The sequence below is a fragment of the Neoarius graeffei genome, chromosome 1 (genome assembly GCF_027579695.1).
Source record: "Neoarius graeffei isolate fNeoGra1 chromosome 1, fNeoGra1.pri, whole genome shotgun sequence".
Taxonomy (NCBI): Eukaryota; Metazoa; Chordata; class Actinopteri; order Siluriformes; family Ariidae; genus Neoarius; species Neoarius graeffei.
In genome coordinates this window covers 104,805,238-104,949,416 of record NC_083569.1, presented here as the reverse complement: position 1 = coordinate 104,949,416, position 144,179 = coordinate 104,805,238, and the positions used below count along the sequence as shown (strand labels likewise).

The following is a 144,179-nucleotide window of genomic DNA, read 5'->3' as shown; positions in this document are numbered from 1 at the left end:
ATCTTCACAGATATATATCCCTGTAAATTTGTTTCACTGATTGGTCAGAAGAACAGCAGCAAGAAACTGTAAATGAATCTTTGCCATGTACTCGTAGAAATCATAAAAATCATCGAGCATTAAATCAATAAAAATGTGTCTTCCACATAAATATATGAAGTTTTATTCCGAGCTTTCAGACCTATGGTCCATCATCAGGCACAGAATGGAATGTGTATTTACAAACACCAAAGTAATTTAACCGAAAATAACAACTAAACTATTAAACGATCGCACGCACTATAATGGGTCGCACACTTGTAAAATAAAATTATTTAGAAGAAATGTTGAATTGAAATAATTAGAAAGACATAAATAAATAAATGCTATGAGATAAACTAAAAACCTTACATAAAGTTCAACATACTCCCTGTTGGTTAGTGCATTGCTGTGGCAGGAAGATACCGGAAAGTTTTCTGACTTTAATTAAAAATATATAATTTATATTTTTTTAGCATGTTGAACTTTATGTAAGGTTTTTAGTTTCTCTCATAATGTTTATTTGTCTTTTTTAATTATTTCAATTCAGTGTTTCTTGTAAATTATTTTATTTTACAAGCACGCAACCTATTATAGGTTAGGCAATAGTTTAGTTACCTCGCCCCGGGACAGAGTCTACCAGGGGGCGAGGTATTGTTTACGGTGGCGTTTCTTTGTTTCTTTGGGGGTTTTTTGTAAATGATATTACGGGAAAATGGCTGGACCAATCTTCATGAAACTTTCAAGATAGATGAGCATTGGTTTCAAATAGAACCTCCAACATTTTGAGGGTCGTCCGGTCAAGGTCAAGGTTATTGTGGCTACTGCTTCATATACAGTGATATCATGCTGTAAGAATGTACGAATGTAACAATCGTGTAATACGGTGAGAAAGCAGTACGGTGTGTTCTGATTGGCTGAGAGCAGCAGAGAATCAGAATCAGAACCATATTATTGGCCAAGTATGTTCACATACAAGGTCAAAATCAAGGTCAAGGTCACCAAAAAGGTCAAAATAGTTTTTTTTTTTTTTGCAATATCTTCCTTCATATTCATCATAAGTGCTACCAGGCGAGGTTTGTGTTGCCTGGCAACATTTGTTGTTGTTGTTGTTGGTTAAATTTGTTTGTTGATGTTTGCAAATACACAATTCTACAGTGGTGCTTGAAAGTTTGTGAACCCTTTAGAATTTTCTATATTTCTGCATGAATGTGACCAAAAGCATCATCAGATTTTCACACAAGTCCTAAAAGTAGATAAAGAGAACCCAGTTAAACAAATAAGACAAAAATATTATACTTGGTCATTTATTTATTGAGGAAAGTGATCCAATATTACATATCTGTGAGTGGCAAAAGTATGTGAACCTCTAGGATTAGCAGTTAATTTGAAGGGGAAATTAGAGTCAGGTGTTTTCAATCAATGGGATGACAATCAGGTGTGAGTGGGCACCCTGTTTTATTTAAAGAACAGGGATCTATCAAAGTCTGATCTTCACAACACATGTTTGTGGAAGTGTATCATTACACGAACAAAGGAGATTTCTGAGGACCTCAGAAAAAGCATTGTTAACGCTCATCAGGCTGGAAAAGGTTACAAAACCATCTCTAAAAAGTCCACCAATCCACAGTCAGACAGACTGTGTACAAATGGAGGAAATTCAAGACCATTGTTACCCTCCCCAGGAGTGGTTTACCAACAAAGCACTCCAAGAGCAAGGCGTGTGATAGTCAGCGAGGTCACAAAGGACCCAAGGGTAACTTCTAAGCAACTGAAGGCCTCTCTCACATTGGCTAATGTTAATGTTCATGAGTCCACCATCAGGAGAACACTGAACAACAATGGTGTGCATGGCAGGGTTGCACGGAGAAAGCCATTGCTCTCCAAAAAGAACATTGCTGCTCATCTGCAGTTTGCTAAAGATCATGTGGACAAGCCAGAAGGCTATTGGAAAAATGTTTTGTGGACAGATGAGACCAAAATAGAACTTTTTGGTTTAAATGAAAAGCGTTATGTTTGGAGAAAGGAAAACACTGCATTCCAGCATAAGAACCTTATCCCATCTGTGAAACATGGTGGTGGTAGTATCATGGTTTGGGCCTGTTTTGCTTCATCTGGGCCAGGATGGCTTGCCATCATTGATGGAATAATCTCATCTCATCTCATTATCTCTAGCCGCTTTATCTTTCTACAGGGTCGCAGGCAAGCTGGAGCCTATCCCAGCTGACTACGGGCAAAAGGCGGGGTACACCCTGGACAAGTCGCCAGGTCATCACAGGGCTGACACATAGACACAGACAACCATTCACACTCACATTCACACCTACGGTCAATTTAGAGTCACCAGTTAACCTAACCTGCATGTCTTTGGACTGTGGGGGAAACCGGAGCACCCGGAGGAAACCCACGCGGACACGGGGAGAACATGCAAACTCCACACAGAAAGGCCCTCGCCGGCCCCGGGGCTCGAACCCAGGACCTTCTTGCACCAGCAAATTCTAAAGGAAAATGTCAGGACATCTGTCCATGAATTGAATCTCAAGAAAAGGTGGGTCATGCAGCAAGACAACAACCCTTAGTACACAAGGCGTTCTACCAAAGAATGGTTAAAGGAGAATAAAGTTAACATTTTGGAATGGCCAAGTCAAAGTCCTGCCCTTAATCCAATCGAAATGTTGTGGAAGGACCTGAAGCAAGCAGTTCATGTGAGGAAACCCACCAACATCCCAGAGTTGAAGCTGTTCTGTATGGAGGAATGGACTAAAATTCCTCCAAGCCGGTGTGCAGGACTGATCAACAGTTACCGGAAATGTTTAGCTGCAGTTATTGCTGCACAAGGGGGTCACACCAGATACTGAAAGCAAAAGTTCACATACTTTTGCCACTCATATATGTAATATTGGATCATTTTCCTCAATAAATAAATGACCAAGTATAATATTTTTGTCTCGTTTGTTTAACTGGGTTCTCTTTATCTACTTTTAGGACTTGTGTGAAAATCTGATGATGTTTTAGGTCATATTTATGCAGAAATATAGAAAATTCTAAAGGGTTCACAAACTTTCAAGCACCACTGTATATTTCATTTATTTTAAATATTTTGACCTCACATCAAGTGTTTATTTTCTATTTTTGTTTGCTCGTAGCAACAACAACAAAAAAAATATCATGCACCCTTAAAAATACACAGCTTGTTTGGTTCACTTCCTGCTTGAATTGACTTGGCTGAAGAAGTCAGAGTCAAAAACACACTTGGAGTTCTCACTCAGGGGCTCTCAGACTGCTTGTTTTGGTTGACGTGAGTGTGATTTCTACATTCTCACCTGCCTAAAGAACCACAGGGAAGTGTTTGATTCAAATGGACTTTGCATGTGAAAGCACCCTGTGAGACCTGACTAAGCTGATGTGGATCGGGTATTCGGGTTGGTATGGGTGGGAGACCACAGATTTCACACTGTGATTAGTGTGACGTGATGGAAAACACATAAGCTCCCGATGCCAGGAAATGAAACAGGACCGGGGTGCTCAGGATAGTCCAGAACTGTAATGGGCCTATGCCATTTCAGGACAATAAAACCAAGAAGAAGAAGACGCTGAGGTGTCTCGCCCAGGGTGGGCTCTACACAAACAATTCCATCACGTTCGTACACTGAAACTGGGACGTCATGAGCGTGAGAAAAGTCTGTGTAGCACTCCAAGGCTGCTGGCAGCGTCTTGGTATGCCAAGTCAGAGTGCCAAGAGCTGGTACATTATGGCAGTGTAGCAGAGAGAGAGAGAGAGAGAGAGAGAGAGAGAGGTGAAGGGAGGTGAGGAACGTCACTCAGAATACATGTTTAGACTGGTTGTTAATTATGCTGACAGAAACATAACCCATGATACCTTCCCCATCCACAAACACAGTGTGTGTGTGTCTTCCAAGGAGAACTGAGAAGAAGGTCGTGCAGGGAAGGCTGCCCTTGGGTTTTGGACCCTTGCCGCTGGAACCCATTGATTATTGGCTCCTACCTTCAGAGTACAAATTGTTCTTTTGGCACCGCTGCAAAGTTGTAGTAGGTAAATGGATATGCTCTGAAGGGCTATCACTGCCAGAGTAAGCATACTCCAGGCTAGTGCTGTGACCCAGTGGAATATAAACACAGTCCAGTGGAAAATTTCTGTGCAGGTATCCAGCAAGAGTCCAGTGTTGAACATGTCCACTTGGTGATGTCAATATAATCAAGCAGCACAATCAGAGGAACAGAGTGTCATGTTTTAAAAGGAGTTGGTGGATTTTTTTATGCTTCAAAATTGACTTAATTTCCATAATAAAACCAAAACCTGAGCAAAACATTTCATAATTATTTTGTCTAAGTCAGTCATCACAAAATATCAAGATATCTACACTCACCGGTCACTTTATTATGAACACCCATCCATCCACCTGCTGTTTGATGCAGTTCTCTAATCAGCTGATCCCTTGATGCATAAAATCATGCAGATACAAATCACGAGCTTCAGTTAATGTTCACTCACATCAAACATCAGAATGGGACAAAATTGTGATCTCAAAGTGTGACTTTCTTTTACTGTGGCATGGGTGTTGGTTTCAGCCAGATAGACTGCTGGTTTGAGTATTTCAGAAACTGCTGATCTCCTCATGGGGCTTTCACACACAACAGTCTCTAGAGTTGACACAGAATGGTGCAGAAAACAAAAAACATTGAGTGAGTGAGCGACAGTTCTGTGAGTGGAAACTAACGCCTTGATGATAAGAGAGGTCAGAGGAAAATGGACAGATTGAATAGTTTGAGCTGCCAGGAAGGATATAGTAACTCATATAATCACTCTTTATAGCTGTGGTGAGCAGAAAAGCATCTCAGCATACAACAGAAAACAGAAGACCATCTTGGGTTCCACTCCTGCAGCCAAGAACAGGAATCTTAGAATCAAGAACAAGTTCCTATTAAAGTGGCCGGTGAGTGTGTGTCAAGTTACAAAAAGTGAGAAACGGTCTCAAGGAAATGTGAGTTAGGAAGAAGCAGCCATGGGATCACATGATGTGATGCTTTGGTATTAGTGAAAGGATCCTTGCTCAGATTGTAATAAAAACAGTAATGACACTCTGTCCTGGGACATTTGGGGCAAAATCCTTAGTGTTGAATTAATACCAGCAGAATAAGATCAAAATCCTGAGAATTTTGTTGTGTATGATCGTAGAAACAAGACACCCCTGATGCTGTCTCCTATCTCACTCATCTAAGAATAGCATAATCACTAAGAATCTGGAATGGAAAGGAATATACAGACTTAAACTCACAGATGTCTCCATTTTAAAACATAGGTGACTTTTTAATACTTTTAGATTTTACCTTTGTGTTCAAACAGAAGGAAGAAGGAAGTGGACGTCATCAGGGGATACTGAGATGTAAAAGGAATACATGTAAGATAAGTGATATGCTAACAATATCGCATGCTATCAAACCAAATGAATGAAACCTGCCAGAAGGGAATAGAACACGTGTTTTTATTCCATCAAAAAAGTGTCCTGTATGGATAATAATACACAATATACAGCAGTTCGAACTGGCATGCAAGATGTTCTGCAGGACCGGAGAACACCGTCAGTCTACCCAATGGAGGATGAGCATTGAATATGGTTTGCGATGTTGCACGGTTGTTAAGACAACATGGCGTGACACGTCAGAGCTGATGCGAAGATTCAATGAGAGTTTTCTGCTGCGCATACGCACAAGCATTTCTGTGCTCGCCAGGAAGCAGAAAGACTTCTTGAACATCCAAAAGGCTACTGAAACTTCATTAGATATTCTTGATACATATTTACAAGAGAAAAACATACCAACGGACATCGAAAAGCTGGAAAAGCGACACGTCAGAGATGTAAAACTTCCACACTAGCAAGCGACTGGGACAATTTGTAAACAAACATGGCTGCCAGGTTTGCTTTGTTAAATATGGAAGATTTGAAGAGAATTCTGGCTGCCAGGTCGCGCCGTTGTGTGTAGTTGTCAATGTTGATTTTGAAGTTGTGTGTAGTTGTCGGTGTTGAAGTAACTCAGTAAATTACACAGGGAAATGAATACTTAAGTGTGAGTGAAAAATACTGTAGCGAGCGTGCAGTGTAGAAGAAGAGTCTGGAGACAGAAATCTTAGTTTCTTAGTCGTTCGCCTGTGCTACTTGCTCTCGATAGATAGCACTGGATTGACCACTTTATTAGCATTCGCTAACACTACCGATGAAGGACTTGCAGGTAAGCTCACATTGACCTTCGAGGAGGTCTAGGGTGATACATTTTTGGTCCCTCCCACTATAAATCAAAATCTGATTGGTTAATTCATCTGTCACTTCCTACATAAACATACACTGCCATGGCCTTCTATCCCAGCAATGAAGTCCTAACCAATGAGTGAGCCAGCTCTAAACTCTTCTCAGCCTAGACACAACAAATCTCATTGGATAACTCGATTTTAATATTCTCAGGACAGTAACCCTTTCATTTCTGAAGCAAATCCATCCATCCATTATCTGTAACCGCTTATCCTGAACAGGGTCACAGCAAGCTGGATCCTATCCCAGCTGACTATGGGCGGTCACCAGATGGTCAGATGGACCAGATGGACGGTCACCAGATCATCACGGGGCTGACACATAGAGACAAACAACCATTCACACCTACGATCAATTTAGAGCCACAAATTAGCCTAACCTGCATGTCTTTGGACTGTGGGGGAAACCGGAGCACCCGGAGGAAACCCACATAGACACGGGGAGAACATGCAAACTCTACACAGAAAGGCCCTCGTCAGCCACTGGGCTTGAACCCAGAACCTTCTTGCGGTGAGGTGACAGTGCTAACCACTACACCACCGTGCCACCCTTCTGAAGCAAATTTGATAGAAAATTAGAAAATACTTATAATGAAATAATGAAAAATGAAAGCAATTCAAGAATGAAATAAATTAAATATAACATTTGAAATGCTGATAGGTTTGGGCCTTCTCTGAATGCCTAGAAGGCCCTGACGGTTCCCCTATAATTGCATCTATGCTACGTGTTCGGAAGAGAGAAAGAAGAAGCGCTCTGTATTCAACCTGATTAGCAGTGTACAGTCATGTGTGGATTCTGACAGCCATGATATTGATAGTAAAAGGGTTTTTTTCTTTCCTTTTTAATTGTATACACACACTCAGAGTGAATTACAAAGTGTAGATCAGACATTCTCAAATGTTCTTGTATCCAGGGCCTGCTTTAACTGAAATAAATTCCATGGTACAGATTTATTTTATGAGCCTAATCCAACATTTCAGCCTCATTATTTTGCTCATTTACTGGACCCGTTGAAGCTTTATTTCTTAAATGAAAGAATATTATTTCTATTTTTGGACTTGAAATTTCTGAGTGTACTGCTAAAAAAAAATCCTCTCTTTTTGTATTACCAAAAAGAAAAAGAAAAAAAAAACAGGACTGCATTTTTTTAACCCATGTTTCAGTTTGAACAGCAGATGGCGCTGCAAGACCATCCAACAGAGAGTGCAAGTCCCTGCTCCTAATGCCAAATCATATCTTTTACACATGACATGATGCATAAAAATGTCCCCTTGGTAATATGTTTAATAATTTTAACATATTTGCATGTTATACCGTTACAACCTAAACCTAAAAATATTTTGATCATTTCTATGCATTAGGGCGGCATGGTGGTGTAGTGGTTAGCGCTGTCGCCTCACAGCAAGAAGGTCCGGGTTCGAGCCCCGGGGCCGGCGAGGGCCTTCCTGTGCGGAGTTTGCATGTTCTCCCCGTGTCCGCATGGGTTTCCTCCGGGTGCTCCGGTTTCCCCCAAAGACATGCAGGTTAGGTTAACTGGTAACTCTAAATTGACCGTAGGTGTGAATGTGAGTGTGAATGGTTGTCTGTGTCTATGTGTCAGCCCTGTGATGACCTGGCGACTTGTCCAGGGTGTACCCCACCTTTCGCCCGTAGTCAGCTGGGATAGGCTCCAGCTTGCCTGCGACCCTGTAGAACAGGATAAAGCAGCTACAGATGATATGAGATTTCTATGCATTATATATTTATTTACACCCATGAACAATGAATATGATTCTACATTATCAATACCCTTGGATTAACTCTGAGTGTATTTTTGATGATGCTGTACCAAACATATTGTTGATATTCACCTCAAAACATCTTGACTTTTATCAGTTGGCAGTTGTTGGTTGTAAGGTCATACCTGAATGCCAACAGCAGATGGAGGTGCATGATCATCCTGGAGTTATCATGAAGAACTACAGCATTAGGATGGGATACTGTACTTTAAACTATGTTCCTGGAGGCTGTCTGTAATCATAATGAAAGATTCAGAAAGTATCACTCTATAAATCGCTGTAATAAATCAGAGATTGGAGTGTGTTCATGATCTTCACATTAAAAATCCTATGAGTCTTACACCTGGCGACTTGTCCAGGGTGTACCCCACCTCTCGCCCATAGTCAGCTGGGATAGGCTCCAGCTTGCCTGCGACCCTGTAGAGCAGGATAAAGCGGCTACACATGATGGATGGATGGATGGATGGATGTGTCTTACACACTAATTGTTTTGAACATTTTTATAAGTGTATGTTTTATAACCATAACATATTTGTAGTTTTCAACTTTTTTCTTCATTTCAACCTTGTCTTAAATTTTTCTTCACAAAGAAAACGTGCAAAACTCTTTTCCCAAAGGATCCAATGAAATCTTGACAAACACTATAATTTATAAATGTATAATGCACACTACCGTTCAAAAGTTTGGGGTCACCCAGACAATTTTGTGTTTTCCATGAAAAGTCACACTTTTATTTCCCACCATAAGTTGTAAAATGAATAGAAAATATAGTCAAGACATTTTTCTGGCCATTTTGAGCATTTAATCGACCCCACAAATGTGATGCTCCAGAAACTCAATCTGCTCAAAGGAAGGTCAGTTTTATAGCTTCTCTAAAGAGCTCAACTGTTTTCAGCTGTGCTAACATGATTGTACAAGGGTTTTCTAATCATCCATTAGCCTTCTGAGGCAATGAGCAAACACATTGTACCATTAGAACACTGGAGTGAGAGTTGCTGGAAATGGGCCTCTATACACCTATGGAGATATTGCACCAAAAACCAGACATTTGCAGCTAGAATAGTTATTTACCACATTAGCAATGTATAGAGTGTATTTCTGATTAGTTTAAAGTGATCTTCATTGAAAAGAACAGTGCTTTTCTTTCAAAAATAAGGACATTTCAAAGTGACCCCAAACTTTTGAACGGTAGTGTATAATTTTGACCCTGTATTGTTCTGGGATGTGTAGTTCTGGGAGTCCATGTTTGTAGTTTGGTTAGTGACTGCATTTTGAATGGGGATACTGACACATGGCAATATTTGGGCTTTCAGTAATTTCTTTCAACTGTTCTTTTTCTGTTGCTGAATGTACAGCATACATTTTTAATTGAAAAAAAAACACTAGAATTTGGTGCACAAGTTTTAATTATCTTTGGATTTTCTGAAATCAACACAGGGTCAAAATTAGACATACAGGGTCAAAAGTTTACATACACTCACTTAGATTATTAATTCAGAGGTGCTGAAACTTCCAAAATGTCTCTTATCCTGCCAAGGCCGAGGTCTCTTAACTTCCTGTTAGTGATCATGATTGACTACAGCTGGTAGCTTCTCTGTGCTTTCATAAAAAGGGTTTGTTTACAGCACTCATTAGATTGACCAACACACAATACATTGGGAAAGTCCAAGGAGCTCAGTGCAGATCTGAGAAAGAGGATCGCAGATATACACAACTCCGGAATGTCTCTTGGAGCCATTTCTAAACAGCTGCAAATTCCAAGATTAGTTCAAACAATTGTATCCAATTTATTGTGAGGTGTAGTCACTTTGCCAAGCCACTTTGCTTCAAGAAAACCCAAACGGTCACCCGCAGCTGAAAGGAAATTGGTTTGGATGGTCAGGAACAACCTGGGAACCACCATGGCACAGCCCTACCATGAACTGGAAGCTGATGGATCACTGTCTACAGTTCAGATCACCATGGACTAAGAGGCTGGTATCCAAGAAATAACCCCCTGCTCCAAAACTGACACCTTCAAGCTTAACTAAAGTTTGAAGCTGACCACATGGACAAAGAAAAAGCCTTCTGGAGGATAGCTGCATGGTCAGATGAGACAAAGATTGAGTTGTTTGGCCACAATGACCACCATGTACAGAGGGGCACTGTACCAGCTGGTGGTGGTGGTAGGATCTTTATGCTCTGGGGCTGTTTTGCTGCCAGTGGAATTGGTTCATTGCACAAAGTGGATGGAATAATGAAGAAGGAGGACTACCTCAGAATTCTTCAGCATAAACTACCAGAAACTTGAACACGACTTGGGACAACAGGACAGTGAACCCAAACATCCATCAGAGCTGCTTGTGGAGGATAAAGCAGGCTAACATTACGCTTACAACAAGCCCTGACTTCAACCCTGTTGAAAATATATGGACCGTGCTTATACAGTAAGTCAAGTCCAGGCCAAGAAAAAAAAATTGAATTGAACTCTACCAATCCTACCATGAAGAGTCATGAAATATCCAACTAGAATTCTGCCAGAAGCTTGTTCATGGTAAACAAAAATGTTTGGTCAAGGTAAATCTTGTGAAGAGACATTTTACCCAAATTTTAGGTGTGCTGTATGTATATTTTTTACCCTGTATGTATAATTTTGACCCTGTGTTAATTTCAGAAGACCCAAAGAAAATTAAAACTTGTGCACCAAATTCTAGTGGGGTTTTTTTTCATTAAAGATGTATGCTGTACAATCATTCTGCCATGGAAAAAGAACAGTTCAGATAATTTACTGAAAGCCTAAATATCACCATGACATTCATGTCCAAAATGACATTCATGTCATTGTATGTAAACTTCTGACCACAACTGTATATGTGCACAAGCACTGAAAAGGTGAGTTTTTCATCATATGCCCCCTTTAAAATCCCTAATTTGCCCATGATGTGAATATTAGTATGAGTGGGTGTCCCCATCAGTGAGTCAGTGAATACCCACGTCTCTACATGATACACTACAGTCCCTGAGCAATTGCAAATAACTATCAGCGTGGCTTTGGCTTTTCATCCCCTACTTAAAAAGATCCTCCATATCATTCTTATGAGCTTGTCACTGTCCATCCCGGTTATAAATAACGGCTGTAAAGTCAGAGCAGAAATACATTCATTGAGTGATTAGTACAGGAATACAGAAAGTGGATTTTATATAGTGTTCAAGTCAAAAATAAATCAATGTCATATATATTATGAATTGAAAATAACTAGGTATTTTAAAGTGTGTGTGCATGCATGTGTGTGTGTTTAAGAGAGGAGAGCTTAAATGTCAAAGGCACGTGCTCAATAATGCAAAGGCTTCATCCTTTTAAATCTCATAATGCAACAAGAAAGACAACAAAATCCAGGATGCTCTCATCCAGGATCATTATTCAGGTGCATACCATGTCAGTAATAAAATCCGCTGAAGTCTATAAACTCTCACCACTCAGATACCGTGAGTGTTTTATGCTACAGCGCTGTTGATTTATGGACTGTGATTGGTCAAAAGGGAAGTCATTAACTTCTAAGAAGTAATAGTAACACCACTTTGTGTCATTTTATTCTTTAGTTATTATCCTCTTCCTTAAGAGTCCTTTCATACTTCTGTGTTTTATACAGTATGTAATCCTGCAGTAAGTGGTTTCTTTTAAAGGAGTTATTCCTTTGTTCCCAGGGTCCTATGTTCCCCAGCTCGATATAGTGTGTAATGGGAACCTGAAAAAGATGTTCCCCAGCTCTGTATTCGCTTGTACCTTAGGGATACAATTCTGTATTATTGAAATTTTAGGGATACAATGGCTTGTCACTGGGGCAGTACCATCAAAAGTACGGTACACTACCGTTCAAAAGTTTGGGGTCACCCAGACAATTTTGTGTTTTCCATGAAAAGTCACACTTTTATTTCCCACCATAAGTTGTAAAATGAATAGAAAATATAGTCAAGACATTTTTCTGGCCATTTTGAGCATTTAATCGACCCCACAAATGTGATGCTCCAGAAACTCAATCTGCTCAAAGGAAGGTCAGTTTTATAGCTTCTCTAAAGAGCTAAACTGTTTTCAGCTGTGCTAACATGATTGTACAAGGGTTTTCTAATCATCCATTAGCCTTCTGAGGCAATGAGCAAACACATTGTACCATTAGAACACTGGAGTGATAGTTGCTGGAAATGGGCCTCTATACACCTATGGAGATATTGCACCAAAAACCAGACATTTGCAGCTAGAATAGTCATTTACCACATTAGCAATGTATAGAGTGTATTTCTGATTAGTTTAAAGTGATCTTCATTGAAAAGAACAGTGTTTTTCTTTCAAAAATAAGGACATTTCAAAGTGACCCCAAACTTTTGAACGGTAGTGTATTTATTTGTACCCTTTATATACCACTTAAGAACATATATGTACCTTTTTGGCCCTAAAAAGGTCCAATAATGAGCCCTAAGGGGTACATTAGTGTAGCTTGTACTATGGGGTACAGAAATGGACTCCTACTGTACCAGTATTTCGAACAGTGTGGGGTATAGGGGGTTAGGGTTGGACACAGGACCCTGGGAAGAGCTTTAACTTTTCAGAAAAGTTCAGCAACGTCAAGGGGGTTTTATTTTGTTTTTGTTTGTTTGTTTTTTTCTTTTCTTTTTTTTAACTGCATGTAAAAAAAAAATTGTCTTGATATTCAACAAACAAGGACATTCATGGCATATAAAATAAATAAAAACTATTTCAGTGCCAATATTCCACCACTGCACAGCTAACATGTTGAGTCAAACATATGCCTCAAATCCCCTTGATTTTCTGTCTCCAAAGCTACACATTACTTTACAGGCATTTAGCAAACACTCATCCAGAGTGAATTACAACATACCCAGTTGGGGGTTAGGTACCTTGTTCAAGGACACTTCAGCCATTCCTGCTGGCCCAGAGAATCAAACCAGCAACCTTTTGATCCCAAAGCTGCTTCTCTAACCATTAGACCATGGCTTCCCACAAACAACCTCCTTGTCACCAGATTTACACCAATCCTTATTTCATCTGCATGCCTGATCTAATGAAGAGAGAAGGCTAGGCTAGCTAGTTATCCAATACTAGCTAGGATTGGTAAGAGCGCTGTTATGGGTATCTCATCTCATTATCTCTAGCCGCTCCATCCTGTTCTACAGGGTCGCAGGCAAGCTGGAGCCTATCCCAGCTGACTATGGGCGAAAGGCAGGGTACACCCTGGACAAGTTGCCAGGTCATCACAGGGCTGACACATAGACACAGACAACCATTCACACTTGCATTCACACCTACGGTCAATTTAGAGTCACCAGTTAACCTAACCTGCATGTCTTTGGACTGTGGGGGAAACCGGAGCACCCGGAGGAAACCCACGCGGACATGGGGAGAACATGCAAACTCTACACAGAAAGGCCCTCGTCAGCCACTGGGCTTGAACCCAGAACCTTCTTGCTGTGAGGTGACAGTGCTAACCACTACACCACCGTGCCGCCCGCTGTTATGGGTATAGTTATCTAAAAAAAAAAAAAAAAGGTCAAGTGTGAAAACCTGCCAAGAGCAGATTAGCTGTAATTATCAACTGGTCCAAGAATTAGGTCCAGATGGTCAAAAAACATTCGATGACTGATGTTTAAATCTAAATCCTGGCAGCAGTGAAGTTCAGCTCTTTGTTTAGTCAAGCCAATGAGATATTCTTCTCTGATATGTGCAATGAGATTACAGACTATAAAATGGTTGTTGCATGAATGCCTTGTTCAATCAGAATTTCTGGCTCATTTATACAAAAAAATACCATTTTGATCATCATAGATGGTGAATACTGTATATAAAGATTTAGAGATTATTAATAGTCAGATTTGCGTAGGGCATCAAAGCAAGAGTCGTATCTTCATCCATCATAGGTGCAGGCAGGAAATGGCCGAAGTGAAGCCCTGCATCACCTGACATGATAATAATAGACTGAAATCTGAGCACTGCTCAGATCTGGGACTATAGAAAATGATTAGCAGTGTGCCTTTCTTTAAATCCTTGACTAAAGTGAGAACCCAGTTTGTCAAACCAAGGCAATGGAAGCAGGTCGAGGTTAATGCTTGCTCTATTTCTCTTGTTGTACTTTCTAATATAATGAAGTCCATTTTTAAATAATTAATATAATAAATTCACACCACATGTTAACCTGACTTTTCAGCTTTGCAAATTCAAAAACACTTAGTTTCGTCCAAATCAATTTATTCATATTTGGACCCGTTGCACTGTTCACACCAGTGGCCTTATAGCTACATCCAAGTCATCCTAAAATTACAACCAACTTTTCAACAAGCACTAATAGCCATAGAAGAGAGCTCTATATGAGTAAAGAGTTAGAGGAGCAGAAGGATGGCCCGAAAGATACAACTCATAATATTTTCATAACAAGGATTTATAATCTATTTGTGGCAGCAATAAAGCACTTGGGGTTGTGTTGTTGTTGGAAAGTAATCAGTGATGGGTGGTGTGATGTGTCCTGAAGCCAATCGGAGTTACTGTTACATGAGAGAGCATTACATGGGGAAGCCATGACCTAAAGGTTAGAGAAGCAGCTTTAGGACCAATGGGTTGCTGGTTTGATTCCCTGGCCCAGCAGGAATGACTGAAGTGCCCTTGAACAAGACATCTAACCCCCAACTGCTCCCCAGGTTGCTTTGGGTATGTTGTACGTTGCTCTGGATAAGAGCGTCTGCTAAATGCCTGTAATGTGATGTTACCAGCTGGAAGTTTATTATTTTCCTAACAGCATATCCTGGGTTGTTTTATTCCTCTTATACCAGAGCAGAACACCACATCGTGTTTTTAGTCCATTTATAGTTGCAGTTCATGTGTGTGAAACTATTTGGTTCCTGTTCTCATGTTAGTGCTGGGAAATCATGGCCTAATTGTTAGAGAAGCAGCTTTAGAACCAAAAGGTCACTGGTTTGAGTCCCTAGACCAGCAAGACTGGCTGAAGTACCCTTGAGCAAGGTACCTAACCCTGAGGTTGCTCTGGATAAGACCATCTGCTAAAGGCCTGTAATGTAATCAAATAATATTGGCTGGCTTTGAGTGGTATATCAGATATATTCCATTCAGCTAGCATGATATTGAATGAGTTGAAGATGAGTAGCTGAATGGAATATATCTGATATGCCACGAAAAAAAAACAGCAATTATTAGACATTCAATGGAAATTGTTTTTTAAACTTTTATTTGTCACATGCACACTTCAAGCACAGTGAGATTCATCCTCTGCATTTAACCCATCTGAAGCAGTGAACACACGCGCACGCGTGCACACACACCCAGAGCAGTGGGCAGCCATACTACAGCGCCCAGGGAGCAGTCAGGGGTTAGTTACCTTGCTCAAGGGCACCTCAGTCCAAGGCCGCCCCATGTTAACCTAACTGCATGTCTTTGAACTGTGGGGGAAACCAGAGCACCCGGAGGAAACCCACGCAGACACGGGGAGAACATGCAAACTCCACACAGAAAGGCCCCCGCCAGCTGCTGGGCTAGAACCCAGAACCTTCTTGCTGTGAGGCGACAGCGCTAACCACTACACCACCGTGCAGTGGTGTTATAGAGTGCAGTGGTGTTATAGTGGTGCTATAAAATTATAGATTTTACAAAAACGAACTGTCAGTCACTTGCTAGCGCAGAAGTTTTACATCTCCAACATGTCTCTTTTCCAGTTTTTTTTATGTCCATTGGTATGTTTTTCCCTTGTAAATATAGGTGAAGAATATATAATGAAGTTTTGGTAGCCGTTTGGGTGTTCAGCGTGTCTTTAGTTTCAGTTTATTTATTTAGTGCTTAAACCGAGCACTGAATTAACCCCGTCTTCTCTCTCTCCCAGCCGACAAAGAAATGATTGTGCACATACGCAACAGAAAAGTTTTGTCATTGGATCTTCGTGTGTGACATTGTGTTGTCTTGACAATGTGCAATATTATAATAATATTGCATACTTATTCTCCATTGGGGAGAGTGGTGTAATATGTGGAGGATAAGCGATATGATAACAATATTGCATGCCATCAATAAACCTGCTAGAAGGGAATAGAACACGTGTTTTTATTCCATGGAAAAAGTGGCCTGTATGTATAATAACGTATGTTATAGCAGCCTATCTTTCTCGTATCAGTGTTCGTCATTGTTTGCTTTGTTCATTAACTTTCTTAGAATCAACTGAAACAACACTTTATTTCCTACAAACCTCATCACATGATTCATTCTCGCAATCAAGTTCACCACACCTGTTCTCAATCTCACACACTCGTACACATCCTAAAGAACCCAGACATTCACTTAGTCATTTGAGAATTGTCTCTCTGACTAATGATTCCAAGCCTTGTTTGATCTTCTGGTTTTAACTAGGATTTGTTTTGCTACTTTAATATCTGATTTGGGCCAGTTTAACTCTGTTCACTGATCACCTAACTTGCACTGTACTTAGATAAATAAACTTGCATTTGTATTCAACCTGAGCTGCGTCCTCTACAAAACCTAAACTCCTTAAAGCTACAAAATGTTACAAAGCACCGACACAGGAGACTTTCCATAAATGTTAAACAAACATCTCCTTCCAGAAAATATTACTGATTACACATTTTTCACCTGTTTATTATTAGTGTTCGATAATCTCACGCATCCATCATACAAGTCCTTGTGTAAGTTGTTACTACAGAAATGATAATGGCATGAACCTGTGATTTACCTTGAAAATACTCAGTGCACCATGTCACTGGCATGTGTGGTGTGTGTAGGGAACACAGTGTGGTTTTAGAGACATCCACAAAGCATGAACAGCAAAACAGAAACACTGATGTTTAGCCTATATATTAAAATGTCAGTACTGTAGTGGAACTACAGTTACCAAACGGCTTTAACACATGAAATCAATCCCCGGTCTTGGGATATAGAGCTCTTTAAATGAACAAACAGTGAGAAAAAGCTGCTAAAGAAGAGAAAGTGCTCATCTTAGCATTCTGTGCTTGTCAACATGTTGTAAAAGTTTAAAGCCTATTTAGTAGGTGCTGACAGGCTATCTTTTCCCTCTCTGACATTAACTACTTCTCAGCCATTGATATCTCAGAGTGTAGTGAACAGAAGCAGAGCAGGAGCTGCATTTAGTAATCTTTACGTCAGTGCTGTACACCTGCATTGTGGAGACATGTGATCATTGGCGCACAATGATGATCGCGTCACAAGAGCCAACAAGCCTTGCATAGTTTCCAAAGTAGTAGATCAAGCGACACAGAATGACTGCCTTCTCTGTTAGCTGGATAACATAAACCTGATGTCTGTCTTAATTTTTTAATCTTTACCTTTTATAAACTGCACCACAAAGAGGGCTTGGTTTCTTTTCTGTGATATTAAGCCAAGCATGAGATAGTGTTAAACAGTTAAGCTTTTCATGTATCAGGACCTGACGTTTAAATATATATCTAAATATATTTCCATACATCAGTGTAGTCACCATGATAAATTTGTAGGTTTGATTTGTCTGACAGGTGGCTCTCATTCAAACTCTCTTATTTCTCCTCCAAAGATGAATCTCCTGTCAGCACACTGTTCATTGCTGCTTATTACATCAGCATGTGACCGTAACGTCATGATCTATAAACGGTCTCTAGTGTACATTTACAAAGTGATAGTATACGTACACTCACCAGCCACTTTAATAGGAACTTGTTCTTGAGTCTAAGTTCTTTTCTGGCAGGAGTGGAACCCAATGTGTTCTTCTGCTGTTGCATGCTGAGATGCTTTTCTGCTCACCACGGTTGTAAAGAGTGATTATATGAGTTGCTGGCAGCTTGAACCAATCTGGCCATTTTCCTCTAACCTCTCTCAACAACAAGATGTTTGTTTCCACCCACAGAACTGTCACTCACTCACTCGATGATGTTTTTTGTTTTTCACACCATTCTGTGTAAACTCTAGAGACTGTTGTGTGAAAACCGCAGGAGATCAGCAGTTTCTGAAATACTCAAACCAATCCATCTGACTCAAACCAACACCCATGCCACAGTGAAAGAAAGTCACACTGAGATCACAATGTTTCCCATTCAGATGTTTGAAGTGAACATGAACTGAAGCTCTTGATTTGTATCTGCATGAGTTATTAGGTGTACCTAATAAAGTGGCCGGTGAGTGTATGTGTATTGCAAAGGTGTGGTTACTGTATGTGGTTACGGTGCAAAAGAAATGTAATCACAGTGGTATTAGGTCTGTAATGCAAGGCCATTATCACTATCTGTATCTGTTTCATGCTCAAAATATCTAAATCTGTACTTGGATTGAAACCCAAAGTGGGCATGGCCTAAACCAGAAGGGTTTCTTTCTTTTCTTCCTCCAGAAAGACTGGAAAACATTGGAAGAAGGTCGAAAAGTCAGATGTGTCAGTGTGATGTGTGAATTCTGGCTCTGACAGTTCCTCAACCTCACCTCCAGTGCTCCAGTTCATAACTGATCTTAATTAGAGATATTTTCTCAAACACTCACTTGCACAGTTATTATTATTGTTCGTACTTGCCCATGGTGCTTTCTAACTAAAATTAGCTGGTTCAGTTTCCCAAAATATAAACAAACTAGTAGCTTTATTTTAAACCACCATGATCCTGACCAGACAGTTACTAAGGATGCATAAATGAATGCTGTCAATGAATGTGGTCATTGTTCATCTTCCATACTTCATATCTTCATCTTCGTATGCTCATGCCTGCATAAACCTAAAAACCTCCTGCACGTGTGACTTTTTCCCATGTCCTGAGGGATTCCATTCCTAGTAGAAACAATCACATGCCATGTAAACATTTCTGGCAAGGAATAGCATACCTGCTGTTCATATCTGTATTTGTTTATAAGACATCTATCAGTTTGGTTGCACCATGGTAACATGATGGCTAAGACAATACAGTATGTACTATGTGTAACCATAGATACCATGAGATACCACACTATAGTACAACCCCGATTCCAAAAAAGTTGGGACAAAGTACAAATTGTAAATAAAAACGGAATGCAATGATGTGGAAGTTTCAAAATTCCATATTTTATTCAGAATAGAACATAGATGACATATCAAATGTTTAAACTGAGAAAATGTATCATTTAAAGAGAAAAATTAGGTGATTTTAAATTTCATGACAACAACACATCTCAAAAAAGTTGGGACAAGGCCATGTTTCCCACTGTGAGACATCCCCTTTTCTCTTTACAACAGTCTGTAAACGTCTGGGGACTGAGGAGACAAGTTGCTCAAGTTTAGGGATAGGAACATTAATCCATTCTTGTCTAATGTAGGACTGTACTTGTTCAACTGTCTTAGGTCTTTTTTGTCGTATCTTCTGTTTGATGATGCGCCAAATGTTTTCTATGGGTGAAAGATCTGGACTGCAGGCTGGCCTGTTCAGTACCCGGACCCTTCTTCTATGCAGCCATGATGCTGTAATTGATGCAGTATGTGGTTTGGCATTGTCATGTTGGAAAATGCAAGGTCTTCCCTGAAAGAGACGTCGTCTGGATGGGAGCATATGTTGCTCTAGAACCTGGATATACCTTTCAGCATTGATGGTGTCTTTCCAGATGTGTAAGCTGCCCATGCCACACGCACTAATGCAACCCCATACCACCAGAGATGCAGGCTTCTGAACTGAGCGCTGATAACAACTTGGGTCGTCCTTCTCCTGTTTAGTCCGAATGACACAGCGTCCCTGATTTCCATAAAGAACTTCAAATTTTGATTCATCTGACCACAGAACAGTTTTCCACTTTGCCACAGTCCATTTTAAATGAGCCTTGGCCCAGAGAAGATGTCTGTGCTTCTGGACCATGTTTAGATACGGCTTCTTCTTTGAACTATAGAGTTTTAGCTGGCAACGGCGGATGGCACGGTGAATTGTGTTCACAGATAATGTTCTCTGGAAATATTCCTGAGCCCATTTTGTGATTTCCAATACAGAAGCATGCCTGTATGTGATGCAGTGCCGTCTAAGGGCCCGAAGATCATGGGCACCCAGTAGAGTTTTCCGGCCTTGACCCTTACACACAGAGATTCTTCCAGATTCTCTGAATCTTTTGATGATATTATGCACTGTAGATGATGATATGTTCAAACTCTTTGCAATTTTACACTGTCGAACTCCTTTCTGATATTGCTCCACTATTTGTCGGTGCAGAATTAGGGGGATTGGTGATCCTCTTCCCATCTTTACTTCTGAGAGCCGCTGCCACTCCAAGATGCTCTTTTTATACCCAGTCATGTTAATGACCTATTGCCAATTGACCTAATGAGTTGCAATTTGGTCCTCCAGCTGTTCCCTTTTTGTACCTTTAACTTTTCCAGCCTCTTATTGCCCCTGTCCCAACTTTTTTGAGATGTGTTGCTGTCATGAAATTTCAAATGAGCCAATATTTGGCATGAAATTTCAAAATGTCTCACTTTCGACATTTGATATGTTGTCTATGTTCTATTGTGAATACAATATCAGTTTTTGAGATTTGTAAATTATTGCATTCCGTTTTTATTTACAATTTGTACTTTGTCCCAACTTTTTTGGAATCGGGGTTGTATAAATATGGTAGTATTATGCTGAATTATGTAATAAACATCCCCCAGATATCATAGCTTTTCCTGAAAAATTCCAGATCTCTTCAAGACTTTTTCTGAATTATCTAAAGATCAAGGTCTGATGCTAAAAAACAGTGGTAGTGCAGAAAATACAGAAATGTCTAATGACAACACAGACAAACTCTTAATGTCTTGAATCTGATTTATATTGATAAAGGATGATCCAGACTTTTTCCTGCCTAAATGTTTTTTTTTATTATTGCAATACTTTTCCAGTTCTGTACCTCATTCATTATTCATTTATTTATCCATTCACCTTCAGTACCCATTTTATCCTGGGAATACTGGGAACCAGTTCATCACAGATTTCTGGCTTTACAGTTCCACAGTTTTCAATAATTCTCTCGTCACCATGCACCACAATAGTAAAATTTTTAATGGTTTAACATCTACAAACCTTACTTCCTATGAAGTACAGTTGTGGTCAGAAGTTTACATACAGTGACATGAATGTCATCTTGGATATGAATGTCATAGTGTCAGATTGCAGACATTTACAGATGTATGTACAGAAAGAGATTGAGAAGCAGACTGCAAACAAAGCCAAATCGTGTGACGGGAGACGTAGTCAGTAACCAGGCGAGGGTTGATTGATCGTGCAAACAACACAAAGTAGGTGAGACAAAAGACAAGAGAGAAATACTAGCGGGGTCAGAATAATGAGATAGCAGGCAGACAATGAAAAAGGCTCGGCAATACTGGTCGGAACACAGAATGATACTTTGCAATGAAGGTGTGGAACTGGTGTGGTTATATAGGGAGACTACTGATGTGTGTGATGATAGTCAGCTGAGTTCAATTGGCAGGTGACAGAGGGCACTATGTGTTCTGGGATGTGTAGTTCTGGGAGTCCATGTCTGTAGTTTGGTTAGTGACTGCATTTTCAATGGGGATACTGACAGAACCCCCCCAAGGAGCTCCCTCTGGGAGCTCTATTCTTTCTGGGCCAACCTCTCCCTCTAGGTGCAGGCTTGTCTGGATGCTGAGCATGGAATTCTTGTTTGAGTAGAGGGTCCAGGATGTCCTTGGCTTCTACCCAGCTCTGTTCCTCCAGACCATAACCCTCCCAGTCTACCAGGTACTCAATACGCCCTCTTCTGCATCTAGAGTCCAGTATCTTGTTTACCTGGTAGATGGGTTCTCCTTCCAGTTCCAGAGCTGGGTGTTCCTGTGTTGGTGAGTTGGACGACAAAGGACCTGGGATGGCAGGTTTCAGGCATGAGACATGAAACATGGGAGAGATTTGGCTGTGTGGGGGGAGTTCCAGTATGAGACTTCGTTGATGTGTTTGATGACTTTGTAATGGTCTGATGTAGCATGGTTGAAGCTTCTTACATGTGTTGGGTTCACATAGATGTTTCGTGGAGACCCAGACCCTGTCGCATAGGGAAAAATCCAGGTTCGGGCCCCTGCGCTTGTCCTCGTACTCCTTGTACTTGGCGTTGATGGATTCTAAGCATTGGTGCACCTCCTCCCATACTTCTTGGCTGTGCTTGAACCAGTCCTCTACTGATTGTACCTGGGCTGGGGTGTCATCCCAGGGGAACAGGGGTAGTTGTTAGCAGAGTATGCACAGAAAAGGTGTTAGCTGTGTTGATGAATGTTTCAGGGAGTTTTGTGCATACTTGGCCCAGGGGAGGAACTGCTCCCAGTACCCCTGGTTATGCATACAGAAGATTCTCAGGAAGCAGCCTACTTCCTGATTGGCTCTTTCAACTTGACCATTAGACTGCAGGTGATAACCGGATGTGAGGCTGACTGATACTCCCAGGCATTCCATGAAGCATGACCAGAAGCATGATATAAACTGTGGACCGCGGTTGCTGATGATGTCTTCTGGGATGCCAAAGTACCTGAAAATATGGTGAAACATGAGTTCTGCCATTTGAGATGCTGTGGGGAGGCCCAGTAGAGGAATAAGCTGAAGTGACTTGGAGAACCTGTCAATGATTACCAGGATGGTGGTGTTACCTTGAGATGGTGGAAGATCTGTGATGAAGTCCACAGCAAGGTGCGATCAGGGTCGTTGTGGTGTGGGAAGATGGCACAGCTTTCCTGCTGGCAGTGTCCTGAGAACCTTGGCCTGTGCGCACTCCAAGCATGACGTGATGAACTGAGTGATTTCCGTCAGCATGTTCTCCCACCAGTACTTGTTTTTCAGCATCTGGTAGGGTCTTTGACTATCTGGATGTCCAGTCACTGGGGACGTGTGAGCCCAGGTGATAAGGCACCCTCAGAGTGACCTTGGTACATAAAGAAGGCCAGGTGGAAGCTCATCAGGTGTGGCTCTGGGCTGTTCTCCTCTGATCTCTTGATCTAGAGCCCAGGTGATAGACTGGACAAAGCACTTGGTGGGTATAATGGGATGGTCTAAAGAATCAGGCTGTACAGGGTTAAAGTTGTAAGACAGGGCATCAGCTTTGGTGTTCTTGGAACCTGGATGAAATACTATTGTGAAATCAAATCTGGTAAAAAAAAATAATAATAATGCCCATCTTGCTTGGTGGGGGTTCAACCTCTTAGCTTTTTTTAGGTGCTCAAGATTCTTGTGATCAGTAAGAATGGTGAATGGATGTGCTGCTCCCTCCAGCTAGTGTCTCCACTCCTCCAGTGCCAACTTGATGGCTAACAGTTCTGGGTTTCCCACATCATAATTCCTTTCTGTGGAAGTGAGCTTCTTTGAGAAGTATGCTATGGGGTGGAGCTTGTTCTTCTCACCAAAACATTGGGAGAGGATACCACCTACTTTAGTGTCAGATGCGTCTACTTCTACTACAAAAGGTTTGGTGGGATCTAGATGCTGTAGAATTGGAGTAGGGACAAAGGCTTTCTTGAGCTTGTTGAAGGCCTCCTCAGCTGGTGGGTTCCAGCTGAGCTTCTTGGGGCCCTTCTTTAGCAAGGTGGTGAGTGGAGACACAATGGAACTGAAGTTCCTAATGAAACGATGGTAGAAGTTTGCAAACCCAAGTAAATGTTGCAGGTCCTTGACAGAGGTGGGAACTGGCCATTCAGTGACCGCAGAGACCTTGTTGGAGTCCATGCTAATGCCCTCAGCACTGATGATGTAGCCCAAGAATGAGATGCGTTGTTGATGGAACTCAAATTTCTCTGCCTTGACATACAGGTGGTTATCTGTGGTTGGTAGAAGAGAGCAACTAGACTTGCTTGAAAAGTCTTGAAGACGTTTCGCCTCTCGTCCGAAAGGCATCCTCAGTTCTGTCTGTCTAATAGGGAGTATCAAGTATTTATCCTCTCATGGATCATAATAGAATCCGAATCAGAATGCTGATGGCTGCATTGAAGGTGGCTGATAGATGTCATAGACACCCACCTCTGTTCAGTGATGGTCGTTCCAGGTTGACAAAAATGAACGATCCTCTCTGGCTAAGTTGTTGAGCAGACACTGAAAGACCATGTGCACATGGTGAATATGGCTTTCCTCTTCTGGAGAGTAAATGAGGATATCGTCAATTTAAGTGTCGCAAGTGTTCTAGGTGGGTGGAGCACAGAAGCACGGCAGGCCAGAACTGAGTTCTCAAAACTCTTTTATTATCAGCTTTACAGCTTCTACACATTTACTTATATATACACACACGCCACACACACGTGTTCTGGTCAGGAGAGAGCCCGCTCTGCTTTCGCTCTCCTCCTTAAATAGGGCGCTGTCACTGAGGAAGACACACAAACACATTAATCAACCTCAGGTGTAGTGATTCTGCCACTTAACTTCCCTGACTCCGCCCTCCAGTCACAGACCGACGCTTGACCACACCCCCACTGCCACATACCCCCACCGCCTGACTCAGGCCAGGCGGCCGTCCGGCCTGCAGCCGACTCCCCCCCGCTTGACGGGAGAGGAAGTCCGCCACGACCATCTGTGCCCCCGGCCTGTGGACCACCTTGAAGTTAAAGGGTTGGAATGCCAGATACCAACGGGTGATCCGCGTGTTGGCATCCTTCATGCGGTGGAGCCACTGGAGGGGCGCGTGGTCTGAACAGAGGGTGAAAGGGCGTCCCAGCAGGTAGTAACAGAGGGCGAGGACCACCCACTTGATGGCCAGGCACTCCTTCTCTATGGTGCTGTAGCGCCCCTCATGCACTGACAGCTTACAACTTATGTACAGCACTGGGCGATCCTCCCCCTCCACCTCCTGGGACAAAACAGCCCCCAGCCCTCTGTCCGACGTGTCCGTCTGCAATATAAAAGGGAGAGAAAAGTCAGGGGAGTGTAACAGTGGCCCCCCACACAGTGCAGCCTTTACCTCAGAAAAAGCCCGCTGGCATTGCTCCGTCCACTGGACCGGATCTGGTGCCCCCTTTTTAGTGAGATCAGTCAGTGGGCTGGTGACGTCCGAATAATTAGGTATAAACCTACGATAATAGCCAGCCAGCCCCAGGAACTGTCTCACCCCCTTTTTGGTCTTGGGCCTCGGGCAGGCCACAATCGCTGCAGTCTTGTTAATTTGGGGACGCACCTGCCCATTGCTCAAGTGGAAGCCCAGATACCATACTTCCACCTGCCCAATCGCACACTTCTTCGGGTTGGCTGTGAGACCCGCCCGCCTCAGTGACCTAAGGATGGCCCTCAGGTGTTGTAGGTGCCGCGGCCAGTCATTACTATAAATAATGATGTCGTCAAGGTACGCGGCAGCATAGGTGGCGTGGGGGCGGAGGACCCTATCCATCAGCCGCTGAAACGTAGCGGGTGCCCCAAACAGCCCAAAAGGAAGTGTGACAAACTGGTGTAAGTCGAACGGTGTGGAAAAGGCCATTTTTTCTCAGGATAATGGAGTCAAGGGGATCTGCCAATAACCCTTTGTCAAATCCAGTGTCGAGTAAAAGCGAGCTGTGCCTAGTCGATTGAGCAACTCATCAATACAAGGCATTGGGTACGCGTCAAATTTAGACACCACGTTGACTTTTCTATAGTCTACACAGAACCAGACCGACCCGTCGGCCTTGGGTACCAAGACCACCGGACTGCTCCAGTCACTGTGGGACTCCTTGACAATGCCCATTTCGAGCATGGTCTCGAATTCTTCCCGAACCACCTTTTTCTTGTGTTCGGGCAGTCTGTAAGGGCGGCTACACACTACCACCCCCGGAGGCGTCTCAATGTGGTGTTCTATGAGGTGGGTGCGGCCGGGCAGGGGCGAGAACACATGAGAAAATTCTGTTTGCAACTGGGCGACCTCCGCGAGCTGGGTCGGTGAGAGGTGGGCTCCACAGGGGACCGGAGCGGTGGGTGATGCCAATTTCCCCTTTTGAACCTCCGGCCCCAGCTCCGCCTTCTCAGGAACCACTGACACCAGTGCCACGGGGACCTCCTCGCTCCAACGTTTTAACAGGCTGAGGTGGTATACCTGTAACGCCCCACCCCTGTCCTGAGGCGTGTACCCTTGTTGTACAGACGGGTTTGTCGTTCTTGGGCCTGCCGCAAATTCTCCTGGGTTAGGTGGGCGAGTGTATGGAGTTTTGCACGCAGATCAATAACGTATTGGATTTCATTTTTACTTTGTGAAGGTCCCTCCTAATTTTCCCACAGCACATCTAGAATGACGCGCGGCTTACGCCCATATAACAATTCAAACGGGGAGAACCCTGTGGAGGCTTGGGGGACCTCTTGCACTGAAAACAACAAGGGTTCAAGCCACTTATCCCAATTACGTGCGTCCTCACTTATGAATTTTTAAAATTATATTTTTGAGGGTACGATTGAACCGCTCAACTAAACCGTCCATTTGTGGGTGATAAACGCTGGTGCGGATCGGCTTAATCCCCAACAACCTATACAGTTCCTTTAGTGTACGTGACATAAACGGAGTGCCTTGATCAGTTAGAATCTCTTTCGGGATTCCAACTCGGGAGATAATGTGAAACAGCGCCTCTGCAATACTGCATGCTGAGATATTGCGAAGAGGCACTGCTTCCGGGTATCGCGTTGCATAGTCCACCAGGACTAATATAAAGCAGTACCCTCGTGTTGACCGATCTAATGGCCCGACGAGATCCATCCCAATTCTTTCGAACGGGGTCTCAATTAACGGGAGAGGGCGCAAAGGCGCTTTTGGAATGGCCGCTGGATTTACTAACTGGCATTCGCGGCACGCCGTACACCACCTATGGACATCGCCGCGAATCCCTGGCCAATAGAACTGGGCCATTATTCAGGCTATTGTTTTATCCTGCCCTAAGTGTCCAGCCATGGGATTAAAGTGAGCCACCTGGAATACCAATTCCCGGCGGCTCTTCGGAATCAAAAGCTGCATGATTTGCTCTTTAGTTTGAGTGTCCTGTGTCACTTGGTATAATCTATCCTTCATAATCGTGAAGTAGGGGAAGGACGGGGTGGCGTTTGGCTGGAGCATTTGACCATCAATTACTCTCACTTGGTCAAATGCATGCCGCAGAGTCTCGTCTCGCGACTGCTCTAATGGAAAATCCGCGAGGGATTCCCCAAGAGAGAGAGGCGGAGCCGGCGACTCCTCACTCTGACGCGGAGCTGACGTAGACAGCTCTGTGACAGCTGCTCCCGCCAATGCGACCCCGGGACCTCCCCCTGTTAAACTATGGCAGGACCCACTCTTCACTAGATGACTCATTAAATCCTGAAATCCCGGCCAATCAGTCCCCAAAATTAGAGTGGGTGAGGCGAGGATTAACCGCCGCCTTTATTATAAATTTCTCCCCTCGAAACAGAATGTGAACTGACACTAAAGGGTAGCTATGAACATCCCCATGCACACACAACACCTTCACCAATTGTGCTCCCCCCAATGCCTCATCTTGCACCAGGCTTTGGTGGATTGAGGTCTGATTACAGCTGGAATCCACCAAAGCCTGATACGTATCCCCTTGGATACTCACCGGTATGCAATACGCTCTGGCCCGATTTCAATGGCCTGATCCAGCGACGCCGGGCGATGGCACTGGACCCACTCCACGGTTCCCTCTGGAAGTCGAGCAATGAACTGCTCCAGTGCCACCAGATCGATGATCTACTCAGCGTCGCGGTTGTCGGGCCTCAACCACTGGTGGCAGGCATCCCGGAGTTGCTGGCCAAACACAAACGGCCGGCCGACCTCCTCCAGGCGCAGCATGCGGAAGTGCTGCCACTGCTGCTCCGGAGTGCGACCCACACGCTGGAGGACGGCCCTGCGGAGGTCCGCGTAGACCAGCCGGCTGTCGGCAGGGAGCTGTAGCGCGGCCAGCTGCGCCCCGCCCGTGAGGAGGGGGAGGAGGCGCACTGCGCGCTGTTCCACCGGCCAACCCCACGCCTCTGCTGCCTGCTCAAAGAGAACGAGGAAGGCCTCAGGGTTGTCGTGCGGGCCCATCTTCATCAGGGTGAGGTGGGAAGGGCCCGTGGCGGTGGAGGTGGTGGACCCCGCCGACGCAAGTAGGTGCCGGAATGCCAGGCGATCTTCCTGCTGCGCCAGCACCAGGGCCTCGAACCTTCGCTCCTGTTCTTCCCAGAGGGCGACCAGCACCTGGTGCTGGTGCTGAACTCCGATGGGTTCTCTGTTGGGCCGTGGTGAGGGCATGGACCAGGTCCTTGAAGGGGGAGGACTCCATGGGGCTGTTCTCTCCTGCGCTCCGTCCCAGGTTTCAGCACCACTGTCACAAGTGTTCTAGGTGGGTGGAGCACAGAAGCACGGCAGACCAGAACTGAGTTCTCAAAACTCTTTTATTACCAGCTTTACAGCTTCTACACATTTACTTATATATATACACATGCCACACACACATGTGTTCTGGTCAGGAGAGAGCCCGCTCTGCTGTCGCTCTCCTCCTTAAATAGGGTGCGGTCACTGGGGAAGACACACAAACACATTAATCAACCTCAGGTGCAGTGATTCTGCCACTTACCTTCCCTGACTCCGCCCTCTGGTCACAGACTGACGCTTGACCATGCCCCCACTGCCACAGTAAGCAATGATGAATCTGCCCAGCATGTCCCTAAGAACATCATTTATGAGGCACTGGAACACACTGGATGCTGAAGCCAGGCCATATGGCATGACCCTGTAGTCTTTCAGTCATCTCCCTCCCTGATCCAGATCAGGTTGTAGGCACTTTGTAGGTCGAGCTTGCTAAAGATCTTGGCACAGCAAAGTTGTTCAAGAGCCACAGGGACCAGGGGCAGGGGATATGGATACTTAACCGATACCTGATTGAGTCCTCTATAGTCAATGCACGGACGAAGCCCTCCTCCTCATTTCTCCATGAAAAAGAACCCAGCAGAAGCAGGAGCTATTGAGGGATGGATGTATCCTTGTTTGAGGGCCTCTTGAATGTATTTCTCCATGGCAACATGCTCCTTCTCAGACAACAGGTAGATTCTGCCTCTAGGAGGCGACATCCCTGGCAGCAGGTCTATGGCACAGTCACAGGGTCTGTGAGGTGGTAAACCACAGGCCTTTCCCTTGCTGAAGACCTCCTTGAGATCCGAGTAGTGCTCAGGAACATGTTCCATAGAGTCGGGCTGGGGGCTTTCCACCGAAGTGGATGAGATCTGTAACTGTGGCAGAGAGCGACAATGCTGAAAACAGGTGTCTGACCATTGAAGGATCTCCTTGTTCTGCCATGAGATGAGTGTATCATGGAGTTGTAGCCAGGTGTAACCAAGAATGATGCCATGGTTGATAGTGTGAGTGACATACAGTGAGATGAGTTCAGACTGTAAGGCTCCCACCTGAAGTCGGACTGGAGTAGTGTGTGTGGAGACTATGCCATCTCCGATAGGTCCTCCATCAATGGCATGGATGCTGAGCTTACTTTGTAATGGTGTAGTGGACAGGTTGAGCTTCTGAGTGGCTGAGAGGCTGATGAAGTTGCCCTCTACCCCCAAGTCTGTAAAGGCAGACAAGATGTGTGCAGAGGAAGCGAATTTTAGTAGCACTGGAATTTCAAAAGATTTAGAATTAAACTTTCTTACCGGACTCACCATGCGAGCTGATACTTCAGCTGGGCTAGCATGGGGTGGCCCAATGGGACAGTCATGAATCAGATGTTCTGACTCTCCACAATAAAATGGCAACATTCATGCTCGGAGTGCTTTAACTTGGTGCGGGTGATATTCATGGGCATGGGTTCATTGGTTGTGCCATTCAGAAAGCTGTTCTCCTCTAATGAGGGATGATGAGTCAATAGCTGGTCTATGCGGATGGCCATATCAATCAGCACATCAAGTGTGAGCTGTTCATCTTGGCATGCCAGTTCTCGCAGGACCTCAGACCACAGTCCCTGATGAAACACTGCTTTGACAGCTGGTTCGTTCCATCCACTGGCCACAGCCATTGTTCTGAACTCCAGTGCATACTCTGCTACTCCTCTTGACCCTTGGCAAAGGGAGCACAAACTCTCACCAACTTCTACTCCTTGAGAGAACGTGGAGAGAAATCGCTCATAGGATGTAGTGTGCTCACTGCTTCTCCTCCAAACTGTGCTGGCCCACTGTAACACTTTGCCAGAAAGAAAGGACAACAGCTTAGAGATCTTCTGCTTGTCAGAGACATGAGGCACAGAGAAAAAATACAGGGAACATTGAAGCAGAAATCCATATGCACACGGATCCCTTTCTCAGGAGGCGAAAGTGGCAGCACGGAGTGAGCAGATGACTCAGGGCATGTTTGGAGGGCCTGCGACATCACAGACATTAGTTGGGCCATCCTGGTGTTGAGGTCGGCTAACATCTGCTGATGTTCTCCTAACAATCGGCCCTGAGCGTTCAGAGCAGTCTGGTTAGTTCCTTCCGCTACATCCATGTTACGGCGAAGTATCCTGTCAGATTGCAGGCACTTACAGATGTATGTGCAAAAAGAGATTGAGAAGCAGACTGCAAACAAAGCCAAATCATGTGATGAGAGATGTAGTCGTAGCCAGGCGAGGGTCGATTGATCATGCAAACAACGCGAAGTAGGTGAGGTAAAAGATGAGAGAGAAATACTAGTAGGGGTCAGAATAATGAGATAGCAGGCAGTCACTGAAAAGGCTCGGTAGTACTGGTCGGAACACAGAATGATACTTCACAATGAAAATGTGGAACTGGCTTGGTTATATGGGGAGACTACTGATGCGTGTGATGATTGTCAGCTGAGTTCAATAGGCCAGTGACAGAGGGCGCTGTGTGTTCTGGGATGTGTAGTTCTGGGAGTCCATGTTTGTAGTTTGGTTAGTGACTGCATTCTGAATGGGGATACTGACACATGGCAATATTTGGGCTTTCAGTAATTTCTTTGAACTGTTCTTTTTCTGTTGCTGAATGTACAGCATACATTTTAATTGAAAAAAAACACTAGAATTTGGTGCACAAGTTTTAATTATCTTTGGATTTTCTGAAATCAACACAGGGTCAAAATTATATATACAGGGTCAAAAATGTACATACATTCACTTAGATGATTAATTCAGAGGTGCTGAAACTTCCAAAATGTCTTTTATCTTGCCAACGCCGAGGTCTCTTAACCAAATTCTAGTGGTTTTTTTAATGAAAGATGTATGCTGTACAATCATTCTGACACAGAAAAAGTACAGTTCAAAGAAATTACTGAAAGCCCAAATATTGCCATGACATTCATATCCAAGATGACATTCATGTCACTGTATGTAAGCTTCTGACGACAGCTGTATATCATAGTAAACTACAAGTGAATTTTCACCAAGGTGCTCAGAAGCTCATGTTCTTCACTTTAAGTGCCACAGTAGTGAAAATTACCATTCTACAGAAAATCTGAAGCATTGTATTATTCATTCTTTCATCTTCACTAATCTCCTTACCCTTGATAGGGCATGGTGGATCTGAAACCTATTCCATGAACACTAAAGGTGCTGATACACGGGGAAACTTTTTGGGTAATGTTGCCTGGCAATTGCGCTTTAACACTTTCCCATTGAGATTGGGCAACATAATTTCTATCTGAACAATTTTGATCATCTTGGGCAACTTTTTAAGATCATCCAATCAGAGTGCTAGCAGCAAATCACATGACCACCTGAGAGCTTCTGAAATTTTCAACAAAGATGGCGGCGTCTCAACGACAGTGGAGCGAAGAAAAAGAGAGACAACATATATCTTTATGCTGTTAAGTTGTTCTGTGTAAATCCAAAGTGGTGAATTTACCTCATCAAATGCTTAGAAAACCAACAGACATCTATTTTTATGTGCTGAGGTTGGAATTAAGACATCGATTTTTTTTCAGCTAAGTGTAAGTTGCTGTTAGCTAACCACCGCTCCATAGAGATTGAATGGGATTTACGTAACTAGCAGTGGTTTTTGCTAACATAGTTAGTTGAAAGTTATTGCTAGCTATGTAGGGATAAAGTTAGCTCTCTTGCATCAAGTTAAAAGTGATGGACAGCTCATGATTTTTTTTTGTGAGTTGTTCTTATCTGATTGGTTGTTGTCTGTTGCCCTAATTATGCCGCTTTTCCACTACCAACGAGGCTGAGTCGGGCTGAGCCGTGCCGTGCTGAGTCGGGCTGAGTCGAGCTGAGCGGGGCTGTTGGCATTGCATTTCGACTACAATCGTGCTGAACCGTGCTGGCTGGAAGTGGGTGGACACATTGGGTGGAGTTAGTGAAAGTGGGTGGACGTCAGGTGATGTCGTTAGGCGGCGCAAACAGTGACATCAGTGACCTTTTAAGCGGTAGTCTCACAACCCGGATAGTAAACAATAAACATGGAGGACATGGAGTTGTTAGTGTTGCTGGTCTTGGTGCTGTGGCTTGTTGTCACCGACAACGCCAACAGATACTGGCAAGAGCGTATAGATGAGGCGAGGCGCATAAAGCTTCATCTCATCTCATTATCTCTAGCCGCTTTATCCTTCTACAGGGTCGCAGGCAAGCTGGAGCCTATCCCAGCTGACTATGGGCGAAAGGCGGGGTACACCCTGGACAAGTCGCCAGGTCATCACAGGGCTGACACATAGACACAGACAACCATTCACACTCACATTCACACCTACGGTCAATTTAGAGTCACCAGTTAACCTAACCTGCATGTCTTTGGACTGTGGGGGAAACCGGAGCACCCGGAGGAAACCCACGCGGACACGGGGAGAACATGCAAACTCCACACAGAAAGGCCCTCGCCGGCCCCAGGGCTCGAACCCAGGACCTTCTTGCTGTGAGGCGACAGCGCTAACCACTACACCACCGTGCCGCCCCTAAAGCTTCATAATTCTCGTAATTTGTAATTCTCCTTCTTCCGGGTTTACGGTGTTTACAGATCCCAGCGTGCTCGCGGGGTGTGTGAGGACACTCCTCCTCACCAATCAGTGCACAGGGGAGTGTCTCCTCACGCTCCTAGCCTCACTCAGCTTGGTTTGGCTCGCTTCAGCCCTACTCCAAAACCGTGCGAGTTTTGGGGGCTGAGCAGGGCTGAAGAGAGCTGAGTCATGCTGTTCTTAGATAGTCGAAACGCGAGCCATGTCGGGCTGAAGTGAGCTGAAGCGAGCTGAAGTGAGCTGAAAAAGGGTAGTGGAAAAGGGCTATTAGTTGCCCTGTGTCTCGTCTGGTAGCCTGTTGCCTGAAACATCGCCCGGCAACATTGCCAAAAATGTTGCCCCATGTATCATCACCTTAAGTGTAAGAAACCTTGGATGGGATGCTGGTCCAACACAGGCAGCCATTACAAATGCAGTATGGCTTGTTGATCATGTTTATAAAAGAGAAAATTAGCCAACATTTACAAATCAACAATCAGAATAGCATGTACATTTCCATCCTGTTGAGCGGTGCAGATCAACAGGATGCTGGAAGGACTCTAACTCTTCCATTGTTCTAATCAAGTGTCTCAGTTTGATTTAAAACATAAGGTCTACCTGTGCATCTGAGTATGACAAGGATCTCCACAAGGACCTCCCCTTCCTGCGGTAAGAAAGTAAATCCCAGAGTTTGCACCACAGGTAAGAAGCCATCCTACTCAGGAGCCTAATTTCTCTTCCTTTCAGGAAGTTCTCCATGCTCGTGCTCCTGTGATTTTCTGCGATCTGTTGTTCAAGGGAAACACTGCTAACCGCCGGGTCTCAGACAGGAGGGGTGCAATGAATGACTGGACGTGGTAATGTGAGTTCAGAGCAATTCAAACACCTTCCTTCCCTCCTGTCCAACAGATCTGCCCTCTTACTCCCTCTCGACAAAGGACAAGCATACAGCACTTGTCTCTTGTGATAAGTGGGTAACAGGTGTTAGAGTGAGGGTGTTAGAAAACACCTCTCTCTCTCTCTCTCTCTCTCTCTCTGTGTCTCTCTCACTCTCTCCACCTCATCTATGGATCTTTTCTTGACTAAGGCAGCAGTTAGCACAACAACTGCTACTACTGATGAGCATTCTGACAAGTACAGTATGCGCTAGACAAAAATAAGTGCTAAATATATATGTTGTGCATTTGTGAAATCTAGGAAGCATATTTTTGTGTCGAAATGCCAGTTTTGTTCATGTCCTGCACTTGATTTTAAGCTTTAGATGCATAAAAGGCTAATTACTAATTACTAATATCAGATTAAATACTTTCCATTGAAACTGCATTGCATTAATGTTTAGTTTAAATAAATAAAGAAAGAAATATAATTGATTAGTTATTTTACCAATTCAAATGACTCAAAATAAAGTCTGGGTTTCCATGGAAAAATGAGTCATAAAGTGAGTTTTCACAAAAAAAAGGGTAAATTTTCATATTCCATATTTTCTCTACTTGTCCTTACCATGGAGCTTATAACCAACATGTCTTGAGCAAATTGATATTCATGTTAAATTCAAATACTTTAATGTTTTGTTGTTGTTTTTTTCTAACACTCATGTACTCTCATTGATCATTTACTATCAAAACCAGTGAAAATGTCTTTACTGTGCCATGTCCTTTACACAACAGTTCAGAGTGTTAAGTCGTTTGTCCCGTGTTATGGACAGGACGTATAAATATCACACTGCTGGGACATAAAAGTGCACATTGTTCCAAAAACACCTATTAATAAATTTCTGGGATCAACCAAGTATAAACTGCATCAGATGGTTTGGTTGGGAAGGAAGCCTGGTTTAATTTGGTGACTTCAGTGAAGTGAATATACGGATGCACAAATAAAGTAATAAATCAAGTTAAAAAGAAAAGAATGGAACCATAGCGGGACTGATGGAGTAAATCATACACACAACTCTGACACGCAAAGGATTCAAGGACTTCACTGAAAAGCAAGATTGATTTATTTACTCTACCAGGAAGTGAACATTATCTAATTTCAGCACACCAGCACAACATACATAAATGATGTGATGGAAGATGAAAGAAAAATGGTTTCTGTGGATGACCCGGCTTTCCTACCTGGATGTCTGGAAGTCCTACCTGGAACCCTTTTTTTGCTGAAAGGGAACTCATCTGCTGTTTTGTAACCTTTAAGAGTTCTCTCAAAGGGATGAACTGATGGATAGAACTTTTTTCGAGCCCTTTTCCAATAACACAAGCTCTCATGAAGGTCATCAGTGGGTCAAGATCTGCAGCCATCCATCTTTCTTGGATATAGTCCAATTCTTATGGCATCCAAGTAGAAAATATAAAATGTCTGGTTGTTGATGTAATTCACTTCACTACCAAAAACCCAAAGGATCATTTTGCCTCAAATCATCATCTCAAATTCTGTTTATTGAGCAAAAACAAGATGGAATATAGCTGCAAGCGGCGATGAAGAGCCCTAGCACCTCCAGTATACCAAATATAGCATGAATCCAACAAACTACCTAGGAGGAAAACGTCAAAATGTCATGTGTCAAAATGCACAAAACCAAAAATAACTCACTTCCTGTTGAGTATGGCTAATACAATGTACATTACAATTTTGTTCATTTTAGGGCATCCTACACACCCACCAAATTTAACACGGATAGGTGAAACTACCGGGCAAAAGTCTCAATAACATGTGGGGGCGCTATGGAGTCCCCCAGACACACCTGGGGTCAAGCCTGGGGTCAGTCCAAAGACATGCAGTTAGGTTGATGTGGGGCGGCCTTGGGCTGAGGTGCCCTTGAGCAAGGTGCCTAACCCCTGACTGCTCCCCGGGCACTGTGTGTAGCTGCCCACTGCTCTGGGTGTGTGTGCATGTGTTCACTGCTTCAGATGGGTTAAATGCAGAGGATGAATTTCACTGTGCTTGAAGTGTACATGTGACAAATAAAGCCTCTATCCTTGAGTAGCGGTGGCCAGGTCTGATGTGTGTACCAAATTTCATGAGTTTTCGCCCATGGGAACCACCTCAAAAATGGCCAAGTCTCGAAGAAGAAGAAGAAGAATCCTTAGGAAAACAATAAGGCTTTGCACCTTGGTGCAGCGCCCTCCAGTGGACACCAGAGGCCATGCACCTCCCATGCTCGGGCCCTAAATATTCAAAAGGAAACAGTTGATTTTGGCCTCCAACTGCAGTTTGTTCTTTAATTTTCAATAAACACTTTACTCTGATCAAGGTCATCATGGATCTGGAGTTTTTCCTCAAAACACTCTGGATGTGACACCATTCATTCTCAGGGCATTGTGCACACACACTCTCATTCGTAGTCAGGGGCATTTTAGAGTCCACAAGGCATTTTTGTAAAGTGGGTGGAAACCTGGGCAAGAACATGTAAAACACAACAGACCAAGTGCAGGACTAACAGACTTAAAAACTCCTTTGTCCCTCATGCCATCAGACTGTACAACTCCTCTCTGGGGGGGAGGAGGGGTAACAGGAGGACAAAGGACGGGAAGGAGCAGTAGCCTAGCCTAACAATAAGCAATACTGGACAATGTGCAATATAATGTGCAATATAAAGTGCAATATCTCTCCTGCTGGCCCCTCCCCCCTCCTCTCTTCCCCATATCTTATTCTTTTTCTATTTGTATATGTAAATACTTAATTTAATTTAATTTATCTAGAAGTTTTTTCTCTATTTTCTATTCTCTGTTTATCCTGTAATGATGCTGCTGGAATCTTAATTTCCCTGAGGGAACCCTCCCAAAGGGATCAATAAAGTTCTATCTAATCTAATCTATCTTCTTCTTCTTTTGGCTGCTCCCGATTAGAGGACGCCACAGCGGATCTTTCGTCTCCATTGCTCCCTGTCTTCCGCATCCTTCTCTACCACACCTGCCACTTTCATGTCCTCTTTCACCACATCCATGTATCTCCTCTTTGGCCTTCCTCATTTTCGTTTGCCTGGCAGCTCCATCCTCAACATTCTCCTTCCAACATGCTCTGCATCTCTTCTCAGGATGTGCCCATACCATCTCAGTCTCATCTCTCTTAGCTTAATTCCCAAGCTCTCCACATGTGCTGTCCCTCTGATGTGCTCGTTCCTTATCCTGTCCAACCTTGTCACTCCTATCGCAAACCTTAACATCCTCAACTCCGCCACCTCCAACTTTGCCTCCTGTCTCTTCATTAAGGGTATGGTCTCCAATCCATACATCACAGCTGGTCTCACTACTGTCTTATACATCTTACACTTTTGCTGGGACTTTCCTATCACAAATGGCTCCTGAAATCCTTCTCCAACTGTTCCACCCTGCTTGCACTCTCTTTCCCACCTGTGGGTGCAATCAGTTAATTATTGATATTAAGTGATCAATCTCATTAAATCAGTCTCATTAAATTTTGAAGGTTAATAATTAAAATGAATCAATCCCATTGAATCGTTTACTTTGACTCATTTGAATTGAATCATACCATAGAATCACTCTCATTTGAAATGAATCGTTCAATGAATCGTTTAGTGAATCATTTAGTGAATCATACCATTAATCCTGGTGCTTAATAATAAAATACCAAACAGCTAAATTATGGTATATTTCCAAATTATTACGATCACTTACCATATTACATAACTTATATATGCACCCTTTTGAATTCGAGGGAGACTGGGGACTTCATATTGTTCACACAAATAAACACAGTTTGTTTAATAAATGAATTTATTATAACAAAGAAAAATAATAAACCAATATATACAAGCAGTGAGGTGTGTATATACATGTGTGGTGTGTGTGTGTGTGTGTGTGTGTATGGCCTAGCTTGTTGCTAGCTAAACAAAAGAATGTTATCTAAACAGAACAAAGGATTAGCTCTGTGTTTAGCCTTGTGTTGCTAGTGTGAGTTTGCTAAAGGCCCTATGGCCTAGCTAAAGTGTGTTTGTTAGGCCTGGTGAGGCCTACTGAGCACGTGTTGCTAAAGACAAGGGTATTAGCCGTAGCTAACTAAAAGCTAGCTTGTGGATTTCTAGCTGAGGTGTGGTTTATCAGGCCTGATGGCCTGCTGAGCACATGGTGGGCCTTGATTAGCTTTGTGTTGCTAAGCAGACAAAGGGAAGCTATCTAAAGTGCATCAGGCCTGGTCAGGCCTGTTGAGCACGTGTTCTCAGTAACAAAAAGATTCCACACTCATAACATTACCAAACTCACTGAAATCTTGAGATCAAGATGTATGATAAGGAAATTAGTGTTAGTCAGAATAAGAGAGAGAAGCATGCGCAGCCTATCTATTAAACAATTGAGAGAACATAGAACCAAAATAAGTCAACACGCTGCGTGTTTAACAGTGTAACAATAAACCTGGGTTTAAATTCACACTATTTCAAATAAAGCAAATTCCTAAGACTATCTTAATTATGCCCAAATGCCAAAAATCTTACTTAATCCTGCCTTTAGCAAGATATGAAGAACTATTCGTCGGTGTAGTTTCAGGCCTCGCTGTGGGAGCACGTGAGCTGCTCGGGATGGAGGTGTAGAAAACTTTCGGGTCCAGCGGAGCACTTGGGTGGTTCCCGTGGAAAGCAGAGGATTCTTGGTCCGAACCTCAGCGTTCGTGAGGAAAAGTCTCTGATCAGAATCAGATGCACAGTGCTTTTGAGTTAAAAAGGATTCAATCGCTTCTTAACTTTTAACTGCCTGGGCTGCAGTCGTGACGTCACTTCTAATGCAAGTAAACCGGTTGTAACTCAGGTTGAGTTTAAAGATCGCGCGACTCTAGAGTTTACCTTTGCCAAGGGTAAGAAGCAAAATCGCGCTGAGTGATGGATCTTGCAAGAAAGAAGACATCTTTTTGGGTGGAGAGCGCCTCTTTATACGTCCAGATTCATCGGGAGCCAGACGTGAGAGACAAAGGTGGCGGAGCTTCCGCTTGGATTTATGCGTGCATGGCAGACTGACGTAGGTGATCCCGCCCACGCGTGACGTAGGTCACACGGAAGTTGCCTGGGAATTGTAGTTCTGACACAAGATGGCGGCATGATACCTACACACCTCACTATTGCAGCCCCCATTTTCCTGCACAGTTGACCCCAGGTACTTGAATTCACCAGCTTTCTTTACGTCTGCTCCTTACATCTTCACTACACTCTCATCCCCATTCTCATTGATGCACATGTATTCTGTTTTGCTACTGCTCACCTTCATTCCTCTTTGTTCCAATGCATACCGCCATCTCTCCAAACCCAGCTCAACCTCCTTTCTACTTTCACCACATATCACAATGTCATCCGCAAACATCATGTTCCATGGTGACTCTTGCCTCACTTCGTCTGTCAAGCTATCCATCACTATGGCAAACAAGAAAGGACTCAAAGCAGATCCTTGATGGAGTCCTACCTTCACCTTGAACCATTCAGTTGTTCCAACTGCACACCTCACTGCTGTTTCACTGTTCTCATACATGTCTTGCACCACTCTAATATACTTCTCATTCACTCCACTCTTTCTCATACAATACCATAACTCATCTCTTGGCACTCTATCGTATGCCTTCTCCAGGTCTACAAACACACAATGTAGCTTTCTCTGGCCTTCTCTGTACTTCTCCATTAACATTCTTAAAGCAAAAATTGCATCCGATGTGCTCTTCCTTGGCATAAACCCGTGATGCTGTTCACAGATTGCTACCTCTCTTCTCAATCTCGCCTCTAATACCCTTTCCCATAGCTTCATGGTGTGGATCATCAATTTTATTCCTCTGTAATTACTGCAGCTCTGTACATCTCTCTTATTCTTGTATATTGGGACTAGCATACTCTTTCTCCATTCATTTGGCATTTTCTCATTCTCTAGGATCTTATGAAACAATCTCGTTAGGAACTCCACAACTGTCTCACCCAGACATCTCCAAGCCTCAATCGGGATACCATCTGGTCCGACTGCTTTCCCAATCTTCATTCTTTTCATGGCTGCCCTCACCTCATCTTTACTAACCAACTCTGCTTCCTGATTTGCTGTCTCCAATGAATCTGACCTTTTCTCTCTTGGATTCTCCTCATTTAATAAATCCTCAAAGTACTCTTTCCACCTTCTTAATACACTCTCTTTGTTTGTCAGCACATTTCCATTTCCATCTTTCATCACTCTTACCTGCTGTACATCCCTCGCTTCCCTGTTTCTCTGCCTAGCTAGTCTGTACAGGTCTTTCTCTCCTTCTTTGGTCTCCAGTCTTTCGTACAACTCCTGGTATGCATCTGTTTTCGCCTTCGCTACTGCTCTTTTTGCCTTCTGTCTCGTCTCTCTGTATAACTGCCTGCTTTCCTCATCTCTCTGATCATCCCAATTCTTCTTTACTAGCCTCTTCTCTTTTATAATTTCTTGCACTTCTTTGTTCCACCACCATGACTCCTTGTCTTCCTTCCTCCTTCCTGATGACCATCCTTGCACCTTCCTTGCTGCCTCTCTTACCTCTCTTGCCTCTCTCTACAGCAGTAGTATTCCAATCTTCTGGCAGACTTCCATGACCACTCAATGCTTGTCTCATTTCTTCCCTAAACTCCTTCTGATGTTCAACCTCTTTTAGTTTCCACCACTTAATCTTTGGCTCCACTATTTCACGCTTCCTCTTTTTCACTTTCAAGCTCATCCTGCACACGACCACTTGATGTTGTCTAGCTACACTCTCCCCTGCCATCACTTTACAGTCTCCAGTCTCCTTCAGGTTACCCCTTCTGCAGAGTATGTAATCCACCTGTGTAGATCTTCCTCCACTCTTAAATGTCACCCTGTGCTGCTCTTTCTTCTCGAAGTATGCATTGACTATTGCCAAATTCATCCTCTTTGAAAAATCAACCACCATTTGCCCTTCCACATTTCTCTCTCTTGCACCATATCTGCCCATCACATCCTCATCTCCTCGGTTTCCCTCGCCAATATGTCCATTGAAATCTGCTCCTATCAGCATGCACTCCTCCCTCAGTATACTTTCTACCACTTCATCCATCTTTTCCCAGAAAGACTCTTTCTCTTCATTCTCACATCCAACCTGTGGGGCGTATGCACACACAACATTGATTACCACTCCTTGAATCTCCAACTTCATGCCTATCACTCTATCTGACACCCTCTTCACATCAATCACACTGTTGACCAACTCTCCCCTCAAAATAATACCAACACCATTTCTCTTTCCATCGACTCCATCATAAAACAACTTGCATCCATCTCCAATGTTCTTGGCCTTGCTTCCTTTCCATCTTGTCTCCTGCACACACAAAATGTCCAACTTCCTTCTTTCCATCATACCTGCTAACTCTCTCTCTCTGCCAATGTTCCCACATTCAGTGTTCCTACCCTCAATTCTAAGCTCCTTCCCTTCCATCTTTCATGCTCTCTCCTAACACGCCTCCCCCCTCTCTTTCTCCTTCTCCATTTTGGCACAACAGTAGCACACTTTCCACCAGCACCCTGTTGGCCAACAGTACCAGAGGCGGTTGTTGTTAACCCGGGCCCCGACCGATCCGGTATGGTATTTCTCTTTTCATTCTGCATGTTAGATTTGGCACAGTTTTATGCCGGATGCCCTTCCTGACGCAACCCTCTCCAATTTATCCAGGCTTGGGACCGGCACAAATCTAATCTAGACCAGTGCTCAGGATTGAACCCAGGACATCTGAGGCAGCAACAGTCTAAAGTCCTTTCTGCACCATGCCTCGGCCTTCTCAGGCAGTTTCCCATCCCAGTACTAACCAGACCATTAAGGCACATCAGGTGGTGTAGATCTCCATAGCTTTCACCTCTCACCTATACACCTAAGGTTACAGTAGGGGACTGGTCTTCTGCTAACCCCAAGAGTTTGACTCCCCACTCACATGTGTATTGCAGCATGCCTTGCCAGACAGCAGCAGGTATCATTTTTATGATGGTCTTTGGTATGGCCTGACCCTGAGTAGAACTCACGATCTCCTAAATGGGAGGCAGACACACTGACCAGCTCACGATGAGGCAGCAACAGTACTGCCCTTTAATATACATTAATGCTACATTCTCAGACACCCTCATCCAGGAGACTTACATTTGATCGCATTGATACAGCTGAGCAGTTAACCAAGGTTAAGGGCCTTGCTCAAGACCTCAGCAGTGGTAGTATTGGGATTTGAACTCACAACCTTCAGACACACATGGAAGCTTGATGTCTTCACCAACGATCTGCCCATCGAGGTAGCTAGCCATGAGATTCCAGTCATTGGCTGGAATTTCCAGTTTGATCTGATATGGGGGGGCTTAAATTTTACTTAAAAACGTTTGATTTATTTTTAGAGGCACATGTTTACATAAAATATTTTGAGTGAGACACTTTGATTCAGTGTTAGCTACACTATAGCTCCAGTACAAAACTCACAACGGGAATATGAGTCGCTAAACACAGTGATCTCAGGAAAGAGGGAAATGGTGCAAGTTTGGTTGTTGTTGTTGTTGAGTATGAGCAATTGATATAAATGTACGAGTCTGTCCAGAGAGCAGAGAGTGTTCATGAAGATTCCTAGTGTCCAAGATTTACTATAGCAATGCCAAGTATGTGAGAGTTGGTGTGCCGTCTTGCCCAAGCATAACATTTTGCCACTTTGACACTCTCTTTTTAACACCACATATTTTACATTCTCCAGATATCTCTTTTGATCTCTTAATCTTTTCCCCAGACACCCTGTTATAGGATCACTTTACACTTGAAAGCTCTGATTACACACATGCACCTCCTAATGGTCATTTTAGGCCCTGCCTGTGCTAATAGATGTGCCATTTTAACATCAGTGCCAGATAAATACAACATGCAAGATGCATTCCATGATCAATATTGTTACTATCCATACTGTATATATGTGTTATAGATAAGGCTAGTGTTTAAAGATGCCTTAGCGCTACCTTGTGGACCATGTATGGTCATTACTATTGGAGTCATACATGGTTCAGCTGGTGTAAACTATCCATATTATAGAGTTTAGGGGGAGGGGTGTGAAAAGCAATACACAATTGTAATAACTTTTCATTTTGAGGACAACGTGATACACTGAAAAATTAAATCTCCATGCAATTGGTCTTACATCGCATTGTTTATCTCTTCAGTGAAAACCAATCAGCATTGGATTTTTTTAATAAAATAAACACTGTCAGAAGTTTGTCTGTGAAGATTCTCAGTCATCCAGGTCATAGTAAACTGTGGGTGGTAAAAGAGAGCAACTGGACTTGCTTGAAGATTCTTGAAAATGTTTCATCTCTCATCCGAAAGGCTTCTTCAGTTCTGTCTGACTAATAGGGAGTATCAGGTATTTATCCTCTCATGGATGAAAAGCAATCCTAAGGTGTCGTTGAGTCATCGTGTTGGTGTGGGTCACTGGGGGCTGGGTGTGAACGGCCTAGAGAGTCATTGGGGTGATCAGTGGGTTGTTCGTTCTCTTCGTCCTCCTGTGAGTCACTCACTACGTTTACATGCACATAGAGAGAATCGAATTTCTGCCGTTGCTCGACTGAAATTGAAGTTCAAAATGCCATGTATACACCTTAATTCGGCTGAAATTGAACCGAACTTGATTTCTCGGAATCGAGCTACACGACCTAGTTTATGCGATTTCTGCCGAGCTACTTTGTGCATGTATACCCTATCGAGCGAGTTGTCGAGCTACTTCCGGAAGTGACGAGTGACGAGACCACAAGCGGGAAACACAACAGCCTCGGTCGGCATGACAACGAATCATGACACAATGCACAATGCACCTTGCACAATAGCCCGATTTCACTTGTGCATGTAGGATTGGATTTCTCTGGCACCCCTGCTGGGATCCTTTGCTCGATTACCAACAGCAGCTCGATTTGGACGTGCATGTATACGTAGTCACTGAAAACAGCTGGGTTTTGGTGTGCATTCAGTTATCTGGGAAGTGTGCCAAGGACTGCATTGTAGGTGATAAATGGTGTCTTAAGGCCAATTTATGCTGACAATGCAGTCCTCGCAGATGGCGTCACAGATGGCGTCTGCGTAGCCCCCCACCCTTCGCAGACGCTCTGCGCACGCCTCCCAAAAATTGTGACCACCACAGAAGCCTCGCAGACAGAGTCGCAGACAAGAGGGCTCTGATTGGTCCACTCTACATCCGCTGTACATGCACTTCCGCTTCCCTACTTTCCCGGTTTGGTTTGTTTTCACTATCGCCATTTTTAAAAACATGAGCGAAGATGGAGCAGCACGAAGAGCGGTTGATCGAGGAAGTGAGGAAGTACGTACATCTATACGACTCCAGTTCTAGTCATTATAGGTAACCGGAGGATAAACACTCCACTAACCACACCCACCAACTACTCCTAGCGATTTCGCGACTTCGCGCCCCCTTGCGTTGTGGCGGTGAATAACATCGCACATGCCTATTACTCCCCGCTCAATGATAAATTACAACTGTCTGCGAAAAGCTATCTGTGAAAGCCTTGTCGCAAGAGCATGCAGAGGCCCTTAGACCACCACCTCTGTTCAGTGATGGCCGTTCCAGGTTGAAAAAATGGCTTCTTTAACTCCTCACTCATACCAACAATCCTCTCTGGCTAAAATGCATACGTTGCAATCCTGAAATGAGTGTCCTTTGTTGTTAAGATGAAGATAGACAGCAGAGTCCTGGCCTGAGGAACTGGCTCTCCTGTGTTGAGCCATGTGCCTATGAAGCGGTTGTTTTGGTTCCCCAATATATGAGTCTGTGCATTCCTCACTGCACTGAATTGCATACACTATGTTGTCCTGTTTGTGTCTGGCTATTCTGTCCTTAGGGTGGACCAGTTTCTGTTTCAGGGTGTTACTGGGTCTGAAATGTACTGGAATGTTGTGTTTGTAGGAGATCCTCCTGAGTTTCTCAGATAGACCAGAAATGTAGGGAATGACAATGTTCTTGCATTTGTTCCTGTTATCTTCCTTGTCTGTTATGTTCCTTTTTCTGCTCTTGAAGAAAGCTCATTTGGGATACCCGCAGTTCTGAAGTGCTTTCTTGATGTGATTTTGCTCCTTCTCTTTTCCCTCTACCATTGTAGGAATATTCTTAGCCCTGTGTTAGGTCCTAATGACCCCCAATTTGTGTTCCAGTGGGTGGTGTGAGTCAAAGAGTAGGTACTGGTCTGTGTGTGGGGCTTTCCGGTAGACCTTGATGCTAAGGCTTCTGTCTTGTCTAATGTGTACATCACAATCCAAGAAGGCTAGATTATTCCCACTGATGTCCTCCTGAGTGAAATTGATGTTGATATCCACTGCATTGATGTGCTTAGAGAAGGCTTCCACCTCATGGGTTTTGATTTTAACCCAGGTGTCATCCATATATCTGAACCAGTGGCTAGGAGCAACTCCTGAAAAAGTGGTCAAAGGTTTATGTTCCACTTCCTCCATGTATAGATTGGCCACAGTAGGGGACACTGGTGAGCCCATGGCGATTCCATGCTTCTGTCTGTAGAAACTTTCATTAAACTGGAAATAGGTGGTGGTCAGGCAGAGGTCAAGCAGGGTGCAAATCTGGTCCGTGGTGACGTTCATTCTATCTAGTAAGGTGCTGTGTTGAAGGAGTCGCTTTCTAACAGATTTGATTGCTTCTGTGGTGGGAATGCAGGCGCATGGCTCAACACAGGAGAGCCAGTTCCTCAGGCCAGGACTCAGGTGTCTATCTTCATCTTAACAACAAAGGACACTCATTTCAGGATTGCAACGTACACATTTTAGCCAGAGAGAATCATTGGTATGAGTGAGGAGTTAAAGAAGCCATTTTTGTCAACCTGGAACAGCCATCACTGAACAGAGGTGATGAGGTCTAAGACACCATTTATCAGCCACCTACAATCCAGTCCTTGGTACACTTCCCAGGCAACTGAATGCACACCAAAACCCAGCTGTTTTCAGTGACTCACAGGAGGACAGAGAGAACCAACAACCCATTGATCACCCCAATGACTCTTTAGGCCATTCACACCCAGCCCCCAGTGACCCACACCAACACGATGACTCAACGACACCTTAGGATTGCTTTTCATCCATGACAGGATAAATACCTGATACTACCTATTAGTCAGACAGAACTGAAGAAGCCTTTCAGATGAGAGGTGAAACGTCTTCAAGAATCTTCAAGCAAGTCCAGTTGCTCTCTTTTACCACCCACAGTTTACTGTCAGAAGTTGCACTATATTTTATTTTCAATACTACATTGCAGTTGTCCCATACTGAAAAGCAATCACCATCCAATCACAGCTCTAGGCAGTACTCAGGGTAGGCTGTAATTGGAGAAGGGCTTGAATCATCAAACTTTTCAGAATCATTACTAAAACATGATAGACTTATAACTTACAGCTCACAACAGGACCTAGGAAGGATGTTTTATTCAATTTCTTATGTGTATCATGTGATTATTGACATTTGAATTTCCTAACACTTTTCTTTAACGGCTGTACATACAGGGAACTTCATAAATGATGGAAACTTCCTTTCAGCTCCTTGAGTTAATACAACCCCAATTCCAAAAAAGTTGAGTCACTATGTAAACTGTAAATAAAACAGAGTGCAATAATTTGCAAATCATGAAAACCCTATATTTCACTGAAAATAGTACAAAGACAACATATCAAATGTTGAAACTGAGAAATTTTATTGTTTTTTGAAAAATATATGCTCATTTTGAATTTGATGTCAGCAACACGTTTCAAAAAAGTTGGAACAGGGGTGTGTTTACCATGGTGTTGCATCACCTCTACTTTTAACAACACTCTATAAACATTTGGGAACTGAGGATACCAATTGCTGTAGTTTTGAAAGTGAAACGTTGTCCCATTCTTGCCTAATATACCATTTCAGTTGCTCAACAGTTCAGGGTTTCCTTTGTCATATTTTGCGCTTCAGAATGCACCAAATGTTTTAAATGGGAGACAGATCTGGACTGCAGGCAGGCCAGTTTAGCACCTGGACTCTTCTACTATAGAGCCATGCAGTTTTATTATGTGCAGAACTTCACCTCCCTGGGATGCTCTTTTGTACCCAATCAATGTTACTGACCTGTTGCCAAAAACCAATTTTTTTTCAGCATTACACAACTTTTTCAGTCTTTTGTTGCCCCTGTCCCAACTTTTCTGAAATGTGTTGCTGACATCAAATTCAAAATGAGCACATATTTAAAAAAAAATAAAGCAATAAAATTTCTCAGTTTCAACATCTGATGTGTTGTCTTTGTACTATTTTCAATGAAATACAGTTTCCATGATTTGCAAATCTTCACATTCTGTTTTTATTTACAGTTTACACAGCATCCCAAATTTTTTGGAATTGGGGTTGTACAATGGTTCAGTGGATGGATTTTTTTTAATGTTTTGCCATTACAGAACTAACTATAAACTACCTAATAGGTTTATTATCTAAATAACAATCTGGCATCTGTCACATGGCCTTGTTGACTTACACCAGCTTTAAACTGTTACAATTTATTAACCCCATTTTGCGTTCGCTGACAAAACTGATGCAGAATGTAGTTATTTTCTTGAAATCACAGCTCTATCGTAAGAGGATCTTCATCATATACTCTGAAGATGAGTCTGTTAGAGAATTGAGCCAAGATCTTATTACAATCATCTTGTACAGTCTTAAAGACTGCTGAAGTCACACATAGGATTTCATTCTCAAATAGTGTGTGTGTGTGTGTGTGTGTGTGTGTGTGTGTGTGTGTGTGTGTGTGTAACCTACATGTTGAAAATGTCCCTGTAACTCAGTGAGTTTGAACTCCCAGAAGCAACACATGGTCTCCACAATGTCCAGGTGGAGGAAGAATCCCCCCTTCATTCTGACTTGCTTGTTTGGAGGCGATGACTCTGGAGCCCTGATGTTTGGCACTGGGGTTACCTCAAACCCCAGATTCTCTTGACACTGCATCTGAGCTGAGCTACAAAGACAAACATGGGATAAATAAGTGTGATTGACTAATTACATCGAACAGCAGTTAAAAGTAAAAGTAGTGTTACATATCAGGACAGATGTTATGTGCAGGTAAGAAGCACGCTTGAGAATTGCTAGTCTTGCAATACAACATGTATTACAGTGGGGCAAAAAAGTATTTAGTCAGCCACCAATTGTGCAAGTTCTCCCACTTAAAAAGATGAGAGAGGCCTGGAATTTTCATCATAGGTACAATTCAACTATGAGAGACAGAATGGGGGGAAAGAATCCAGGAAATCACATTGAAGGATTTTTAATGAATTAATTGGTAAATTCCTTGGTAAAATAAGTATTTGGTCACCTACAAACAAGCAAGATTTCTGGCTCTCACAGACCTGTAACTTCTTCTTTAAGAGGCTCCTCTGTCCTCCACTCGTTACCTGTATTAATGGCACCTGTTTGAACTCGTTATCAGTATAAAAGACACCTGTCCACAACCTCAAACAGTCACACTCCAAACTCCACTATGGCCAAGACCAAAGAGCTGTCAAAGGACACCAGAAACAAAATTGTAGACCTGCACCAGGCTGGGAAGACTGAATCTGCAATAGATAAGCAGCTTGGTGTGAAGAAATCAACTGTGGGAGCAATTATTAGAAAATGGAAGACATACAAGACCACTGATAATCTCCCTTGATCTGGGGCTCCACGCAAGACCTCACCCCGTGGGGTCAAAATGATCACAAGAACGGTGAGCAAAAATCCCAGAACCATACGGGGGGACCTAGTGAATGACCTGCAGAGAGCTGGGACCAAAGTAACAAAGGCTACCATCAGTAACACACTACTCCGCCAGGGACTCAAATCCTGCAGTGCCAGACGTGTCCCCCTGCTTAAGCCAGTACATGTCCAGGCCAGTCTGAAGTTTGCTATAGAGAGCATTTGGATGATCCAGAAGAGGATTGGGAGAATGTCATATGGTCAGATGAAACCAAAATAGAACTTTTTGGTAAAAACTCAACTTGTCGTGTTTGGAGGAGAAAGAATGCTGAGTTGCATCCAAAGAACACCATACCTACTGTGAAGCATGGGGGTGGAAACATCATGCTTTGGGGCTGCTTTTCTGCAAAGGGACCAGGACGACTGATCCGTGTAAAGGAAAGAATGAATGGGGCCATGTATCGTGAGATTTTGAGTGAAAACCTCCTTCCATCAGCAAGGGCACTGAAGATGAAACATGGCTGGGTCTTTCAGCATGACAATGATTCCAAACACACCGCCGGGGCAACGAAGGAGTGGCTTTGTAAGAAGCATTTCAAGGTCCTGGAGTGGCCTAGCCAGTCTCCAGATCTCAACTCCATAGAAAATCTTTGGAGGGAGTTGAAAGTCCGTGTTGCCCAGTGACAGCCCCAAAACATCACTGCTCTAAAGGAGATCTGCATGGAGGAATGGGCCAAAATACCAGCAACAGTGTGTGAAAACCTTGTGAAGACTTACAGAAAATGTTTGACCTCTGTCATTGCCAACAAAGGGTATATAACAAAGTATTGAGATGAACTTTTGTTATTGACCAAATACTTATTTTCCACCATAATTTGCAAATAAATTCTTTAAAAATCAGACTATGTGATTTTCTGGATTTTTTTTTTCTCATTTTGTCTCTCATAGTTGAGCTATACCTATGATGAAAATTACAGGCCTCTCTCATCTTTTTAAGTGGGAGAACTTGCACAATTGGTGACTGACTAAATACTTTTTTGCCCCACTGTATGTATTTTAATGCAAAATTAGAAGATAGCAATCAACAACAAGGAAATAAATAAATGCTTAAAATAATCCCAAGTGAGTGGAAATGGATTTAGCACCAAGCTACATTTCATACATTTTATTTCAGGTTTCATTTATAACCACTTTATCCTGGTCAAAGGTGCACTGGGTCTGGAACCAAGTCAAGGAAGACTTTGATATAACACCAATCCATCACACTCATTCACATCAAAGGGCAATTTTGTGAAGTCTGTTTGCATGTTTATTGAAAGTTGGGGGAAATCAAAAAGTTCAGGGTTGTCCATTACAGTGCATGGTGATGTGTCTGAGAGGAACTCAGAGAACCTGCAGAAAACCCACATGGATATGGGAGAACATGTGAAACCCCACAGGAACCAGGAACTCTGGATCTGTGAGGCACCAATGCTACATATGTGCGACCCCATAATATTAGATTAGATTAGATTAGATTAGATTAGATTAGATTAGATTAGATTAGATTAGATTAGATTAGATTAGATTAGATTAGAACAGCATATGCATTGCTTTATGACAGTGTTTTTACCCCTCAGGAAATGTTTGTATGTATTTGAAAAGCAGATGCGCATTAATCATTGTTTTGAAAGCAAGTACTCGTAGGGAAGAAGTGGCAAGCAATGCAGTTACAAGGTTTGACCAGCAGATAGCACCATTATGTTGTGTTTAGAGTGATGGCATTCATGAAGAAGAAAGCAATGCAGTTACAATGTTTGATGAGCAGATAGTGCCATTATGTCGTGTTTAGAGTGTTGGCATTCATGAAGAAGAAGAAAGTGCCATTGGGTCGTGTTTTGAGTGTAGGCATTCATGAAGAAGAAGAAAGCAATGCAGTTACAATGGTTGATGAACAGATAGTGCCATTATGTCGTGTTTAGAGTGTTGGCATTCATGAAGAAGAAGAAAGCACCATTGTGTCGTGTTTCGAGTGTAGGCATTCATGGAGTAGAAGAAGAAAGCACTACAGTTACACAGTTTGGCCAGCAAATAGCGCCATTATGTTGTGTTTAGAGTGATGGCATTCATGAAGAGGAAAGCAATGCAGTTACAATGGTTGAGGAACAGATAGTGCCATTATGTCGTGTTTAGAGTGTTGGCATTCATGAAGAAGAAGAAAGCACTATTGTGTCGTGTTTTGAGTGTAGGCATTCATGAAGAAGAAAGCAATGCAGTTACAATGGTTGATGAACAGATAGTGCCATTATGTCGTGTTTAGAGTGCTGGCATTCATGAAGAAGAAGAAAGCACCATTGTGTTGTGTTTCAAGTGTAGGCATTCATGGAGTAGAAGAAGAAAGCACTACAGTTACACAGTTTGGCCAGCAGATAGTGCCATTATGTTGTGTTTAGAGTGTTGGCATTCATGAAGAAGAAGAAAGCGCCATTGTGTCGTGTTTTGAGTGTAGGCATTCATGAAGAAGAAGAAAGCAATGCAGTTACAGTGGTTGATGAACAGATAATGCCATTATGTCATGTTTAGAGTGTTGGCATTCATGAAGAAGAAGAAAGCACCATTGTGTCGTGTTTCGAGTGTTGGCATTCATGAAGAAGAAGAAAGCACCATTGTGTCGTGTTTTGAGTGTAGGCATTCATGAAGAAGAAGAAAGCACCATTGTGTCGTGTTTCGAGTGTTGGCATTCATGAAGAAGAAGAAAGCAATGCAGTTACAATGGTTGATGAACAGATAGTGCCATTATGTTGTGTTTAGAGTGTTGGCATTCATGAAGAAGAAGAAGAAAGCACCATTGTGTCATGTTTTGAGTGTAGGCATTCATGAAGAAGAAAAAAGCAATGCAGTTACAATGGTTGATGAACAGATAGTGCCATTGTGTCGTGTTTAGAGTGTTGGCATTCATGAAGAAGAAGAAACCACCATTGTGTTGTGTTTCAAGTGTAGGCATTCATGGAGTAGAAGAAGAAAGCACTACAGTTACACAGTTTGGCCAGCAGATATTGCCATTATGTTGTGTTTAGAGTGTTGGCATTCATGAAGAAGAAGAAAGCGCCATTGTGTCGTGTTTTGAGTGTAGGCATTCATGAAGAAGAAGAAAGCAATGCAGTTACAGTGGTTGATGAACAGATAGTGCCATTATGTCTTGTTTAGAGTGTTGGCATTCATGAAGAAGAAGAAAGCACCATTGTGTCATGTTCTGAGTGTTGGCATTCATGAAGAAGAAGAAAGCACCATTGTGTCGTGTTTTGAGTGTAGGCATTCATGAAGAAGAAGAAAGCACCATTGTGTCGTGTTTCGAGTGTTGGCCTTCATGAAGAAGAAGAAAGCAATGCAGTTACAATGGTTGATGAACAGATAGTGCCATTATGTCGTGTTTAGAGTGTTGGCATTCATGAAGAAGAAGAAAGCACCATTGTGTCATGTTTTGAGTGTAGGCATTCATGAAGAAGAAAAAAGCATTGCAGTTACAATGGTTGATGAACAGATAGTGCCATTGTGTCGTGTTTAGAGTGTTGGCATTCATGAAGAAGAAGAAAGCACCATTGTGTCGTGTTTCAAGTGTAGGCATTCATGGAGTAGAAGAAGAAAGCACTACAGTTACACAGTTTGGCCAGCAGATAGTGCCATTATGTTGTGTTTAGAGTGTTGGCATTCATGAAGAAGAAGAAAGCGCCATTGTGTCGTGTTTTGAGTGTAGGCATTCATGAAGAAGAAGAAAGCAATGCAGTTACAGTGGTTGATGAACAGATAGTGCCATTATGTCGTGTTTAGAGTGTTGGCATTCATGAAGAAGAAGAAAGCACCATTGTGTCATGTTTTGAGTGTTGGCATTCATGAAGAAGAAGAAAGCACCATTGTGTCGTGTTTTGAGTGTAGGCATTCATGAAGAAGAAGAAAGCACCATTGTGTCGTGTTTCGAGTGTTGGCATTCATGAAGAAGAAGAAAGCAATGCAGTTACAATGGTTGATGAACAGATAGTGCCATTATGTTGTGTTTAGAGTGTTGGCATTCATGAAGAAGAAGAAGAAGAAAGCACCATTGTGTCATGTTTTGAGTGTAGGCATTCATGAAGAAGAAAAAAGCAATGCAGTTACAATGGTTGATGAACAGATAGTGCCATTGTGTCGTGTTTAGAGTGTTGGCATTCATGAAGAAGAAGAAACCACCATTGTGTTGTGTTTCAAGTGTAGGCATTCATGGAGTAGAAGAAGAAAGCACTACAGTTACACAGTTTGGCCAGCAGATATTGCCATTATGTTGTGTTTAGAGTGTTGGCATTCATGAAGAAGAAGAAAGCGCCATTGTGTCGTGTTTCGAGTGTAGGCATTCATGGAGTAGAAGAAGAAAGCACTACAGTTACACAGTTTGGCCAGCAGATAGCGCCATTATGTTGTGTTTAGAGTGTTGGCATTCATGAAGAAGAAAAAAGCGCCATTGTGTCATATTTTGACTGTTTTTTTTATTTATTAAACAAAGGAAAATGTACAAACTCTCAGGGAGGATATGGATTAAAATTACAGATTTGGGGATACATGTAAGAGAAAAAGCAAAAACCAACCAAACAAAAAAAAACCAAACAAAAAACAAAAAAGCTGCATGTAAATTACATTTTAAATTAGGCAATTAAATGAACACATAATGTAGCAGAGCCAAAAGGAAAAGGATTCATAAATTACAATAACAAATAATGAGCAATGTCTATACTTGTTTTTCTTGCAATTTTACAGTCTATTTTTTTGAGAGACAAGAAAAACATTTTAAAGTCATTAATAAATCCAGGGAAGGAGGGCTTACAGTTTCTCCATTTTGCACAGTGAATATGATATTTACCCCTTAATAAAATTATGTTAATAATGTCCGAAACAGAAGAGGGCAAATTATCCATGTAGAAGTTAGGTGCCTTGCTCAAGGGCACCTCAGCCCAAGGCCATCCCACATCAACCTAACCGCATGTCTTTAGACTGTGGGGGAAACCGGAGCACCCGGAGGAAACCCATGCAGACACAGGGAGAACATGAAAACTCCACATAAAAAGGCCCTCGCCGGCTGCTGGGTTCGAACACAGAACCTTCTTGCTGTGAGGTGACCATGCTAACCACTACACCACCATGCCGCTCAAAGCAATGCAGTTACACAGTTTGACCACCAGATAGCGCCATTATGTCATGTTTAGAGTGTTGGCATTCATGGAGTAGAAGAAGAAGAAAGCGATGCAGTTACATGGTTTGACCAGCAGATAGCACCACTGTGCATGGGCGTAGCGGATGCAGGGTACGCGAGGTACATGTCCCTCTCACTGGATATCTGTATATATACTGGCTGGATTGGTGATATGCTGATAATTCTGCTGCAACTCACGCATGAGGGGGATGTGATATCGTATTATATCATTCGTGGTTGTAATGTCTGAAACATGGTTTTATCCCACAGTTTTGTTGTGCATATATGGATTTTTCTCAAATCTCAGACCATCAGAGCCTTTTCTCACCGCCTTCCTCATGGGACCTGACAAAAACCTGACTGAGCGAGAGGTTGTGAATGAGATCTATCCACTATGTACATATTCCTACCTGATCTTACTGTTTCCTGTTTTCCTGGCTATGGATTACCTCCATTACAAGCCTGTGCTCATCCTGCAGGCTGCCAGCTACATCATCACTTATGCGATGCTGGTGAAAGCCCAGGGTGTGCTGGCCATGCAGTTTCTGGAGTTCTTCTTTGGAGTGGCAACAGCCACTGAGATCGCTTACTATTCCTACATCTACAGTGTGGTTGAGCCAGCCAGTTACCAGAAAGTGACTGGTTTCTGCCGTAGTGTCACTCTGCTGGGATTAGCTACAGGATCACTCATTGGACAGATACTGGTGTCAATGGCCCAATTTTCATTGCTTAACATCAGCATCATCACACTGTCCTCGTCCTGCTTGGCATTCCTGGCACCGTGTTTTTTTGCCCATGCCCAGCAAGAGCTTGTTTTTCCACCAAAGAGAGAGGGTGCTTCAGAACAACATGGCACAGGAGCTGGCTGACAAGTCAGAGGACTATGAGTGCAAAGTCCCACTTGGCATGAGCAATGGCACCATGGTTGGTATCGTTTTGTCATTCACTATGATCTGCAAGTTGAGTTGGAAAATGTCTCATCTCATTATCTCTAGCCGCTTTATCCTGTTCTACAGGGTTGCAGGCAAGCTGGAGCCTATCCCAGTTGACTATGGGCGAAAGGCAGGGTACACCCTGGACAAGTCGCCAGGTCATCACAGGGCCGACACATAGACACAGACAACCATTCACACTCACATTCACACCTACGGTCAATTTAGAGTCACCAATTAACCTAACCTGCATGTCTTTGGACTGTGGGGGAAACCGGAGCACCTGGAGGAAACCCATGCGGACACGGGGAGAACATGCAAACTCCGCACAGAAAGGCCCTCGCCGGCCATGGGGCTCAAACCCGGACCTTCTTGCTGTGAGGCGACAGCGCTAACCACTACACCACCGTGCCGCCCAGTTGGAAAATGTATAAGAAATAAAACATGACCATGAGGAAAATAATCAGTGACTTTGTGATGTGATGCAACCTGCATGAATGACAGACAATCTTTTCTGATGGTGTGATTTTCTTATAACAGCATGCATCCCCTGTCATGTTTTATTCCTCTTACACCACAGCAATGGAATTATCAGAGCTGCTTTATAGAAAATGATCAACATCTTCTGACCAATCAGGTCTGAGCACTGTGGTATAAGAATATATAATCATGATGGCCTGAAAAGTTCACAATGCAATTTTGAGATCACTGGTACCATCAACACTAACAAACTTGACTGTTGCTCAAAATAACACGGAGACACTCTACTTTCTTAATTTTTCCTTCAACATGTACAAAATTTCACTTTTTTCTTTTTCCCCCCAAAGGGTGTTAAAATGTTGGACTACTGAAAATCTGAATATCTACTGACAATATACTGTGTGACGATACAAACTTATGAAGATTTGGATATCCATAATCACTTATCCTGTGCAGGGTTGTGGGCAAGCTGGAACCTATCCCAGCTGGCTATGGGTAAGGGGTGGGGTACACCCTGGACAGGTTGCCAGGTCATCGCAGGGCTGACACATTGAGACAAACAACCATTCACACCTACAGTGACTTTAAAGCCACCAATTGACCTAGCCTGTATGTCTTTGGACTGTGGGGGGAACCGGAGCACCTAGAGGAAACCCATGCAGACACGGAGAGCATGCAAAAACACAGAAAGGCCCCCTTTGGCCACTGGGCTCGAACCCACAACCTTCTTGCTGTGAGGTGACAGTATTAACTACAACACCACTGTACTGCCCCAAGATTTGAATAGATTAAATTAAAAAAGAATTGCGATTATTAGGCTGGATCATCTTTTTTCAGCTACTCCCGTTAGGGGTCACCACAGCGGATCTGTTCTGTTTATTTGATTTGGCATAGGTTTTACATTAGATGCCTGGTTACAACACAACCCTCCCCAATCTATCTGGACTTGGAACCGGCACAAAGTATGCACTGGCTTGTGCAACCCCATTGGCTAATCTGCATGTCTTTCACATGTAGAACGCCCCCCCCCCCCCGTTGGCCACTGGCCTTGAACCCAGAACCTTCTTGCTGTGAGGCGACAGTGCTGCCTGATTTTTAGGCTTTATAATCGTATTAGGCCAGATAACTTTAGCTTTTCCTAGCTGTAATTGCGGGGGGGTTGTTTTGTTTAATTGTAATTGCATTTAGAATAACAATATATCAATATTGTTATTCTAAATGCAATATTTTGACAATAACAAAATATCAGGAATACATGGGACTTCACCCTAGGTCAGGGGTGTCAAACTCATTTTGGTTCAGGGGCCACATACAGCCCATCTGATCTCAAGTGGGCCGGACCAGTAAAATAATTGCAAAATAACCTTTGTCAACTCCAAATCTTTAGCATTGTTTTTTCAGTAGGCTATGCTTTATGCTTCAGCCTACATTTGTATCCTACATAATCACTGATCACAAGGGATCTAGATTATTACACATTTATTCACAGAGAGGCCAATGAATTTGAAATAAAATGCATTTCACTCTCAAACAACTGGTTTATTTTTATACAGTTGAGTGAATACATTTTTACATCTGACAACCTGAACCAACTCCCCACACTAATGTTGGCAAAGGCAGATTGCTTTTCAGGGCACACGACTTCTGCAGCCTTCAGCATGCATTTGTTCACAAGTTCACCATCAGAAAATGGCTTGGATGCTTGCACCAACTCGTTTGCAATAAGGTAGCTAGCTTTCACTGCTCCATCACTGACCTCACGGCTGTGAGTAAATGCAGACTGCTGTTTCTTCAGACCAGCTAACAATTCGTTTATCTTCTCTTTTCTTAATTGTCCATACAAATTGTGAAATTTTTCTTTATGATGAGTCTCATAGAGGCGTTGAATTCTTTGAGCACTGCAACCTGTTGATTACATACCAAGCACACTGGTTTTGTATTCACCTCTGTGAATAAATACAGTTAGGTCCATATATATTTGGACACTGACACAAATTTAGTTTTTTTACCTGTTTACTGAAACATATTCAAGTTATAGTTATATAATGGACATGGACATAAAGTCCAGACTTTCAGCTTTCATTTGAGGGTATCCACATTAAAACTGGATGAAGGATTTAGGAGTTTCAGCTCCTTAACATGTGCCACCCTGTTTTTAAAGGGACCAAAAGTAATTGGACAATTGACTCAAAGGCTATTTCATGGGCAGGTATGGGCAATTCCTTCGTTATGTCATTCTCAATTAAGCAGATAAAAGGCCTGGAGTTGATTTGAGGTGTGGTGCTTGCATTTGGAAGATTTTGCTGTGAAGAAAACATGCGGTCAAAGGAGCTCTCCATGCAGGTGAAACAAGCCATCCTTAAGCTGCAAAAACAGAAAAAAAACATCCGAGAAATTGCTACAATATTAGGAGTGGCAAAATCTACAGTTTGGTACATCCTGAGAAAGAAAGAAAGAAAGAAAGAAAGAAAGAAAGAAAGAAAGAAAGAAAGAAAGAAAGCACTGGTGAACTCATCAATGCAAAAAGACCTGGACACTCACAGGAGACAACAGTAGTGGATGATCGCAGAATAATTTCCATGGTGAAGAGAAACCCCTTCACAACAGCCAACCAAGTGAATAACACTCTCCAGGAGGTAGGTGTACTGTATCAATATCCAAATCTACCATAAAGAGAAGACTGTATGAAAGTAAATACAGAGGGTTCACTGCATGGTGCAAGCCACTCATAAGCCTCAAGAATAAAAAGGCTAGATTGGACTTTGCTAAAAAACATCTAAAAAAGCCAGCACAGTTCTGGAAGAACATTCTTTGGACAGATGAAACCAAGATCAACCTCTACCAGAATGATGGAAAGAAAAAAGTATGGTGAAGGCGTGGTATAGCTCATGATCCAAAGCATACCACATCATCTGTAAAACACGGCGGAGGCAGTGTGATGGCTTGGGCATGCATGGCTGCCAGTGGCACTGGGTCACTAGTGTTTATTGATGATGTGACACAGGACAGAAGCAGCCGGATGAATTCTGAGGTATTCAGAGACATACTGTGTGCTCAAATCCAGCCAAATGCAGCCAAACTGATTGGTCGGCGTTTCATAATACAGACGGACAATGACCCAAAACATAAAGCCAAAGCAACCCAGGAGTTTATTAAAGCAAAGAAGTGGAATATTCTTGAATGGCCAAGTCAGTCACCTGATCTCAACCCAATTGAGCATGCATTTCACTTGTTAAAGACTAAACTTCAGACAGAAAGGCCCACAAACAAACAGCAACTGAAAACCGCTGCAGTAAAGGCCTGGCAGAGCATTAAAAAGGAGGAAACACAGCATCTGGTGATGTCCATGAGTTCAAGACTTCAGGCAGTCATTGCTAACAAAGGGTTTTCAACCAAGTATGAGAAATGAATATTTTATTTACAATTATTTAATTTGTCCAATTACTTTTGAGCCCCTGAAATGAAGGGATTGTGTTTAAAAAATGCTTTAGTTCCTCACATTTTTATGCAAACATTTTGTTCAACCCACTGAATTAAAGCTGAAAGTCTGAACTTCAACTGCATCTGAATTGTTTTGTTCACAATTCATTGTGGTAATGTACAGAACCAAAATTAGAAAAAATTTGCCTCTGTCCAAATATTTATGGACCTAACTGTAATACTCAGTCCATTTTTCCTGGAAAACTCTGCACTCTACGTCAACTTTTCTTCTTTTTGACAAAGACATTTTGGTAATGGGGGTATCACGCTTGATAATTTTGATAGCAACTTAATAGTGGTGAGGCAAGACTGCCATCCATGGAATCAGACAGCATATCTGGGCACGTTGCTAAAATGTGCTGTTTATTTCCTAATCTCTTGTTATGTCAGTGCTGCTTTTTTGGCTGCCCCAGCAGCTGAATTGAGCATTTCGGTTATTTCTTTAAAAATTCATAAGTCGTCACAAGAATGGGCTAGAGATTTACTTTTTTTTTTGACATCCTTAGAAATTTTTTCTCTACAAGTCTGGGGCCAGATTAAACCATCTAGCAGGTTGTGTAAGTTGAGTAATGCTGTTGACTGTAGATAATGTTTAGCTAAAAGATGACAGATATCAATTTAGTTAGTTAAGTTAGCTAGCTAACTTAGAGGCGGTTGTAACTAGTTACATTTACTCCGTTACATTTACTTGAGTAACTTTTTGGATAAATTGTACTCTTAAGAGTTGTTTTGTTACAAAATACGTTTTACTTTTACTTTAGTAATATTATTCTAAAGTAACAATACTCTTACTTGAGTAAAGTTACTATTTTGGCTACTCTAAGATTACTCACTTCTGGGTAGAAAATAAGAATATAAATGTATTTGTGTTCCTTTGACTGTTATTTTTGTAAAGATTTAATTCATTTTTATGGTAGTTAAAGTTTAAAGTACATGAATTTGCTGATTATTATTACTGTATTCCTAATTCTATTTCAAAATGTTGCTTTCCACATATTTTTTAATCTTTATTGCCACAATAGAAAGAGCAGGGTGAGAGAGGAGACAGTGGACCAGAGGCCAACAGGGAGGATTATGCAGGGTCACAGGTGAGAAGAGAATATAACTAGCTATGTCACTACTACTATTCTTAATTCTATTTATACATTTTACTTTATAGATTTTAACTTGGGCGGCACGGTGGTGTAGTGGTTAGCGCTGTCGCCTCACAGCAAGAAGGTCCGGGTTCGAGCCCCGTGGCCAGCGAGGGCCTTTCTGTGCGGAGTTTGCATGTTCTCCCCGTGTCCGCGTGGGTTTCCTCCGGGTGCTCCGGTTTCCCCCACAGTCCAAAGACATGCAGGTTAGGTTAACTGGTGACTCTAAATTGACCGTAGGTGTGAATGTGAGTGTGAATGTTTGTCTGTGTCTATGTGTCAGCCCTGTGATGACCTGGCGACTTGTCCAGGGTGTACCCCGCCTTTCGCCCGTAGTCAGCTGGGATAGGCTCCAGCTTGCCTGCGACCCTGTAGAAGGATAAAGCGGCTAGAGATAATGAGATGAGACTTTAGATTTTGATAGTATATCATTTTAAAGAACTAAAGTTGGTTCCCTGGTGCTGTGCTGTTTGTGGTTATGTGGTTCTTTAGCTGCTAAGGAGAGGTGCAATTGAATGCGAGAGGATGATAAATCACTCAATAGACCTCTGAACAATTTGTCCCCCTCACTTCTAAAATGATGGCTGACCCCGACACCTGTATGTACTTCTCATCTCATTACCTCTAGCTGCTTTATCCTGTTCTACAGGGTTGCAGGCAAGCTGGAGCCTATCCCAGCTGACTACGGACGAAAAGCGGGGTACACCCTGGACAAGTCGCCAGGTCATCACAGGGCTGACACATAGACACAGACAACCATTCACACCTACAGTCAATTTAGAGTCACCAGTTAACCTAACCTGCATGTCTTTGGAGGAAACCCACGCGGACACGGGGAGAACATACAAACTCCGCACAGAAGGGCCCACGCCGGCCACGGGGCTCGAACCCGGACCTTCTTGCTGTGAGGCGACAGCGCTAACCACTACACCACCTTGCCGCCCCCTGTATGTACTTGTCTAGTCAAAAAAAAAGAAGAAAGCGATGCAGTTACACAGTTTGACCAGCAGATAGCGCCATTATGTCGTGTTTAGAGTGGAGGCATTCACGGAGTAGAATAAGAAGAAAGCGATGCAGTTTTTGATTTGCTTTATTCCGAACAGTAAAGAAAAAAAATGCAATAATCAAAACATCGTCATGAACAAACAGAATAGCATAGCCACAAGGCAATAACATTATAATGTTCGGAAAGGATTAAGAAGAACTTATCAAATCCTAACCCTCTATACTACCGCTAATCAAACATTACTTTCCACCATAATATATATATATATATAAGAAAACAAAAGCAACAAACAAAAAAGAAATCATACCAACATACCAAAAAGGCTCAACTCCCTCCCTGTTCTGCCCCTCTGCCCCTCTGCCCCCTGCCACAGATTCTGCTCGCACACACCCCTGCCCCCCAGCATCTGACATGTCCCCCCCCCCCCCCAAACACACATACACTACCGTTCAAAAGTTTGGGGTCACTTTGAAATGTCCTTATTTCTGAAAGAAAAGCACTGTTCTTTTCAATGAAGATCACTTTAAACTAATCAGAAATCCACTCTATACATTGCTAATGTGGTAAACGACTATTCTAGCTGCAAATGTCTGGTTTTTGGTGCAATATCTCCATAGGTGTATAGAGGCCCATTTCCAGCAACTCTCACTCCAGTGTTCTAATGGTACAATGTGTTTGCTCATTGCCTCAGAAGGCTAATGGATGATTAGAAAACCCTTGTACAATCATGTTAGCACAGCTGAAAACAGTTGAGCTCTTTAGAGAAGCTATAAAACTGACCTTCCTTTGAGCAGATTGAGTTTCTGGAGCATCACATTTGTGGGGTCGATTAAATGCTCAAAATGGCCAGAAAAATGTCTCGACTATATTTTCTATTCATTTTACAACTTATGGTGGGAAATAAAAGTGTGACTTTTCATGGAAAACACAAAATTGTCTGGGTGACCCCAAACTTTTGAACGGTAGTGTACATACATACATAGTTCATTAACACACTGAACTCAGGGACCGCACATCTCACTTTACCTCTCTCATTTGCACTATTCCGCACTACCTCACCTTAACAGCTGCTAGTTTGTTTATACTGCTTATTTCATGTTTACCTGCTATACCTCAAGTGCCCTTGACTGTTTGTTTATTTGCACCAATTTACGTGTGTGTGTGTGTATATGAGTGTTTAGTCTACGTCTAGTTCTTATCTCGTGTTTTATACTGTTAATATTGTTTGTTTTTTCAATTATTCTATTTTTATTTATTGCATTGCCTGTTTGCACCGTGGGTCAGAGAGGACTGATTGACTTGACTTGTAAAAGTATGTCTGGAGTAGAAGAAAGAGATGCAGTTACACGGTTGGACCAGCAGATGGAGTCATTGCGTCATGTTTTGCCTTTTTCATCCCACGTACAAAACAAAATATAAATGTGTCCAGTAGGGGGCAGTGAGGCGTCTTTAGGGGATGGGCTGTCATTAAACAGTAGCAGAAGAAGAACAGTTTTTCTTCTCGCAGCGCACTGCATTTATTTGGTGCGAGACAATTATAATAATAATAAAGATGGCGGAGGAGGCGGTGAGCAGTGTGAAGTGTCCGGTTTGTTCTGGGGATTTTAAGTCCAGTGAAATTAACTCTCACTTGGATAAATGTTTGGATGAGTGCTGGAAAAACGAGGACGAGCCTCCGGCTAAAAAGTCCCGTGTTAGCAGCGAAGCTAAAAGCGGCTCTGAAGGCGGGACTAACGGGGCGGAAGTGAAACCAAATCAACCTGCAGCCGGTGCCGTGTTTTCGCTCTTCAACAACAACAACAACAAGAAATCGTTTTTATCATCCAAACAGACGGCTAGTGAAGGTATGGCACGCGTAACGGCGTCGCCTAGCAACGCGCATGACAGCGCCACACTTCCGGGTTCGGCTTCCGGAAACCGGAAGCAGCCGGATGAAACCGAGGTGCTGAAGCAGAGGCTGCTGAACTCAGATAAACCTCTGGCGGAGAAGATGAGGCCCAGCACCCTGGAGGAGTATTTTGGCCAGAATAAAGTGTTAGGAGAACAAACACTGCTCAGAGCCTTGCTGCAGTCACAGGAAGTCCCGTCCCTGATCCTGTGGGGGCCTCCCGGATGTGGAAAGGTCTCAGACCACACCCACCCAGTTAGAAATCCAACACATCAAGCTGTGCTGTTAAACCCCGATTCCAAAAAAGTTGGGGCAAAGTACAAATTGTAAATAAAAACGGAATGCAATGATGTGGAAGTTTCAAAATTCCAGATGACATATCAAATGTTTAAACTGAGGAAATGTATCATTTAAAGAGAAAAATTAGGTGATTTTAAATTTCATGACAACAACACATCTCAAAAAAGTTGGGACAAGGCCATGTTTCCCACTGTGAGACATCCCCTTTTCTCTTTACAACAGTCTGTAAACGTCTGGGGACTGAGGAGACAAGTTGCTCAAGTTTAGGGATAGGAATGTTAACCCATTCTTGTCTAATGTAGGATTCTAGTTGCTCAACTGTCTTAGGGCTTTTTGTCGTATCTTCCGTTTTATGATGTTTTCTATGGGTGAAAGATCTGGACTGCAGGCTGGCCAGTTCAGTACCCGGACCCTTCTTCTACGCAGCCATGATGCTGTAATTGATGCCGTATGTGGTTTGGCATTGTCATGTTGGAAAATGCAAGGTCTTCCCTGAAAGAGACGTCGTCTGGATGGGAGCATATGTTGCTCTAGAACCTGGATATACCTTTCAGCATTGATGGTGTCTTTCCAGATGTGTAAGCTGCCCATGCCACACGCACTAATGCAACCCCATACCATCAGAGATGCAGGCTTCTGAACTGAGCGCCGATAACAACTTGGGTCGTCCTTCTCCTCTTTAGTCCGAATGACACGGCGTCCCTGATTTCCATAAAGAGCTTCAAATTTTGATTCGTCTGACCACAGAACAGTTTTCCACTCATTTTAAATGAGCCTTGGCCCAGAGAAGACGTCTGCGCTTCTGGATCATGTTTAGATACTTTTTCTTTGAACTATAGAGTTTTAGCCGGCAACGGCGGATGGCACGGTGAATTGTGTTCACAGATAATGTTCTCTGGAAATATTCCTGAGCCCATTTTGTGATTTCCAATCCAGAAGCATGCCTGTATGTGATGCAGTGCCATCTAAGGGCCCGAAGATCACGGGCACCCGGTATGGTTTTCCGGCCTTGACCCTTACGCACAGAGATTCTTCCAGATTCTCTGAATCTTTTGATGATATTATGCACTGTAGATGATGATATGTTCAAACTCTTTGCAATTTTACACTGTCGAACTCCTTTCTGATATTGCTCCACTATTTGTCGGCACAGAATTAGGGGGATTGGTGATCCTCTTCCCATCTTTATTTCTGAGAGCCGCTGCCACTCCAAGATGCTCTTTTTATACCCAGTCATGTTAATGACTAGGGCTGGGTATTGGCAAAGAAGTCACGATTCAATTCGAATCACGATTCACATGCTACGATGCGATACTATCACGATGCATCACGATTCTTGAATTATTGCGATATATTCAACATACTTCAATGAAAATGTAAAAAATAAAATAAAATAGAGTAAAATTACCAGTGGCTGTGTACGATCTGGATAGTGTCTCGAATTGATGCATAACTCAGAGCAACTCGGTTCATAACTGAATTTATTGAAACGACTTTGGAAGTAGTTGCCATTAAAACAAATATTGCTGTTTCCATACTTAACAAGTGGACACACTAATGACAAAAAGTGCATAGGATTTATAAAACTAAAGATAATAAAAGAAAACTAATAAAATAAGGCTGATCAGTGCTGTTAATTGGCCTCAGTGGTCCTTTAAACCAGTGAATTGAAAACATTCAAACGTCTGACATATCCCATTTTGGAGGTAGCTGCCATTATAACAAACGATACCCTTTCACAAACATCAGAGGACACACTGATGAGAAAAAAAAGTGCAAAGGATTTATAAAACTAAAAATAAAAGACTGTAAACATCCACTGCATCAAAATGCATCAATTGCATGTGTCCAGTGTCCACTCACAAAAACCAAATGAACAAGTGGTAATATGAACTAGTAATATATAGGCAACAGATACAATGGCATTCCTAGTGCTTTTTTAAGTTTTTGTTGAGGAATAGAAGCTGGTCCAGGTGATCAGGGGAAATTGCACTCCTTTTGGCAGTGATTATGTCCCCAGCAGTAGAGAACACCCTCTCTGAGGGGACACTAGTACCTGGAATACACAGGTGTTTCTTTTTTTTAAAACTCGTGAACCTCTGTAAGTTGTTTTCGGCTCGGGATCACATAGCGAGGCTCGAGTATGTTTATCATATTTCTGAACCCACTGTTCTCAACCACGCTGTACGGCTGTAAATCCTGGCAAATAAACTCACCAATCGACTCGGTGATTTTTTTTGGCACGTGCAGATGAAGGTGCAAGTTTGCTATCAATGGTCGTTTGTCTTGTCATGGGTTGCGGTGCTTGCTGCTGTTGCAGTTTTTCTGGATGGCGCCTCTGCACGTGTGCTCTTAAGTTTGTTGTGTTCCCACAATACTTCATCATTGTGTTACAGTATCTGCAAATTGCGTTTGTCATGTCAATTTCATTTTTACCCTCTTTGTTTTTGAAGCCGAAATGTGCCCAAACATCAGCTTTAAAATTTGACGGAGGCGGACGAATCTTTTCGGTTTCTTCCGTGTTGGGATTTGTAAACAGAGTCGCAGTCGCATATGATGTCTATGCAGAATGTCTAGGTCGCAGTAGCCCGCCACCGGAAATGCCACTGGCATGAAGGCAGCGGGCGTCAAAAACTCCACGGCGACATCTACAGGACTGGAAGTTGTATTCTACTTGTTTTTGGCTGATGTTTGCCAACCATTCATACAATTTTATTTATTCATTTTTTAAAATTAATAATCGATATTTCGTGTCAAGAATCGATGCAGTATATCGTGAAAGTTAGTATCGCGATGCATTGTCATGACAATTATTTTGCACACCCCTATTAATGACCTATTGCCAGTTGACCTAATGAGTTGCAATTTGGTCCTCCAGCTGTTCCTTTTTTGTACCTTTAACTTTTCCAGCCTCTTATTGCCCCTGTCCCAACTTTTTTGAGATGTGTTGCTGTCATGAAATTTCAAATGAGCCAATCTTTGGCATGAAATTTCAAAATGTCTCACTTTCGACATTTGATATGTTGTCTATGTTCTATTGTGAATACAATATCAGTTTTTGAGATTTGTAAATTATTGCATTCCGTTTTTATTTACAACTTGTACTTTGTCCCAACTATTTTGGAATCTGGGTTGTAATCAACCACAGGGTCATGGAATGAAGCAGAAGCTGATTATCTTTCATTCTTCTTGAAGTGTTCTGACAACTTCTTTTTATTTTGACTTGTTTATTCACTTCAACAATCCACAAGAGAAAAAATTCCTGCCCTTAGTTGCATTAAAGCGGCTGTAAGCAATTTGGCATCTTTCTTAAAGTTAGTAAAACGCAGATTAGATTAGATTAGATTAGATAGCACTTTATTGATCCCTCAGGGAAATTAAGATTCTAGCAGCATCATTACAGGATAAACAGAGAATAGAAAATAGAGAAAAAAACTTCTAGATCAATTAAATTTACATATACAAATATTTTAAAAAAAGGGTGGCACGGTGGTGTAGTGGTTAGCGCTGTCGCCTCACAGCAAGAAGGTCCGGGTTCGAGCCCCGTGGCCGGCGAGGGCCTTTCTGTGTGGAGTTTGCATGTTCTCCCCGTGTCCGCGTGGGTTTCCTCCGGGTGCTCCGGTTTCCCCCACAGTCCAAAGACATGCAGGTTAGGTTAACTGGTGACTCTAAATTGAGCGTAGGTGTGAATGTGAGTGTGAATGGTTGTCTGTGTCTATGTGTCAGCCCTGTGATGACCTGGCGACTTGTCCAGGGTGTACCCCGCCTTTCGCCCGTAGTCAGCTGGGATAGGCTCCAGCTTGCCTGCGACCCTGTCGAACAGGATAAAGCGGCTACAGATAATGAGATGAGATGAAATATAAAAAGAATAAGATATGAGGAAGGGGGGGAGAGAAAAAAGGGGCCAGCAGGAGAGATATTGCACATTGTCCAGTATTGCTCTTTGTCAGGCTAGGCAACTGCTCCTTCCCGTCCTCTGTCCTCCTGTTCCCCATCCTCCCCCCCAGAGAGGAGTTGTACTGTATAGTCTGATGGCGTGAGGGACAACGGAGTTTTTGAGTCTGTTTGTCCTGCACTTGGGAAGGAGCATTCTGTCACTGAACAAGCTCCTCTGGTTGCTGATGACGGTGTGCAGAGGGTGACTGGTATCGTCCATGATGTTCAGTAGTTTGTCCATAGTCCTCTTCTCTGCCACCGTTACCAGAGAGTCCAGCTTCACGCCGACCACAGATACCCCTTTTCCACTAAATCAGTTCCAGGGCTGGTTCGGGGCTGGTGCTGGTTCACAACTCGTTCAACTTGCAAGCCAGCTGAGAACCAGTTTGCTTTTCCATAGTTCGGGGTGCTAAGCGGAGCCACATCATTACGTCACTGTATATGTCAGTTACGTCGCTGCGTTTGCATAAACCTTGGTGCGAACATCGAAGCAACAACAACAGTAATGGATGACTGCTGCTTTACTGCATCCATGATATCTCGTCGCTTATTTAAAAATGGCACCCTTTCGCGGTCTTGCTATTCTTGTTGGTCTTAACAACTCCGCCCCCCCACTGATGTAAGCGGTTCTTTCCTCTAGCCCAGCAAAGAGCTGGCGCTACCCTGGAACCGGTTTTTCTGGCCCCAGAGCCAGTTCTTTGTCAGTGAAAACAGAAAACCCGGTTCCAAACTAAGCACTGGCCCCGAACCAGTCCTGGAACTGATTTGGTGGAAAAGGGCTAAGAGTCGGCCCGCCTGATCATGTGTCCTTCTTGGATGTGCTGCTGCCCCCCCCCCCAATTTTGTGGGTTAACCTTACCTCTCTTGCAAAAAGACCAGGCGCGACACAAAATTCCGTTACGTTGGACTGATGGAAATCCTTGCACGTGCAGTGAAGTGCAGCCAGCAGCAGATAATGGCGCGCAGCCAATTGGCTTTACGTGCGCAGCTTTCTGATTTACTGTTTTCTTCTCATACTTATACTTCCTATGTTTCATGAACTGTAACAGCATTTGCTTATTTAGTAATTTTAATACAGAATTTACTTTGATGAAACTATAATCAGACACTCCAACGCCCCCCCCCAAAAAAAAAAACTCATCGGATCTGCACGATTCACACAAGTCCCCCAGACAGCCGTGAAAAAGGCAGCATCCACCAAAAGGCGTGCCGTTTGCATCCATGTTAAGAGGAAGAATCCTAAATGTGGAAAAGTCACATCTTTGTTCATTTATTGATCTCACAGGCTCGAAACCCTGCCCTTTTAACCACTGAGCCATATAAAGATTATTTTATTTCTGTTTGTAACTTGTGTAGGTCTCAGAACAGTGATTTTGATGAAATATGACCCAGGGATTTTATTTTATTTTGTTTACAGACAACTCTGGCCCACATCATTGCCAGCTCCTGTAAAAAGAAAGGCACGGCACGCTTCGTAACTCTCTCAGCCACCAGCACGTCGACCAATGAGGTGCGAGAGGTGATCAAGCAGGCGCAGAACGAGCTGCGACTCTGCAAGAGGAAAACCATACTGTTCATCGATGAGATACATCGCTTTAACAAATCCCAACAGGTCAGTTACAGGGGGGGTTGTTTTTTTGTTTTTTTCCTCTCAGAAACATTAGATTATTTGAGAGAGAGAGGGGGTAAAAATAAATCCAAAATCACCCTCTATAAATGCTCACTACATCGGGTATAGCATTATAAAGCCTGCATGTTACACGTTTTGGCAATAAAATGACTTTTGAGATGTAGCCAAAGCGAAAGAGCAACTCTAATGTACTAAGTGACACTATTTATATTGTCTCGTCTCGTCTTCTTCCGCTTATCCGGGACCGGGTCGCGGAGGCAGCAGTCTAAGCATGGAAGCCCAAACTTCCCTTTCCCCAGACACCTCGGCCAGCTCCTCGGGAAGAACACCGAGGCGTTCCCAGGCCAGCCGAGAGACATAGTTCCTCCAGCGTGTCCTGGGTCTTCCCCGGGGCCTCCTCCCGGGGGGACATGCCTGGAACACCTCCCCAGGGAGGCATCCAGGAGGCATCCGAAAAAGATGCCCGAGCCACCTCAGCTGGTTCCTCTCGATGTGGAGGAGCAGCGGCTCTACTCCGAGCTCCTCCCGAGTGACTGTGCTTCTCACCTTATCTCTAAGGGAGCGCCCAGCCACCCTGTGAAGGAAACTCATTTCAGCCGCTTGTATCCGCGATCTTGTTCCTTCTGTCATTACCCAAAGCTCATGACCATAGGTGAGAGTCGGAACGTAGATCGACCGGTAAATTGAGAGCTTCGCCTTTTGGCTCAGCTCCTTCTTCACCACGACGGACTGGTAAAGCGACCGCATTACTGTGCGGAGGCTGCACCGATCCGCCTGTCGATCTCACGCTCCATCCTTCCCTCACTCATGAACAAGATCCCGAGATACTTAAACTCCTCCACTTGAGGCAGGACTTCTCCACCAACCTGGAGAGGGCAAGCCACCCTTTTCCGGTCGAGAACCATGGCCTCGGACTTGGAGGTGCTGATTCTCATCCCAGCTGCTTCACACTCGACTGCAAACCGCCCCAGTGCATGCTGAAGGTCCTGGTTTGAAGAAGCCAACAGGACAACATCATCCGCAAAAAGCAGAGATGAAATCCTGTGGTTCCCAAACAGGATTCCTTCCGGCCCCTGGCTGCGCCTAGAAATTCTGTCCATAAAAATTATGAACAGAACCGGTGACAAAGGGCAGCCCTGCCAGAGTCCAACATGCACTGGGAACAGGTCTGACTTACTGCCGGCAATGCGAACCAGACTCCTGCTCCGTTCGTACAGGGACCGGACAGCCCTTAGCAAAAAGCCCCGAACCCCATACTCCCGAAGCACCCCCCACAGAATACCACGGGGGACACGGTCGAATGCCTTCTCCAGATCCACAAAGCACATGTGGACTGGTTGGGCAAACTCCCATGAACCCTCGAGCACCCTATGAAGGGTATAGAGCTGGTCCAGTGTTCCGCAACCAGGACGAAAACCGCATTGTTCCTCCTTGATCCGAGGTTCGACTATTGGTCGAATTCTCCTCTCCATTACCCTGGAGTAAACTTTCCCTGGGAGGCTGAGAAGTGTGATTCCCCTATAATTGGAGCACACTCTCCGGTCCCCTTTCTTAAAAAGAGGGACCACCACCCCAGTCTGCCACTCCAGAGGCACTGTCCCCGACCGCCATGCGATGTTGCAGAGGCGTGTCAACCAAGACAGCCCCACAACATCCAGAGACTTGAGATACTCAGGGCGGATCTCATCCACCCCCGGTGCCTTGCCACCAAGGAGCTTGCAAACCACCTCAGTGACTTCGGCTTGGGTAATGGACGAGTCCACCTCTGAGTCATCAGCCTCAGTCTCCTCAGTGGAAGACATGACGGTGGGATTGAGGAGATCCTCAAAATATTCCTTCCACCGCCCGACAATGTCCCCAGTCGAGGTCAACAGCTCCCCATCCGCACTGTAAACAGTGTTGGCAGAGTACTGCTTCCCCCTCCTGAGGCGCCAGACGGTTTGCCAGAATTTCTTCGAGGCCGACCGATAGTCCTTCTCCATGGCCTCCCCGAACTCCTCCCAGTTCCGAGTTTTTGCCTCCGCAACTGCCCAAGCTGCAGCACGCCTGGCCTGCCGATACCCGTCAGCTGCCTCAGGAGTCCTGGAGGTCAACGTGGCCCGATAGGACTCCTTCTTCAGCTTGACGGCATCCCTTACTTCCGGTGTCCACCACCGGGTTCGGGGATTGCCGCCACGACAGGCACCGGAGACCTTGCGGCCACAGCTCCGAACAGCTGCGTCCACAATGGAGGTAGAGAACATGGTCCACTCAGACTCAATGTCCCCCACCTCCCTCGGAAGCTGGGAAAAACTTTCCCGGAGGTGGGAGTTAAAGACCTCCCCAACAGAGTGCTTGGCCAGACGTTCCCAGCAGACCCTCACCATACGTTTGGGCCTGCCAGGTCTGTCCAGCTTCCTCCTCCGCCAGCGGATCCAACTCACCACCAGGTGGTGATCAGTTGACAGCTCAGCCCCTCTCTTCACCCGAGTGTCCAAGACATAGGGCCGGAGATCAGATGAAACGACTACAAAGTCGATCATCGACCTCCGACCTAAGGTGTCCTGGTGCCACGTGCACTTATGGACACCCCTATGCTCGAACATGGTGTTCGTTATGGACAGACCGTGACTAGCACAGAAGTCCAATAACAAAACACCACTCGGGTTCAGATCGGGGAGGCTGTTCCTCCCAACCACGCCCCTCCAGGTGTCACTGTCATCGCCCACATGAGCATTGAAGTCCCCCAGTAGCACAATGGAGTCCCCAGTCTGAGCACCCCTCAGTACCTCTCCCAGGGACTCCAAGAAGGCCGGATACTCTATACTGCTATTTGGCCCGTAGGCACAAACAACAGCAAGAGCCCTCTCCCCAATCCGAAGGCGCAGAGAGGCGACCCTCTCGTTCACTGGGGTAAACTCCAACACATGGCGGCTGAGCTGGGGAGCTATAAGCAAGCCCACACCAGCCCGCCGCCGCTCACCACGGGCGACTCCAGAGAAGTGGAAAGTCCAGCCCCTCTCGAGGAGCTGGGTTCCAGAGCCCAAGCTGTGCGTGGAGGTGAGCCCGACTATCTCTAGCCGGTACCTCTCAACCTCCCGCACAAGCTCAGGCTCCTTCCCCCCCAGCGAAGTGACATTCCATGTCCCAACAGCCAGCCGCTGTGTCCGGGGATCAGGTCGTCGAGGCCCCTGCCTTCGACTGCCACCCAATCCACACTGCACCAAACCTCTACTGCTACCTCTGTGGGTGGTGAACCCACAGGAGGTCGGGCCCACGTCACCTCTTCGGGCTGAGCCCGGCTGGGCCCCATGGGCAAAGGCCTGGCCACCAAGCGCTCGCATACGAGCCCCAACCCCGGGCCTGGCTCCAGGGTGGGGCCCCGGCTGCGTCCTACCGGGCGACGTCACGGTCCTGGATTTTTTCTCCAAAGGGGGTTTTTATATTGTTATTTAGAAAATTGAGACATAATTTAAACGTACAGAATGTGTAAGGAAAATGTTTGGGAAATCTTTTAGCTTCAATCCAGTATGTGTTTAGTAGCTGCGTTTTTGTTGGAGTTTTGTGCAAAATATGTTGTAGAAGTGATTTTTGTTTGTTTGTTTTAAAGTCGATAAAACACAATTGTGAATGATTTTGTATTTCCATTGAGTGATGTCATGTGATTAAAGCTACGTTTTGTTTTGTTTTTCCCCTCTAGTAACAGTCATTCCAATTAAACATGGCAAGGGATTTCAATAACCCGCTTTCCATTTCAATTTTGCGAAATATTGCTTTCTTGAATTGTCTGAAAACCTACCTCATGTGAGCGTATAAACTTCTTTTTTTTTTTTTGCAAAATCTGAGACAATTTTTTTAATTCACCTTTCCATTACTCGTTTTTTAGTTTGTAGTTTCAAATTCTATACCTGCCAACCTGTTTCAGAGTCCAGCCTTATAAACTCTCACAAAAACCCTTACTGAAAACAAAAAACATCATTACAAACTAAAAATGAGACAACTACATGTACAGTGCCTTGCAAAAGTATTCATCCCCTTTAGTGTTTGTCCTGTTTTGTCGCATTACAAGCTGGAATTAAAATGAATTTTGGGGGGTTAGTACTATTTGATTTACACAACATGCCTACCACTTTTAAAGGTGCACATTTGTTTTTTTGTGTAGGTGCAGTAAATGTTAAGTGATCAATCTAATTAAATCAGTCTCATTATTAATCTCATTAAATCAGTCTCATTGATAATCTTATTAAATCAGTCTCATTGAATCGGTCTCATTAATTAATACCATTAATTTTGGTGCTTAATAATAAATTACCAAACAGCTAAATTATGGTATATTCCAAATTATTATGATCACTTACCGTATTACATAACTCACATGCACCTTGGAATTCTTTTGAGATTGGGCTACTTCAAAAATATTAGGCACAGCAAATAAACACACAGTTTCAATAATAATTGAGTTTATTATAACAAAGATAAAAATGAATAATGGCAGTTGAAATATATACAAATATGATATATACTTGATGAGCGTGTGTGTGCGTGCGTGTGTGTGAGAGTGTAAGGGGGGGGGACCACGTGTTTCTAAGTAGAACAAAAGAGTTAGCTTTAGTTGCTAGCTAAGATGTGTTTGTGTGTGTGTCCACGTGGTGGAGGCCTAGCTTGGTTGCTAGCTAAGACAAAGGAATGTTATTTAAGTAGAACAAAGGATTAGCTCTGTTGCTAACTAAGGTGTGTTTGTGGGTGTGTGGCCACGTGTGGAGATAAAGATTAGCCTTGTGTTGCTAGCTAAGGTGTGTTGTGAGGCCTATGGCCTAAACAAAGGAATTAACTCTGGATGAGTGTGACCACGTGGTGGGAACAAAAGAATTAGCTCTGGTTTGCTAGCTAAGGTGTGTTGTGAGGCCTGTGGCCTAAACAAAAAGAATTACTCTAGGTGAGTGTGACCACGTGTTCCTAGGTAGAAGAAAGAGTTAGCTGATAGCTAACCCACTAGCTCATAACCTTACTAAATCCACTGAAATATTGATGAGGTCAAAATATGTGTAATAATGAAATTAAAGTGTTAGAAAGGAAATAGAGAGCATGCAAAAGCCTATCTGTTAACAATTGAGAGGACAAAATTAAAACAACAATTAATTCAACACGCTGCGTGTCTACAGTGTAAACAATTAAACCATTCCTGAGTTTAAATTCACACTTCTTCATGAAGCAAATTCCTAAGACTAGTTTTTCTGCCCAAATGCCAGTCTCTTACTTCAGTATCTTGCTCCCAGTACAAGATTCTAGAGATGTTCCGAAACTTTCGGAGTCCACAGGAGCACGTGAGTCGCTTCCGTGAAGATGCAGAGAGTTTCTTGGTCCGACGCTTCGTCGTTAGTGAAAAGAAAGTCTCTGATAAAATAATGTGCACAGCGCTTTTTAATTAGAAGGATCCAGTCGCTTCTAACCTTAAATTAACTGCTTGGGCGGCAGTTTTGTAACATTACTGATAATAAACAAAACAGCTGTAGCTCAACCGAGAGAGAGAGAGAGCACAATTTAAGTGGTTCTACCATGGCCAGGGGTAAACAAAAACTGTGTTGAATCGTTTTCTCGGGAGAAAGACGTCTTTTCTTGGGTTTTCTGGTGCGGGGTATCTCTTTGTGTCCAGATGGCTTGACATCCAAGACGAGAGAGAGAGAGAGAGAGAAGTCCTCCTTGTGTCCGTGTTGAATTCACGGCACCAAAAGAGGAAGTATGGCGGATTTCCGGGTCACTTATGGGCTCAGGGAGGAAGTGACGTAGGTGATCCCGCCCAGGCGTGACGTAGGTCAACGCGGAAGTTGGCTGATGGGAAATGTAGTTTCTTAAAGGGGCTGTGTTACCTACAATTGTGACAAACAATAATTAAAATTAAATCTGCTAGCGGCCTTGACGGGCCCTCGCATGTGTGGTTCCGCAACCCAGGACATCCCGCCACCCAACAAAACAGTCACATGTCATATATTCATCAAATGTTCAAAGGTGATGTGCACGTTGCAAATGCCATGACTGCTTGACAGATGAAAGATAGTCAGACAAAGATTGTAAGTGTGTGTGTGTGTGTGTTTCTGTGGTGTGAAAATGTACATTTATTTCTGTACAAAACTATACATGTCTCATCCTTATCTCTATCTCGCGCTGTAATCTTAAGTCATCTTAGCTTTCCTGTGTCAGCAGTGTGTGTGTGTATATGTGTGTGTGTATACGTGCAGAGTTTTCATATGTCTGCAACAAAATGCACAATGATGGCAGGTCACCAATATATAAATTCAGGCACTGCCTAAAAGCGGAGCTCCCATCTGTTTCTGGGTTGTAGAATTTTCTTATATCCTAGCCAGTCTCTTTTGTCTTATTTCTTTACTGGCTAGCACTGGCCACTAGGCGGTGTGTATGACTGGTAATTACTAGCACTGGCCACTAGATGGTGTGTCTCATCTCATCTCATTATCTCTAGCCGCTTTATCCTGTTCTACAGGGTCGCAGGCAAGCTGGAACCTATCCCAGCTGACTACGGGTGAAAGGCGGGGTACACCCTGGACAAGTCGCCAGGTCATCACAGGGCTGACACACAGACACAGACAACCATTCACACTCACATTCACACCTATGGTCAATTTAGAGTCACCAGTTAACCTAACCTGCATGTCTTTGGACTGTGGGGGAAACCAGAGCACCCGGAGGAAACCCACGCGGACACGGGGAGAACATGCAAACTCCGCACAGAAAGGCCCTCGCCGGCCACGGGGCTTGAACCCGGACCTTCTTGCTGTGAGGCAACAGCGCTAACCACTACACCACCGTGCCGCCTAGGCGGTGTGTATGGCTGTTTTTTTTTTTGATTGATTGATTACTTTATTCTGAACTATAAAGAAGAAAGATATAAAAATTAAAAATTTAAATAAAAAAATGCAATAATCAAAACATCGTCATAAACAAACAGAATAGCGTAGCCACAAGGCAATAACATATGTGTATGGCTGGTAATTACTAACACTGGCCACAAGGCAGTGTTTGACTGGTAATTACTAACACTGGCCACTAGGCGGTGTGTATGGCTGGTAATTACTAACACTGGCCACTAGGCAGTGTGTGTGGCTGGTAATTACTAACACTGGCCACTAGGCAGTGTGTGTGGCTGGTAATTACTAACACTGGCCACTAGGCAGTGTGTATGGCTGGTAATTACTGACACTGGCCACTAGGTGGTGTGTATGACTGGTGGTACACGTACACAGACAAACCACAAAAAATCGGCTCGATGGGTTTACCATTTTTTCTGAGGTATGGTGCTCTGCTGGAGCGCTGCTATTATTGTGAGTGTGTGTGTGTGTGTGTGTCTGTCTGTTTGTCAGAGGGAGAGTGTGTGTGTGTGTGAAAGAGAGTGTGCTCATAGATGTTGCGTGTGCATGTGAGTGCATACTTGTGAGAGAGTGTATGTATGCACAAATATGCATATGACTGTGTGTATGAGTGTGCACAGGATTGTATATATCATCAGACTCATGATATCCAATATTTTGTAAAGTTTCAGATCAATCCATCAATGAATTGAACATTTTTTCCCCATTTCCTGCTTGGCCAGATGGTGGCGCTGTGCTAGGCATCTGAATTACACATGTGAATATCATCACAATCATTTTGTAAAGTGTTAGATCAATCAGTTAAGGCATTGCCAATTTCTGGCACATTTCCTGCTTGGCCAGATGGTGGCGCTGTGCTAGGCATCTGAATTACACGTGAATATCATCACAATCATAAGACACAATATTTTGTAAAGTGTTAGATCAATCAGTTAAGGCATTGCCAATTTGTGGCACATTTCCTGCTTGGCCAGGTGGTGGCGCTATAACAGGCAGACCCATTGGGCATCAGGTTATCATAATAATCATAATATCTATTGAAGTAAGAAGTGTCCGACTATACAGTCAATGCACTGTGGCTTTCTGACACGTTTCCTGTTTATGTGGCAAGATATTAAAATCATAAGGCCATTTCAACATATTACAAGATATCAAAAATCCCTTCGCAATTTAATATCAGCGATATCTTGGCATCACATATAACAAATTTCACATGAATCTCATGAACCGTCTAGGAGGAGCATGTTAAAATTCATCGTGTCAAAACACACATATTCAAAACCCTATTCTTTCCTTGGCCAGTTGGTGGCGCTATACCAGACAGGCCCATAATGGCTAAAGAGTATCAGAATCAGAATCGTATTACAAGATATCAAGTTCAACATTCAGCAGTATCTTGGCATATGTTATAATATTTCAACATATTACAACATATCAAAAATCCCTTAGCAATTCGACTTCAGCAATATCTTGGCATCATATTTCCCAAGTTTGACATGAATTTGATGAACCGTCTAGGAGGAGTACGTTAAAAATGACCATGTGTAATTTCACTCCAAACGGCCTTATGACATCATCATTCCAAAGTTCTACCCATTCATTTCAATGGGAAATGGAAAAAGGGGCGCTATGAAGTCCCTGGGCCATGCCGAGGGCCAAAAGTCTGTGGCTGAGTAGCGATAACAATGACTGATGTGTGTATAAAATTTCATGAGTTTTCGTGCATGGGAAATGCCTCAAATAAGGCCAAATGCGGCATAATAATAATAATAATAATAATCCTTCGAAAAACAATAGGGTCTCTCACCGAACGGTGCTCGGGCCCTAATGAAAAGACAGAAATCTGGAGTGTGCATAAGTATTCACCCCTCTCAAAGTCAATACTTTGTAGAGCCACCTTTTGCTACAATTACAGCTGCAAATCTCTTGGGGTATGTTAGCTTAGCACATCTAGCCACTGGGATTTTTGTCCAATCCTCAAGGCAAAACTGCCCCAACTCCTTCAAGTTAGATGGGTTGCATTGGTGGACAGCAATCTTCAAGTTATGCCACAGATTCTCAATTGAAGATGGTGTAGTGGTTAGCTTCACAGCAAGAAGGTTCTGGGTTCGAGCCCCGTGGCCAGCGAGGGCCTTTCTGTGCGGAGTTTGCATGTTCTCCCCGTGTCCGCGTGGGTTTCCTCCAGGTGCTCCGGTTTCCCCCACAGTCCAAAGACATGCAGGTTAGGTTAACTGGTGACTCTAAATTGACCGTAGATGTGAATGTGAGTGTGAATGGTTGTCTGTGTCTATGTGTCAGCCCTGTGATGACCTGGCGACTTGTCCAGGGTGTACCCCGCCTTTCACCCGTAGTCAGCTGGGATAGGCTCTAGCTTGCCTGCGACCCTGTAGAACAGGATAAAGCGGTTAGAGATAATGAGAATGAGATTCTCAATTGAATTGAGGTCTGGGCTTTGACGAGGCCATTCCAAGACATTTAAATGTTTCCCTTTAAACCACGCCAGTGTAGCTTTAGCAGTATGTTTAGGGTCATTGTCCTACTGGACCATGAACCTTTGTCCCAGTCTCAAACCTCTGGCTGACTCAAACAGGTTTTCCTCCAGAATTGCCCTGTATTTAGTGTCATCTATTTTTCCTTCAGTCCTGACCAGCTTTCCTGTCCCTGCAGATGAAAAATATCCCCACAGCATGATGCTGCGACCACCATGCTTCATTGTAGGAATGGTGTTCTCAGGGTTTGTGCCACACATGGCATTTCCCATGATGGACAAAAAGCTCAATTTTTATCTCATTTGACCAGAGAATCTTCTTCCATGTGTTTGGGGAGTCTGCCACATGCTGTTGGGCAAACTCCAAACGTGATTTTTTTTTTTAAAGCATTTTTTTTCTGGCCACTCTTCCATAAAGCCCCGCTCACTCTGTGGAGTGCACGGCTTAAAGTGGTCCTATGGACAGATACTCCCATCTCCACTGTGGATCTTTGCAGCTCTCTCAGCGTTATCATGGGTGTTTTTGTTGCATTTCCGATTAATGCCCTCCTTGCCCTGTCTGTGAGTTTTGGTGGGCGGTGTAATATATTTGGACTAATCTTACACTGTTAATATATCCATAACAGCTAAAGATCACTGAGGCCAACTTCCACACGTCTGCACCTCTTTATTGCAATTCTCAGACTGACACACACAGGCAACATCCGGGCATTACTGCATAACTAAATCACCACTAGATGGCTCTGTTTAACTACCAATAAAACAGAAAGGTCTAACTAAGCAGTTATAATAGCAATATATTACACTTCTCCCCCCTGAACTATGAAGTCCCCACTAATAATAACTCATACTTTCCAAAAAAAAACATTTGCGCCGGCAATTTACTTTCAGGGATTTGACAAAATCATTACTGCCAACACAATCCATTATTAGCTCATCCAGCCGACAGGCGATGTATTTATCCCATCATGTGTTGTCCATCCATCTGGCATCGTCCACACATTTCACGAAAATCCCTTCTTCTCTCTCAGTTCTTCACCGATTTTTATTCTTTTTGGCAGGAAGGTAGGTCTGCCTGGGGTGCATATACGGTAGCTTCGACCCAAATTTGCATAATTGCAAATAATAATGAAGATATGGAGTAATTAATCAATCCCTAACGAACAGTTTCCACACACATCGCTGCTTCTCCCTCAGTTCTTCACTGATTTTGATTCTTTCTGGCAGGAAGGTATGGGGACCTAGGGTGCATAGAACCTTCTACCCAGATTTGCTTCATTACAATTATTAATGAAGTTATGGACTAATTAAGCCATAATGAGCAAGTAGTTCAACAAAAATCGCTTCTTCTTGGTTTTGGATTCTTTCTATTAAATAGATAGATATTCCTAGGGTGGATATACTGTAGCTTCTATATATAGCTTGTATATAGTGTATATAGCTTTCAACATTTATTGCGCCCATAAGGCGGCCCACTTTAGATCGTTTCTTCTGGAACAGACGGGGCCGGAGTGAGCTACGCCATCATTGACAGTCTCGTTACTTATTCACCACTCTTAGAAAGAGTTTAACGTTCAGCGACTTGGAAAAATGAGATGGATGTTAAACGACATGGCATCTGGAATGCAGTGGCTCTGCAGGGAGCTCACTGAACTGTACTGTACAGTGGGGCAAAAAAGTATTTAGTCAGCCACCAATTGTGCAAGTTCTCCCACTTAAAAAGATGAGAGAGGCCTGTAATTTTCATCATAGGTACAGTTCAACTATGAGAGACAGAATGGGGGGAAAGAATCCAGGAAATCACATTGTAGGATTTTTAATGAATTAATTGGTAAATTCCTCGGTAAGATAAGTATTTGGTCACCTACAAACAAGCAAGATTTCTGGCTCTCACAGACCTGTAGCTACTTCTTTAAGAGGCTTCTCTGTCCTCCACTCGTGACCTGTATTAATGGCACCTGTTTGAACTCGTTATCAGTATAAAAGACACCTGTCCACAACCTCAAACAGTCACACTCCAAACTCCACTATGGCCAAGACCAAAGAGCTGTCAAAGGACACCAGAAACAAAATTGTAGACCTGCACCAGGCTGGTCTCATATGGTCAGATGAAACCAAAATAGAACTTTTTGGTAAAAACTCAACTTGTCATGTTTGGAGGAGAAAGAATGCTGACTTGCATCCAAAGAACACCATACCTACTGTGAAGCATGGGGGTGGAAACATCATGCTTTGGGGCTGTTTTTCTGCAAAGGGACCAGGACGACTGATCCGTGTAAAGGAAAGAATGAATGGGGCCATGTATCGTGAGATTTTGAGTGAAAACCTCCTTCCATCAGCAAGGGCATTGAAGATGAAACGTGGCTGGGTCTTTCAGCATGACGATGATACCAAACACACCGCCCGGGCAACGAAGGAGTGGCTTTGTAAGAAGCATTTCAAGGTCCTGGAGTGGCCTAGCCAGTCTCCAGATCTCAACCCCATAGAAACTCTTTGGAGGGAGTTGAAAGTCTGTGTTGCCCAGTGACAGCCCCAAAACATCACTGCTCTAGAGGAGATCTGCATGGAGGAATGGGCCAAAATACCAGCAACAGTGTGTGAAAACCTTGTGAAGACTTACAGAAAACGTTTGACCTCTGTCATTGCCAACAAAGGGTATGTAACAAAGTATTGAGATGAACTTTTGTTATTGACCAAATACTTATTTTCCACCATAATTTGCAAATAAATTATTTAAAAATCAGACAATGTGATTTCCTGGATTTTTTTTCTCATTTTGTCTCTCATAGTTGAGGTATATCTATGATGAAAATTACAAGCCTCTCTCATCTTTTTAAGTGGGAGAACTTGCACAATTGGTGACTGACTAAATACTTTTTTGCTCCGCTGTATATGGGGCAGATGTTATGCCAAGCACCTTGACTTCTTGTCGAAAGCCTTTAACATTATCCAGACCAGAGGATTTGTTCTGTTTGATTTGGATTCGGTGTAAAAAGCATGGAGGGTCTACAGTACATCCTCGATTACTTTAGATCTGAGGAAGACCAGGAGAGCTCTGTTACCGTCTCAAAGCCTCATTGCTCAAGCACACAGAATTTTGCACACAAGCGATCACACATGCCACAGTTTTATTGGGGATATCTTTGTTGCCCTGAAATAGTTACTTGATCCAAACTGGGACTAAATTAGCATCGGGTGATAAAACACTCCCTGTTGTTGACTATCATCATGGAGCAAGTTTTGAGCATGCACCTCAACCACAAGCAAAGTGAGAAGACTGTGGTTAAAATCTCTTTCCAGTTGTAACGCACAGACATTTCGACAACCGTTATCTGATGACGAACTGATTCGATTAGGATGTTGTCTCTTTTTCTAGAACATATTAGACATGTAATGAGATCACGTGATGATAAATCATCAGGCTTTTGTCTAAACCGGGGAACAGGGGCGCTGCGCCCCCTTACTCTCAGCGTGCGCCCCCTTACCGAAATACCGATTGAACCCCAAGTCACACTTAGGCCATGCACTTATATGCTACTGCACAACATGCAATCTTTCTCAAAACGATCTTTTCTCCATGAAAACATCCCAGCAACATCACGTGACAATGTGTCTGATCATCAAATACTCTATAATTACTCCAAAAATATTCCAATCATAGTAGATACATCGCCAGACGGTGCAAAAACAATCCGAATTGGCGTTTTCCAGACTGAGGTGCCATGTTGTTTAGTTGTTTACTTGTCGCGGCTGCTCTCGCGAGATTTGACATGGGTTACATACAAGGTCAGCTGACTTGTAGAGTGAGATTTCTCGAGACTGAATGACCTTTCACCCACCGGCGCGGGAGCCCCCCGCTTCGCTCCCTCGCCATGGTGAGCGCCCTCATACTAAATTTTTCTAGAAAAAACCCTGAATCATGATACAAATTTACAACTATTCGAATCGATGAAATAAAAAATGAACCGTTACCATAATGTTAGCTTTTCCTAGCTGTAATTGCACTGTTTAGACAGCAGAGGGCACAATAACATACAGTAGCAGGAACACACACAATTTCATCGGAAGCAGAAGTAACGCAGCTCTAATGCTGGGAAAACACAAAAACTGATCGAAAATGTGAAAGAGCTGTTGTGTGATTGTGTACAAATAGATTTAACAAGAAATCCGAGCTCTCATTTTACAGACTGCTGAAAGATAAAGAAAAGAGAAGCAAACGGAGAGTGTATACGTAAACTAGGGCTGCGTACCTAAACGTAACATCAGGTACAGGTACCGGTACAGAGGTTTAGGTATAGGTCCGGACCTGTACCTGAACAATTTGACAAATTAACATGTGTTCTTCTGAACTTCTTCAATAATGACACAAACATTAATAAACTGTTGACAACTTGTCAGTATCTTTATTCAAAGAAAACCGAACATAACTAGGTTTCCTACCTCACTTCTCAGTCACCAATTCTACTACATTCTTAGCTTAACAAAACAAAAACTTACCCTTAATGTTGAACACAGATGCAATGATCGTTCCAGACTCATGTGGAGTTGTCTCAATCTTGTGATGACGGCGTAAATGTTTTGCTATGTTAGACATTCCACCGCTGCACTGAATGGTGGCATTACAGAGGTTACACCTTGCGTTCTGGCCCCCTGAAAGCTTTGTTACATGATCCCAGACCTTACTGGTCTTCCCATGTGGCATGACAAACAAATTCACTCCGCGCAGTCCACAGCCTTTAACTTACGTGGCAAAATTACACAAAGCAACAAAGGCTGCCAATGCCTAGCCTGGCTAACGCGACTTCAAAGCTCTCCGAGCTATTGGTCTGGCCAAGATATTAAGGCCAACCGTTTCCCAGAGCCCGTGGTTGACCCGCCTCCCTGAAATGCCTCAGTTTGCTACTGGTCGAAGCCAGAAAAGGCTGTGACAAAGCTTAAACCAATCACATCACTCTTTCCTCTGACGTATGCGACGCGACGGGGCTAACTGGTAGATTAAACTCTTACCGAAGCCGGTCGGGAGCAAGGCGAAAACGTCCTTCCTTTCAATAAATACCTCCAGGGCTGCTCTTTGCTCCGTTTTCAATGAGAACTTCCCGTTGAATGCTTTCAATACAGCATCTATGCGTAATAGATGCGGAAGCGTGAATGAAGCGCTTCCGGCATAGATTGTGTAAACAATCTATGGCTTCCGGTCGCAGTTCTACTACGTCAGTGCCTTGAACACACCTCTACCCAGGGCCGTTGGAGATGCTCAAAGTTGATTGGTTCCTGATTTTTCGGGAGCTTGGAAGAGCTGTAGATAGCTTGCCTGGCCAGACTAAGCTCGCAACAGGCCCTCGTGTTGCGTCACGCTTAGGATGGGCGGGCCCAGGCTAGCCAATGCCAGCAAAGGAAAAATGGCTGACCTGCTTTTGAGTCTTTTTGACCAATCAGAACGCTGGATCAGCCAAGCTCTCGCAATGTCTCGTGAGACTGTGACGAGAGGTTCTCAAATCAAAGATGGCTCTGATTTCAAGTTTCAGCGTGGCATTTTACATCTTTTCCAGTGCTAAATTTTCATCTTTGTGGTAGGATTTACGCATCTTCAGTCACAAAATAAGCAGATACTTGGTGTAAATTTATATCGGTACAGTACGGGTACTTCATGAACCGGTATTTTGGACCTGTACTGAATCGATTTTCACGGTACAGTACCGGTGCACAGCCCTAGTATAAACGTTCGTAAGAGTTTAAGAAAAGGAATGAATGAATGAACCCTTTATTGTCACTGTTACCAGTGAAATTGACCATCAACCTGTCCTTACAGAGGGGGAACAGGACAGGAAGACAGGGATAAACGAAAAAGAAACACAGTAGTAACATGAGGAAAGATGAGGAAAAAAAGAACACCCCCCCCCCACTATGCTCCTATCAGGAGTACAGTGTGGGAGCATTTAAAAACCTCCGCACAAGCACACAATAACACAAGTACACTTTAAAACATGGGACTTGAGGGGGGAAGGAGGGGGCAATCAGGGGTGGGGGGTAAGGGGGTAGGAGGGGAGGAGGTAGAGGTAACCCAGCGCAAGCAAGCAGCCGTCCGCTCCTGCAGCCATGCAAGCGGCGCTGGTCACGCACCCGCTTGTCACACTGGGGGTGAAAAACAGCGACCGCGGAAAATTGGGGAAGGAATGCGAAGAATGCGAGAGTGTCTCCCAGCAGTGACCTTCTGGGGGAAATGTTGTCCCAGCAACGGCCTTGATCGAGGCCGGTGCTGTTCAGGGAGCCGAATGTCGATAAGCTAGAGATTGTTTGTTTGGTCTTTCGAACAGACACAGTCTTTACACGTCCACACCACTCGTCCATATCTGTCCATTACTAACAATATTTGTTAGTAATTTTTTTCATTTTTAATAAAAGGAATATTTTAGTTAATAGGCTAGTATATTTTACTCCAACTAATTTTGACAGATGTGGGTATATAATTATTGGGGCTTAGGTGGTAATAAACTTTTTTTAATTTTATTTTTTTTTTCCCCAAAAAAAAATATTGCCGGAAAATCGAATCGTGAACTGGTCAAATCGTTACCTGCCTACAACATGTAGCTTTTCAACAACTTGATCAAACTGTGATGTTCACACTTCAAGCTGCTTTAGCGTGACTTTTTACCACAACATTTGTTCGTCACTCAACGTTTACAGAGAACCTAGACAAGCTTAAAGTCAGTGACAGTATTTCCAGATCATTTTTTGTGACTGACAGTCCTGTGCAAGTCTTAGTCACCCTTCTTTTTTTTTTTTTTGGTTATAAACTTTGTTATAGATTTCTGTTTTATGACTTCTTCGGCATCATCAAGTCAGTACAAAAACATTTTAGAGTTCCAAATGTTTTTGTTTTCCAGCACAAAATTAAATGTTACAGAAAAGAAAAAGTTTGTATCTGAGCAGCAGATCACATAAGAGCTCACTTTTCAGATTAAAAAAATTAAACCTAATGAAGGCTGCTGGGTTTTGGTGCAAAACAAAGACGCAAGTGTGACAGTCAAAGTGTCCAGAAGAACTGCGGCTGGTTCTGTAAGACGCTCAGTAAAACCTACAGCTCATTTCCGCATAAAACTGCACTCACTGGACCTCAGACTACTAATTTTTATTTATTTATTTTATATAAAGCAAAGGGAATTTCGTCTCGCACCAAATATTGACTTTGTTTTATTTATTATGGCTTACTGATTACTGTTTATAGTATTTATTATTTTTTTTATGTTGAAACATTTTCTTTATTTTTAAGCCATTTTTGATCGACAGCATTTTTTTATTTATTTTTTAAATTTTTTACATGTACCTAAGACTTTCACACAGCACTGTGTGTGTGTGTGTGTGTGTGTATATATATATATATATATATATATATATATATATATATATATATATATATATATATATACACACACACACACACACACACACACACACACACACACAGTGGGGCAAAAAAGTATTTAGTCAGTCACCAGTTGTGCAAGTTCTCCCACTTAAAAAGGTGAGAGAGGCCTGTAATTTTCATCATAGGTACACTTCAACTATGAGAGACAGAATGAGAAAAAAAATCCAGAAAATCACATTGTCTGATTTTTAAAGAATTTATTTGCAAATTATGGTGGAAAATAAGTATTTGGTCAATAACAAAAGTTCATCTCAATACTTTGTTATATACCCTTTGTTGGCAATGACAGAGGTCAAACGTTTTCTGTAAGTCTTCACAAGGTTTTCACACACTGTTGCTGGTATTTTGGCCCATTCCTCCATGCAGATCTCCTCTAGAGCAGTGATGTTTTGGGGTTGTCGCTGGGCAACACGGACTTTCAACTCCCTCCAAAGATTTTCTATGGGGTTGAGATCTGGAGACTGGCTAGGCCACTCCAGGACCTTGAAATGCTTCTTACAAAGCCACTCCTTCGTTGCCCGGGCGGTGTGTTTGGGATCATTGTCATGCTGAAAGACCCAGCCACGGTTCATCTTCAATGCCCTTGCTGATGGAAGGAGGTTTTCACTCAAAATCTCATGATACATGGCCCCATTCATTCTTTCCTTTACACGGATCAGTCGTCCTGGTCCCTTTGCAGAAAAACAGCCCCAAAGCATGATGTTTCCACCCCCATGCTTCACAGTAGGTATGGTGTTCTTTGGATGCAACTCAGCATTTTTTACCAAAAAGTTCTATTTTGGTTTCATCTGACCATATGACATTCTCCCAATCCTCTTCTGGATCATCCAAACGCTCTCTAGCAAACTTCAGACGGGCCGGGACACGTCTGGCACTGCAGGATTTGAGTCCCTGGCGGCGTAGTGTGTTACTGATGGTAGCCTTTGTTACTTTGGTCCCAGCTCTCTGCAGGTCATTCACTAGGTCCCCCCGTGTGGTTCTGGGATTTTTGCTCACCGTTCTTGTGATCATTTTGACCCCACGGGGTGAGATCTTGCGTGGAGCCCCAGATCGAGGGAGATTATCAGTGGTCTTCCATTTTCTAATAATTGCTCCCACAGTTGATTTCTTCACACCAAGCTGCTTACCTATTGCAGATTCAGTCTTCCCAGCCTGGTGCAGGTCTACAATTTTGTTTCTGGTGTCCTTTGACAGCTCTTTGGTCTTGGCCATAGTGGAGTTTGGAGTGTGACTGTTTGAGGTTGTGGACAGGTGACTTTTATACTGATAACGAGTTCAAACAGGTGCCATTAATACAGGTACCGAGTGGAGGACAGAGAAGCCTCTTAAAGAAGAAGTTACAGGTCTGTGAGAGCCAGAAATCTTGCTTGTTTGTAGGTGACCAAATACTTATTTTACCGAGGAATTTACCAATTAATTCATTAAAAATCCTACAATGTGATTTCCTGGGTTCTTTCCCCCCATTCTGTCTCTCATAGTTGAAGTGTACGTATGATGAAAATTACAGGCCTCTCTCATCTTTTTAAGTGGGAGAACTTGCACAATTGGTGGCTGACTAAATACTTTTTTGCCCCTGTGTGTGTGTGTGTGTGTGTATATATATATATATATATATATATATATATATATATATATATATATATATATATATGGACTGGACAAAAGTCCAGATTTTGTCAAACTGCCAATCTGCTGTATAAAGCAACGCTGAGTCGTTAAACAGTGATTGAAGCAATGCTATTGAGTAAGTTTGCCATATTACCACCACCACCACCCCCTCACCCCCTGCTGCTGAATTAAGTCAATGGTTTCTGTGCGAAAAAAAAGCAACTAACACCTAGATATCATCAGGAAATTTTGAAATTATCACAGTAAATCTAAAGAGGAGGGAAAGTTGCAGCTTATGCATATTATTATATTATTGCTTTCAAAATGTGCTATAAATGTTGCTGCTTGAAACCTGTGCTTTGCTTTCATGTATTTTTATTTTTTTTTAAATATCCTGGAATATTTTCGACCTAGGATGAAATACAATGTCCATAAATTGCATATTTGCATGTTGTATTCGTGTTTTATTGTATCGTGTAAGATTATAGCACTTGTATCTAAATGTAAAATGAATTCCAGGATTTGTTATCCAGAACCAGAGCCATCTTCCTCATTCGCTTACCTTCCCTGATCAGCCACACTGTAGCTACTCAGCACCTTTTTCTCTTTCCCTTTCATCTTCCCGTCCTCAGGACACGTTTCTGCCTCATGTGGAATGCGGGACAATCACACTGATCGGGGCGACCACGGAGAACCCGTCGTTTCAGGTGAACAGTGCTCTGCTGAGCCGTTGCAGGGTCGTGGTGCTCGAGAAGCTGAGCGTGTCAGCGATGAGCTCGATATTGCGCCGGGCCGTGGATTCACTCGGGCTGATTGTGTTACCAGACGGCGTTTCAGGACCTGACTGCTCTGCAGAGTAAGTGTGTTTGTGTGTCTGAGTGCCCCTTGTTATCACTGCACATGTGGAACTCTAGCCGGCCCACCTCATGCTGGGAAAAGCATCTCCCTGATCACTGATTGGCTGAAAGGGTGTTTGAAGTCCTCTCATCATTCCTCATTTGGGTGTTTTATTGGCTGAAGCTGGAAGGTTTCCTCCAAACCCCCCCCTCCCTGTCTTTCCAGTCTGGTAGCCTGAAAGTAAGTGTGTGTGTGTGTGTGTGTGTGTGTGTGTGTTGGATAAGAAGAGACACTTGGCAGGTGAGTAGAGGCAAGTGTCAGGTTTTCGGATGCTGGCAGCTCCATGGAGCCCCTGCAGTAAACATGATGCTGTTTGTAGTTGCCAATCACACAGCCATAATGCATTTCTGGGTCAAATACAAAACAGACTTGCACTTAATATTCACATTTACTCATAAAATAACACTTTTTTTCATCACTGGAATATATTAAAAGAATGAACATTTTGTTTATATTTCATAATTTAGATATTGAATTCTGAACATATTGTTCATATGCGTGTACAAGCAGATCTTTTGGCGATTCAGTTATGTTGCACTGAATATTATGGAACCAATTTTGTGCCAAAATGTTCATACAATACTTTTGAAATATCAAACAAAAACGACAAATCAAAATACAAAAAAAAACAGTCACTTTTTTTAGACTGGCAAACAAATTATTCGTGTAATCGTGCAAAATATCAGTCTATTACTCTTCAGAAACCTTTTATTTTTGTTCCGCGTCTTTCTCAGTTTTGTTTGACGTAATTTATTTTGGTTGCGATTCCAGCTTTCTCGTTTGCGCTCCCTGACTTTTTGCTTGCAGTTTTGGCACAAACTTCACGTGTGGGTGGGCTGTCCAGGAATGCATTCCCATTGGGTAACTTGTGTTTGACTGACAGCTACACTCAGCGATTACCCCGGAGGCTGTTGCGGCCAAATCCGACTCGTATTTTGTACTACTGCAACACATACAACACATTTGTCCCGCGCTTACACTTTGTTGAATTAATTCAATATCATAGTCGCCACTGAAGTCCACTCGATCCTTGTTTACCGTCAATGGATCGGTCACTCGTCAAACAGTCCGCCAGAATCCGAGTCGGAAATGGCCGCAACAGCGTCCGGGGGAATCGCTGAGCGTAGCTGTCAGTCAAACACAAGTTACCCAATGGGAATGCATTCCTGGACAGCCCGCCCACACGTGAAGTTTGTGCCAAAACTGCAAGCAAAAAGTCAGGGAGCGCAAACGAGAAAGCTGGAATCGCAACCAAAATAAATTACGCCAAACAAAACTGAGAAAGACGCGGAACAAAAATAAAAGGTTTCTGAAGAGTAATAGACTGAGATTTTGCACGATTACACGAATAATTTGTTTGCCAGTCTAAAAAAATTGACTTTGATTTGTCGTTTTTGTTTGATATTTCAAAAGTATTGTATGAACATTTTGGCACAAAATTGATTCCATAGAATATGACTTTTTTTTTTTAAATACAGTGAATGTTTGTTAATCCTGTTAAAATGTACTTACATTCCTAATACGTACAGTACTATACAGAAGTCGTGCACATGTAAAGTTTATTTGTAAAGTAGCTTTACAAAAAAATTAAACATGAGCTAATTTTATCCCTGATGAACAAGCCTGCGTCGATGGTGTTGAGGAAAAACTCCCTGAGATATCATGAGGAAGAAACCTTGAGAGGAACCAGACTCAAAAGGAAAACCCATCCTCATCTAGGTGATAACAGGTAATGTGATTAGAAATAACTTACTTCTATAAGTGTGTCCTATAGTGTCACAAAGTCCAACTGTGTAACTGGGAAATTCATTGTAGTTTTAACATGGAGTCTGTTTTGTTGAAGTTATAAACTGTTCGCTGATGGAGACTTGAGTGCAAAACTGTTCCTGACAACTACAGTCCTAAAGTTATCATGGTGATCGTAGTCCTAAAGCATCATCGCAAAACTGTAAGAGTCCGGAGCCAGCTTCTAAGTGCATGGGTGCAAGTTTTCCAGCATGTGCCGGAAGCTCCGTTTTTTTCCGGTTCTGAAAAAGTCATTTTTCCAAATCGTGTAAATCCGTTAAGATTTTCGGGGGGGGCGTAGGGGTGGCCCTCTCACTGTCTCACTCTCATAGGGCCAGTGATTTTCTGCGATCGCGGAAAACGGAAGGAAATTAGGCCATTATTAAAAAATGTTCTGTTTCCGGTCCACCGGCCGGGTGAGTGCCGTTTGTGCGGTTGAAAATTTTTTTTTTAACGCCGGTTTTTCGACATTTTTTTCTGGTTCGTAAATCTAAAATCGAACTTGAGATTTACGCATTCCCAGGGCTTTCCACTAAGGCTCATACTAGCCAGCCATGACAAATAAGTAGCCAGCCGGGGGGAGTAAACACAAACTCCTGTGCACGCAGTTCCCAGGATTAAATGTATTTTCCACAGACCATTTATTTATTCACTTTACTCAAATACAAAGTAAAATGGCAGTAAATCTTTTTTTTTTCCTTGCGTATTGCATCATGAGGCGTTCCTGGCTTGTAAATCTCTTATTTTCGGTGCATGACACATTCACGCAGCTGAGCATGCTATGAATTAACAACGACAACGGTCTGCAGTGGTGGCTACACAATTACACACTCAGCGAACATTTCTCCATTTGTGTATGAAAATACACTCCAACCACTCAGTTTGGTTTAATTTACAACCAGCGGTGTCTTTTGATGCCAGCACGTAATTGAACGAGAGAAGACTGGTTTACCGGAGACAAAATAAGCGTCGTCTCTGCTTCTGTTCCCTCCAACACACTACTGCCTCCGCCGAGTGCGCGCGCACACACACACCGCATGTCGGGGCCGCGGATGAGTTACTCTCCCTTGATCAACGAAGTCGGCGGGGAATTTGTGGTTATTATCGGTACAAACAGCGCGAATCACAACTTAAATGAGTGAAGTTCAGTTTGACATTATTGTCAGTCCGTTAGATAAACATTTAATTTTATTAAAATCTAAAATTAATATTTAGAGCCTGTGGGCTACAAAAATAAGTCATTAAAGTAGCCGGCTGGACTTAATTGTGTAGCCGGCAGCCGGCGCTTGTGGAAAGCCCTGCATTCCGCGCAGAATATAGAACTGAATCAGCTCTGCGCATGCGCTGTGCGGCACAAAAAAATGGCAGCCACCATGAAGGAAGGAGATCCGGAGTTTTCAAACATTTGCTTAAGTGTGAAATCGCAAAATGGTATTCTAGCGAACAACAAAATAGTAAAGATTCAGAAAAACAAATCATTCAGTGATCATTTTAATAGTGTAATTTCATCCGAACTAGGCCTAACGCTCGATTTAGAACTACAAAAAGTCCGTGTGTCGGACATTTTAAGTACCTTTGTAAAAGTTTTGCAAATGTTGCAGTCAGCATTTAAAATTTTCAGTTGATTAAACCGTCATATTTTATTAAATGTGTCTGCTTTGTAATAAAAAAGTACTGAAAGAAAAAGCAAACACAGCATTGCGATTTCTTATCCATCCATATATAAAAAAAAAAAATCCCTCCCTCCCGACTGCAAATTTTTTTGCTCACCCGGTGGACAGGAAACTGATTTTTTTTTTTTTTTTTTTTTTTTTTAAGGATGGCCTTACGGAATTTTTATAGTGAAACTGCCGCTAACACCCAAGCAGACATGCCTTTCCGGTCAAGGCAGCTTTATCGGTGATTGTGATTGGCTTGTGGCACACTTAGCCAGCCAATGAGCTGCTTGTTTACAGATTCGCTCCCCACGTCGCAACCAGAATGGCGACCGCGAAAAAGAAACGAATGCTCTGGTGGCCAAGGACGCCATATGGTTGCCAGTGGCGAGTGTGGACGTTGAGCGCTCCTTTTCCATGTATAAACCTCTTCTAAATGACAGAAGATTCAGTCTCACGGAGACCAACACTAAACAACTTATGATGCTCTGTCATAATGGCAATATCGAGCAGCGTTTCTAGGTACTCAGAGTGTGCAGTGATTGATCTGCAAGGAATATTCAGGACTGTCATTACAATCAAAGTTAAACTATTCTAGTCTGTTTGAGAGTGTGTACTGTGTTCTGTTAGGAAACATTGTTTCATGAGTTTGTGGTGTACTAAAAAAGATGGATTTAGAGTAATATTTTTAAACAGTCAGTTATGAGTATTGTCATTACAGGCTCAGTAAGTATTACTGAGTATTAATTTATCCCTATTAATTTATCAGTACTCTCAATATTATATTGATATATTATATATGCTATTATATTGCATATATTATATATGAGATGGGTTTTTAGTTAACGGTGATCCTAGTTTCTTGATTTATCTGTTATCAGTATGTCAAGTAAAATATTTTGAGTTGTCTCAATCTGTGATCCCGATTTAAATTTTTTTTTATTAATGCAATTTATCAGCTTACTGTCAGTGTAATTGTTTTATTATATTTTTTTCATGAATGACTTCATCATGCAAAGGACCATTTCTGTATAGGGATGCAATACTTTGAAACCCAAGTAAAATTATACCAGCCAGAATTACTAAATTGGAGCCAAACAGAACAAGTTTGAACTGAAATTGTGAAAGGGAATTTTCATTGTCCGAAACGGAAAAAGCCAGATTTTGAAACGGAAAATCGTTGGCTCTATTCTCAGCGTATTATCGGGTTACCGCGGTACAGCCTCTGCACGAGACAAATCTTTTCATCTCGTCTTCGCCACAAACCTCATTCAATTTATACGCCGCTCACAGACGAGCGGTCCTAGCCCGTTGTTTCAGAGTGTTATACATGTGTGATATCATGTTTCACGCACGTAGCACGTTGTTCGACCAAATCAACACCGCTATTCCAGTGTATATATTGTAAAAAAGGTATCACAGCAAAAGCATATTAAAAATGGTTGTTTCAACATTTAAATTAGTAGTTGCTAGATGTTTTTTGAAATATCAAGCCTTGTACTTGAAATATTGTCATTTCAGATGAATTGATGAAATGTATTAAACATTTGATGTGAATATGCAAATCATATAACTATTAATATTATAAATGTTTGCGTGAGAGACAACCATTTTAACTTGTAATTTAATTTTTTTTTTCGAGCCCTAAGGGGGCTCACCTCCCTTTGTAAACCCCCCCCCGCATGACTGTGCCATGCACGTCTGACCTTGTCAGACTTTTCAGGTTTTTGAAAATTTTACACTTGCACCCATGTAAGTGCGACTTTCGGTTGTCCATATGGGGCCGTCCTCTACAGGGGCAGATGAAACTCCAGCCAGAAGTAGGGCATCAGGATGGATCAGGCAGGTCTGAGGACTAGAAGAGCTCAGGATCACTGGTATCTCAGGATCGACATGTAACTCGACAGAGAGACAGACTGGGGGGAGAGAGAAAAAACACAGGTTGTTAGGCGTGCCCGGTGTCACCTAATGGTTAAGAACAGTGTACATTTTGCACTGAGTGCACGCAGGGACTCCGGCAAGATTAACTATGGCAGCATAACTAAAAGGGAGAGCCAGAAGGTAACACAGACATGAGGGCACTCTGGGACATAAAGCATCAGCCACGCCACCATCAACAAACCCGAGTGAACGAGTGAGAGTGAGGGGCGACCGCATCCATACATCCCAGTTTACCAGAACACACTATGCCTGAGGATCCTCCAGATCTACTCCTGTACCTAATAAAACTATTAACAAAAGGCTTGACTAAACAGATATGATTTCAGCCTAGACTTTAAACACTGAGACTGAGTCTCAGTCCCGAACACTACTTGGAAGGCTGTTCCATAACTGTGGGGCTTTGTAAGAAAAGACTCCGCCCCCTGATGTAGTCTTCACTCTGTGAGGTACCAACAAACCAGAAGTTCAGTCAGGTACTGCGGTGCAAGACCATTTGGTGCTATAAAGGTCAATAGTAGTATTTTATAATCGATGCGAAATTTGATTGGGAGCCAATGTAAAGAAATGCTATAAAGAAAATATGCCTTCAAAAACAATGAAATTAAAAGTTTTCTGCATAAAAAGAGGTCTAAAGGGCAGTAAGAAACTAATCAAAGTCAAAATTTGGTGTGAAAACCCTTTGCTTTGCCGTGACTCGTCTCAGAGACACTTTGTTCTGTTTTATAAGGAAGTTTTGCTGAGCATCTTGGAGAAGTGTTTTTTTTTTTTGACCCAATAATGGAAAGTCATAAAATAATCTTTTTTTACGTTCAAGACTTTTGCACAGTGCTATGCTACTGTAATATTTCAGATATATCATGCGGCGATAAATCGCAACTCGTATTTATGACTATTTGGTTTGATGAAATAAAAAGTGAATCACGATTAATATCAGGCTGTGTAATCTTAGTTTTTTCCGAGCTGTAATTGCATTGGTTAGACAGCAGAGGGCACAATGTGCAGTAGCAGGAACACACGTGACTTCGCTGTAGGTGGAAGTACCACAGCTCTAATGCTGCAAAAACACAAACATCTAAAATGTGAAAGCGCTGTTGTGTGATTGACTGTACAAATAGATTTAACAAGAAATCGGAGCGCTCTCTTTTTACAGAGATGAAGCAGGTAAAGAAAAGAGAAGCAAATTGAGGTAGAAATGTTCATAAAAGTTTAAGAAAAGGTCTATTTGTTCTTAACTTGTTTCATTTTTAATAAGAGGAATATTTTAATTAATAGGCTACTACATTTTACCACAACCTTTACAAATGTGGGGGAATAATTATTGTTGGTTATTGAGAAAATGATACAAAAGGGTTTTTGTTTTTTTAATTAAAGAAAAGGAATATTGAAGTTGATAAAGAATAGGAAAATAAATGTTGATTTTTTTTGTAATAAAATGTCCTTTTTTAATATTGTAGGAAAATCAAATTGTAAACCCAATATCATGAATCTAATCAAATCAAATAATGAATTGTGTGAATCATTACATGCCTAGTAATATTTAAAACAAACAAAAAGATACAGAAAACAGTTAAATTACAAATGCTAAAAGCTAAATGTTTGCTTATTGGAACATATCATATTAATGTCTTGCTTTCAGGCGGCACAGTGGTGTAATGGTTAGCACTGTTGCCTCACAGCAAGAAGGCTCTGGGTTCGAGCCCAGCGGCCGATGGGGGCCTTTTTGTGTGGAGTTTGCATGTTTCCTCTGGGTGCTCTGGTTTCCCCCCACAGTCCAAAGACATGCAGGTTAGGTTAACGTGGGGCGGCTTTGGGCTGAAGTGCCTTCGAGCAAGGGCACCGAACCCTCAACTGCTCCCAGGGTGGTGTAGCATAGCTGCCCACTGCTCTCGGTATGTGTGTGCTCATTGCTCCCTTGTGTGTGCATGCATGTGTTCACTGCTTCAGATGGGTTAAATGCAGAGGATAAATTTCACTGTGCTTGAGTGTGCATGTGACAAAGGCAGCGGCTTCTTCTTTCACAGCCGATGGACTCTAAATGAGTGTTTTTATTAAAGACCTCGATATAAAAGACCTGCCCTAGTAGTAACTTAAATATGTCCTTCATTAGAATGATAAAGATTTTGGTCTTTACGCACACATTAACTCTAGATGATGTCAATACAACAGTCCATTTCTAATATCTCACAGTTTACTTATAATTAGTCCATGGTTAAATTTTCAAAATTTGAAATATCCTACAACCCCACTAGAACTGACTCCTTGGGCAACATCCAAATAGTTTGTTAGACCCAAAAGTTCATAAAACTGAAATGGACCCACTTGTCACACCAAACACTCACTCTTATCTAAAACAAAATCAACTGTGTTTAATTTATATTTGCGCTTAATTCACTTACATATTTATGTAGTAAAGGAAACAAGTCACACTCGCCATCGTTTGCTTGGCACATCTTTCTTTTCAGTGCATCATGTTGATTGCAGTTAAGGATGAAGTCTTGAAGCTCTTTTTCTTTTGCTTTAAAAGTTTAAATTGAATTTTCTGAGAATTAGACGAATTTGTTGCTTTCTCATTACGCTTTAGACAGTCCAGGATATGAAGTTCGTCTTCGACAGTGTCACATCCACACGTGTGCAGCGGCACGCCTCGAACTGCTACTTATGTACATGCGCAGAGCGCCATTAGGACTAATTACCATGCACCTGTTCCGGATTAGAGCACAATCACAGCATGCATTTATAAGGACAGTCACTACACACAGACTTTGAGAAGTATACGCACTGTACTTTGTGTCTCACATTGCCAAGCCTTTTGTAGCACTGTGTTGATATTCTTGTTTCCGACTCTATTTTGGATTTTGCCCTTTGTTTCCACCTTTGATATCCTGTCTGTGCTTTGCTTGACCATTGCCTGTTTCTCGACTCTGATTTTTGATCACTGATTTGGATCTGTTTGCCAGCATGTTTTTAAATAAAACTCTTCCAGTAATTATATCCGTCTATCGCCTGCATGTGGCAGACACGGTATCTTATGTTTACGAGTAGCCATGACAGCAATGCTTACGGAGTAAAGACTTGAGTAAAATTGCTTTTAGCTTGTAAAATAGTCCTTATGGACCCTTTTCATGTGACGTCACGACAAACGCGGCCGCCATTTTGGACATGTACTACCAGTAGTTTACCACAGCCAGCATTGAGGAACGGCAGCAAAGAAAGTGTTTATTTTCAGCAAGACTTCCATCATGCTACTATGTTGTTGTGCACCTGGATGTAGTAACCATCAACAAACAAGGCAAGGGTTATCATTTTATCGGATCCCGGTAGATGCTGACCGACGGAGAAGATGGATAGCGGCATACCAGCGCTTGTGTAGTGACCACTTTGTTGGAGGTAAGACGAATAAAATTAGCCAGAAAAGGCATTACATTGCTGTTAACATTCCATTCTAGTTTACTGTAATTATGATCTGGCAGCTATTTACACCGGATCCAGTGTAAATAGCCGCCGGAGCCAACGTCCGAGGTTCCGGAGCGCGCGCGCTCGCGGCCCGGCCGGAGCCGGCGGCCGCGGAGCCGGCGCGCGCTCGCTCGTGGCCCGGCCGGAGCCGGCGGCCGCGGAGCCGGCGCGCGCTCGCTCGCGGCCCGGCCGGACGTTGGCTCCGGCAGCTATTTACACTGGATCCGGTGTAAATAGCTGCCAGATCATAATTACAGTAAACTAGTAAATACAGTTTTCTGCATCTCGCTCCTTTTTCTTTTATGTTTGTCGCCTTCCTCGCATTCAAACCAATTTGAGCCGAAGTCCACTACATGTCCAAAATGGCGGTCGTGTTTACGAAGGTCACGTGACTGAAAAGGGTCCATAGAAGGCCCAAAGTGCAGACTTTAGTCTGCAATGAAATCCCCCCCAAATGTGTGAATAAGTCTAGCATACCACTAACTGCCTCCCATTGTTGTGTAAATAAGCCTAATTATTGAGCTGTGTCCCTGCCAGCACCCCACCCCCACACACAGGATATTCTGCAGGCCAGCAACTCTGATGTGCCCTTCTGTAAGAGTCACTGGCCATAAAAGGCGCATACCAAAGGCACATAACCAAAATATTTGCCATTTTTCCACTATAACATTTGTAACAAAAACTGTGCTGGCATTTGACAAGGTCATAAGACAAATTGTGTTACCTGAGAAATAGCCTCTGATGTGCCCTTTTGTAAGACTCAATGGGCATCATACAATTTAGATTCAATGAAGGAAGGGAGGGGAAGGGAGTGTCGTAAAAGGTGTGAATGTTGTGGGCAAGAAACAACCATAAATAGGGAATGCCTGGCACGCAGACCCAGACTTCACAATGTCACAACCAAGGCAACCAAGAAGGATCAGTGCTCAGGAGGCTTTAGCAATTCGACAGAGCATGTCAGACTGTGAATCTGATGGTGGAGATGTGGACCTCGCATTTCAGAATGAAAATGTTGTCACCGATTCGTCAAGTGATGAGGATGCGACTGCTCTTGCACCAGTAAATCCTCCCCTCCAAAGACGCACCAGGAGACGGGTGGTCAAGTATGTGATTGAGCAGGACAGTTCAGACACAGAGACCACGTCAGATGAGGAGGAAGACACAACGCATGTCAATCCTCCTTGTAATAAAAAACAAAAAGTTGCAGATGTGGGCATAACACCTGGATCCACAGAGAAGGCGAAAGATGGCACTGTGTGGTTCCACCACAAAGTTGGAGACTTTTCTGCTCATGAAACTCCACAGACAGCATTCAATGGATCTGGAGGGCCAACAGAGTTTGCAACATGCAAAATCACGAGTTGCCTTCAAAGCTTCCTGTGTTTGTTGGATATCAGCATGTTGTTGACCATCAGAGACTGCACAGTCCAGGAGGGCCATAGAACAAATCCCAGCTGGCAGATGAGTGTCTTCGAGCTGATGGCGTTCCTCACAATCCTTTTTCGAAGGGCTGCCAAGGGCTACATTGGTGCCATGCGACTCATGTGGGCCAATAGATTCGGCAACCCAGATATCAAAGCCATAATGCCCCTAACCGCTTTCTTGAAATAAAGCGGTACCTTCGCTTCGACAACAAGGACACCCGCAAGGAGCGCATACAAATGGACAAATTTGCAGCAATTTCAGACATCTGGCAGCGGTTTGTTCAGAATTGTGTCTCATCCTACAGTCCAGGGCAACATGTTACCGTGGATGAGCAGTTATTTCCTTCAAAGGTTCATTGTCCTTTTCTGCAGTACATTGCATCCAAGCCTGACAAGTTTGGAATCAAGTTTTGGATTGCAGCAGATCTGGACACAAAATGTATGTGTAATGCCATCCCTTACTTGGGGGAAAAGATCCCACTCGTCCGATGGGAGAGAGGCTGTCAGAGAATGTTGTTTTGAAATTGATGGAATCATTTATGAACCAGGGAAGGACTGTAACTATGGACAATTTCTTCATGTCTGTGAAGATTCTCAGTCATCCAGGTCGTAGTAACTGTGGGTGGTAAAAGAGAGCAACTGGACTTGCTTGAAGATTCTTGAAGACGTTTCACCTCTCATCCGAAAGGCTTCTTCAGTTCTGTCTGACTAGTAGGGAGTATCAGGTATTTATCCTCTCATGGATGAAAATCTCATCTAAGGTGTCGTTGAGTCATCCTGTTGGTGTGGGTCACTGGGGGCTGGATGTGAACGGCCTCGAGAGTCGTTAGGGTGATCAATGGATTGCCCGTTAAGGTGATCAATGGAATGCTGATTCTCTCTGTCCTCTTGTGAGTCACTGAAAACAGCTGGGTTTTGGTGTGCATTCAGTTGTCTGGGAAGTGTGCCAAGGACTGCATTGTAGGTGGCTGATAAATGATGTCTTAGACCCCCACCTCTGTTCAGTGATGGCCATTCCAGGTTGACAAAAATGGCTTCTTTAACTCCTCGCTCATACCAACGATCCTCTCTGGCTAAAATGCGTACGTTGCAATACTGAAATGAGTGTCCTTTGTTGTTAAGATGAAGATAGACAGCAGAGTCCTGGCCTGAGGAACTGGCTCTCCTGTGTTGAGCCATACGCCTGTGAAGCTGTTGTTTAGTTTCCACAATATACGAGTCTGTGCATTCCTCACTGCACTGAATTGCATACACTACGTTGTCCTGTTTGTGTCTGGCTATTCTGTCCTTAGGGTGGACCAGTTTCTGCTTCAGGTTGTTACTGGGTCTGAAATGTACCGGAATGTTGTGTTTGTATAAGATCCTCCTGAGTTTCTCAGATAGACCAGAAATGTAGGGAATGACAATGTTCTTGCGTTTGTTCCTGTTATCCTCCTTGTCCGTTATGTTCCTTTTTCTGCTCTTGAAGAAAGACCAGTTGGGATACCCGCAGTTCTGAAGTGCTTTCTTGATGTTATTCTGCTCCTTCTCTTTTCCCTCTACCGTTGCAGGGATGTTCTGAGCCCTATGTTGCAAGGTCCTAATGACCCCCAATTTGTGTTCCAGTGGGTGGTGAAAATCGAAGAGTAGGTACTGGTCTGTGTGTGGGGGTTTCCGGTAGACCTCGATGCTAAGGCTTCTGTCTTGTCTAATGTGTACATCACAATCCAAGAATAGATTATTCCCACTGACGTCCTCCCGAGTGAAATTGATGTTGATATCCACTGCATTGGGAATACGCTACATCACGTCAAAAACTCCCAAGATTTTGCTACATATACTAGCATAGAGAGAAATTGTTTAAAGACATCCTTTTTTGGATTATAAAATACAGAAGGAGCCATTGTACTAACCCAATCAGAGGCTTTCTTACTCACACACCCTTGAGGCCAATGTCCCACCTCCTTCCATGGGACTGCCTTTGGTTTGGCTAAAGAAACGTGGGGTGTGGATGATGGGACATCAAGCAGCCCCTTTTGGTAGCACCTTGGGAATTTGGTTATGCCCTCCAATTGAATCCAGGCACAAATGTCTGTGCAGCGCTGTAATTCAACAGAACACGCACAATATTCTTTTGACCAGTATAAATCTCTAAGGCGAATATGTTCTCACTCGCAGGTGCCTTTAAACCATACTCTCTCATATGCAACATCCTTTCCATCATGCACATGGACCGTGCAGTGAAGGTCCATATGCTCCATATAATCAACATCATGTGTTACAACTCTGTCATGTGCTTGCTGTATGAGGTATTGAGTTACATTAGTTAAAGTGTCTGGACAGAGCTTCCACTCATATACATAAACAGGGAGCTTTCGTTCATGTAAAATACATGTCAGAGTGGTGTTTGTCACTGTAATGCCCTCTGGGGATGATGTAAGAACCAAGCCAAACTTGCACATTAAATCTCACCCTAGTAAATTAACTGGGCAGGAAGAGGAGATCAGGAATGAGTGCTCCACCTCCTGGCCATCTTCATCCTGACATGACACAAGTTTTGAGAACCTTTCTACTACTGAATGGCCTGTAGCCCCAATTGTGCAAATTGATCGAGAACTTAGTTCAAATGGTAAATGCAATTCTCCCTGTTTAATTACTGAATGGGTAGCTCCTGAATCTACCAGGAAATAAAACTTATTTCCCCGTATTGTCAGTGGCATGCACAGAAGCTGAGTAAATGGGAAGGTGGCATATTTAAGGAAAGAGAAATTTTCATCACCTTGTTGCATTTGGAGGTCATGTAGCTGTCTGATGTTGTCTGTGTGATTAGGCTGGGTGTATGTTCCTGTATAATGTGAACTACCTGATTGGCTTCGTGTTGTGTGTTACCTCCTCTGTTCTCAGCCGCCTCGCCCTCCCTCTCCCTCGCCCATCAGTCTGCTTTGGGTTGCTTTGCCATACATTCTCTCTCACAAAGTGTCCTATCTTCCCGCAGTTGTCGGGGTTTCACCTGTGGACAGCTGGTCAGGGCATTCCAGTCCCGAATTGGCATCGTGTACTGTTATGAGGTGAGCTAAATACTGACTCAGTCTCCTCTTTATCTTGCCTACACATTGCAATCTTTGTCATATCCATTTGCACTGGGAAGGCCTGTTCCAGGCGTGTCTTGAGCACGTTAATGGTTCCCACATATGCTGCATTATTTGCCTGAGTCCACTCAGGCTCCACAAGTCTGAGGTCTTCAGTTGGGTACTCTTGAGAGACCTTGCTCCAATCTACACCCATCTTGGCCATAAGTAAGCATCTCAGTTCATGTATGGTAGGTCTGAATTCTCTGCAAAAGATCAACAGCTCTTCCCCAAACTTCCTTCCTCCCACATCATGCACATTAGGGAGGTGTCATGCTTTCCTTGATATCTGCCAGAGTCCATGGGCAGTGAACCAGCATAGGCCCATCTGTCCCTCCACTATCAGCATGTTCAATGCCTTGTCGCCATCATCCTCTGGATGTGAGCCTGCTGCGTGCTCTTTAGCCTTTCTCTGTTTCCTTGTCATCAGTGGCGATGGCTTGCTCTGATGAGGTGTTGTGGGGCGGGCCTCGTATCTGGGTGGTGGACCTGTGACCTCTGCCAGGTCTGGATAGAGTGGGCACTGTGCCGGAGCCTGCGGGGGAGGTGCGCTGGGCATAGGCGACATGAGGACTGGGGCTCCTCCCTCTGCTACTGATGGTGTTGTAACAGGAAGTGTTGGGTCATTCTCATCTGGCTGTGTTGGTCGTCGTCTCGGTGGGGCAGAGTTGAGGTCAGGATCAGCCTGCAACTTAGAACACTGAGAAACAGATGAGGGCCCTGCCTGTCATTTTTCTGTCTTATGTGCCTCACTCTGCCACTCTCCAAACGCTTTCCAGTTTTTTTTTTAAGCCTTCCAACTGCCTCATACTAAAATTTCCCTTTTCGGGAAACCCACATTCTTATACCCAGATATTAAACTGTGCTAGAGAGTCTTCCCCATAATTAACTCTCATGAATGTTATGTTTGGACTATCATATGAACAACCAGAGTGCCTTATTATGTGCCGTGTTGTGTCTTCTGTGCCTTTTGTTATGGCACAACTCCATTTTACTTCAAATTACTTCACTCCTTGTTACAGAGGGAAAATCTTATGACAACTGTATGCGTAGAATAATGAAATAAAACTTGCATTCACAGTATATAAAACTTGCACCACCCACACTGCGTACACACACACCGGAAATCTCTCACTCTCGCAGCGCAACTCACACACGCATACACAGACACACAGGAGATCTCACTCTTGCAGCACAACTCTCTCTCACACACACACACAGACACAGAGCGCCTTGCAACTGTGTGTGAGAAGAAAATGGAGAGAGAGATCAGAGTAGACAAAGGAGAGCACACTGGTGTATATAGGACGAGTCTGATATTATTATCTATGTAGGAACAATTTAACATGTCATGGGCGATGTTCAATGACTGAGAGTCAATGGCGGATCCAAATTTTGCTGGCAACTACCTGTCACAAGTTACGCCATTCAGCCAAACTACCGTACCTCTTTACCAACTTGCTTTCATTAGTTTAACCGGCTTGCTGTAGTTCCATAAGATATATACCCGTCAGTATAAATCCTTAGTTTTTCTCAAGAACTAAGGGAAACTTTAATCCTCGGCCCTCGTGGAGGTCGAAGTTCCCTGAACTTCTATCTTAGAAACCTAGTTTCTAGATCATTAACTCCTCACTGATGCATCTTTGCCATAACACAGACATTAAACTTCACTGATCAGTAATTTCAGTACTCCTTTAATCTTGTAACCTTTAAATAAGGTCAAACAAAATTAGTGGCTCCTACCTATTTAATGGTGGACTGCAGCATTTCCTGTCTCTGGGCAGCAAAGGGCGCACCGCCTCCTCTCTGAAGAATACGAGGTTTTGAGGATGAATGTTTGTTTCTCCACGAGCGTCCTCCAGTCCACTTGACGCCCAGAACACTGCAGAAATCATGCAGCCCACCCAGGGACGCCAAGATTTGTTGTGGAAAAATGACAAACACCAACACCAGTCTCGTCCTTTCGCAAGTGAAACAAGGTTTATTGCAGAAACAGACACATAGTGATGAGGGTTCGGCACAGCACTTATACCATCCCTTTGTTCTCAAATCTATCTATATATATGCTAGATAAAAATGAGACATTACATCTATTGCATTACATGCCCTGACCACGCTCTGGGAGCGTGATCAGCTCTAAAGCTGATTGGATCTTCTCTAATCGCTGGCTGGTACACACGTCTGCTACACACGTCTACTACGTACGCAATGAGCATGATCAGATGAACATGTTTCGGTGCAGAATGTTCTAAGTCGTTAGTCCTTGAAGAGGCAACACTCAGTGAAAAGGAAAATTACAAAACAGTATGACACTAAAATTTACTCTACAAGTCCTACCTTTATGGCGTTACAGATCAGATTGGTTCAGATTTTCACTGTTTTAGGAGGTTTTTGTTTGATCCAGTGGGATTTTTGCTCAAAGTCAGCAGTATGTCCAGAAGAAATGTGTTTTATTCCCAGCACAGCATTAATGGGTACGCTGTAATCTTTATCAAAAACACGTAGCAGCTTGTAGCTATTCATTATACTATCTTAGTCTAGGTTACTCTTCCCATATGCAGCTATGTTAATCTCCTGCTGAGATTATTGGCTACAGAAGACAGATTGGCTTAAAAACAAAAAGGTAACAGAGCGGACTTAAGTCAGACTTCTCTATTTGATCTCCAAGCATCTGAATTTCTAAGCCATGGCTGATTTATGATGTCCTGTCAGGTTTAAGAAAGCTCCGTGTTCAGATGACATCAGGAATGTACCAAGATCGCTGGCCTCGTTTTCGTACATGTCATTCAGTTTTGAATTTTGCAAGACCTCAGGTGGTGTCCCCAGCGCTCGAAACTAACGGTGTCCCGATGTCCCGGGGACCATAAAAAATGTCATCGGGACACAAAATTATCATATCTGGGACAATCCCGGGACAATGGAAAAAAATAGATCTAGAAAAAAAGTTCTCCATTAATATTATTTACAAAGCCGTAACACATACGTAGACATTCACCTAATTTGTCAATTTTAATTTTAAAACGTTAACAGCGAAAAATACATAGTAGCTACACTTTCAATGCACCTGCATCCGTAGGCTACAGAGCAGCGCATTCTGTTCTAGAATCTTCGGCCGGAGTCCGCATTATATGGACTTGGAATGGAATTGCTACCGCACACGCTGCGCCGACTCTTGCCAGAACAAAAATGCTTCAGTGGTTGAAGCGGACCGACCGCGGGGAAGAAACTGAAAGCCCAGACATAACGTCTCCGGGACCTTCAGGATCCAAAGTGTCATCGCCTGGTCTGCAGGCAACGCTAGCAACTGAATGAACTGAATGAACGCTGTTAGACACGTTATAAAATACAACAGGAATGATGTGGATGATATTGACGGAAGATACCGTTCAACAGAATAAGTGAGTTTTCTTGGTGTCTTTCTAGTTCAGAAAGTTTAGTCAGTCAGCAGCACAACTAGGCTAGGACCTGGCACTATGTTGATGTTGCTAACATTTGCACCCACGTTTCGGCAGCGAAAGTTCATAAAATGGATAACGGAAAGTTCATAAAAATGGATAACGGAAAGTTCATAAAAATGGATAACGGTAATGGTGAAAATGATAAGTTGGCCTTATAAGTGCCAACAGATATTCAAGGTATAAGTAGATGAAATGAACATAAAAGGGGTCTTATTTTCAACTAAAGTGTACTGCAGATGTAGGGAGTTGAAACATTTTCTGAATGAGCTAGTTGGCCCCTTTAAATAAACGGGTATCTATTCATACAGTGAGATCGCCAAAGTTTAATAAACGGAAAATGCAATAACTGTAATTCTGAAGTAGATGATGTATAGGACATGTGTCGCTTGTGTCTTGTGACTTATTGTAAAAATGATATAAAGGGTTCAAAATCGCATAGTTACAAATATAATAGTAACTTCATATGATAATATTAACCACTGGTTATTTCAAAGAGGAAAAAAATGGGGACACTATTGCTTCCATTCGGGACAATACAACACAGAATTTGGGACCACTGGTGGACACAAAGAAAAAAAGTTAATTTCGAGCCCTGGGTGTCCCCTCCTCAAGAAGACTGAGTGCTTCCAACTCCACACTGTAGAAGGATAAACAGTATGGATACAAAATATTGCAACTTGGACAATTGCGAGGTTTGTATCCTGAAAACAGTGTAGCAAATAGATCACACTCAGCCCTGCTTTCTGGATGGAAGTGTGTTTTTTCTTCCCCACCCCCTGATCACTGAAATCAACATTAAGTAATTAGGTGGGGTTTACATTAGACCGTATCAGCGGATCATCAGATTAACGTTTTTAAAACGATTAGTGTGCACACAGCAACACCAATACACGATTCGCGTGCACACAGCAACACCAATACATGGATACGCTCGGCTCCGCAGGCATCCTGCGCTCCAAATCACTCCGCCCTGAACAGCGAGTGCCCTCTGGAGGGTGTGCACTCTGGCCCTGCGCAGCTCACAGAGCGCGCGAGTGAAGTGCACAAGCAGTGATTCGGGACTGAGCCGCTGTGTGTGTGATCCCAGCGCATATCACTTACCACTTGCAAGTGGAAGGATGGCAAGCCTAAAGACAATCATAACTACACAATGGGCAGTATTTGCAGTATTTTCATACTTTTATACTCTTTAATGAAAGGTGATACAAGGCGGAAGTCCGCGCCGTTTTTCAGCAGTCGCGTCACATGACCAACGCCAATGAATCAGGAAGGTGGATGTCACAGTGACGTTGTCCAATGACGACGCCAGCTAGAGCTCAGCACAGCGTATCCGCGTATTCTCAATGTTTACACAGCACCGGACCAGACACGATCTAGATTGAATACGTGGACGCTGGCGGATTCCTGTTTCCCGGCGTTTCCAGGCGTTTTAATGTAAACGGACAGTGCATCCGCGAAGAAAACGAGACAGATACGGTCTAATGTAAACTTGGCCTTACAGGCATCACAGAGCTAAATCTCACTGAGGATTTAGCTTTCCTTCCCAAGCGTGTTCAGCTTTCCAGTGAATTTGAAAAGACACACTGGCATCAGATGAAGCAACATGAAAATGTTTGCCTTCTTTTCTCATGATGGCAGGATGCCTGCGGAGCCGAGCGTATCCGTGTATTGGTGTTGCTGTGTGCACACTAATCGTTTTAAAAACATTAATCTGATGATCCGCTGATACAGTCTAATGTAAACCCCACCTTAGAGGCACCAATCCACCAAATCCAGGTCATACCAAAGACCATCATAAAAATGGTACTTACTACCATCTGGCAAGGCTCGCTGCAATACAGATGTGAACGGGGGTCAAACTATCATGGTTACCAGAGGACTAGCCCCCACTGTAACCCTAGCTATGTAATAGGCGAGAGGACAAGGGCTATAGAAACAGAGATCAGTGCCACACCCATGCACCTCAAAGAGCTGGATAGTACTGGGACAGGAGACTGCCTGGGAAGACCAGATCCTGGTGCAGGAGGGATTTTGACTTGAATCCACCAAATTGCATGTTTTTGGAGGTTGGAGGAAACCAGCAAACCTCAAGGAAAGCCATGCCAACTCTGGGAGTACATTGAAAGAATAATCCCAGTAATTCCCACAGTATTCCAGTATTGCACTGATTGTTTCAGAGTTACTCAGAGGCTAGACTCATCTTAAAACTTATACTATGTTTTATATTGTGTTTAACTGAACATGTGCAAACCTTTGTTTGCACACACTCTCCTTTTTGGATTGCTGCAGTAATCTGTGAATTTCCCGCTGGGATTAATAAAGACTTCCATCCATCCGTCTTTCCATCCATCCATTTTTTTCCTTCTGTCCTTCCTTCCGTCTTTCCATCCATCTTTTTCCTTCCATCCACCCATCCATCTTTCCTTTCATCCTTCCTTCCATCCATCCATCTTTCCTTTCATCCTTCCATCCTTCCTTCCATCCATCCAGACATTGTCCCACCTCTTGTTGCTGTCAATCTCAAGCTTATGTTAAAAGTTGACTTGACTACTTATCCCCAGTTTGTCAGCAGTTCAAACACAGGGTTCGGGATAGCAAAACCAATTTGTGCTTTGATTCACAAAAATGAGTCAACTACTGTGGATACATGGGGGAAAAAACCTAAATAAACATGAACGAATGAATCAACTTTGCTCTTAATCACATTGTCCATCATAGAAATTTAAATACAAAACCATGCTTTTTATTGTCTAATGGTGTATCCATTAGTCTACTACTGGTTCTGACCACTTCCTGAATCTGCTAATATTTTGATATTGATGGTCCAGGAGTCACCCAAGACCCAGCCAAGTTTGGTGTCCCAGTCACTGGCGACTCACTCAACAATAACATTATCCTGCCGACCCATGCCAGAAAATCCAGCACAAACCCCCGTCTCAGTTTCTGGAGAAAATTCCACTGAGTAATCCGAGTTCCTTTTGGACGCATGTGCATCGTCTGGTTGCCAGGGACACCCACAGTGGCTCAGAAGCCATAATGCGTAATCAATCACTGTCAAGACTAAATCAGGCTGTAGGTACAGTGTCCTGTCCGTAAATGTGCTTTGAGTGATCTGTAGGTCGATGGAAAGTATGATCAGTGAGGAGGAAATGGGACGGTCCTTTCAGAGTAGTTCATCACATTAATGCTTGGTTCTACTCAGTTTAGCTTCATAGTAGACATTCCTACTACACATCCATTATGGAGGCAGTTTTATATCCGTTGACTCGGGTCCCAAGCACCTTTTTTCCTTTTTATACCTCTTTCTCCACACTCACGGTCACGGCTTTCATTAGTCCATTTTACGTGACCGCTAGATGCCTTTGTGAATGTCCTAGTTAAAGCTTTCCACCAGCGAACCTCATCCGTTTTAAAAGAACGACATTTATAGTCTAGCACTATTCTTAGCTCGACTCTAATCCTGGTCTATAAATCAAAGTAGTTTTATACGGTCGCATCGACTTCTTCCTGCTGCTGCGTTGCACATATCTGCTTTCTACTAAAACTGTCAGTCAAAAGTTCAAGAATTGAAGTTAAATAACAGCACTCATGGTCAGAATCCGTGTTTGTGTCAGCAGTGCCTGTGCTTTTAAGAGTCACACACTGTTCTGATGGTTTTAGATCTTGAACTTGGTTCAAGTTTTCATAATTTGGAGTTTGTGTACATGGTGTGATGGTTTGCATAACCACAACCAGTCAGCAGTGAACGATAGCATTAGCCACACCCACAAGTACTAATAATTCCTCTTCAGCACATACCTGCAGAAATAATACGGGAACCTTTGGACCACAGCCATGTTCCAGCATCTAGTGGAAAGAGTGAAGGTTATAATTACAGCAGGATAGGACAAGCTGTGGACTGGTCAGATGTCCACATATTTTTGTCCCTTTAATGTACCCTGTCCCTGCTGCATCACAGTCACTGCACTGTCTCATCGATCAATTATCTCATTAGGTGATAGATTATCATATTGCTCAGTCGTTCTTTTCTTTCATTCCTACTTTTTTCAGGCATATTGTTTTTCTTTTTCTTTCATTCTTTCTCTGTCTTTTCATCTCTCACTTATTTATGAATATTTATTTCTCTCATTATTTCTGTATCTTTCTTTCGCAGTCGTTTTTTTCTGTCCCATTTGTACTTTCTTTCTTTCTTTCTTTCTTTCTTTCTTTCTTTCTTTTCATTCTTTTTTGCATTCTTTATCTCTTTCCCATCAATTAATTCCTTTGTTTATTCACCTTTTTCGTGCATGCACAGCATTCAATTCACCCTCACATGATTTATTTTTTAGCTGTTTATTGCATTATTTTTTTATTTGAATATCTTTTTCTTATTTATAATTTTGTATCTCAGTATTCTTTCTTTCAGTCTGTTTTTAATTATGTATTTTTCTGACTTTCTCTGTCTTTCTCATGCTGTCTGCCTTCTCTCTCTCTCTCTCTCTCTCTCTCTCTCTCTCTCTCTCTCTCGCAGTTAAACACTGTTTGTGAGCTCTGCGTGTGTTTCTGTGTGCAGGCAGCAGGTGTGTATCGAGCAGAAGGCCCTGGACACCATCGCTCACTTGTGTGACGGAGACGCTCGAGCGGCTCTCAACGGCCTGCAGCTGGCCGTGCAGGCGTGTGTGAACAAGACCCTCAGTGCAGAAACGCACGCTCCTCAGAACACCGTGGTCCAGGAGCAGCATGTCAAAGAGGGTTTACAGAGATCGCACATCCTCTACGACAAAGCAGGCGAGTATGGAGTGTGTTTCAGCTTCACTCCAGCATGGTGAGGAGTTACTGATACCGCCAAACAAGATGAAACAGATGTTACATTAAAATTTTTCTTTGTACTTTCAGTCTATTAAGCAGGGCTTTGAACCGGAATTTTTTTCCTATTGGCTCGTTCCGAACAGAAATGGAATTTTAACGTTTCCGGTTTTGGGTTCCACCATTAAATAGACGTTCCCGAACCGGTTAGAACAAAAACATTTCATTCCCGGAACGGTTAATTACGTTCCCTGTCAGCTGTTTAACAAATGGCTATAAAATTATGTCTCTGTCTCATCCAGCTTAAGCCAAATGTAGGCTAATTCTATTACAACCTTCATTAAATAAGACAAGAAATAATTCAAAACAATTATTATTTCAAATGTTGGTGATTTGGATTCTCAGTATGTCTTCCCATCTACACAAACAGAAAAAGTGCCAAAAATGAAAGAGAATTCGTTTAGTGTGTTACCAAAGGCTAGTCAGGCCCTATAGAGGGCTACCGCATGACGTCACCGCGCCGCGAGATTTTGTTAGGCGCCATATTGGAAGACCAAGTACACATCTATGCAAGTACATACATTCATAACAAACTACAGCTGAAATGTAGCCAGGGCCGGTTCTGCCCTAATCTGGACCCGGGTGCAACATCGCGCAACCCCCCCCCCAAAAAAAACCAGTCTAAATCAGGACAACCATCACATAACTATAACTATAAACATTTTATATCAACTATTTTAACTAAATGGGCTATAATAAATAAGCCTGCAGGCAGCCACGGCGGGCTGCCTCAGAAAAGTAACCATTCAATGACACAACTGAAAGCCTGCAGCCACGGCGGGCTGCCTCAGAAAAGTAACCATTTGTCCTACCTTAAAACTCGTTTTGCATTTTCTGCCTCCTTTTTTGTATTTTCGACCCTCCGTTTATTTTCTTTCCTTTTCTGAAAACCCGATTTGTGTCCAGACATTTTGTTCTGCTACCAACGAACTAACTCGTCAGGTCTCGTCTCTCGAGCCCGCGATGATTCCCGTGGGAAGGGCAACAATTGATACATTTTTACAAACAGCCAATAGGGAGGTTGCATCGTTCAGGCTCTTCTTTGCTCAGAGACTCAGTAATGCAATTACTCACTAGCAGTCCACCTTCCCGCTCTCTCCATTCAGTCAGCGAACGTCACACAGGAAGTGAACCCCAGCGGGTCATAGAAACTTGCACAGGAGAAGAATGACTATTTGTAGGCTACAGAAACTTTGAGGAACGAAATAAAAACCGGTATTAACCGGTTACCATTATTTTTAATAAGCGTTTCTGTTCCGGAACATAAAAAATAATAAAGTTTCCGGTTTCATTTCTGTTCCATGTGAAATAGAAAAAGTTCCCGGTTTTCGTTTTCGTTCCTTGAACCGGTTCAAAGCCCTGCTATTAAGACACCTTTCCTAAATTTCCTCTTAATGATGGAAAAAAAAAACCTACCTTTATTTGTCCAGTGAGATAATAAATAAATAAATAAATAAATAAACAAACATGAATCCCAAAAATGAAACTGTGTGCACTTTTGAACAGGTGCCAGTTTAAGGTGTTCTTTTCCTTTGGCCGAGTCTCACATGCTGCTCATGAAGCGCACTATGTTTGGGTCTGCAGCAGTATTAGGTCATACCTAATGTAGGAAGCATCAAAAGTGAATAGGAAGACAAGCGTGTCTGAAGGCTTAAAGGTCCCCTTCCACCGAAAAACGTTTAATACTGGCTCTTTTTGAAATACCATAGTTCACTCTGAGTTCCATATGCATGCTGCATGTGAAAATGTAATTCTACTCCCATTCCCTGCATTAGCTTATGAAAGAAAATAGTCAGAAAAACAAGCGGATCAGAAAAAGCCATACAAAGTGACGTCACTTCGAAAATTAGTATTCATGGCCTCGCCCACCTTGGCTTGTGACCGCCTACGGGAAGAAAGCGCAAGGAGAGATAGCAGAGCCCATCTCGTCAGTAGCTCACAAAGAGCACCTAACAGCAAGTTGAAAACATGTCTGAACATGGTTGGAATTTATCTTTGGAACACCACCAGCGAAGTATAATGCAGCGTTAGTACTGTGTTCTGATCATTTCAACCACAGTGACTTTTCAAACTTCGGTGCCTTCAGTAGTGGTTTTGCTTCGAGGTTGTTTTTAATCCCTGGATCTGTGCAGTCAAGACGATCGACCACCAGCTCACAAGCTGTAAGTAAAACATGAGCTTTTTGTTCGAAGGTTTTTGTTACAAAATAGCATGTTCATATTCTCCACGCTAGCATGCATGACATGGTCACAAGCGAGGCAGGGATGAGAGTTTTCCGCTTTTTCTGAGTAAAAAATGACCTTTTTATATGCCAACTCCGTTGAGAATTTTTTTTATTAATTTCGGGGGGTTGGGGTATGTTCCTTCATGCTGTTCAAACTTTATTAACTCCAACGATGTTTACACATTATTTTTAAGTCGCCATCTTTAGTCTCATTTAAATCTCGTTGAATGTGATGTAAAATTCGTGTTCTCTACACTACCGTTCAAAAGTTTGGGGTCACCCAGACAATTTTGTGTTTTCCATGAAAAGTCACACTTTTATTTACCACCATAATTTGTAAAATGAATAGAAAATATAGTCAAGACATTTTTCTGTCCATTTTGAGCATTTAATCGACCCCACAAATGTGACGCTCCAGAAACTCAATCTGCTCAAAGGAAGGTCAGTTTTATAGCTTCTCTAAAGAGCTCAACTGTTTTCAGCTGTGCTAACATGATTGTACAAGGGTTTTCTAATCATCCATTAGCCTTCTGAGGCAATGAGCAAACACATTGTACCATTAGAACACTGGAGTGAGAGTTGCTGGAAATGGGCCTCTATACACCTATGGAGATATTGCACCAAAAACCAGACATTTGCAGCTAGAATAGTCATTTACCACATTAGCAATGTATAGAGTGGATTTCTGATTAGTTTAAAGTGATCTTCATTGAAAAGAACAGTGCTTTTCTTTCAAAAATAAGGAAATTTCAGAGTGACCCCAAACTTTTGAACGGTAGTGTACATTGTTATTCGTCAAAACATCGATGTCGAGACCATAATAGCCAATCAAAACAGTTTTTACAAAGACACCCACATCCGCTTGTTCTGACCCACTGGAGGTAGCGTCACAGTGCTGTTAGCCAGTCAGAGGTAACACGTTTACATGTCATGAATATTAATGAGTAAGAGCTGAAATCCTGTCATTCTCCCGCCACCCACTCCTCCACCAAACTAGAACAGCCTGAAACAGGAGAACCACAGCATTTTTTTTTTCACCAAAACTGGCTCACAGGGCATTCATTCATACTAGAGACCACTGCACAATTAATGAAAAAACGATGCAAGGGGACCTTTAACGATCTTTTGGCCGTCGCAAAAGTAGAAAAGACTTTCAATACGTAAATTGTGTATGAATAATGACTCAAACTTCCACTGGGGGGGGGAGAGTTGATTCCCGATTACTTAGCGTATCAGATCATGTGACACCGTATCAACACCTTTGTCCACAGTTATCAACACCATTCCACAATTATCGACATCCAGATGATTATTTATTAAAAAATAATAATAACACTGGGGAACACAATTTTTGTTGAGTTAGGTTTGACAGCTGTTTTTAACTAATTTTTGGGTGCGGAATCCAAAACTGATCTCAGTTTTTCTCTATCACGTCAAGTTTTTGAACTATAGGATCCCCGTTTTCTTAAAAAATATGAAAAATACTGTACTTAACAGATATCTGCTTGTTTTATAAAAATTTACAAATATTGACTTACAATGAAATATGAAAGAAACAGGCATGACTGCAATGTTTATTTAACACTATGTTTTTACAAAGGATATGGCTACTGTAATTATAATTGTGTGCAAGAAGAAACAACCTTTATTCGTCACATGCACACTTCAAGCACAGTGAAATTCCTCCTCTGCATTTAACCCATCTGAAGCAGTGAACACACGCACACACTCAGAGCAGTAGGCAGCCACACCAGAGCGCCCGGGGAGCAGTCAGGGGTTCGGTACCTTGCTCAAGGGCACCTCAGCCCAAGGCCGCCCCATGTTAACTTAATCGCATGTCTTTGGATTGTGGGGGAAACTAGAGCACCCGGAGGAAACCCACGCAGACACGGGGAGAACATGCAAACTCCACACAGAAAGGCCCTCGCCGGCCACGGGGCTCGAACCCAGAACCTTCTTGCTGTGATGCGACCGTGCTAACCACTACACCACCTGTGCAAGTAGTTAAGGTAAAAATTTACGTTTATAGCTCTTTCTGTAGTGTTCAACTTGAGGACTATTACGTTTGATGCTCCAACAATCGTCAGCCATCATATGTACATCCCATCTACCCTGATAACGTTCTTCCATAATCTTCAAATAGTCTTACTACAGTGGAATTTTGCTTATCTGGAGGGTAAGCTGTGGAGAAAAAACTTGACGTGCTAGAAAAAAAACTGACTGCAATTTTGGAATCAGCATGCCAATTTTAGTTTTAATCAGCATAAAAATCTAACTCAACAGAAATTTTTTTTTTCAAATTGTTCCCCAGTTTAATCAGTATGTGGTATTAAGTTAACAAAACATTAGTTTTTATTTAAAATTTGTTTTACATAGACTTATATTTAATACAAAATATCTTTTATATAAATATATGGATGTCGGTGTGTACGTAAATGAGGAAGTAATTCTAATGTTTGTAAACAAATGAACTGATAACATTTAACCTGCATCAGAAAATCTTTTTGTTTCACTTTCTACTCACTTTAAATATTTTCATAGATCACATTTTGTTCATCGTTCGTTCGTTGTTTGTATTAATTTCTAGTTTTGTAGTTTACCAATAAATGTCAACAGGCAATTGACATTGTAACCACATGAAAATCCAGGTCAAAGGTCACATGTCATTCCTCGAACCAAAATATAAAATGTCTACTGAGATTGTAAGATGTGGTAGATATTTACAACAAACTGCAAAAAAAATTTCCGAATGAAATAGAAAAATCTGAATATTTCAAGAATGTAAATTTTTTTTTATATAGTAGGAATTTAATTCTGGTCTAACTCTTTTTATTGCAGTTGGATTCCGAATACTCTATAAACATTCCATTCTGTTATGAATCAGAAAAAAAAATTTGATAAATCACAGCACTTATTTTTTTTAAAGTACTTCATCGACTTACAACCCCGATTCCAAAAAAGTTGGGACAAAGAACAGATTGTAAATGAAAACGGAATGCAATAATTTACAAATCTCAAAAACTGATATTGTATTCACAATAGAACATAGACAACATATCAAATGTCGAAAGTGAGACATTTTGAAATTTCATGCCAAATATTGGCTCATTTGAAATTTCATGACAGCAACACATCTCAAAGTTGGGACAGGGGCAATAAGAGGCTGGAAAAGTTAAAGGTACAAAAAAGGAACAGCTGGAGGACCAAATTGCAACTCATTAGGTCAGTTGGCAATAGGTCATTAACATGACTGGGTATAAAAAGAGCATCTTGGAGTGGCAGCGGCTCTCAGAAGTAAAGATGGGAAGAGGATCACCAATCCCCCTAATTCTGTGCCGACAAATAGTGGAGCAATATCAGAAAGGAGTTCGACAGTGTAAAATTGCAAAGAGTTTGAACATATCATCATCTACAGTGCATAATATCATCAAAAGATTCAGAGAATCTGGAAGAATCTCTGTGCGTAAGGGTCAAGGCCGGAAAACCATACTGGGTGCCCGTGATCTTCGGGCCCTTAGACGGCACTGCATCACATACAGGCATGCTTCTGTATTGGAAATCACAAAATGGGCTCAGGAATATTTCCAGAGAACATTATCTGTGAACACAATTCACCGTGCCATCCGCCGTTGCCAGCTAAAACTCTATAGTTCAAAGAAGAAGCCGTATCTAAACACGATCCAGAAGCGCAGACGTCTTCTCTGGGCCAAGGCTCATTTAAAATGGACTGTGGCAAAGTGGAAAACTGTTCTGTGGTCAGACGAATCAGAATGTGAAGTTCTTTATGGAAATCAGGGACGCCGTGTCATTCGGACTAAAGAGGAGAAGGACGACCCAAGTTGTTATCAGCGCTCAGTTCAGAAGCCTGCATCTCTGATGGTATGGGGTTGCATTAGTGCGTGTGGCATGGGCAGCTTACACATCTGGAAAGACACCATCAATGTTGAAATGTATATCCAGGTTCTAGAGCAACATATGCTCCCATCCAGACAACGTCTCTTTCAGGGAAGACCTTGCATTTTCCAACATGACAATGCCAAAGCACATACTGCATCAATTACAGCATCATGGCTGCGTAGAAGAAGGGTCCGGGTACTGAACTGGCCAGCCTGCAGTCCAGATCTTTCACCCATAGAAAACATTTGGCGCATCATAAAACGGAAGATACGACAAAAAAGACCTAAGACAGTTGAGCAACTAGAATCCTACATTAGACAAAACCATCTCTAAAGAGTTTGGACTCCACCAATCCACAGTCAGACAGATTGTGTACAAATGGAGGAAATTCAAGACCATTGTTACCCTCCCCAGGAGTGGCCGACCAACAAAGATCACTCCAAGAGCAAGGCGTGTAATAGTCAGCGAGGTCACAAAGGACCCCAGGGTAACTTCTAAGCAACTGAAGGCCTCTCTCACATTGGCTAATGTTCATGAGTCCACCATCAGGAGAACACTGAACAACAATGGTGTGCATGGCAGGGTTGCAAGGAGAAAGCTACTGCTCTCCAAAAAGAACATTTGCTGCTCGTCTGCAGTTTGCTAAAGATCACGTGGACAAGCCAGAAGGCTATTGGAAAAGTTGTGGATGGATGAGATCAAAATAGAACTTTTTGGTTTAAATGAGAAGCGTTATGTTTGGAGAAAGGAAAACACTGCATTCCAGCATAAGAACCGTATCCCATCTGTGAAACATGGTGGTGGTAGTATCATGGTTTGGGCCTGTTTTGCTGCATCTGGGCCAGGATGGCTTGCCATCATTGATAGAACAATGAATTCTGAATTATACCAGCGAATTCTAAAGGGAAATGTCAGGATATCTGTCCATGAACTGAATCTCAAGAGAAGGTGGGTCATGCAGCAAGACAACGACCCTAAGCACACAAGTTGTTCTACCAAAGACTGGTTAAAGAAGAATAAAGTTAATGTTTTGGAATGGCCAAGTCAAAGTCCTGACCTTAATCCAATTTAAATGTTGTGGAAGGACCTGAAGCGAGCAGTTCATGTGAGGAAACCCACCAACATCCCAGAGTTGAAGCTGTTCTGTATGGAGGAATGGGCTAAAATTCCTCCAAGCCGGTGTGCAGGACTGATCAACAGTTACCGGAAACGTTTAGTTGCAGTTATTGCTGCACAAGGGGGTCACACCAGATACTGAAAGCAAAGGTTCACATACTTTTGCCACTCACAGATATGTAATATTGGATCATTTTCCTCAATAAATAAATGACCAAGTATAATATTTTTGTCTCATTTGTTTAACTGGGTTCTCTTTATCTACTTTTAGGACTTGTGTGAAAATCTGATGATGTTTTAGGTCATATTTATGCAGAAATATAGAAAATTTTAAAGGGTTCACAACCTTTCAAGCACCACTATACGTAGTTATCTCATTTTTAGTTATATTTATAAGGCTGGACTCTGAAATGGGTTGACAGGTCTGGACAATAAAGAAAGGAAAATTCTCAACCAAAAACTGATGATCAGTCTGTGTATGACTCACAGGTGAGGAACACTACAACTGCATCTCAGCCCTGCATAAGTCAATGAGGGGCTCAGATGAAAACGCTGCTCTCTATTGGCTGGGCCGGATGTTGGAGGGAGGCGAGGATCCGCTGTATGTTGCACGCAGACTGGTACGCTTCGCTAGCGAGGATGTAGGTGAGTTAGTCATGAGTAAAAATAAAGGCAAATACAATAAGGTTTTACAATACAACCTGTGTGTTTTTTGTTTGTTTGTTTCTTTGCTAATTTGATGTGAATAAAAACAGCACATGATCATGTCGACTTTAACCTTTCTAAAGTCTCTGTTTTAAAATGCTCACAAAGTTGAGCTTCTCCACACGACCTGTGTAGAATATATGAATGTGTGGCTGTTGTTTAAGGTTTGGCCGATCCCGCTGCACTCCCTCAGGCCGTGTCTGCGTTCCAGGCCTGCCACTTCATCGGCATGCCCGAGTGCGAGGTAAGCATTCATCCACGTTTTGTAAGAACTCAAAACAATACAGCAGCACAGTGTTTGATGTTTTACCTCGTGAATTTTATTGTATTTTTCAAAATAAACACTTTCAATTTTGATTCTTGCAACACATTTCAAAATAATTGGGACAGTAACGCATTTAACACTACAATGTTCCCATTCCTTCTCACAACAATGATAAAAGATATTTATGGACTGAAGACACCAAGTGATGAAACGTTTCAGGTGTTATTTTGTCCCATTCCTCCTGCAAACAGGTCTTAAGGTGTGCAACAGTACAAGGTTGTCACGGTCATATTTTTCTTTTCTAAATTCACCACACACATTCTCTATTAGAGACAGAGAGGACACACCCTCTTCTTCCACAGCCACGCCTTTGTCATGTGTGCAGAATGTGGTCTTGTTGAAATCTTTCGTGAAAAGATGTCACCTTGAAGGCAGCACATGTTGCTCCAAAATCTCAGTGTACTTTTCTACATTAACGCTCCATCACAGAAGTGTAAGTTACCTTTGCCAAGGGCATTGACACAACCCCATACCATGACACACCATGGTTTTTGGACTTGTTCCTGGTAACAGTCTGGATGGTCCTTTTCATTTATGGTCCAGAGCACACAGTATCAATGTCTCACAGAAACAGACGTGGAATACTGATTCGTCTGACCACAATACACATTTCCAATGTGTGACGGTCCATCCCAGATGCCTCTGAACCCAGAGAAGTCAACAGCGCTTCTGGACACCGTTAATATAAGGCTTCCTTTTTGCACAGTAAAGTTTTAACTGGTATTTGTGGATGTAACTCTATTGTGGTGTTTGACAAAGCTTTTTGCCAAAGTAATCCTGAGCCCATGCGGTTCTATCAAATAAAGGTGAATGATAGTTCTTGATACAGTGCCGCCTGAGGGGTCAAACGTCATGGGTGTTCAGATTAGGCTTGAACCCTTTGCCCTTTTTGTGCACCAGAATTTCTCCAGGTTCCTTGAATCGTTAAATGATGATATGCACCGTGGAGAGTGAAATATCCAAATCCCTTCCTGTCTTTCTTTGAGGAACATTGTTTTTAAACATTTCAATAATTTTCTCTCGCATTTGTTGACAAACTGGAGATCCTCAGCCCATCTTTGCTCCTCAAAGACTAGGCCTTTCCTTGATTCTGATTTTTGTCCCAATCACTTGTTAACATCACCTTTTTCAAATCACATCATTTATTTAATTGTGTTTACTTATTATTAGCCCTAAGTTGCCCCGTCCCGATTTTTTTTGGAATGTGTTGCAGGCCTGAAATACAGGAATGTGTGTGTATTAACAAATGAAATGAAGCTGATCAGAAAAAAAAAAACATCTTAAGTTCATACTGTCTGCAATGAAATATCAATAAAAGTAAATTTAGAAATCAAGGCTTTTTTTTTTGCATTTCCCATACTGTCCCAAGAGTTTCTGATTTGGGGTTGTATTTGTATTTATCTGATTGTCTAGGTGATCCTCGCACAGTGCGTGCTGTACCTGGCCAGGGCTCCGAAGTCTGTCGACGTGTATAAAGCTTATAGCAATGTCAAGGCCTGTCTAAGGAACCACAAAGGCCCTTTACCTTCAGTGCCGCTTCACCTCCGCAACGCTCCCACCAAGCTAATGAAGGAGCTCGGCTACGCTAAAGGCTACAAATACAATCCAGCTTTCAATGGGCCAGTGGACCAAGAATACCTCCCTGAGGAACTCCGCGGCATCAACTTCTTCACCTGGACGCCGTCTGATTGATAAACTCGCACCACTTTCTTTGTACATGGGAGTGTTGGCTGCTTTATTTACTCTTTTGCTACAATTCAACTGATTTAACAATTATTCAATCTGCACTTAAACGGCACGTGTCAACTTTGTTCATGACCAGCTTCTGTCACTTATCGTACCGTATTAAGTTTACATTTGTTGTTTTTGTAATTAGCATACTGTAAAGTTTTTGTAAGTAATTGTAATGAAAAGACTTTAATTAAAAAACACACATTTTGTTTTCTTGTTGTGCCCAGTGAGTTTCTTTTTCTGAATTTATTTCTTATATTGACTTCTATGGAATTTCTGTTTTAGAAATTCTTTCTTTCTGAACTTTTGTTTTTCTGGAATTGCTTCCTTTTTTGGATTTTTCTTTTAAATATATTTATTTTGGGGCGGCACGGTGGTGTAGTGGTTAGCGCTGTCGCCTCACAGCAAGAAGGTCTGGGTTCGAGCCCCGTGGCCGGCGAGGGCCTTTCTGTGTGGAGTTTGCATGTTCTCCCCGTGTCCGCGTGGGTTTCCTCCGGGTGCTCCGGTTTCCCCCACAGTCCAAAGACATGCAGGTTAGGTTAACTGGTGACTCTAAATTGACCGTAGGTGTGAGTGTGAATGGTTGTCTGTGTCTATGTGTCAGCCCTGTGATGACCTGGCGACTTGTCCAGGGTGTACCCCGCCTTTCGCCCGTAGTCAGCTGGGATAGGCTCCAGCTCGCCTGCGACCCTGTAGAAGGATAAAGCGGCTAGAGATAATGAGATGAGATATTTATTTTGGATTTTTTTTATTTTTCTTTAATTTTTCCCACCAAATTCAAGTGAGGTGATTTATCATAAACCATACTGTGAAAATAAAAAACATTTCTATTTCTTTCTTTTGGCGTTTCTTTCATTCTTTCTTTTTGAAAATTCTATTTCCAATTTAGTCAGGAATGTTGGAATTTTTTTCCCCCAGAATTACATTATTTTTGAATTTCTTTCAGAAATCCATTAGGATTTTTTTTTTTAAACAGATTCATTTTTCCTTCTAAATTTCTTTCTTTAGAGTAAGATTTCATCCAAGCAATTTCAACTATAGCAAATATTAAGCAAAGATGGACAATCGTTGATCATAGTACATTTCTCTTATTAAATTTTACAAAAAAAAAAGACGTTGAACAGTTTGGAAGCTGAAAGAGTAATCTCTTATTAGTGATCTGAAACAAATATGACATGACTCAATTTCAAGAAAAATCCCCAACACTACAATCAAGCACTGACTAACCTGACCCTACTCTCCCTTACGCATCGACTCGGGGTTTATACATCAGCTACAGAGTGTAACTAGCAGGTAATGTTTAGAAAGTAAATATCCTGACATGAACACGGTATTGCCTTAATAATCAAATACAAATGTTATGTTGAGAAGCTGAACACATGTTTGAAATCAAATGAAACATAAAATACATTTGTGCATTGAACTGACCCTGGAGTCAGAGGGAGTGGTGCAGCAGTTTGTCTGATCCAGCAGATGTCAGTGTAGATCCTGATGTCAAATGTTTCAATGCTGCGGATCAGAAAACAAGCTCTCTTGGGAAAGAATAGGTTGTATTCAGTCACGTGACTTTTGCTTGCGAGTTTACTTCCGGTGAATGAAGTGGTGGTCAGACAAACCAATATGGCTTCCATTATGTAAAGAGTGAGCAAAACCGTCTCTGGCTATTTTTGCAGTTGAGAAGCCAATACAGGGGCGGCACGGTGGCGTAGTGGTTAGCGCTGTCGCCTCACAGCAAGAAGGTCCGGGTTCGAGCCCCGTGGCCGGCGAGGGCCTTTCTGTGCGGAGTTTGCATGTTCTCCCCGTGTCCGCGTGGGTTTCCTCCGGGTGCTCCGGTTTCCCCCACAGTCCAAAGACATGCAGGTTAGGTTAACTGGTGACTCTAAATTGACCGTAGGTGTGAATGTGAGTGTGAATGGTTGTCTGTGTCTATGTGTCAGCCCTGTGATGACCTGGCGACTTGTCCAGGGTGTACCCCGCCTTTCGCCCGTAGTCAGCTGGGATAGGCTCCAGCTTGCCTGCGACCCTGTAGAACAGGATAAAGCGGCTAGAGATAATGAGATGAGATGAGAAGCCAATGCACAGTGACGATACCTTCAGAAAGTTTTTCTTTGCAGTAGGATAGATCCTTACATACTAGTAAAGAAGGATTTTTCCTACGAGTTGAAAAATTATCCATCTGTTGAGTTCCCCAACATCTCAAACTACCTGGTGCTGCAGTGCAGACATCGTTCTACACGGACAGGCAGATGAAAACCTGGAAGAGCATGGAGATGTACAACTTTTTATATGTGGCTGGGTTAAAGATCTGGGGATCAGGACACTACAAGTGTCCTGATCCCCAGATTTTTAACCCAGCCACATGTATTGTTTATGCCTGGGTAAGTTGGCATTTTTGGGCTTTTTGTCAGCGTCTTTGTGAAGTTTGCTAGGATGTTACAAATTTTAGTATGAAGCGTAAACAAACCACAGGCTCGATTCCCTCAATTTAATTCTCCTCCAGGTAAATCATTCACAAAGGTCCACAGAAACCCCTTTAAAGACCTGGGTATTACGCATGTTATATATGCTTTAGTTTACAATATGGCCATGGGTGCAGGTCCCGGGGGGACATGACCCCCCCCCCCCCCCAATTTCTGATAAACATGAATTGTCCCCCCCAATAAAAATCCCCTAAATTATTCAAAATTGTACAAACAAATGTATTTTCAGACAAATGATTCCCTGTGCAGTACTTTTTGAATGATGTGGCGAGCAGCTACGAAGTTGTGATTTATGGTTGCATGGTATGAGTTGCATACGGGCAAAAGAAAAAAAAATTCACTTTTGTGTCTCCCCCCAATCCTGACATCAGATCTGCACCCCTGAATATGGCGACCACGATCAAACAGTAAACAAAACACATAAGGACTAAAGCATCTCCTGAACTTCAAAACATCACGAATTAACAGAAAATGGCGAGAAAAATCATTTATGAATCCAAAGGAAATAAATCAGAGGAATTTACAAACCTTTTCCAAATTGGTCACTGCAAACTCGAGCGTTCTTCAACTCCATCACAGTGAAAGGTTCAAGAGCCACCTTTCTTATCGTCTTTTAGTCATCGTCCTTTGCTCTTTCACCCGTTATCACTTCACGGGGAACCCAGAAGAAACATTTATCAGTTTCACACTTTGATCGATTCGAACAGCCCAAAACAACGCAAGCGTAGGGCATTTTAACGACTAGCAAGGCGCCCCAGTGATACTAACGCTCTGTGAACAGTGAGCTCAGCTGACCACCACTTCATGTCTTGCATATCTAATGAGGCGGATGTGACGTCGGATGCAACCCAGCAATTGTCTTAACAGACACTAGAGTTTCAAAAAAATACCATTAAGAGTCCAGTTACTACAATCTGCTTTTGACCTGAATTTAGTGTCTACCATCAAATCCAGACAAAAGCCGCTGAGATGCTTCAATTCGCCCAAGAATGAAATATTACAGCTTTTTTTCTTGAGAATTAAATTACAAATTAATTAAATTGCAATCACTATATTTAAGAAGTCATTCAAGTCTAGAAATATTGTTCAATTATATTTTTAGCAAGACAAGATAAAGTTTTTGTAATAACAGTAGTTTTTGATTCTGATGGAAATTGAAATGGAAATTAGGACAGGCCATGGGTGCAGGTCCTGGGGGGACATGCCCCCCCCCCCCCCCCCCCCCAATTTCTGAAAAACATGAATTGTCCCCCCCAATAAAAATCCCCTAAATTATTCAAAATTGTACAAACAAATGTATTTTCAGACAAATGATTCCCTGTGCAGTACTTTTTGAATGATGTGGCGAGCAGCTACGAAGTTGTGATTTATGGTTGCATGGTATGAGTTGCATACGGGCAAAAGAAAAAAAAATTCACTTTTGTGTCTCCCCCCAATCCTGACATCAGATCTGCACCCCTGAATATGGCGACCACGATCAAACAGTAAACAAAACACATAAGGACTAAAGCATCTCCTGAACTTCAAAACATCACGAATTAACAGAAAATGGCGAGAAAAATCATTTATGAATCCAAAGGAAATAAATCAGAGGAATTTACAAACCTTTTCCAAATTGGTCACTGCAAACTCGAGCGTTCTTCAACTCCATCACAGTGAAAGGTTCAAGAGCCACCTTTCTTATCGTCTTTTAGTCATCGTCCTTTGCTCTTTCACCCGTTATCACTTCACGGGGAACCCAGAAGAAACATTTATCAGTTTCACACTTTGATCGATTCGAACAGCCCAAAACAACGCAAGCGTAGGGCATTTTAACGACTAGCAAGGCGCCCCAGTGATACTAACGCTCTGTGAACAGTGAGCTCAGCTGACCACCACTTCATGTCTTGCATATCTAATGAGGCGGATGTGACGTCGGATGCAACCCAGCAATTGTCTTAACAGACACTAGAGTTTCAAAAAAATACCATTAAGAGTCCAGTTACTACAATCTGCTTTTGACCTGAATTTAGTGTCTACCATCAAATCCAGACAAAAGCCGCTGAGATGCTTCAATTCGCCCAAGAATGAAATATTCCAGCTTTTTTTCTTGAGAATTAAATTACAAATTAATTAAATTGCAATCACTATATTTAAGAAGTCATTCAAGTCTAGAAATATTGTTCAATTATATTTTTAGCAAGACAAGATAAAGTTTTTGTAATAACAGTAGTTTTTGATTCTGATGGAAATTGAAATGGAAATTAGGACAGGCCATGGGTGCAGGTCCTGGGGGGACATGCCCCCCCCCCCCCCCCCCCCCCCCCCAATTTCTGAAAAACATGAATTGTCCCCCCCAATAAAAATCCCCTAAATTATTCAAAATTGTACAAACAAATGTATTTTCAGACAAATGATTCCCTGTGCAGTACTTTTTGAATGATGTGGCGAGCAGCTACGAAGTTGTGATTTATGGTTGCATGGTATGAGTTGCATACGGGCAAAAGAAAAAAAAATTCACTTTTGTGTCCCCCCCCCAATCCTGACATCAGATCTGCACCCCTGAATATGGCGACCACGATCAAACAGTAAACAAAACACATAAGGACTAAAGCATCTCCTGAACTTCAAAACATCACGAATTAACAGAAAATGGCGAGAAAAATCATTTATGAATCCAAAGGAAATAAATCAGAGGAATTTACAAACCTTTTCCAAAGTGGTCACTGCATACTCGAGTGTTCTTCAACTCCATCACAAAAGCACTGGGAGGGGGAAAAAACAAACAAACAAACAAACGTTGTGTCACATGAGAAAGATGTTTTGCATGAGCGTGAATCTCTAATAAATAGTGCGACAAGAAGAATCTCTTCCCAGAAACTGGAAGAAACTCCAAGGGCGCAGAGTTACCACTTCTTCTTCTTCTTCTTTTTTTTTTTTGCCTTCCTAAACCTGGTAGGTTAAAGTAAATCTTCTGGTTGATTATCTGTCATGAAGAATCATTCATAGGCTTATTTTACACCACTCACAAATAAAGAGCAAATGTACTGCTGGTCAGCGAATGAAATCAAATGCTTTTATTTTTTATTTTAAGGTAAGTTAGTGTAATTAAGTTATCTGTTTGGTCATTTGGAGGTGTTTGGTGCTTACCAGGGGGAACCATGGCCTAATGGTTAGAGAAGCAGCTCTGGGGCCAAAAGGTTGCTAGTTTGATTCCCTGGACCATTTCTGGGGGTTAGGTGCCTTGCTCAAGGGTGCTTCAGCCATTCCTGCTGGCCTTTGGAATGGCTGAAGCACCCTTGAGCAAGGCACCTAACCCCCAACTGCTCTGGCAAGAGTGGTGGAGTACCTTGTGTACTTTACTTTAGCCAAAGAAAAACTGATGATGTGATTATCAGTTCAGGTGGTGCCTGACCATAACTACACTAACTGGTGTTTACTAATTAAAGTTACTTATTCTTACTTTAATGAGTTTAAAGCAAAGGTTTGGAGAAGATGGTCCTCAGAGCAGTATTTGTCGTAATGAAGCAGTTGTTAGCCTTTGTTTTTGTTTTTTTTCTAGACCAGGATATTTTGTGCATTAGTGTTATAGTACTTGAGACCGGTCTCAGAATCGACCACATTTTTACTCCGTCTTCTCTCTGTCTCAGTCTCTGGATTTTATTTCAAGACACAACTGCAGGGATTTCACTAAACTGCCTGTGTGTTGTCTGATTTATTTGTTAACATCGTTACTGTGATTGGATGTAAAATTTCCTGCTTCAACCGCAACCAATAACGTGACTCATTACTAATTTGAAATTTGTTTTCCTGTTAATGGCTGTCACCCCTCTGCCACCCTGCTTCACACACACTGGTCTAGTTCTGGTCCTGACTCGGTCTAACCCCGCCTCGGTCTTGGTCTCAATGCACTTTGGTCTTGGTCATGACTTGGTAGTCTTGACGACAGCACTATTGTGTACTGTTTCAATATGGTTGCTAATATATGGCTTGCTTTCTGACTTTTTTTTTTTACTTATTAGTGTAGAGTTGCCCAGTAAACACATCAGAGATGACTCTGTTCCAACTCGTGTTATTCACAGGTAAGAGGGAAGATTATAGTGTGTGTCTGTGTGTGTGTGTGTGTGAGAGAGAGAGAGAGAGAGAGAGAGAGATGGCACCCATCAAAAGGGTCCACAATATCATTAACTCAAATGAGAAAGAGATTCATCAGCACACCATGTGTGTTCAAATAACTGAATAGTGGCTCATCCCAAGGCAGCACAGTGGTGTAGTGGGTAGCACTGTCACCTCACAGCAAGAAGGTCCTGGGTTTGAGCCCAGTGGCCGGCGAGGGCCTTTCTGTGTGGAGTTTGCACATTCTCCCCGTGTCCGCGTGGGTTTCCTCCGGGTGCTCCGGTTTCCCCCACAGTCCAAAGACATGCAGGTTAGGTTAACTGGTGGCTCTAAATTGACCGTAGGTGTGAATGTGAGTGTGAATGGTTGGTTGTCTCTGTGTGTCAGTCCTGTGATGATCTGGCGACTATAGTCAGCTGGGATAGGTTCCAGCTTGCCTGTGACCCTGGACAGGATAAGCGGTTACATATAATGGATGGATCATCCCATCCCATCGGAGAGTAACGTTCAGTCAGAAATTCAATTCGATCTAATAATGGATGTAGACTTAGATCTTTAATGAACAAACCAGAGACAAGAGCAGTGACAAAAATCTTCAGAAGAGAAAATCTTGAGAGGAACCAGACTCCAAAGGAACCCATCTTGTAGTGCGATTATAAATCATTACTCTTCGACACAGAGCTTTAAAATAATAATGCAGTGTTTAGAGACACATGGGATTCTATTGGTAGCCCAAGCAGAGAATATTAGAAAAGCCAGAAATAAACCAGTTCGGAGGAATCCCTTCCTACAAATGTTTTAAAATCTCATCCACAGGCATCGTCCCCTTTGTCCTGTCTGGCAACCGTAAGTACTATTTGATCCAGGACATGAAAACATGGGATGATGCCCGGGCTTACTGCCAGGCCACATACACCGACCTCGCCATCATCCAAAACAGTGATGATTTGGTTCAACTTCAAAATGAAGCAGAGAGTCATAGTTTCACTTCTGAAGCGTGGATTGGCCTGTACAATGACATCAACAGCTGGCGCTGGTCCTTTGGAAACATGCCACTACAATTTCAAAACTGGATTTCAGGAGAGCCGAACAACAAAAACGGAAGGCAAGAATGTGTCGCAACAGATTCGACCGGTTGGGGCGATCGATCGTGTGACAGTTTATTTCCTCCTATCTGCTTTGACGGTAAGGAATCAGTATTTTAATTTTGCAGTCTTCTCATATTCAGGATATTCAGATTTGAGAAATTTGGGTTAAATGTATCTGATCCATGTTAAATTGCAGGGTAATGATTAATTCTATTTTATGGATTTTTTAGAGGAATTATCATCAGAATCAAAGCTTCAAACAGTTACTTGACAAATTAACAGCTTTACGATATCCTTATAGGTACACCGACTTTCAGATTTTTCAAGTGTAGGTCATAAAAATAATTTTCCCCGACACCCAATTATTTTTGTTTAGTGGACCGAAAGCTACTGAATTTGAATCACAGACTTCCAATTGTATTAGTTTTTTTAATAGAACAATTAATGAATTTAAGGCCACAACCCAAAGTTTGGACACAGCGGATGATAGAAGGGTTTTTGACAAATAATGAAGTGACTAACACTATGAAATAATATAGATGGAATTATGCAGCAACCAAGAAATGATTTAAACAAATCAAACTATTTTATACATATATATAATTTTTTCAAAATCGTAACAATATTTCTGATAAAGTTTTGCACACACTCGCCATTTTTCTTAAGCTTCCCAAAGCTCTTCACTGCTTCCTCTGTGTTCTAAATGAAATATAATATATTATATAAAATATAATAATATATATTTTATTATTTGATAGTAATAAAATATATATAGTTTTTTAAAATAAAAAAATCATCATCATTTTGTGTCTTTGAATTAATATCAGGTGTCCGTGAGACTAACTAAAATATTCCCGTCTGGAAAATCAGTAATGTGTTTTTCATATCTTCCAGCCACGAGCACTGGCCTTACCAGCTACATTTTCATCTCTCAAGGGATGAGCTGGTATGATGCTCAGAGTTACTGCAGACAGCATCACACAGACCTGGCCATCGTCAGAGACTCAAGTGAAAGTACAGAAGTAAATAACCTTGTGCCAGTTGGTAATGCTTGGATAGGCCTGTTCCGAGACTCCTGGAAATGGATAGATCAGACCAACATGTCCACCATTTTGTGGGAACCTGGTCAACCTGATTACCAACCAATCACTTCATATTGTGGTTTTGTAAAAAATGGGAAGGCAGCTGATGCGCCGTGTGCAGACACGAGGGCTTTCTTTTGTTATGCACGTAGGTTAAAGTTATTTTTGGTCTTTTATATCAACCAGCTTTAAACTGCTTTTTTACATTTATGCTGTATTTGCTGTGTGTATGTGTTTGTGGATCCAGCAATCACAGAAAGAAAACAAACCATAAGAGTGAAGATCCAGTCCCAACAGAATGTAAATGATCCTGCAGTAAAGGCAGCCATTTTGGAGAAAGTGAGTCTCATCTTCTAAAAAACTCCATTTCTAATATATATTACAGCGGCAAGGACTTAAGACTTGAAATCATAACCTGGCTATTGTATGCAATTCCCAAAGCATTTTCAGTCATAACTAGGACACTCAGTAGAGTTCATACCTCCACCAAGCCACATATCAACATCAACACTGAATCACTTGAACCTCAGATAATACTAAAACTGTACACCAAATTACATCCAAATCTGTTCACTGTTTTTGAGTTACATTGGAAACAGACCAAAAAAAAAAAAATCCTGGATCCACATACATGTCTGGATTTGCATCAAAATATAAACAATTGTTCCTTGGCTCATGGCTCACCTTTCCACCAAATTTCATCAAAATCCATTCACTAATTTTTTAGTTATGTTGGGAACAAACAAACAAATGGTGACGAAACTAGAAGGGCACTTGGTAGAGTGCATACCTCCACCAAGCCACACATTATCAACATCAAAACCAAATCACTTGAACTTAGAATAATACTAAAGCTGTCCACCAAATTTCATCCAAATCTGTTCAATACTTTGAGTTATGGTGGGAACAGACAAAATAATCCTAGATCCACATACATATCTGGATTTGCATCAAAATCTAATCAGTTGTTCCTTGACCCATGGTGCACCTTTTCTCCAAATTTCATCAAAATCTGCTCACTACTTTGAGCTACGTTCAGAACAGGCAAACAAACATACAAACAAACTGAGATGAAACTCGAAGTGTTGCAATGCAGAATTACTGTTCAGTTTTACAGCTCAATGGGAAAGCTGTGCCCTAAATGTTAGAGAAGCAGTTTTGGTACCAAAAGGTCACTAGTTTGATTCCCTGAACCAGCAGGAATGGCTGAAGTGCTCTTGAGAAAGGCACCTAACCCCCAACTGCTCCATACCCCAGGCTGCTCTGGGAATGTTGTACCTCACTCTGGATAAGAGCGTCTATTAAATGCCTGTGATGTAATGTAATTACTGTCACCACTTCAAAGTCAATCCGTTTTTTTTAATCAAACTTAAAAACTGCTGTCAGAGCAGCTGTTAAGAAAATGAATGAACATCTTGTGTTCATACAGACTCAACAATGTTGTGACATAATTATTAATAAAAGTGTATTCCTTGTTGTTCCTCAGATTAAGGAGAAGCTGAAGGAGCATGGGATGGCAGAGAACGCCACAGTGAAATGGATAGAGAAGCCTGGTGGTGTGGTGTTTCACAAGGAAGAAGGTCATAATAATGACACAGAAAATGAATCTGAGGAATCGTGTGACGTCTAAGTCTTCAGCCAGCTTTAGTCTCATATCGCTTACTTGTGTAATGTGCTAGTAGTTTTTAGTGTAAGTTGTTTGGTTGCACTGAACATTTAGCAGTTTGCTTTGGATTGCTTTTTGCACTCCTGCTCTGTGATCACTCAGAAACAGGGGGAGAGCCAGGAGAGGGCTGAAGTTTTTAAAATATCTGATGCATATGGGTCGATCAGTTCGATCTGGATGCAGCGAGTTTTATCTTCAAGTTATTCAATAAACTATTTTCCTATCAAGATACTGTATATTTGGCAAAAAGTGCATTACAAAAAAGAGACACACACAAAATAAGCTAATGATCAATTTACATACTGCGTCTAATCAAGTACAGCATAAACTCAGAAATCCTGCTAATTATTTGTGTTTTGGGTTATTTGTGTTATAGAGCACATATTACACATCATTTTCATGTCTTTACACGAGCTGCCTGTTCTTTGATTTCAAATCCTTTTATTACTTTACATATGGGTGTGTGGGGGGAAAGCTCTGTAGGTGTCATCCAGTCCAACCCCTCAGATCTGCTCAGGAACTTCTCAAGTGTTCCTCAAAGTCCATAAAATGAGAACGTTTGGTAAAGCAGCATTCAACTGTTGTGTATCCAGGATTTGAAACGATTTCTCTGAAGATCTGAGGGCAGACAACAATCTCGATATTTTTAGATGTAAAATCAAAAGATTTATTGTTAGTTAATAATGCTTTTAGTTCATGTTGCTTTTATTATATTTTGTACACTTTCTGTACATTGTTGGTTATAGACTCTGTATTTATTTACTTTTATTGGTTATATTAGTCTTAAGGATTTTGTGATCTTGTGTTTTTTCTGTTCTTATTTCATAAATTTATTGTGCAACAGTTATGATTGCTTTTTCAGTTTGATGCTTTCATTTTCACATTTTCTGATTTGTGTTCTGATTTACTATACTTATTATTATTATTAGTAGTAGTAGTAGTATTTTATGTGATGTGTATACACAGGTTTCGATGTGTATTAGTCTCAGTCGTGTCTGTGGTCCATAAATAAAATAAATCAATCTTGACTGAGTGACTGAATGATTGATTTATTTATTGATTGATTTTTAAATTAGAAGGTTCTCTCTGGGACTAATTTCTTGTCACATTCCTAACAATTATTTAACATTTTCATATTAAAATGACCTCAAAAAGCAAATTAATGTGACAAAATAGTATGTCTGAATTTTTGACTCTGTTGCTCAATATCATAAAATTACAGAATTGTCTGAGAGAACCTTATAATCCCATGGTCTTGAAATTAATTACGATACATACTACGTGATCAATATTAGCTTCCATTATTCTTTCTTGTGAAGCAATATTAAGGTAATACCAAATTACAGCATTACATTATAGACGTTCTTATCCAGGGTGATGTACAATGCACCTCAAGAGCAATTAGGTGCTTTGCTGAAGGGCACTTCAGCCATTCCTTATGATACAGGAAATCAAACCAGCAGCTTTTTGGTCCCAAAGCTGTTTCTCTAACCTTTAGGTCATGGCTTCCCCAAATGGCTTCTCAATTAAAGCAAATTAATTATTATAAATGTGGCATATTCAACCATACAAACACCAAATCTGCCCAGAATATTATGCATCATGGGCCACAAGCAAAGTAAGCTATAGCCAGTGCACCTGGTGGGAAATTAGCCAGGCTAAAGTAAAAGTGAAGAATTAAAAACTCATATTAAATGTTTATGATGAAAAACATCTGGCATATGAGCCTAAACACACTATTAAGCCACGATCCTGGCAACACGGAGAGTGTGCAGGTTCCTTTGGGAAAGGTTTGATCAAAAGTTTTGATCGCCAGCACCAATCATAACAATAATGACAGACTCCATTAGCTCTATTTTCTTTTCTTTCTTTTTTTTATGGTCGTCACAAAGTTTTAGCTAATCTTATTGGTCAGGATAATCGTGCCTTTAGCCCCTGATGTAAGCAATTCTTGGTTGTAGCCCAGCAAAGTGTTAGTGCCACTCTGGAACTAGTTTTCCTGGCTGAGAGCTCCGAGCCTGCCCGAGAACTACCTTGGTGGAAAAGGAGGAAAAGAGAACCACAGATACGAATTAGTTAGCATATTCACACATGTTAATTAATGCTACAGAAAGATAAAATATTTGAAAACTTTAAACATTTCATCAGAAAATCTCAATAGAACTCCTATCTTTAACACTTGCTTTTAAAAAGGTTGGTTTCTTACTTTGTCTAGTTACACCATACTTCTTGGTCATGACGTAATGGAGAAAAAAAAAAGCTTCTATGCAAAATGTCTAAACAAAACACTTAAACAAATGACCACAGCAAATGCTGCTCAGTGAAATATACACTCACCGGCCTCTTTAATAGGAACTTGTTCTTGATTCTAAGATTCCTGTTCTTGGCTACAGGAGTGGAACCTAATGTGGTCTTCATTCTGCTGTTGCATGCTGAAATGCTTTTCTGCTCACCACGGTTGTAAAGAGTTGTTATGAGTTACTATATCTTTCCTGGCCAAAAAGCTCGAACCAATCTGTCCATTTTCCTCTGACCTCTCTCTTATCAACAAGACATTTGTTTCCACCCACAGAACTGTTGCGCAACTCACTTGATGATGTTTTTTTGTTTTTCGCACCATTCTGTGTAATCTCTAGAGACTGTTGTGTGTGAAAACAAACCCCAGGAGATCAGCAGTTTCTGAAATACTGAAACCAGTCCATCTGGCTCAAACCAACACACTTTCATGCCACAGTGAAAGAAAGTCGCACTTTGAGATTACAATTTTTCCAATTCTGATGTTTGATGTGAGTGAACATTAAATGCAGCTCTTGATTTGTATCTACATGCTTTTATGCATCAAGGGATCGGCTGATTATAGAACTGCATCCAACAGCAGGTGGATGGGTGTTCCTAATAAAGTGGCCGGTGAATGTAAAATATTATAATTCTATTGCTCAGTTTCTCCTGCCCTGAGGAAAAAAAAAGTGAAGCATGAGGCTCTGAGTAAAAGGAACAGTACTTATTAAACTGTTGGGGGGAAGGCAGACAAGATTTGAAACTTTTGTACAAATTTCTTTCATTCCTTCAGTCACCAAAACTCATTTCCTTTTTTAAAATATAGTGCAATTCAAATAACAATTAAATTCTATACATTATATCAATATAGCGGTATGTTTCCATCATAGTGTATTTCTTCTGAGAGACATTTACAGCACAAAATGTTGATCTATTGTATTCATTTTAATATTACATTCCCATGTGTTGAGCAAGTTAGTATATTGGGAATTTAATTCATGCTAGAAATGTAATATATTTTTTTCCCAATATATCACAGCCATGTCACTATTCAGCATAACTGCACCCATACAATATACAGTGGTGCTTGAAAGTTTGTAAAGCCTTTAGAATTTTCTATATTTCTGCATAAACATGACCTAAAACATTATCAGATTTTCACACAAGTCCAAAAAGTAGATAAAGAGAACCCAGTTAAACAAATGAGATAAAAATATTATACTTGGTCATTTATTTATTGAGAAGAATAATCTAATATTACATATCTGTGAGTGGCAAAAGTATGTGAACCTCTAGGATTAGCAGTTAATTTGAAGATATAATTAGAGTCAGCTGTTTTCAATCAATGGAATGACAATCAGGTGTGAGTGGGCACTCTGTTTCATTTAAAGAACAGGGATCTATCAAAGTCTGATCTTCACAACACATGTTTGTGGAAGTGTATCATGGCACAAACAAAGGAGATTTCTGAGGACCTCAGAAAAAGCTTTGTTGATGCTCATCAGGCTGGAAAAGGTTACAAAACCATCTCTAAAGAGTTTGGACTCCACCAATCCACAGTCAGACAGATTGTGTACAAATGGAGGAAATTCAAGACCACTGTTACCCTCCCCAGGAGTGGTCGACCAACAAAGAACACTCCAAGAGCAAGGCGTGTAATAGTCAGCAAGGTCAGAAAGGACCCCAGGGTAACTTCTAAGCAACTGAAGGCCTCTCTCACATTGACTAATGTTAATGTTCATGAGTCCACCATCAGGAGAACACTGAACAACAATGGTGTGCATGGTAGGGTTGCAAGGAGAAAGCCACTGCTCTCCAAAAAGAACATTGCTGCTCGTCTACAGTTTGCTAAAAATCATGTGGACAAACCAGAAGGCTATTGGAAAAATGTTTTGTGGATGGATGAGACCAAAATAGAACTTTTTGGTTTAAATGAGAAGCGTCATGTTTGGAGAAAGGAAAACACTGCATTCCAGCATAAGAACCTTATCCCATCTGTGAAACATGGTGGTGGTAGTATCATGGTTTGGGCCTGTTTTGCTGCATCTGGGCCAGGACGGCTTGCCATCACTGATGGAACAGTGAATTCTGAATTATACCTGCGAATTCTAAAGGAAAATGTCAGGACATCTGTCCATGAACTGAATCTCAAGAGAAAGTGGGTCATGCAGCAAGACAACGACCCTAAGCACACAAGTCGTTCTACCAAAGAAATGGTTAAAGAAGAATAAAGTTAATGTTTTGGAACGACCAAGTCAAAGTCCTGACCTTAATCCAATCGAAATATTGTGGAAGGACCCAGTGCCGTATTAAGCCAATGTGGTGCCCCTGGGCACTATACCTCAAGTGCCCTACGACCACCACCCTGAACGCACATGTTCAGTAACCTCCTGCACACACTCACAAACCTTGCCCTTTGCTGTCAAAAATAGTAGCATATACATAAACAATAGTACACATAAACAAGGTCATTCTTCCTCATTGAAAATGTATTAAGTAGGCTACATCAGCCCATCAAATTCACTGAAAACAACCAACGATATGCATGTAGGCATATTGAAATGTCTTATTCAAAAATGAGCAGCATATATTTGTATGTCTCAATAAAAACCTTCAAAGCATCCATACTCTATTCTATCCATATTAAAATGTCTCAATTCAAAATGTGTATCAATTCAAACAGCATCAGCAATTTAAACAGCATCCATCTATATACAATACAGCATATTCAAATGTGTCAATTCAAAATGTGTATCAATTAAAATAGCGCAGGATCAGTTGAAATACAGAAGTGTTTTACTGGCGTCGGCTGCACTGGGTTGACATCCATAACACCCTCGTCTTCCTTCTCGTCACCATGGTGTGAAGTGATCTCTACCTGGCTTAAAGTGGCTTCGCACATATCCTTCTCCCCGGGGTCTCCCTCGCTCCCATCTTCCTCAAGGGGATCCTCGTCGTCGCCGACCCCTCGGCTAACACTGGCTGTGGTTGTAGCATCTCCCCGGCTAGTGCTAGCGGGGCCATCTCCCTCACTAGCATCGCTGATTTCACTAGCTTCAGCTTCAGCGCTGGTAGTGACAGCAGTTGTCGATGTTTTTATAAAAAAACGATCTAACACTGTGTTAGGACTGGGACTGTTTTGGCCTCTAGAGGCCACTGTTTTTTCCTTTTCTGGCCATGTTTGTTTTGGGCCTCTAGAGGTCACCACTGTGTTCTGTGTTTTGTTTTTGTCTTATTGCCTGTTTCCTGCCCCGCCCTGTCCTTAATTAGTTTGTGTATTTATACCCCTGAGTTCAGTCCTCTTGTCACGGAGTCTTTTGTGCTGTTATGTTTAGCTCCAGTTACCTCTGTTCCGATTTCCTCGCCCGTGTCTTTGTGGTTTTTGTACTTTGCTTTCTTTTGGACTTTTTGTTTACCATTTTGGATCCTCTGAGTGTTTGTATTTTTGCCTTTTCTTTTCTGGTTTTTTGGCTCTTTGTTTCTTTGAGCTTTTGTTTTTTTCCTGGTTATCTTCTGAGCGTTTGGATTATACTTTTGTTTTTGCCTTGGATTGTTAATAGTGTAAATATTGTAAATAAACCTTTTGATACTTTTTCTACTTCTGCCTCACGCCTCTGCATTTGCGTCATCCCCCTGGTGGCCTAGTGGGGGTTTGCTGGATTATCACACCAGCGAACCAGGTTCCAATCCCAGCAAAACCCTAACACACTGGAACATTTTTAATTGCAGCTACACGCCTGGAGTCTTTCTCTTTTTTTAATTTTCTCTTCGCACAACCACTTAATTGATGTCTGTCCATTTTTCATTTCTACCGCGGTTTTTAAAAAATTTATACATTTCACCATAGGTGGACTGGCTCAACTGACAGGTTGAGGAAAGGGGGGTTAATGGTCACATAGGTCACTCTTGCTCAGAATTATGATAATTGTTGTTGTTCTTATGAAATTAGTGTTCATAATGAATTATATATGACTATTTAACAATGTCAAGTGTATAACCATTTTAAGTGTACAAACATTCACGAAAAATATTTTTAAAGTTTCTGTCATGTGGTGCCCCCCCACTGGCTGTGAGTGGTTAGTGCCCCTGGGCACTGTGCCGCAGGCCCGTATAGTTAATCTGGCCTTAGAAGGACCTGAAGCGAGCAGTTCATGTGAGGAAACCCACTAATATCCCAGAGTTTAAGCTGTTCTGTATGGAGGAACGGGCTAAAATTCCTCCAAGCAGGAGGATCAGTGCAGGGCTGATCAACAGTTACCGGAAACGTTTAGTTGGAGTTATTGCTGCACAAGGGGGTCACACCAGATACTGAAAGCAAAAGTTCACATACTTTTGCCACTCAAATATGCAATATTGGATAATTTTCCTCAATAAATGAGCAAGTATAATATTTTTGTCTCATTTGTTTAACTGGGTTCTCTTTATCTACTTTCAGGACTTGTGTGAAAATCTGATGATGTTTTAGCTCATATTTATGCAGAAATATAGAAAATTCTAAAGGGTTTACAAACTTTCAAGCACCCCTGTATTAAAAATGGAGGCTTTTTTTTTTTAAGATGAGACTCAATTTCTCCAAAATGGCTGCCTTTACTGCAGGATCATTTGCATTCTGTTGGGACTGGATCTTCAGTCTTATGGTTTGTTTTCTTCCTGTGATTTGCTGGATCCAGAAACACATACACACAGCAAATACAGCTTAAATGTACCATAAGAAAGCAGTTTAAAGCTGGTTAGTATAAAAGACCAAAAATAACTTTAGCCTATGTGCGTAACAAATAAAGCCTTTGTGTCTGTGCACGGCACATTAACTGCCTCTCCGTTTGTTACAAAACCACAATTTATCATTTTGGCTGTTATCAGGTTGACCAGGACCCCACAAAATGGTGGACATGTTGGTCTGATCTATCCATTTCCAGGAGTCTCGGAACAGGCCTATCGAAGCAAGCACTAATAATAATAATAATTATTATTATTTCAATTTATATATTGCCTTGGGCGACACGGTGGTGTAGTGGTTAGTGCTGTTGCCTCATAGCAAGAAGGTCTGGGTTCGAGCCCAGTGGCCGGCAAGGGCCTTTCTGTGCGGAGTTTGCATGTTCTCCCTGTGTCCACGTGGGTTTCCTCCGGGTGCTCCGGTTTCCCCCACAGTCCAAAGACATGCAGGTTAGGTTAACTGGTGATTCTAAATTGACTGTAGGTGTGAATGTGAGTGTGAATGGTTGTCTGTGTCTATGTGTCAGCCCTGTGATAACCTGGCGACTTGTCCAGGGTGTACCCCGCCTTTTGCCCATAGTCAGCTGGGATAGGCTCCAGCTTGCCTGCGACCCTGTAGAAGGATAAAGCGGCTAGAGATAATGAGATGAGATGAGATATCGCCTTTCACAAACCCAAGGATGCTTTACGCAGGAGTTACAAAAAAAAAAGCCACACTAGGAAGAGTAGTGTGAGGTAAAAAGTTTTCAAGTTAGCTTTGAAGGAAGAGAGAGTGGAACAGTCACGAAGTGATTGTGGTAACGAGTTCCAAAGTTTAAGAGTAGCAACACTGAAAGATCTGTCACCCATAGATGCCAGTTTAAAACGTGGGACAGTCAGAAGTCCACAGACAGAAGATCTGTGGGAGCGGGAGGGACAGTTCAAATGAATTAGCTCACAGAGATAGGAAAGGGTGAAACCATGAAGAGCTTTATAGGTTAAAAGCAAGATTTTGCATTTGATCTGAGAAATAACTGGCAACCAGTGCAGTTGCTGTAAAACAGGAGTAATGTGAGCAGTGCACTTGGTGAGTGTGAGGACTCTAGCTGCTGAGTTTTGGATGTACTGCAGGCGATTGAGCAATGTGGCAGGGAGACCATAAAAGAGAGAATTGCAATAGTCAAGCCGAGAAAAAATAAACGCATTGACCAACATTGTGGCATCAGTTTCCAAGAGAAGAGGGCAAAGACATGCAATATTGCGGAGGTGAAAGAAAGCAGTCTTAGTAATTAGTTTAAGATGGGGTTCAAACGTTAAGGTGGCGTCAAAGAGAACTCCAAGATTTTTTATAACTTGGGAAGGACTAATAGACACACCATTAACATCAATAGTAAAACTGGAGAAGTTCAGAACCTATCTTTTGGTACCTACTAATAGAACCTCCATTTTGCTAGCATTAAGTTTAAGGCAGTTCTTATGCAGCCATTGCTTAAGGTCAGTGATGCAAGTCCTTAGCAGCTGAACAGAGGCTATGGAAGGGGTGATAGTGATGTAGATTTGAATGTCATCAGCATAACAATGAAAGTTAAGGCCATGGTTATGAATAATCTGGCCTATAGGAGAAATATATAATATAAAAAGAACGGGACCAAGGACAGAACCCTGTGGCACACCTTGAGCAACTGTAGCAGTAGATGATTTATGAACAGCAATAGAGATAAACTGTTGCCTGTTTGCTAGATAGGACTGAAACCAGGCTAAAGCTAAGCCAGTAATACCAAAAGAAGATAGTCTGGAAATGAGTATCTCATGATGTACAGTGTCAAAGGCAGCTGTGAGGTCCAAGAGAGCAAGGACATTGAGATGACCGGCATCAGTTGAGAGCAGGAGGTCATTTACAACTCTTAAGAGAGCAGATTCAGTGCTGTGCAGATTGTGAAAGCCTGACTGAAAGGGTTCATAGAGATCATTAGGGTACGCTGACACTTGCACGATTCCGTGGCACGCATTGGCACGACTCGAGTCGTGCCAGTGCGCAAACTAGTCGTAAACTGGTGTGAAGTGTGCATAAACCCGTCGTGACTGTGTGCCATGTCGGGACGAGAATTTTGAAATGTTCAAAATTTTGGTCACGACAAAATTTCGCGACCGGGTCGTGAACTATGCGCAAACTGTTCGTGATCTTGTCGTGAACTCGTCGGGACGATGCGTGCCAGTGCGTGGAAGTGCGCGCCATGCCACAAACTGCCACGAATAGTTCACGAACAGCTCACGTCGAGTTCACGAGCAGTTCACGACTACTGCGCGACAGTGGCGCTCGCGTCGGTGCGGGGGTATATATTGGCCTTCCCGGACACTTCTCGCCATTCGCAATTTTTTTTCTTGCTTTTTTCTTTAATGTCTTTTATTTTCTATTCCTTCATGACTTTTTTTTTTGGGGGGGGAGTTTCGTTTCTTTTATTTCAAAAATGGAACAACTGTGGATGCAGCTCATGAAGCTACTACCATTCTTTCTTGCCAAGGGACAGCACCAGCAGGGGACATGTAGTAATGTGACAGGTAGTCTCGCTGATCCTTTGCATCCTTCTGGGTATGATGGCCAGTTAGAGGCAGCAGCCCCTGCAGGTGTCGGTCAGTCCTCCATCCACCAGGGATCAGATCATGTGTGTCCGGATCTTCGCGGTCCACTTCTGAAATTACGTGTGGGTATCTGATGAGGATGAGGTTGTGCATGACACAGGCGTGCCCAAGTCGGCACGACACCGTCCGAATTGCGCAAACTCGTCGTGCCAATGCGGGAAGTGCGTAAACTATGCGCAAACTATGCGTGAACTCGTCGTGCCAGTTCGTGAATGTGGACGGGCACGCATTTGTGAACTCGTCGTGAACTATGCGTGAACTAGTCGTGAACAGTGCGGGAGCCCCCCAGTTCGTGCCCCAAAATGGCACGACTTGCCACGACAAAATCGTGGCCAAAAGTCGTGCAAGTGTCAGCCTAGGGTTACCAGAGGTGGAAAGTAACGAATTACATTACTCGCGTTACTGTACTTGAGTAGCTTTTTTGTGTACTTATACTTTTTCAAGTAATTTTTAAAGAGTGTACTTTTACTTTTACTTAAGTATGTTTTCTTTTAAGTAGTGTACTTCGGTACATTTTACATCACAACCGTTACTGAGTAAAAAAAATAAATAAATAAAAAATAAAAAAAGGGGAAATGCGTTCTGGAAATGAATCACGGGAAGGACAGTTGTCGCGCGCGCGAGTCTCACACAGACGATGGCAGACATGCACCGGCGCTTTAAGGGGGGGCTTCGGGGGGCTCAAGCCCCTGGGCCACAGCCAATCAGGGGCCTTGTAATATTAATAAAATAATAAACTGTCGGAATCGTGGGCCTACATTAATGTACGGATAGAAATAAGGTTAGAAATAAATGAGCGCACAGTAGCCTGCTGTAAGAGACATGGTGGATGTGGTTCGCGAAACGAACACCCACAACTGTACCAGAATAAAATATAACAAAATGTAACGTCACGCACGAAAGCGCGCCAAAGACTGCAGACTACTGAGACACAAATTTAGAGGCTTTGAAAGATGAAGCGTTCACATGTTAGCGGGGCACATAAAAGGAAAAAAGAGAGAGATGCAGGTAATGATAGAATCGTTGCCTAAAGTCACAGACTTTTTTAAGGTAAGGATCACCAATCTGTTCAGAATATCAGCTACTTATCAGTTATCAGCCTACCAGCAGCTAGGCTATGTGCAGCTAGGCTAGATATGCTATGATCTGTCCAACAGTAAAATAAATCAGTTGTGATTTGAATATGTATCGTGTGATTTGAGTTATAATCCTGTTAGTATAATAGCATATTTCGATGGGGATAATAAAATGTCTAAAACGGCATCTACTGAAGAAATTGATGAAAAGATTGTAGGCTATAATTGTCACAGTTCAGGCAGCAGACAGAGTAAGCATACTGAGGGGAATAGCAATACAAAGCTAGCGCAGATCCACATTTCTCGCTAGCTGTGTTGGGTGTGTTGTTAACCCGTGTGGATTTAAGTGAAATACTTGAGAAGTTCTGTGGTCAAGACAACGTTTTAAGGTAAGGACACTTGATTATTAATGTTTGCCCGCCGTGGCTTATTGTTGATGAAAGGCCCACATGATTTTGCCTTATGCAGCTACTGCTAGCGTCATGCTTTGAACTAGATTAAGCTCATTTGAGCTAAAGGATGGGTTTATTGAAGGACTTTGATGTAGCTAGTTTCTTTTTAAAAAATCGTATGCTCAAAACAGTATGCCCATGTTCATCATGTTTAACTTTTTTCTTGATGGAGTGCGTGAAATATTGTTGCAAGTGGTATTTCGATGCAGTCATGTCAAAAAGGCAGTTGAATGCACGGTCTTATTCAAGGAGAAGGAAGACTTGCATGATGCTTGAACATAGATCGGTAAAATAGACCCTAGTAGGACTTGGTTTCGTGTATTTCGGTCTGTAGAGTTATGAGTTTGGCCGCTGTCCATGGTGTTTACATTTCATGTGGCCGCCGAGCCAAGTACCTTCATCATCATCATCGTGTTCCCCTGTCAAAAGTTAAACTCTCTAGGGGTGCTTCTGCTGTAGCAGTTGTAGCAGTTGCTCAAAGTTTGATTTGTCCATCATCATACGTTTTATCTGTTGGGTGTCTATGCCCAGCAGATTTTCCCATTTCGTCCATTTGTAACCATTTTTGTCAAACAGGAGCTGCTTTTTCACTTGGTTATTGCCCATCTGGCAAACGTGAGCAATATATTTTAGTTGTTGTACGTAGCAGGATAGTTTTATATCCTGGGTTCCTGTCAGTTTCCGGAGGTCAGCATTGGACATCTTGTAGCTCCAGTCTATATCTTCATTTGTAGTGTTCTTTTGGTCAGAGGCAATTTCGTTTATATCCACCTGTAGAGTGAATAACGTGTGGGTGGAGCACAGAGGACGGCAGAGAAATTTTGTGAATTTCACTGGATGATAGTTGCCATGCCTGTGTGCTGTACATGAGGCGAGATCGAACGCATGCCACTAGGAACTTTATATGGGTTTTTAGTAGTATTCGGTGGTCGGTTAGAACGTGTTTCAGTTCATTCCATTTCATGAATGCAGCACTTATCCTAGCATGCAGGAAGTGTGAGGATTCATCACAGTTGCTGACATTATAACCAAGATATTTAAAGGTGTGGACGTTTTTAATATTAGTGCCGCCAAGGGAAATGATACTTGGTTTACATTTGATATCCTCATTGACGTTAAAAGCCATTGTTTCTGTTTTGACATATGATATTTGTAAACCAAAGCGGGTGTAGGTCTTATCATACAACTGAAGAATATTCTGAAGCTCCTCAATGGATCCAGAGAGTATGGCCTGATCATCTGCGTATAGAATCTCTGTTATGCAACCCTCTCCTGATGCTCGTGCTTTCGTACGCATTTCTCTTGTGGATACCTCATTTGGAATGCAATATCTGAACTTGAAGCCTGTATCTGGGTACAGTTTTGATATCTCATGCTGTGCAATCCTGACAACAAAGTCCATATAGATATTAAAAACTGATGGCGATTTTAGGGCACCTTGTCTTGCAGTGAATGTTTGTTTTCATGCCGCCGAGCTATTTTTATGTATTTTATTTTTTAAAAGGACTTGTCTGTAGGTGTGTGTGTTTTATGTTTACAACACATAGGTCTACATTAGCGCACGCGCGCTTGTGTGGTTATCTCTGGCCATGCCCCTGCGTGAAAGTTACGCAGTATCACTGTCCTGTCCGTGGTAATAATCAGAACTGGCTCTGTAATGATAATGCGCACGTTCTTCTCTCCCTCTGTGGTCGGATGTGTTGAGCGATGTGAGCATGGGCCTTGCGCAGCTACGCTGAGCCAAACGTAGGCTTCTAGGCTAATTACGCGCTTACACTGTAAATGCTTGACAAGTATTGCAAATAAAATAAGAGTGTTTTCCTGGCCAACGGTAAGGGTAGGGTTGACAGGTAGCCTATGAGGGGCCTAGCCCCTGGGCCACGGGTGTTGATAAAGCGCCCCTGCGGACATGGAGGAGACCAAGGAACCTGTGGTGGACGACCCTGCAGAAAACGCAATTTCTTCCAGTAATGAAGTGCACCCCTGGCCCTACATACATGATCACTTCAGCTTCGTAGAGAAAAGGGGTGACAGTTTCATTATGCAATGCAGATTATGTGTGCCCAAGAAGACAACCATTGCAGCATACAAAAATTCGACGTCTAATCTGCGCAAGCATGTTGAGGTAAGTATTGTCATTGGCATCATAATCACGGGCGCAGATAGAGGGTGGGACGGGTGGGATTCGTCCCACCCAGATTTAAATTCACCTCTTTCGGTCCCCCGCACTTATAGGGAGGAAAAAACGTCTATGCTGTCTTTCTTTGCATAAGGCAAACCTCACGGAAAAATCAAAAGACTAATTACCATTCGGTTTATTGAGGTGCACAGCAGTGTATACATAGTTGCAACAACTCACATAAAACAAAACAAAGACTGATATTCGGTTGGTTGAGCTGCGCAGACTGCACAGGTTGCGAGCTCGAGCTTGGTTGCTATGGTTACCCACAACAAGTTTGACAGGCATATCGGGGTTGGGGTTGGTTTGCTGGCAGCTTTGTCCCCCCCAGTTTTTTGTCCCCCCCAGTTTTTTGTCCCTCCCAGTTCAAAAAACGTATCTGCGCCCCTGATCATAATGTTTCCTTTCCATAGTAAAACCGACAATAGGCTGGTTATATTCCAAAAATAGTGGATGGCATTGCTAATGTTGAAGTAGCAACCTGTTGGTACTGTAACATAACGGTAACTAGTCTGTTATTCGGTTGGCTAATCATGCAAGCAAGTTAGCTCGCCAACCTGACGTGATCAGTCCTCCTACCATTCTACATCCAACAGGCCAGAAAGGAATACTAAGCAAAACAAATAATGTTTGAATTGAATTGTTCAATAACACACAGTGCACACAGGCAAGCTACGAGATTTCGGTGCAACATTTCACTTTCATATTTCGTGTACAATGCTTTGTGTGTGGTCAGGGCGATGTAAACGACATGACTGTGTGTACCGACCTTTTTTGTTTGTCTCAGTTTTAATGCAGCATTATCCTAAGCATTCAATTTGATACACTTCCTTTAAATAAAACATCTGGGTTGAGATGTACATATATCCTTGTTTCCTCTTCTT

The 144,179-nt window shown here is 42.5% G+C and overlaps 1 protein-coding gene and 1 pseudogene across 1 annotated transcript; both read left to right on the top strand.

Annotated features, from left to right (window-relative positions):
- Window positions 1-54,077: 54,077 nt before the first annotated feature.
- On the top strand, window positions 54,078-55,618 carry LOC132885763 (thiamine transporter 1-like; annotated as a pseudogene).
- A 6,735-nt stretch (window positions 55,619-62,353) lies between these two features.
- Window positions 62,354-119,780, top strand: wrnip1 (WRN helicase interacting protein 1). The gene is made up of 7 exons (XM_060913932.1): window positions 62,354-62,988; window positions 68,408-68,602; window positions 87,638-87,861; window positions 109,278-109,492; window positions 117,297-117,452; window positions 117,677-117,756; window positions 119,251-119,780. Exons 1-7 carry the CDS (start codon window positions 62,419-62,421, stop codon window positions 119,527-119,529), a joined length of 1,719 nt encoding a protein of 572 aa, XP_060769915.1. The 5' UTR covers window positions 62,354-62,418; the 3' UTR covers window positions 119,530-119,780.
- Window positions 119,781-144,179: the final 24,399 nt, after the last annotated feature.

What these genes read in the sequence shown, in the direction of transcription:
- wrnip1 (XM_060913932.1), top strand. Translation starts at nt 62,419, where the DNA reads ATGGCGGAGGAGGCGGTGAGCAGTGTGAAGTGTCCGGTTTGTTCTGGG. An exon ending in CATCCTCTACGACAAAGCAG is followed by an intron (nt 109,493 to 117,296) that starts GCGAGTATGGAG and finishes TATGACTCACAG; the next exon opens with GTGAGGAACACTACAACTGC. An exon ending in TCGGCATGCCCGAGTGCGAG is followed by an intron (nt 117,757 to 119,250) that starts GTAAGCATTCAT and finishes CTGATTGTCTAG; the next exon opens with GTGATCCTCGCACAGTGCGT.